This window comes from Sinohyriopsis cumingii, chromosome 14 (assembly GCF_028554795.1).
Source record: "Sinohyriopsis cumingii isolate HCF-2022 chromosome 14, ASM2855479v2, whole genome shotgun sequence".
NCBI classification, from domain to species: domain Eukaryota; kingdom Metazoa; phylum Mollusca; class Bivalvia; order Unionida; family Unionidae; genus Sinohyriopsis; species Sinohyriopsis cumingii.
In genome coordinates, this window is record NC_142974.1 from 114,632,465 (window position 1) to 114,776,643 (window position 144,179).

The window sequence follows — 144,179 nt, forward strand, 5'->3', positions numbered from 1 at the left end:
GCTCTCTTCGGATTGGAAGACAGGCTCCACGCTGTGACTGAAGTTTGTAACTCGTGTTATGATTGGTGAAAAACTTAAATCCGTTTCGATCCACTCTACCACTATAAACAACTGCATTTCATTTCATCCCCTTTACCAGTTCTTGTCACAAGATGTGGACTAACGTTGAATCATCTACTCTCGTATCGCCGATGTTGTTGCATACGGGCTTATCCACGTATGTCAAATCATCATGGACAATCATCCGGATCACCGATACGAGCGTTTGGAAAAAGAGGATCTATGTGGAGAGACAAGGCTGTTTGAGGAGAGTCCTGATCTACAATCCAGAGGTCAGAAGTTTGGGGAAGAGAAGAATACCTATGTCATGCCCTCTATGTGAACGGAATGATGTTAACAAAGTCACTCATATGCCTCGAAAAGATTTGCTTTCTTGCCTAAAAGTTTTTTTTCAGTCAAGTAGTTTATAGTTAACATATGACAGATTGATGTTCATCAATGTATGTATGTATGTATGTATGTATGTATGTATGTATGCATGTTGTGTGTGTTATATATGTCTATGTCTATGTTTTTCCTGTATTTGTATCTCCTTAGTGTAGCGCGTATTCAGTTCAGCCCCTTGCTACATTGTTATCATTGTTCAGTACCGTGACCTCACCTCACCTGTCCATCCCTTTTGTCCCTTTTTCACATAGTAGGTATATCTTTCCTATAGTATGTGCAGTTTCATTTTTTTTTGTGGATATTTTCACACGTTAAAATATCACTTTATGTGATTCTCATTGGTTAAAAAAGGCCCATGAAACTATTGTGCAGCATGCTCTTTACTGATTGGCTGGGATCGTGGGAAAACGTTTTTAACCCCGCCTTCTGGAATGTTTGGTTTTGAATGAACATTTTTGGCGGCCATTGTTTAACTCGACTGGTAAAAGGAAATTGAGGAAAAATTATCTCGGCTGTCTGAACATGGATATGTTACCCCTACAGGGGTTTGTAATGTCATGTATAACAATATCATAATGAGAAAAATGGCGCAAAACTACAAGATAAGAACAACAACAAGAAGTAAAACTAAGGGTATTGGTTATTTGATTGCGGGATGGGGTGAGGGAGCGGTATACCCGTAACATAGATATAGAATCCACCGTATATACAAGCGTGGTTTAAATGTTAACGTACAGAAGTAAATAAAATCACCTCTTTCACAAAAGAATTATGACATATATGGGTCTCCTAACTGACAGAACTTTATCCAACCACGGCATCTTTACGCAGTAAATATGGGAGGCAAATCCGACTCAAAAATAAATTTGTTTACGTCTTCTGTACATTCTACTGTTCCAGTCAAATACTGTAAATATCCGGTCACAAATACATTGCAGTAAATGTAGGAATTTTTGCTTCCAGTAATTCTATATCACATAAAAATCGCAACAATGTAACGTTTAGTTCTGCAAGTGACATTTTAGGGTAAACATGTAGTCTAGGCCTACTGTTTACCGTATCAAGGTGACATCACATAGCATTAATCATTATGTTTAGATAAATGATTTTTTTTTTCGTTATAAAATGTTCTGTTTATTCGGATGGAAGCTTTTTCTTTGATTTATTGTTTGTACAAATGTACAATCTACTTTTACTAGTTCAACTCTAATTGGAACTATATTTTATGCACAACAATTAAAAGATGCACCGTCTGTCAGAATGAACGAAATTATTTTTTCTTCCATCTAATTAATTTCCACTGAAATAAAAATTATGTGATAAAAAGAATCTCAAATGGGTAATGATTTAATATTAAATTTATGAAACTCGTTTCATAAATTCAATATTAAATCGTTACCCATTTTAGATCCTCTATATACAACAACCCCATTTTCCTTTGACGCTATACAAGCTCAGTATACCCCATGTTGCCCACGACCTTTCAAAAGCCCTTGAGACTATAGTTGCCCACGACCCTTTTTGACTGGAATTTCTGTTGAGGCTAGGGTGCCCCACTGTACTACTAATCGTAGAGATTTTGCTACGATACACGTGGATAATAAACCTGTCAACATTAAGGGAATTATGTGCCCCATTATTTGAAACACGTGACTTTAGAAGCATGACATAAGCACAATTTTCTTACATTCCTTTTTTCATCGCTTTTCAAGAGGTTAATGTCCTGCCTGATACAGTCTGAAAAAAAGGCATTGATCTTGAAAAGTTGTCAACCATGAATATCATCAATATATTTGTTATTGCCTTTCCTGTTTATCTCCAAATACACAAAAAATAAAGTTTTGAATAAATACTTGAGGAAAGAATTTATTCAAGTCAAATACCCGTACACTGACTGAACTGAATCAATAGATAACACTATTTAAATAGGCCAGGGTCTGTAAGTATCAAGTCATATTAGCGTTCTCTGTCCCGTTTTCCTGAAATACATCGCTTCAGAAATCATAACGTAATCTAAATTTGCATGGATTGTTTTTAAATTTATGTTGATTTAAAGGAGTTTATGGTTCTTCTAGGTATAGCCTTTGAAACGAATGACATCGTTTTTGAAAAGTTAAAAGTCTTTATCGTAGTTATATTATTTGTTCACGTTAATGCTATTTAATTTTTATTATGTTTTTAAACACAAACTAAATATTTAAAGAAATCATTCAAGTCAAATACTCTTACATTGACTCGACTGAATCAATGGATAAGACTGCTGAAGTAGGCCAAGATCTGTTTGCGTACATTCATATCCCTGTACTTAAGGAACTTAACTGAATGGACTTAACTTATGGCATTGTTACGTGATAACCATGAACTATTCGATTTAAGCCCGTATTGTACAATCAATATATTTTTATTGCAACTTCTCTCCAGGCCTTCTCTTCTTCTTCTCTGTAATTGGCAAAATATACATACATAAAAATGCATACATACATACATACATAGTTACGTACGTCCTTCGTCGACACATACCCATCAACTAAGCAACCGTCATGGTTCTCCTCCAGGAGTCGTTTAGGGGATTTGTTTTTTTTTTTTTTGTTGTTTCTTCTTTCTTTTCTTCTTTTCTTCTTTTTTAACACTTTTGCTCATGTTCGTAACAATGCATACACACTGTACAAGAATGAAGTCCACTAACTTTTTTTCCATCTAAATACAAATGGAAGATTTAACCCAAATCTACTCCACGTGTTCTCTAAAATATCGAATAATAATTAAATAACAGACCACGGTTTTAAATACGGCATCGGATTGGATAAAGGCGCGCAGCAGTAAAGATGTCATGTAGACGCTCATGATTTGTAAGAAAAGATACAAATTGCTTGGTAACGTAAACTGTAATTTAGTACTTCCTTATCATCGATAGGATCATTTCATGGTATCGATCTGGCTAAATGTCAGAAAGATATTATAGTTATGACCTACATGCATGTATATGCACACATACATTTGATCATACATGGATCGCAAGACGCACTAACAAAAACCAGATATTCGAACTTTAACTCTTAAACAGTTATGAATAGTACATAATATATCGTTTTTACCCATGAATAACGCGCACCAAACTGCAAACTGTATGTAGACCAAGATGTGCCGTAACAAAATTTGCAAAAGATCAAGTTATATGATGCTCGTTCTACGAACGGTTTCAGGCCATCATTTATATCTTGATCTACTTGCAGCTGGAATACCACTAGAACATTTCCGTCACCCTCGAAAATAACTTCCGGCTACCATTTTCAGAACTGCATGCGATAGCAGATCCAGGCCTGTGCATTTGGACTGTACTTAGAAGTTAGCGTATACGGTTAGCATGGTGTGCGGTAAATCATACCCTTTTAAATACCTAGTCATAAATCAATTCCTTTATTCATACCAAGGTTCGTTTTAGTGCAGGGAAGGCGTGACAAATAAGTTCATATCTAGTAGTGAATTTCTTTTTTTTATTATATGAAGCCGTTATTATTTTTTTATACATAAATGAGAACGTCAAGTTAATTGTGTTGAAAACTACATGGAAATTGTTACATTTGTATGGAAAATTGAAAACTAGTATATAACAAATACATTAGTTGGTTTAGACAGGAAATGTACTGATCTATATACTCTTCTTTGTAGAAAGGTCCTAATCACATTTTTTTGTTTAAAATTATCTATTAACGTTATATTCCACAAACTTGTATCGATGAACTTAAAGTTCCCTCCTTGTCTATTGAAAGTATTTACTACACCAAATGAATTTCATTCTAAAGAACGGCTCTGGATATTGAAATCCTATTCAACACGTGTTTATAAGCTATACCAGTGCATGAATGTTTATGTAATGTAAAGTATCAAATAAGAAGGATATAAGTTTTCAAATTAATCCCGGCAAATACTGAACAGACTACCATATTATTGAGTCTGTCTGTCTGACTGTCTGAATCTCTCTCTCTCTCTCTCTCTCTCTCTCTCTCTCTCTCTATATATATATATATATATATATATATATCCTTCCAGTTCTCTGGTATTGATCCCAGCCTAAGCAGTCTTTGCTGAAAAAAGCTTAAAAATTGGAACAAATTATATGTGGCTTTATGGAAAGATTAGGCATCGTGAGTATTTTAAGATTTTTTAAAAAAAAATGTTTTAATGTATTCTATTTTACCGCAAGTATAGTATGGACCATGTTGCCGCGAACATCATTGCCCATGGTGTACGTTATAGTTCTTTCAGACGAGTTCGACTTGTTGAGCTTACGCGCGTGGTCGACGAAAATACCGTGGCACATGCAAAGAGCTGGCAGTATAAGTTTACTTTAGCTCATGTTTTCTGTCCATGCTTCCCGCCACGTACCAGTATGAATAATTTCAATCTGAATGAGTCTTTTTCTGCATACTGTCTCATTTACGGTAGTGGTGTGTTATTTTGTTATATATAACTGAATTTTAGTCATATCTTTATTTCCTTTATTTGACAGTTCAGTTCCGAAAATTCACATCTGCTTTGGTAACAGCAGAGCAAATTGTTAAATGCATAAATTCATAGCTATGATGTGAAAAGTACAAATATACAAATTGGTGTATACGTTCGAGCAGTAAAATTTTATAAATTCAAATCTGTTTTGTGAACAGTACAATTTTAAACATATATGTCTTTTTTTCTGAATGGTCAAATATCTGTACTGATAGCATAATATAATACACGTATTTTACATGCACAACATGTCGTAATTGGTGAACAAGCAAATTGTAACCATTTCCTTACAAGAGCGGAAATCCAGCAGTGTGTGACCATTCCGTTACAAGAGTTAATGTATCCGGCATAAGTGGAACCATTCCGTTACAACAGCTTATATATCCAGCGAAAGTCTAGCGATTCCGTTACTAAAGCGGATATATCCATCAAAAGTGTAACCTTTCGTTACAAGAGCGGAATCTATTATTGCTTGCGTAACCGTTCCGTTTAAGAGCGGATAAATCCAGCAATGTGTAATCATACCGTTACAAGAGGGGATAAATCCAGCAAAGTGTAATCATACCGTTACAAGTGCGGAATCCAGTAAGGTTTGCGTAACCGATCCGTTTAAGAGCGGGTAAATCCAGCCATGTGTAACCATACCTTTTACAAGAGGGTATAAATCCAGCAATGTGTAACGTTACAAGAGGGGATAAATCCAGCAAAGTGTAATCATACCGTTACAAGAGGGGATAAATCCAGCAATGTGTATTAATACGTTACAAGAACGGATAAATCGAGTACAGACATGGAAAGCTTCTCAACACTCTATCTCAAATTAAGCGTATCATTCGAGTAGCATGACCGCTCTGGTGGCCTAGTGGTTAGAGCGTCAGCCAGGAATTTCTTGTGTAATCTAACTGGAATCGAGTGTATCATTCAAATATCAAAATTTAATTCATTTGTAGATCAAACAAGGTAACTCTTGATCAGACATAATTATTTTAATATTTTTTTCTTCTGATTTTCTGAAATGAAACTTAAACAATTACATGTTGCATGAGATGTACCTTTTCCATTTTTGTTAATGTAATGTGCCACATATCCAGAGTGATGCCATAGTTTGTAACATCAGATATGCAGTACGACCTGGCCTGACCATCTACCACCACTGAAAGCGATGTTGTTCGTTTGCCTTGCCACTCTTTTAAAGTAAACGGTGCAGCATGACCATTCTGCTTTTCTGACAAAAGTGATGTCGTGCCTTTGTTTGCATATTGATCTCATCCATACACTAGCAAACCACACTCGATACTACTAGCTCATCGAAATGTATAACCAAAGAAGTGAAAACTTTTTCTGTGGCTTTGCCACGCTTCGTGACACTGAAAGTCGGCTCAAAACATTCAAGCAATGGTCGAAAGATCTGGATGGAATTCTTCGTACCTAATCGATAACCAAAGTGTGGCTTGTCTACCACGGACAAGGACACTAGGTACAATGACTCGATTCACTTATAGTGTGAAGATCCACGAATGGACTAAAATACTCAACTTTCTAGGAACATACCAGATGCTTTCCTTACTGTCACTATTTCCATTCGTAGGACATGATTCTTATGCCTATGAATATCTTAAAAGGGGAACAATGTAATGTGCCTCCTGTTCTAAGAGAAAGCATATACAAACAGCTCGTATCGATTCAACTGAAACGTAAAGAACAGTTACATCCAAAAGTTCACAAAAGAAAAAGAAAAAGACATGTACTACTGGTAGGGCATGAGTGTACTCCAGTCAACAATTCCGCTTCGGCGACGGTGTCTCCTACAAATTTCACGTCTTTGCCATTCGCGATTATGCATGCCAAATCTGATTTAACACCAGTATTTTCTAATTTGATGGTAAAAAAATGAAAACCCATTTAATAAGCAACTTCTCCTTCTCTGGCGGCGACAGAGATGACGACGTCATCTTCTATCGCACTAGCGGCTGACAAAGCAGCCAAACAAAGAGGCCGCACGAATGAAAACTTCCAGGACAAAACAGGTGTATTACAAAATAATTAATGGGTTTACCCAGTCAAGAGCTGTCATGATTTAGTGCATTGAAAACAACACAACTTCAAGTGGTATCCATAATGAAGTTGATACGACAAGACACAAATCAGTGGAGGCGAATTCCATTACAAAAAGAGGCATGGAATAAGATTCTCTTCAATGTTATGTGCTTCATGAAAGAAAATGTCAGTAAAAAGGTCAAATCACCACACAATCCACATCGTCGTACAAAACAAAACCTTCGTCCAAAATGGAGGAACAACGGACTCCCTCTTGTAACTAAATTATGGGATGTTTTGTCAGTTCTGACTCAATCCAAATCGTCAAATGCTAAAACAAATATTTCAAAAACCTCCCAAAAATCATCAAATGTGTGTGTGTGTGTTGTTTGAGTATTTTGAAGGATACATAAGCAACAAATAGGAAAACAACACAAAGTGCATCGCCAAATAGTAAAAAAGAAAATATCCACCAGTCAAACGATATAAAAAATACTGGTTCAGTGAGGAGGAGATCTACCCACGTTTTAGTTGTATCATTATGTGGCTTTAAGATTTTTCTTACTGATATAGGTCAAAGCCTTCTATTCCCTATTACCTTACATCAAATCACACGCAAGTTCATGATTAACACAAACTCGTGGTGAGCTTCACCTAACCTCATGGGTGCCCACCAGTGAAGTTACTACACTATGAGCTCCATTCAGGACCGCTCTGATCATTCATCGCAATTATGCTAAATAAAATACTTTACGCGGCTATTGCTTTCTCTGTGTTAGAATATGTAGCTAGCAAATACATTACTAATGATCGTGACTATATTACATTATATATTTCACGGGAATGCGTTTATTTGTGTGAGAATATGTTATATTTATTATGGCTATAATTCTGCACTATATATTGCGTAGATACTGTTTTAGTTTCCTTGAGTATGTATCATATTTTAGAACGCAGGAATGCTGTTGCCCGACCAATGAAGTATTCGTAACGTCACAGAATATTAACTCGCTCTTTCGTTTAAATGTACTTCACATATTTCACAAAGACTCAAAACATTTCAAACTCGTATACGGAGTTCTTGATAAATGAATCGACATAAGGGACGTATTGGAAGAATAACGACGTGATCCCTTTCAAGCTTATAGTTGAATCAAGAAAAAATATTGTAAGATTATTTGCAAGAAACGTTTAAGTCGCTGACATTGACTATGTCATCAGGTGAAAATAATAAAATGAATACGCCAGCAATGACATTGAAACAAAGTGTAGATATAGAAGCAGCAGCGAAGATCACTAAGGATAAATTAATTAGAGAGATGTTTCCAGCAATATAATATATCGAATGTCACATGACTGTGTGTAGTAAAATGTTTGTTCATCATATATTGGAGAAAATGTACACGAGTTACGTTGCCTCTTACAGCGTTGCCCGGAGACAAACAATTTTTGACATCTGTACTCAGCAGATGCATCGGTTACCTTTTTCGTAATCCTTTCTTGAAATTCACTACGGACAGTAACGATAATAACAAGAGTGGCCTTTTGGCCAATACTAGTCACCATTCCTCAAGTCCTGCCAGCAACAAGCGTCTTTTGAAACATTTGGAAAATCATTCTCCTTTGATAGCGAGTGGTTCATTGGAAACCCAAACCATCGAAGCATGAATAACCAATTTTAGTTGACCTTATCCAATGACATTTCTTCCGATAGTGTTTCCCAAAAATACCTTATGTTTTTTCACGGCCAAATTACCTCAGGCCATAGAAAGGGACCTAGAAGTTTATTGTGAAGTTGATGTTATAGACGTTATTTATTCTACTCAGACCCTCAATAACACCGAAGGTCGAAATACATTTATTTTCGATAACCAGGACGAACAAGTTCAAGTAAAGTCAAACATAAATGCTCTTCTCATTTACGAATCCAAAACAATCCTCAACGAATCCTCAGTCAAATACATATGTCATGACAGCTCATGTTTGGCTATTATTTTAGCGCCCACATGTGTCGAGTTTAGAGTGTAAATACTACTCTTTATCCTATGAAAGACGTTTACAACAAAGATCGAATGACTAAATATTGCTCGTGTATTCTGCTATTGTCAAGTGTAACGTGGTGGCAAACACAGGCGCTCCGTTACTAAGATTGATTCCTTTCAAAGTGGATTATGCCACTACTGTTTAAGTATGTGTAAGAATGGGACGTTCGAAAACGATGACATGGTTTTAGAAAATATGTTAAAATCAGCTTTTTTATACGTTAACACTAGTATTAAACCTGATTATGGCTCTATGATTTCAAGCATTTGAAAGATGCAGATTTGACGCAAGGTAAAGAATGTCGTCAAGACAACTTCATTTACAATATTCACAAGAAGCCTTTGTGCGAGTATACAAATGTGTGTTCCTTCAAACTGAAAAACGACCTTTTGGCTCGCCTAAACATTCCTATAGACTCGCTTCACACGTATGGCCAAGTCATTACCTTTTGGCTCGCGTAAACATTCCTATAGACTCGCTTCACACGTATGGTCAAGTCATTACCTTTATATTATATGCCATGAAGGACAAGCCAGAAAGTGGAAACGAAAGCCTTTCAAATCTTGTAAACACGTTCTTAAAAATAAAGAAGAACAGGAGCTGTCGGAGAACTGGGCTCGATTGACTCCTACCTCAAACATGAACAAAATGTTGCGCAAATAGTCCAACTAAGGACTGATCTGATTGCAATGCCAACCACGATGATAAGAATTGAAGAATCCCAATTTGTAGAATTTTATTTTTTCCACTTCAGCCACTGTTGAATTTGAAAGCAAACCGATCTGAATAACTGCAACGCGTACCTCAAAGTCAAAGGTCTAAGCGAAAACAATATCAGAGGAAGATGCAGAGGTTGTACTGTAAACACTTGTATGCATACATTGTTCAGTGACGTGTATTTGTACTTGAATACCAAAATAGACAGCGTGGTTAGTTAACTTTAATTGGAAGATTACTTGCTTACGGAAAGGAAGCCAAGAATACACATGTGGATGCTCCTGTGGTATAACGATCCTCACAATCTATACCAAACAAAAGCAAGGACATAGATTAGAACTGATGGATCGCTTGGATTTGGACATGCAGTTGCAAGACGCATTTGTTGCATGGAGTGGATGGATGTACGCTTGAGAATAAATTCAAATAGCACCGTGCTCCATTTGATGGCTAATGCTAACAAGTAGAAAACCATCATCAAATAAGCTTGACTTTATGTGGGCAGTGTGGAAACGATTACCAAAGTGGGAAACGACGTCAGTCAATCTTTGAAGAGACCGCTCCGATTGCCTAGTGGTTAGAGCGTTCACCCCTGAAGCGAGATTTCGTGGGTTCGAACCCCGGCCGAGTCTTACCAAAGACTTACAAAAATGGTACTAACAGCTGCTCGCTAGGCGCTCAGTATTAAGAAGTTAGTGTTAGGACTGGTCGGGCTGCATCCAGGATAATGTGATTGGGTTGGACATCATGCTATATGTCTGCGTCATGATGCCCCAGTGCCAGACATCACATTAAACTGCCACACCACAGACATTATAGAGATATGACTAAAACATTGTTAAAGCTACGTTAAAAATCTAAATCACATACACACACACGCACGCACACACACACACACACACACACACACACACACACTTTGAAGAGAACGATGCCCATGTATCCACTACTACGACTGGAAGTAAAAACCTTCACCACCGCCTCTAGACTTAGATATATGATCGAAGATCATGTTTTCCAAAGGCAGCTACCCACGGGTTTCCTGACCATCATGTTTTTCAAAGGCAGCTACCCACGGGTTTCCTGACTGGCAATAATGCGGCGATCAACGGAAACATCGATCACAATCAGAGTTCCAACGAGACGATTGAACTAAAGTTAGCCCAGAGAAAATTCTTTATATTTTACTTTACACTGTTTGAAGCTAGAATAGAGGCAGGTACTAAGAGCAGCCATATCAGTTTTGTATCACGAATTTGCAGGAGAATATGCTTTGATATCACTTCAGACCAAGATAGAAATGCATCTCATCTCCTCCCGCTAAAATCAGGCCAGTTTCCTGTGGAACATTTGTAATTGCTCTGGACAACAAAGTGAGCATCAGCTTGTACAAAAAATAACAATACTCTCGAAATCAAGAGTTTAAGAAAAGTGATCCTAGATTATTATAAATGTAAAGTAGGAATACTAAGAACCTACTGAGATATGTGATGAGGAAGTTTTAGATCAAAAACAAGAAGAGAAAAATACAGTCTTGATGTAAAGTTCGCCAGAACATGAACAACAGTTAGTCTCATGTTTTGCTCATTAGTTATCTGACAAATTTGCAGGTCTAACCAGAGAACATTGTTTTGAATGTCAAATCAATGATCCTTTTTAGAAACAATACTAAACATGTATGGTGATGGGTGATGAAGTAACGTTGGACGAGTATCTTGAAGTAAATATCCTCTCATCTCAGACGAGAACATGTTGAGAAAATATAATAAAGACTTGATTGCTCATGTCTTGCCTCTACTTACTTCGCTGAAGACCAAGCGTATCAAAGCTATTTTGCAACACAGTACAGATAATATCCGTGGTACATCGGCTTACTTGATAGATGCTTCAAGAGAAAGGTCGGGTGTAAAATGATGCCTATCATTACCTGTTATAACTAAGATCAAAACCAAATAAGAAATGAATACCTGTAAGCAAAGAAACCGAGAGCGCGATCGAAGAGGACATCGCCCGCAAAGCTTTCTGTCCGCCTTTTTGACAGCACTTGTAAGGTATATTACTAATCAAACGCCTCATTTACACAAGGGTTCCAGTTTGGCTTTAATAACCGACTTGGTAAAACTATTCAGAATGTAATTATATAATAATAATAATAATAATAATAATAATAATAATGAGGACTTTGTATAGCGCCTGATCTTTTGAAGCTCTAAGCGCTTTACAACATTAGACAACACCTATAAGATAAAAAAACATATAAGAATATCATTACAAAAACAAACACCATGAAATTAGAAAAACATTAAAAGATAAATAAACATGCTGAGAATATTTCAGGTAGGAAACATTATTAGGTCTTTGTGTCTAAGTTCAGTGGGCAATTCATTCAAAGTTGCTGGGCCCTGGTATGCAAACGAACGCTGTCCATATGACGTTGTTTTCATAGTGGGAATAACGAGTATACGATTGTCAGAAGAGGAGCGGAAGTATCTTGCTGGTGTCTACACATGGGTGAGGTCGGATAAGTATGTTGGACTAGAGTCCGACAGTGAAACGTAGCACAGAGAACAAATGTTGTGTTTCATTCTGGATCGAATGGATAGCCAGTGTAGGGTGCAGAGCGGCGGGGAGGTGCGCTCTGATCTTGGTACTCTAAGTATGATCCAAGCAGCTGTGTTTTTAACTTTTTGAAGTTTCTAGAGTAGATATTGAGATGAACCAGACATAATTCATTTACAATAGTCCAGTCTTGAAAGTACTAATGAACACACAAGTGTTTTAGTGGCATCAACTGAAAGATATTTGCGAATTGAGCTGATGTGTCTCAGCTCAAGATATGCAGCCTTGCATATGTTCATGACATGTTGGTGCAATGTGAGAGTACTGTCCAGAGTAACACCTAGGTTTCATACTGATTGTGTGAATTTAATGTTGGCGTTGCTGATATTTATTGTTTGAGGTAAAGGATGTGAATGAGAAAGTCTGTGTGATGTGTTCAGAATGGCCTCAGTTTTATCATCATTCATATGCAGCTTGTTACATGTCATCCATGATTTCACATCAGTAAATACACCTGTCTACACCTTGGGTGGTAGCGTCAACTTCAGTTGGGTGGCTAGATTTGTATATTTGGGTGTCATCAGCGTACAAAAGTTTTGAGACACTGGATGATGATCTATGACACTTGAGAGCGACTGCGTGTGCAGAATGAAGAGAACAGGTCCAGGAAGAGACCCCTATGGAACACCACAACATAGATCAACTGGGCTGGAGTGTATTCCATTTGCAGATACAAGTTGTGTCCTGTTGACCAAGTAGGACTTGAACCACAGTAAGGCTGTCTCGTGAATGCCCAATACATGCTGGAGACGGTGAAGTAATATAGCATGGTCTATTGTGTCAAATGCTGCAGACAAATCAAGGAGGGTGAGGACTGTAATCTTTCCGCTATCCAACGCATAGAGAATGTCATTAACTACTTTTAGAAGAGTAGTTTCAGTACTGTGGCAAGGGCGATATGCAGATTGTACATTGCTAAAAAAAGACTGTTTGAATTCAGATGAGATGCAAGCTGGGATAGAACAACCTTTTCTAAGATTTTTTATATGAATGTGAGGTTAGAAACTGGGCGGTAGTTCTTTAAATCGTTATGGTCAAGTGTTGGTTTCTTCAGCAGAAGCTTTACAATGGCAGTTTTGAAAAATGACGGGAATTCCCGGGATGAGAGAGAGGTATTAATAACATCAGTTATTGAAGGCAATACTGGATCTAAGCACTCAAGCAAGAGTGATGCTGGAATTGGATCAAGTTCACATGACTTTGGTGCACTCTTCATCAGGAGTGTACGTACGAAATCCATAGAGACAGGTTCAAATGCTGCAAATGGTTGCCGCTCAAATTCTGTATCCCAACTGTATGGTGACGATGAGTCAATTGAAATTGTGGTGTTAAGCTTATCTCTAATGGCTTGTACTTTGTCACGGAAGAAATTTGAAAACATGCACGGAAGGTCGACTGGAGAGAAGGTAGTTGGAAGTTGTTATGATTTGTTCCTTGAGATTAGCTTGTTAGTAATCTCGAAGACCTCTTTGCAGCTGGAATTTTCCATGATCGTAGTATTGTAGTGGGCTGATTTCGCTGCATGGTGGAAAGCCTGAGCCTCTCAGCTTTACGGCGGTCTCTTTTAGCAGTGCGAAACTGGTCCCGAACACTACTATACCATGGAGAACACTTTTGAATTGATACTCTGCACTTGGTAGCTGGGGCATGTTTGTCAAGCAATGAACACATACAGTTATCCAGTTGTTCTGCGGCAGGAGGTAAGCAAGTTGTTAGGTTAGCTTGGATGTCGTGCATTAGTTTGGTTCTATTTATCATACGGAGGTTTCTCTTAGTAGCAGATAAAGGTGGAGGGTTAGGGACTGATACGTCAAGATGGCATATAATGCAGAGATACTCTGATGCAAAGTCATGGGATACCAGGGAGGACCGTATAATGTTATCATCAGGTCTATGAAGAATCCAGTCTATAATGTGGCCATATTTATGGATGGGTTGGTTAACTGACTGTTTGAGGTTGAAGACATTAATGGAATCTCTGAGTTTTGTTGTATCCGAGTTTCCGGGACAGTCAACGTGAAAGTTGAAATCTCCAAGAATAATTAGGTTGCCACCTATAGAATTTCCATAGTCCAATAAATTCGGAAACTGCTCCAAAAAGAGAGAGTCAGCCAGCTTGTTTTTTCTACTAGGAGGAGGGCAGTATAGGCAGAAAAAATGGACTTACCTTTGATCCAGTGTGAGTTTGGTTTGGACTAGTTCGTCGAAATTGAATGTTGTGGTGTAGTTAAGACGTTTCATCATGGAGTTCTTTGTGATGACAGCAATTCCACCTCCGCGAGAATTACGGGGGAACGACTTGATGAAGTAACCAGTGGGTGTTAGATCCGCACACTTGGGCTCATAGCCTGATATTTTTAGCCATGTTTCTGTCAGGAAAAATATGTCAACATTCTGGTCGTTGATAATATTAACTATTTCTGTGCGCTTTTCCGGTGGTCCTACTGACTGGGCATTGAATAATGCAATGTGCAGAGGTATTTCTTGCATAGTTGACACAAAGGGTGACGAATTAATAGAGATTTGAATTAGATTATCTAAATTAACGGTGGAATTTTTTTTAAATGGTTGAGCCGAAATAAGGGAGATAACTGGGACTATTCTTCCTGTTCTACGCCGGTCAGCTTTGAAACAACGTTTCCTTTTTCGCTTCTGTTTACTTTTAGGTAATGATGAATTTAGTCCCAGTTCGTTTAGTCTAGAGCACAATGTAGTGACGAGAGCCAAGGAGTGATCATTTAAAGCAATTAATCAGGGTCCATCGTAGCTTAAACGGGTTGACTATCGATTATCACTACGTTTCTCTGTCGGACTCTAGTCCAACATACCTATCCGATCTCACCCATGTGTACACACCAGCAAGATACCTGTGCTCCTCTTCTAACAATCGTATACTCATTATTCCCACTCTGAAAACATATGGACAGCGTTCTTTTGCATACCAAGGTCCAGCAACGTGGAATGAATTGCCCACTGAACTTAGACACAAAGACACAGGGATCACATTCAAGAGGGCTCTCAAAACTCCCTTATTTCGACTGCAAGAACAAACTTAAAGGCCTAATAATGTTTCCTACCTGAAATATTCTCAGCATGTTTTTTAGTTTTTAATGTTTTTGCTAATTTCATGGTGTATGTTTTTGTAATAATAATATTATTATATGTTTTTTATCTTATAGGTGTTGTCTAATGTTGTAAAGCGCTTAGAGTTTCTAAAGATTAGATGCTATACAAAGTCCTCATTATTATTATTATTATTATTATTATCACGTGATGGCGGTTTGTTTAAAAACAGTGGAGCAAGACAGCTGAGATAAAGTCTAATTGTTCTCGTTTCCAAAACAAGGAGATGAAGAAACACATACGAATTTAACAGCCAATACATAATGAACACAATAACGAAGATGAAAACAGGCAACAAGCACAAATATCATGAAAACGCCACTAAAAAACGGAACAGCTGCTTCAAGCCCGTTAAGCGATAACGGCCATCTTGATCGTTAGAGGGGATAAAGCTTACTTACCTTCTAATATTGACGTACCAATTAAGGAGTCTTCTTGTTCCATACATTTCAGATCATTTTAAGTTATAATATGTACATTTTGTACCCTAAATTCCAAATTTAGTTATGTAGTAAAATTTTTAAGTAAAGGTAAGCGGGAATCTAATTACGATTGTGGCTAACACAGAATTTGCAATAGAGAAAGCAGTTAAATAAAACTCGGCAGAATTTGATCTTTTGTGCCCATGGTGCATCAGAAAGCGTTCCGTCTGAGTCACTTTTCTGCTTTCAGTCCCGACAGCCAAGGACGAGTGTGTGGGCCAGCTCTAGTAATCAGGTGTCCCGAAGAGCGTGTAAGCACGGAGTCGGGGTGACGTCAGAAGAGCATTGTCCAATCATACTCGAAATCTCATGCTGCAATGACCGACACCAACTTAGAATGAGCTGGTGCAGTGTAATTCCAATTCATTATATGTAGCCTACCAGCAAGTCGAATAGGGCGCAATTGTCCTTCAACTTGTGTGCTTAATTAAGTCGCACACTTTGTGTGCATTAATGCGTGAGAGGTGTGGCTTTTTATCCCCTCTAACGATCAATTAGGTAGCCCACCTTGCATGCATAAACTCGTCGCACATGCCTAGTTGGCAAAGGCGACGGAAAACAAAGTTAAGTAATCAGTCTTGACAGTTTAGACTATCTCCTGGAAAAACGGGTAATCAAAAAACACAAAGGGAAAACCCTACACTTTACCTCAACAACACAAAGATTAAATTAAATCGGTAACCATTTTCCTAGGGATGTTATTGTATGAGCATGTGACATGGAGAAGAAACAAAAAACATATAACAATGTTAATAAGATGCGGCCAGGATCTGAACATCCCAAGGAACCGATTTGGGAGCAGATTATGTCACATTTCTTACCCTGTATCAAACCTTAATTCAATCTGTAATAGATTACGGATGTCAGTTCTATGCTTCGGCAAATCAATCTCTATTAATAATTGCATAGTATCCAATATCATGTTCTTGCACGATGTACCGGTGCACTCGAGACCACACCCGTGGAAGAGATACAAGTCCTAGTAGGGCAACCACCACTGAAACGTCGGCGAAAGGAACTACTTCTTAGACATGCGACGTGAATATCAATTCGCGATGTGTCGCACCCTACCAGGTCTGTCACAGAGAGGTGGAATATACCCTTTAAACACAAATTGGTTCCATACATCCGGGGGGGGGGGGAAGATCCATGAACTAGTAAAAGAACTAGGGATCTGAACATCCATTTAGAAATCAAATTCCCTCACGCTGCCAAATGAACACACGAACAAGCCCCCCCACCCCGGCCCCCTAGAAGTACCTACAATAAACGCCCTATATACTAAATAAAAGATATACCGGAAAATATTTAATTAAAATAGAAACGCAACGAATTATTTGACATTAGACCAAATTAAAACACACCTCATCAAATTATAACCACTGTTATTTTTTTCTCTCTAACAGATTCTATTCTTGCCTACTCTCTATTATTCTTTCACAAAAAGAAAAACAAAACAAAACAACAACAACAAAAACAACAAGGAAACCAAAAACAAAAGAAACAACAACAAAAATTGGCGTGATGTTGCAGACATAAAGCTAATAAAACAAATCCTACATAGAGTCCAGTAAAGGTTATCTCCCTTGTAATGTGCCCTATTTTAATAGTCTTACTTCCACTATATTCATTCCATTTCTCTTGTTGCTAAAAATAAAGAAAAATTATTGTATATGCAAAGCAAGTTTCAAAACAGGAATTATATTGGACGAAAAACTGCAGAGCAGCGTTATATACATTATTTAACACTGCAATGATTTCGGTGCTTCACCTGTAAATATTTTATTGTCAAATCTTATTTGACACAACTGTCAATCCGTAGATTTTATCATAATTTCTTTATGAAAGGAGACGCCATAACTGCTCGTAATGACATCAAAAAGGTCTTGGTGTACTCTGATCTAAATTATAGTAATTACAAGGATTGTGAGTAATTACAACGACTATGTGCAATTACATGGACTATGAGTAATTACAATGATTATCAGTAATTACAACGACTATGAGTAATTATAACGAGTATGAGTAATTACTAGAACTATGAGTAAGTACAAAGACTATGAGTAATTACAAGGACAGAGTAATTACAAGGAGTTTGAGTAATTACTAGAACTATGAAGAATTACAAGGACTATGAGTAATTACAAGGATTATGAGTAATTATACGGATCGTGAGTAATTATATTGACTATGAGTAATTACAAGAATTATGAGTAATTACAATGAGTATGAATAATTACTAGAACTATGAGTAATTACAAGGATTATGAGTAATTACAAGGACTATGAGCAATTACAAAGATTTTGAATAATTATAAGGGTTATGGGTAATTACAAGGATTATGAGTAATTACAATGACTATGATGAGTAATCACAATGATTATGTGTCATTACAAGGATTGAGTAATTACAATGATTATGAGTAATTACAATGACTTGGAGTAATTACAAGGACTAAGAGTAATTATAAGGATTATAAGAATTTACAAGGACTATGAGTAATTACAAGGAGTATGAGTGAGTCCAAGGATTATGAGTAGTTACAAGGACTATGAGTAATTAGAAGGACCATGAGTAGTTACAAGGATATGAGAAATTACAAGCAGTATGCATTAAATGCATATGTATGATCTATTCGTCTCATTTATTTAACGTTGTGTTTTATACTTTTATTTCCGCGTGCGCTACTATATCCTTTCTTTAATGTACATTTTGTGGTGTTTTCATATTTCTTTCGTTCGGTAGGTGTGCATACACAAATAGAACAAATTGTTTACGAGAAAGAAAAAAAAAACAATATGCGACCTTCATACAATTATTTCCCAATAAAAAGCAGCAAATTGTTTGGAACCTCAACATTTGAATATTATCTGTTTAGGTAGGTAAAATGGTAGGTATATTGCAAGTTGTTATTATTATTGTACTTATTGTAAATCATGCAATAACATTGTCTTTCTGTAAATCAAAATGTTTGGAACAGGATAACGAGATATGCTTTGACACACACACACACACACACGCGCAGATAGATAGATAGATAGATAGATGGATGGATGGATGGATGGATAGATAGATAGATAGATAGATAGATAGATAGATAGATAGATATGCAATATACTGACAACGAACTAGTCTAAGCGCTTTCGACTGTTAATAAATCTTTTTTCGAAAGCAAATTACAAAACATAGACTAGACAAACAAATAAAACACAAAAACCGTTGTGTTTGCAAACCTTTACATGACTGTTTGTACAGGAATGTAATCTTATGTGATGTATTATGTAGCAACAAGTTTATTTGAACTTGATGCAGAGGCTGGAAATATTTTTATTGACCTCTAAATCGATGAGCCATAACGACAGCTGTTGTTTTACGTAAATTTATGTAAGCGCAAATTATATCCCGGATATTTCACGGTTATAGTAGTAATTAGAGGTTATTAAGCAAATTTAGAGAATTATTTTTAAGAAAATGTGTCAGCTGCAATATATAATTTTATTTGTGCATGGCTGTCTCTTTCTAGTTTTCTTGGTTTAAACCGCTTGGTTTCAATGTTCTAAGGCAGCGTATCGAGTAAGATTCCTTTTCTTTCCTGGTTTCGGAACTCCAGTTGGGGTTGTGAGTAATTGCAATAAGTGTTATATCACTGAAAGTGTGGCCAGGGGAGGGGATGTTTATTGCATTTATCTTGATCAATCCCTGACATCTTGAAAGGTCAGTTATTCGCCATATAATCTGTATTATATATATATATATATATATATATATATATATATATATATATATATATATATATATATATATATATATATATATATATATATATATATATATATGTGTGTGTGTGTGTGTGTGTGTGTGTGTGTGTGAGACAGACAGACAGAGACGGAGAGAGATTGGTTTGAATCAGTGCGTAGGTGGGCGGAACTAAGGAAAAATAAATGCTATCAATCCAATATTAGATGGTAATTGAAATGATCAAATGATTTTTTTAAACGACAAGAAACACGGAATAAGATAATGGAACATATCTTTTCGAATTTGTTATATAATGAAACCCGAGGTGAATTGTTTGTGATACTGATGGCTCCTGACGATAAATCCCTCAAAATGAAATTAATTACTGCCTTGCTGAAAGAAGATTTCAAAAGGTAAAGCCAAATTGTTACCACATATAGATACTTAATAGATCAGAAAATGATCGTCTTAAGACTCATTGAATTTAATACAGGCAGTTAGCATGATACCATATTTCACTTAGAATTTAATTGCAGTTTTACTTAGTACTCCGTAACCATATATATCATTCTTATAACTTGTAATCCGAAACCATGTGCATAATAACAGAAAGAGACAAATCTGACATGAATTCAAACTTCCTAGTTTCTGGATAGTTTGATGCACCCTTTGAATGCTGAAATTACGTATATAGTAATTGTTCTAAGTGAAGTCGAGCGCAAGGGGGGTGGGGTATTTTGTGACTGTGTTGAGTACAATGTATTGCACAACGAATTTTATCTGCGTTATGTTTGATGTCATGCATGTATTGACTTTAACCAGCATCTTTATTCTGGATGCAAATTCTGTATTTTTGGCACCTCGTGTATTGACTATGCGGCATCTACAAGCGTATTGGGACAATACTACGAGTTCTTACGTGGATAAAGTTATACTTAACATTGAAATACTCTACCTAGATGACATTTTGTAATTTTCTCGCACTGCTAAAAACAGCCGCAATCTGGTGTTTCCTGTTACTCGTCTTACACAAGAATTTTGTGGTAAAGTCCAGTAGCTTTAATTAGAAGTGAAACAATATAAATTAGCAATTATAGCTGTTTTCATTTATTTAACATTCATTGTACCTTTAATTTTAGCTAGAAATATTCACTTCTTTGGCGGAATGTTGTATGGTGTGATTCAACTTAAAGGTATAAATACATGTGGCGAGCACTCCAGACAGTTTTCATCCGACAGACGCACGTTCATAAGTTCCAAATAAACTTTATGGTTCACTTTATTGTAAAACTGCAAATCAGCTTTCTTAGTTCAGGTTCAAATTGAACAAATCAGCTTTCAGAATTCAAATTCAAATTTTACAATTTGCCTTCTGAAATTCGAGTTCAAATTGAACAAATCAGATTCCAGAATTCAAGTTCACATCGTACAAGACTTTTTTTTTTCTTTCTTCAGAATTCAAAATGAAATTGCACAAAATCAGCTTCCGGAATTCAAGTTCAAATTGTATAAATCAGCCTTCGGACATAAAAATAAATAATATTTTTCTTTTTTCATTCAAAGTTTGTTTTGTTTCTTTCCCTGTCCTTGGATAGATAGATATTTCCTTGACAACTTTGGCGCGGATCCATAAATTGCGTTTCTTAGCTTTCGGTGAGTTGGGGAGCGCGTCTCGCCTCACCACCACCCTTCGCCCATGCAGCCATCACTTTTACCGTCTCTTCCTCTTTTTGTCTTTTATCAAACGACATGCTTGAAACAGCAAAACAGCACACCACAATATTGCAACCAATTTAAGGTTTTGTATACGAATGTAAACTTGCTCTTCCGGTTGGATACATTACTAATTATTATTATTATTATTATTATTATTATTATCATCACGGGAGCCGGATCAGTTTAAGATTGGGGCGGCGACGGACAGGGGTAAGTCCTGGAGGGGGTTTCTCACTCCTGCTGATGGGAGAAGGGGTCTGTGGGTCCTCACCCGTGGAATTTTTGTTTTAATTAAGACAGAAATGGACGATATTCGAGCATTCTGTGCACATTCAAATTAAAACTTAATCGGTTCTTTTTCTTTATTTCATTTAATATATAACGCCATTAAAAATACAATGATTTAAAAGTTTTTAATTTAAACAATTCATTGACATTAACATGATAACACTTCACTTCTGATTCAAAACTTCCCAAGAATTGCCTGGCGTGTTTCATCAGATTTCTGTCATTTGCGACAGCACGTATGTCCATGCTGTCAGACGCCTGTCTGTGGACGTCTATCGTCATTAATGCGTAAAGGCGTTCCTCAGTCATGCGGGTGCGTAGATATGATTTTATTATTCGTAACGCGGAAAACGATCTCTCAATTGTGGCATTTGTAACTGGCATTATTAAGATCAACTTTAGCCCAGTCACAATATTGAGAAGAGTTGGCAAGAGGATGGCTTCAGCTCTTGTATCATTTCAGCAATGTCCTGCACAGCTAGTCTGTTCACATCCTCAACTTCACTTTTGACAGTCAAAAAAAAATTAAAAGCCCTATTAATATACTTAGAATCATGTAGCCAGGATGTAACAATATCAAATCCATATTTAATAATATGCTTAATAAATTTTTCTGAGACAGAAAAACAAGGCAAAGTGTAAGCACACAAACACACTAAACTCAACTAGGCAATACACTAAACCATATAAACCTACTTGAAAACCATTTGACCAGGCGGGTTCAGGGTCTGACCAACCCACTGAAGGGGGAGGGAATGAGGGCTGACTCATTTGGAAATAGCAGTGCAAGTGCGTACTGTACCATCTTTGAAGGAGGCAGATACCCCCACGATCCACATATTGGACTAACCTCTAAAAGTACGAAAAATAAACGACCTTTGTAATAAATAACAAATAAACATACATCTGAAAAATATTAAATTACAAATGCAATGAATTAACAAGGAGTCAGACCAAATAATAACACACTTCATCGAATTAAAATCACTTTGATATTCTCTCTCTACCATAATCTATTCTTACCTACTTTATATTCCTCTTATACAAAAACAATGGTATGATGTTATAAACATGAGAGAGAGAGAGAGAGAGAGAGAGAGAGAGAGAGAGAGAGATTAATTTCAAGAGCTGAGCAGAGCTAAGGAAAATGAATGTTATCAATCCAATCTTAGATGGTAATATGATTATTTTAAACAGCAAGAAACACTGAATTACACTATGGATTATATCTTTTGAAAATAATCATATAAAGAAAACCCGAGCTGAATATTTCGTGATTAGGATGACACAGGATAATAAATGTCGCAAATGTAATTAATTAATGCCATGTTGAAAGAATATTTCACAAGGAAAACCCTAATTGTTACTATAAAAAAAGATATAGAATAGATCAGATAGTGGTCTTCTTTAGAAACATTGAATTGAATACGGGCAATTAGCATGACTCCATATTTCACTTAGAATTTAATTACAGTTTTGCGAAGAACTCCCATACCATATAATCTTGTAATCCGAGACCATGTATATATTAAAAGAAAAAAAAAAACGGACTTGAATTCAAACTACTTCATTTTTGGATAGTTTTCTGCAACATTTGTATACTGAAATTACGTATACGGTAATTGTTCTAAGAAAACTCCTTTGCAGGGGGGTATTTCGTAATCATGTTCAGTACAATGCTTGGCAAAAGATTTTGTTTACGTATTGTTTTGCTGTCATACAGGTATTGTACTATAACTACCATCATTTTTTGGGTGCAAATTGTGTATTGGCGGGCCTCCTTTATTGACTATGCGGTATCTGCAAGCGTACTGGAGCAATACTTCTAGTTCTTACATGGAATCTAGTGATACTTAACATGAAAATACTGTACCTAGATCTTACTTTGTAATCTTCTAAAAGTTATTAAAAATTCGTGTTGGTGTGTCACAACTAAGTCTAGCCTGAAATACTGAATATGATCGCTTATGTACTAAACAGTTCGATGACTTGGCTGGTTTTTACGGCATGTTTAACATATTTTTGGTAAATGGGAGCTAAGAACCTTTTCCAAGGGCACACATTAGCAGCCAACGCGAATGGCATAGGCGGGTGTCGAACTCGTGACCCTTGGATTACGAGTGCTATACTCTACCAGAGTTTGACCACATACTGTAACTTTGCATATAAAAATATCACAAATTACATTACTGTGTTTTCTTATCAAAACAGGGGTCTAAGCAGACCCGATCGCTCACCTAGTTCGCATAATATAACAGCCAATCATATCACAATGCAGATTTACGTTGTGATGTGAGAACACAACCCAGGTAAACCATCTCCCATGCGTTTATATATCATGTTGACAAAAAGTTGCGAGGATAATGACATAATTATATGTAGACTCTTGCTCATCATCGACATCATCCAAGATCATGACGATAGAAACTCGTTTACCATTAAAGAAAGTGGAGGACAAAATTTAGTCTCAAGATCTAGAGAGGTGAAAATCTCTGTCAGTCGGACGCAAGGCATCTCATTAATATAGCCTACATTTGAAGTTTAATCAAAATCAGTTTAAACATAGTGTTAAAAGAGCTGCAACAAGATCATCCATTTAGATTTACGATCACCTCATTCATATGTATGGATCATGTTTACTTTATATACTGTCCATGATCTTGGTAATATAAACGTTTCTTTCGATTTTGATAAACGTCAGAACCAGAATCGCACCTTCTAGAGTAGTAATAAACGGAGCCAATTATATGCCAGAGCACATGATTAATATACACAGATCTTGCTCATTATCTTACCAGACAGGCACTGAAATGGAACCCTCATGGCAAGCGAAGAAGGTGACGACCAGTAAACACCTGGCGACGCGACCTTGAGGCGGACATCACTAAGACGGGTCACACCTGGAGTCAGCACGAGGGGATGGCACAGGACAGAAGCTTCTGGCGATCTTTTGTGGGCGGCCTATACCCTGGCAGGGGTGACGGGCAAAACTGAACTTGCTTATTATCGAAATTGTCAAATCTCTTGATGACATAAGCAGATATTCCAAGTTTTACAGAATCGGATCAGCAATACGACTTTCTGGGTGGTCACTAGCTCGGCCAACCAAATGCAGCATTAAATCTTTAATATGCTTGAATAATATCATCATCAAACCCATCCAAGATCTTGATGATATAAACCTACATTTCAAGTTTTATCACAAGAACTGTGGCTTTCAGTATGGTAACAAGCTCAGCTAATCAGAAGTTAAGTCACCCAGTTAGAATGGGAGCTGCGGATGCTCAGTGGTTGGCGTGCTGGACTCACGTTCGAAAGGATACAGGTTCGAATGCCCCCTCTGGACCAGCTTGGGTCATACCGTAGTGTGTCCTTAGTAGTAACGTGGGATACCGTACGTACAATGGGAATTAGCATTAAAAACACCCTTGGGACACTATACGTACAATGGAAATTTAACATGGCGAAAAATCGTGGGACAATATACGTACAAGGGGAATTAACATGGGAATAAATCGTGGGTCAATATACGTACAAGGGAAATTAACATGGGAATAAATCGTGGGTCAATATACGTACAAGGGAAATTAACATGGGAATAAATCGTGGGTCAATATACGTACAAGGGGAATTTAACATGGGGAATAGAGTTTGGGCTTCTTTAGGGACAAGGGGATTTTTTTTTTTTTAATTTTTTTTTTAAAAAAAAGGGGTAGGCAATTGAAAAGTCATTCTCTTTTCGAGAAATATGGGGGCCCTGAAAAGGGCCTTTGGGTTTATGTTAATGTTTCCATGAACATAAAGGGCACCGCATTGGTCTTCTTCTTGTCCTTAGGCTGCGTCTCACTGTTGGCCCGTAAATCAGCACTCTTTTGAGGCATCCTTGTCTTTCGACGTAGATCCTACGTATCCACAGACTGGTGTTTGTCCTGTGGACAACGGTCCACTTGGATCGGACATACATGAGCATGTCCGTCCTGAACATCATGGAAGACACAAGCGTAGAAGATTGCACATCGGTCCACATCTTGAAGCGACGAGAACAGGTGAATCAATGCAGTGAACTGCGCTTATTTATAGGTCGAGGTAGGATTGAAACGGATTGAGTTCATTCGCCAATCCGAACACGCGTTACAAAATTCAGTCAGCCCGCATCCAATCCGAAGAGAGCAGTCTGTGACGTCACGTAGTCTATATAGATTCGCTAGCGCTTGTGTGCAGTCAATCTATGCGACAGTGATTCAACATGACGGAAACTCAGAAAACGATCCAATGGGGTGCACCAACAGGGGAGACCGCCCAAGGGAACCCGGACTTACTTTCAGAAGAGGTGAATTGGGATTTTGTGGATTTTCTCTCCTCGCAAGAATTTGTTCCGGAACCTTCGTTACCTTCTTCATTACCGCAAGTGGAGAATTTTAGACAGAGACAGAAAGAAGAATTGGAGAAATTTATACAACGACAAAAGGAAGCGGAACAAGCTTTTCTCCTACAGCAACAGCAGCAAGAAGAAGAGGTAAGAAAAAAACAACAGCAACAACAGCAAGAAGAAGTAGCAGCAAAGAAACAAGAGGGTGAAAATCAAACGGTCACGGTACTGTTGGACATTTTAGCGGAGTTAAGAAGTCTGAAACAAATGTATCAGACTTCTTTATTACGACCGAAGAGAATACGACCTTCCCGAGCTAAACACGTTAACCCTGTGACTAAGCCTACCGTACCACCCTTAGTGATTTCAACCCAATCATCATCATTACGCAGTCCAGAAGTAGGCCTTGGCCGTGGCAAAGGCTTAAGGCAGTTAAAGTTGATTGCTTAAACTCACCCCTACACCAAAATAAAAAGGCCCTTTTCAGGGCCACCAACATTTCTCGAAAAGAGATAGCCCTTCAATTTTGCCAATATCTCAAAAAAAAATAACCCACCCATCTTACCCTTATAGTACGTGTCTGTGTATGAGTGCGTGAGTGTAGCTTCTTATTTTAAAATCAAAACTCAAAGACACTTACCTTGTATCATTAATTTATTCTTTTCTCCATTTTTTACAATCCAATTCACAATTCACAACATAACACTTTAATTAAAAGTTCATTGACTTCTTCTGTCTCCTTGTTTAGTCTCTCTGTTTTTTGAATTTTTTCACCGTCACACTTTTTTCCTCTTCTTCTTCCTCCTCGCTTTCTTCCCTTCTTCTTTTCTTCTCCTGTTTCTTTTTCTTCACCTGTCTTCTTTCTTCCTCAGAAGAATCCCTCTCTTCCTCTGAAGAATCTCTCTCTTCTTCTGAAGAATTCCTCTTTTCTTCTGATTCCTCTTGTTTCTTTTTTGGGCAATCTGGAGACCAATGTCCTTTTTCTTTACAATAATAACAGGTATCTTGACTTTTGTCTTTTTTAGTCCCTGTTTTTGTTCTTGTTTGACGGTCTGGACACTCTGAAGACCAATGCCCTTTCTTCTGACAGATATAGCAAGTATCTTGACTTTTATCTCGAAAGGAAGGAGAGTAGTCCGTCGGCTGGTCTGAAGAGAATTTTCTAATGACCCCTCGCAAAGCTCTGACGAAACGTTCGATTTGGTTAGTCTCTTCCATCGTTGTGCTCGGCTTGAGAGTGAAATGAATAGTGAAAGGACAAGACACACACCCTTTTATATACGCTGGTCTGCCATGACTATAAATTAGTCTATGGTGTTTAAACTTGAGTCATTTGACGTTTTGCACTCAAGATGAAACGATCCTATTCATTCGAGAAGAAAGAAGAAGAAGAAAGTAAGAGGCAGAAACGTGATCTATCGCCTCGTACCAGGGCTGAAATCTTGGCACAAATTCATGCCAGTGATTTTGAAGAGGACATGAGTGAACCAGAATTTGAAACCTCTAAACCAAGTTCGCCACCCTTAGTCAACCCTGAAAAATGCTATTCCATTCGAGAGACGGAAAAGCGCTCCTCTAGAAAATTTAGAACCACGGCTTACAAATACACGGTGAAGTTTAAAGATTTCAAGGCTGAAGTACCGTTAGAGAAAGCAGAAGTGTTTATCACTGGGTTGTGGGATTCTCTGCTCACTGCACTCAAGCGACAATGTCAACCCAAAGAAGACGATCGCTTGAGACTTTCCATACAACACGACGGTTTGAAATCCCCTGTTTGGATCGAGTTTAGCACCCCTGCAGAATTGACCGCTTCCAAAGTCATGGACAAGATTCAACACGTGCAACAATCTAATGACCAGTTTGACATCACCGATGGAAAAGCCACATTGGACATGACCCACGTCTCTCCTCCTCAAGGGACCGGACGCAAAAAGATGTTATTGGTGAACGAGCTTCGCAGCATTAAGCGTAGCCTTGTCCAAATTCACAATCCTCATGACCAGATGTGTTTAGCCCGTGCCATCGTGGTGGGACGAACCTATGCCAACAAGAACGACACGGTAGAATGGAAAAGAACCTGGAACACTATTCAACGTTCCTATCGAGCCAAACAACGAAACGAAGCAGAACTCCTGTTGCAACAAGCTGGCCTGTCCAAAGACACACCCTGTGGCATTCCTGAGATGCAAAAATTGCAAGATGTCCTAGCTCCACGCTACACCTTGAAAGTGCACCCTCAAGAAATGCGCGGGCCTCTGTTGTTTCGAGGCCAAGATTTTAAGGACGGAAAATACATTCACCTTTATCATCACGATGACCATTTCGATACCATCACTGCATTCCTGGGATACGGTTATTATTGTGAGAAATGTGATTATGGTTATAACAATCGAGAGCAACACAAGTATTGTGGAATGAAATGTCCAGGATGTTTGACCTCTCCACCCTGTTTGAGCGAAGAACCAGTGCCTTGTTCAACTTGTCTGCGCACGTTTGTCAGCCCTACCTGTTACCAACAACATTTGAAGACGCAAGGTTCACAGCAGAAATGTGCTTGTCAACTGCTGAGATTGTGCCCTACCTGTGGACAAGGCATACTTACCAATAATGCCAAGGCACACGTATGTCGAGGAAAGAAAAAATGTCACATTTGTAACCACATCGTGGACTTGGAACACCAATGCTACGTGCAAAAGTACCAACCCCCACCAGAGAAAGAGGACGGTCGCAAGAAAAAAAGGCAATTTCATCTTTTTCGATTTCGAATGCATGCAAGAGACTGGCATTCACATTCCTAATTTCTGCGTGGCTCATCGAGCGTGCGAGAAGTGCATTCAAGAACCTATCTTCAGTCATTGCCCTCACTGCAGCAAGATTCCTGGAGGGCGTGAAAAATCTTTCGGGGACCGAACACGTTAGCCGATTTCGCTCGATGGGTCTTAGACCCCATCGACAAGACGTGGAGCCAAGAGGACATCGAACGTTACGGAGATTGTCATCGTCATGCCACGGTGATGGCTCACAATTTTTCCGGATACGATGGACAGTTTCTTCTCAGATACTATACGGAACAAGGCACCGAGCGTCCTAAAGTGACTTTGAATGGAGCCAAAATCATTTTCATGCAAGTGGGACAAGTACAGTTTAAAGATTCGATGAGCTATTTGGCCATGCCTTTGAGTCGAATGCCTAAAACGTTTGGAATGACAGAAATGGCTAAAGGGTACTTTCCACACTTTTTCAATACGGAAGCCAATCAACACGCCGTTCTACCCCATTTACCCGAGGCTCACTATTACGACCCCGACAACATGCGTACCGAACAACGAGAAGCTTTCTACGCTTGGTACCAGGCTCACGCCTCCGACTCTTTCGACTTTCAGGAAGAAATGCTAAAGTATTGTCGTTCCGACGTGGACATTTTACGGCGTTGCTGTGGAAAATTTCGAGAACTGTTCATGGAACACGGAGGGGTCGATCCTTTGAAAGAAGCTTGCACCATTGCCAAAGCGTGTTCTTTAGTGTATCGACAACGATTCATGCCTGAAATCACCGTGGCTGTCATCAGTCCTCAAACGACCCACTTTGTCAAACGTCAATACTCGTCAAAGCCCTACGTTGGTTACATTACTTGTGCGACAAGGAAGACAAGTGGATTCAGCATGCCCGCAACGGAGGGGGCGAAAAGACCATCGGAACGTATTCGGTCGATGGCTGGGACTTAGAAAACCCTAAGATCGTGTACGAGTTTAACGGTTGCTTATTCCACGGATGTCCCGTCTGTTACCCTGACCGTAGCACTAAAAATCAGTTTTTACAACGAACCATGGAAGACTTGTACCAGGACACTTGTCAGCGGCGCCTAAAGTTAGAACAGCAAGGATACCAAGTGGTGGAAATGTGGGAACACGAGTACGATCACCGAATGAAAACCGATCCCGAGTTTAAACGCCTCGTGGAAAGTTACCAGTTCATGGACCCGTTGAACCCGAGGGATAGTTTGTACGGAGGAAGGACCAATGCCACCTGTTTGCTGTGCCAAGCCGACGAAGAGAAAGGAGAAGAAATCAAATACTTGGACGTGTGTTCGCTGTATCCCTACGTGTGCAAATATTGTCGCTTTCCTGTAGGGCACCCGCAATTGCTGACGGAACACATCGACCTGAAAACATTCGACAATACGAAGGCTTGATCAAGTGTAAAGTTTTGCCTCCCACGAACCTATACCATCCCGTCTTACCTCACCATTGTCAAGGCAAACTGATGTTTCCTTTGTGCCGTACTTGTGCCGAAACGTGCAACCAAGACCAGCCATGTCAGCACACCCAGGAAGAACGTGCCTTGACGGGAACCTGGGTCAGCGTGGAATTGTTCAAAGCTCTGGACATGGGATACCAACTGTTAGAAGTGTACGAAATTTGCCACTTTCCTAAGACACAACAATACCACAAGGGTGACCCCAGTCAGAAAGGCATTTTCGCCGACTACGTGGATGCCTTTTTGAAAATGAAACAAGAAGCTAGCGGTTATCCTTCCTGGTGTCATACTCCCGAAGACCAAATACAATTCAAAGAGAAATACTATGAACAAGAAGGCATCTCTTTAGAACACATCGAAAAAAACGAAGGCAGGCGATCGTTTGCCAAAGTGATGTTAAATTGCTTGTGGGGTAAAATGGCACAACGACCGTGTTTACCCAAGACGGAATATTTGACACAACCTTCCCGCTACTTCCAGATGATTCACGACAAAACTAAATACATGAAATACGTGGACGTCGTTCGAGAGAATTTGATCTTAGTCAATTACGAAGAAGATTTGGACTTTGTACAAGACGACCCTTTTGGAAATGTCATCATTGCGGCTTACGTGACAGCTCATGCTCGCTTAAAATTGTACGAAGCTTTAGAACTGTTAGGGGAACGCGTCCTGTACTTTGACACGGACAGTTGCATTTACATCCATCACCCGATTCAACATCACCCTGACATCGAAGGAGACCGTTTAGGAGCCTGGACAGACGAGCATCCCGACGACAAGATTCTAAGTTTCGTCAGTGGCGGACCCAAAAATTACGGCTACGAATACCGGGACAAACAAGGAGAAGTGCACACGATGTGCAAAGTAAAAGGACTGACTCCGAATTATCGTACCAGTCGTGTGGTCAACTTTGGGGTATTGAAAGAAGCCTTGCAATCGGGAGAGGATGGACACTTTAAAGTGACCACCTATCAACCGAACAAGATTGTACGTTTACCCACTCACCACATCGTCAGTCGACCCTTGGAAAAAGTCTATCAAATCGTGTACCAGAAGCGAGTTCGACTTCCCAATCATTTCACCTTACCGTATGGACACGTTGGTATAAAACATTGGTTGTAAGAGGATAGTCACCCACCAGAAAGATGACTTCGCCACAGCAAGAATCGAGTGAGAAACCCGATGTGAACTCCAAGTTCAAACCCTACCATTTTCCAGTCTTCTTACCTGACTATTGCGATTGTGCCCGTCGGTTGGACACGTTTCAGAAATGGCCTACGGATAGGGAAGGATTACCTTCTTCGCATGTTTTAGCTAGAACAGGATTTGTCTACTTGGGACCTGAGTCAGGATTGGGATACGCGGTACAGTGTTTCGCTTGCGGACTGAAGTTACGAATGGATCTATGTATCTATAAAGATTCAGCTATTCTGGAACATACTCGATGGTCTCCGCACTGCCCTTACCTTTCTATGGCCTTTCCACCCATCACACTACGGTACAATGTTGACGGTACCTTAGAGACGGTACCTTCCAGAACAGGACATAAAAAACGTAAAAAAGGAAAGATGTACAAGCTGGAGACTGCATTGCGACTAGTATAAAAAGGGGCTATGGTCAAGATCGATAGTTCATTGTGACTACCAAGACCGAGCGAACAAGATGAATACTTTCAGAGAAACACAGAACAAGTTGTTTAGAAAGGCACAATTCAAGTGTGAGGCTCCGGAAGTGGAATGCGATTGTGAGCCTTGCGATGGGTACGATGCTGTACGCTGTGACCTTAGCGATGCCGTAAAGCATCATGGGAACTTTAGTGTCACTACCCCTATCATGGAAAGGGATGCTGTGCGTGTCAAACCTGTGGGATGCGAAAGTGATGCCGCTCGTCCTCTTGGACACTTTACTGGGTTTAAAGGGGAATGTTCACCTTCACGTCTACCCCCCTACGGATGTCATCCAGCCCTGAGCAAACTCCTGCCCATGTCACTCAACCCTCATCGAAACGAACCTGTGAAAGACGAATATTCGTTCCCTGTGCGTTTGTCGGAATACTGCGACTTTGAAAATCGTCTTCAATCGTTCAAAGGAAAATGGCCTAAGTATCTGGGAGGACCGACCCCCGAAGAATTAGCCAGAGCCGGATTTTTCTACTTGGGCGAAGGAGATAAAGTCAAGTGCTTCAGTTGCGGTGTGTCACTTCACCACTGGGAACCGCAAGATTCGGCCTACGTTGAACATGCTCGATGGTCACCGAATTGTCATTACTTACCCTTAGTGGGACCGAGACATTGAAGTAACTTACCATAATCTGTTCATGGATACTTTACAAGAGAACATTTGTGCTTTGCCTGTGGAGTTGAGAGAACGCATTTACCGAGAGCTGGTCAAAATACAAGTGAAACGTAAAGAACAATTGCATCCGTTACGTCACCGGTGTTTGAACCACTGGTACCTGAATGCTATACAAGGACTGATTGAGTTGAAAGTGTTCCATTGGACAGACATTGATCAACGACCCCCTGGTTTTAAAAAGGAATGGTTTGGTATTGACGATTCTATCTACTACATTGTAAACGTACTGCATCGAATTCCAGAGGAAGAGTTAACGAATTACCAACATCTTGTACGCAATGTCAACTTGGTGAAAGAGGAAACTTCTGAACGAATTGTAACGTGTAAATTAGTGATTAAACGATTTAGATTCGACAATGAATTAAAACTATGTCTGTGGAAACAGTACATGTCTTGTGTCAGACCAAAGAGGATTTAGTATGACCTATTCATGGATACTTTGCTAGAGAACATTCGTGCTTTGCCTGTGGAGTTGAGAGAACGCATTTACCGAGAACTGATCAAAATACAAGTGAAACGCAAACTCAAAGTGATTCATCCGTTTTTAAATTATGCTCTGTTCCAAAGTACAAGAAGACTGATTATGAGTGGATATTACATCAGGCACAAAGTTAAACGAGGCTATTGGCCACCACCCAAAGATTCCAAAAACAGTGTATATACTTATGGATACTTTACAAGAGAACATTTTGGGCTTGCCTGAGGAGTTGAGAGAAAGGATTTACCGAGAGCTGGTGAAAATACAAGTCAAACGTAAAGAACAATTGCATCCGTTACGTCACCAGATCTTTAACCACTGGTACCTGAATGGTATAAGAAAACTGATTCGTCAGAAATTGTTTCAGTGGTCAGACATTGTTCAAAACTTTGAGGTCTCGAATGATGTACATGTTCATAATTTTGGTTACTTCGACATTCACTTACTGCAACGTATTGAGGAAGACGAGTTAAAGGATTACCAACATTTGTTACGTGGAATCTGCTTAGCGGAAGACGAAACTTCTAAACGAACTCTGACGTTTCGGTTACAGTATGTAACATTTAAATTCCCTACTGGAGAACGAAGATCTCTGGCTAGAAATTACGTGTATTGCATCCGAAAAAAAGAGAATATAAAAACAGGCTGCCATGCCACGACTTATGTCACATGTCATTGAACAGATTCCGTGGAAGGAACTCAACGACCATATTCAAACCGTGGATCATTACCATCGATTATTACAAGAACTGTATCCATTCAATTTGGGACGACAAGTGGTGTGTGTCTTAGTGACTTGTTTTCTGGGATTTCGTTTACCAGCCGATTCTTTGTGGACTCTTTACGATCAGTACTTACCACCTCAATGGCCTTAAATGGTCACGAAAAACTCCTTTTGCTCAAAGCCTTGCGTTTGCATCTGGATACTTCTCGACCTCAACAGGAAAAAAAGATTCGTCAACTTTTAGCTACCCAAGACGTGTATGACGATGTGTGTGTAGCTTGTGACTTACATCCCCATTGGACAGATGTCCGTGCCTGGAAAGAATGGGGTTTTGAGGCTTGGACCCAAGAAGTGGCCCAGTATGCACGAGAGTTGTTCAAGGAAAAAAGTTACTTTTCAACCCGTGTTAGTGACGGTGCCAGAAGAACCCGTCACCCAGGACGGGACTGTCGTGGACAGGCCTGAAAGACCCTTTCGGGAGGACACTTGTGTGACCTTACCCCCTACTATAGAACTGGTTAGAACATTACCCAAAACATGTTTTGTTGTACAGACACTTGTTTTTATTCCACGTTAATGGTTATCATGTGCCTTTTATCCTTGTACTTAAGCCTTTGGATTTTATGTATTTTTGTCTTTCGTATTCATGTTTAAAACATTCAATAAACGTGTTCTGAAAAAAGTATATAAACTCTTGTCTTGTTTGTTTTCGTGTCACAAGTGACATTTCTCACACAATGGCTACCTCTGCTGTCTCTGCTCCCTCTTCCTCTACTGTCAAAGTCATCGACGAACACTTAGATCGTGCCAGTTGGGAGGCTTTGTATCTTCGCCATCCCTTTAACATGCTCATTGCTGGACCTAGCGGTTCAGGCAAAACCGAATTCGTCAAACGTTTGATCGAACATAAACATCATTTGATCGATCGGCCACCTCAACGGATCGTGTGGTGTTACAAGGAGTGGCAATCGGCGTACAACCTCTTGCGAGAAAGTCAAGGCGATTCCATCGTGTTTGTGGAAGGCATTCCTAAAGAAGACGACAGCATCGTCTCTGACTCCCGTCAAACCCATTTGGTCATTTTCGACGACATGTTAGGAGAAGACGAAGAAGAAATTAAATTCTGGTTCACGCGCAAAGGGCATCACCGTAATGCCAGTGTCGTTTACATCACCCAAAATTTGTTTCAACAAAGTAAAGCCCATCGCACCATCAGTCTCAATGCGCATTACGTGGTCTTGTTTAAAAGCCCTCGAGATAAATCGCAAGTGCAAGTCTTAGCCAAACAGTTAGGAACGCCTTGGCTGACTCAGGCGTACGACGATGCCACTCAAACACCACACGCCTATTTACTCGTCGATTTGAAACCTACGACTCCCGAGGATTTGCGATTTCGTACCCACTTGTTTCACCACTGGTGCCAAGACGGAGGGCCTGTCCTGTACGTCTCCGTCCTCAACTTCATTTCACTCCCCATAAAAAAATCTATAAAAACCTCAGACCCTTTTTCGTCTGTCTCACACAGTGTGAACATGACGTCCCTTCAGTCGCATCTTCCCGTCAAATTGATTCGTGCCTTGTATGGCATCAGTCGAGAAAAAAATCCACAAACACGAGCTCGTGTCTTAGAAGCTAGTCTCAAAGAAGTCTTACGATGGTTCACGCTGACGGCAAGTCAAATACTCCAAGGAATCATTCAGATTCCTCATCAAACCAAACGCTTTTTCGATCGAAACAAAGTCGCTTTGGTCGAACTGGCCGATCCCCGCATCGACACTCAAACCAAAAAACAAATCATTTTGAAACCTGGAGGGAGCGGTACTCTAGGAGGGGTCATCATTCGCTCTCTCTTAAGATGGGATCCTAATGCCCCCAAAGTTATACCCAAGAAAAAAGTCCAACGAAGTCCCAAGAAGAAGAAAAAGACCAGGTCCCCAAGGAGAACTTCTCCAGTGGCAGGACCCTCCTCTTACCAGACACCACCCCGGAATAAGAAAAGAAGCCCCCAGAAAAAGAAACAGAAAAAAGTCCCAAGAAAAAGAAAAGCCCACAGAAGAAAACTAGTCGCAAGAGAGGCACTTCGGCCAGGACGCAACCTTACACTCGCAAACCACGATCTGCCACGGCAGTGACTGCGCCTCTGGCAGCCTCACGTTTATCCACTTCTCCGTTAATGACACCCAGAACTGAAGAGTACTTGGAGACGTTGATCACACCAAGAACTTCTCCGTTGATGACCCCAAAAAGAACTTCCCCAGTGGCAGGACCCTCCAATTTAGTGGCAGTGGCTGCTGCTCACAAAGTACCTTCTCCCAAAATCAAAGTCCAAGAAAGATCGGGCATGTTACAAAGTTTACTGGATTTGTCCAAGCAAGAACTGGCTCGATTTAGTCCGTTACGTACCCCTGCACGACGTGTCATGCCTGTCCTCAAACTGATACGACGTAAAGACAATCAGTGGCGACGCGTTCCAGTATAAAAAAGGCCTGTGACCAAGTAGGGTATCAGTGTTTTTTTGGTGCTCCTGAAGACTCAAAGATGTCACCCTCCAGAAAACCCCAAGGAAAGAAAAGGAAAGGACTGCCACCACGTTTAGCCAAACATGGGGACATGTTATCTGTCCTGTCCAAAGCTTCTCCACCCCTACGAAAAAAACTCATTCAAACGGCCTCCAAAGAGGTCATCGATACCGTGTGCGAATGTTGTTTGAACGTTTTGAAAGGCACGATTCCTTTGTCCAAACAGCAGAAACAATGCTTAAGCAAGCATCGTCACGTTCTTCGCCAAATGGTTCGAAAGAAAATTCCCATTCGTCAAAAAAAGAAGATGTTGGTTCAACGTGGAGGCATTTTGCCTCTCTTGTTAGGCCCCATACTGAAAGGAGTCTTGGGAACCATGTTGGGAGGACTGGTGGTAGCAAGATAAAAAGGCCTTCGGAAGTCCCAAGATCTCAGAATCGACCCCTGACAACCCCATGGAAGGACGAAAACTAGCTTTAGTGCCTTACAAACGATGGATGGAATACCATCGGTGGAAAGAACAACGCACCCCGCATTTACCTCCCAATCCCCATTTGAGCGAGATGTCCCAGTTACAACACGAATTGCAGTCCTTGATGGATCGCCCAGATTTGTCCGAAACAGAAAAATCGCAAAAGTACGGTCAACTCTTGCAACGACTGCAACTCTTTCACCAGAAAGCTTTAGACGAAACAGCTTTACCCACTCTGAAAGATTTTAAGACCTTGATGAAAAGTCCAGCACCATCACCAGTACCAGTACCAGTACCAGTACCACCACTACCAGTGACCAAGACAGAAAAAGGAAAAGAAGAAGAAGAAGGGTTTCAAACTCCACCAGAAAAAGTGCGCAAGTTAACAACACCACCCACCTCCAGAATTGGATGGATTAAAAAGATGATGGCCACCCTTTCTTCATCACAAGAGAAAAAGAAAGTGAAGACAGAAGTGAAACAAGAACCGATATCCCCCGCTCAGACATCCTCGTCTTCAACACCTATTGCCGGTCGCACACGCAAAGCATTGCAATCCAAGAAAATACCCCAAGAGAAAAAGAGTAGCATCCTCCAAGAGTGGGTGTCTTATTAACACACCAAAAATGGAAAAAGTCTTAGCCAGCATTTACTACGATCCATCGCATCCTGCAGGTTACGCAGGAGTTCAAAAATTGTATCGTGCTGCCAAAACGCGACTGAAAAGTCTCCGTTTACCTCAAGTGCAACGATGGTTACAAGAACAAGCTACCTACACTTTACACAAACCCATTCGACGCAAGTTTGCCAGAAGTCGCACCCGAGTGGAAGGCATCGATCATCAATGGCAAGCCGATTTAGCCGATGTCTCTCATTTGGCCAGCTACAATCGTGGCTACAAATATTTGTTTTGTGTCATCGACGTCTTTTCCAAATTTGCCTGGGTCGTGCCCTTGACTTCCAAATCCAGCAGCGAGTTAGTGCGAGCCCTGCAACGGGTGTTGAAACAAAGCGGTCGTCACCCTCTTCGATGGCAAACGGACAAAGGCACCGAATTTCTGAACCAAGCTTTCCAAAAAGAATTAAAGAAACGTGACATTCATTTTTTGCCACCGAGAATCCCGAAACCAAAGCCAGCATCGTGGAACGTTTTCAACGCACTTTGAAAGAACGCATGTGGAAATATTTTACGCATCACCACACTCTGAAGTACATCGACATCTTACCGCACCTGGTGCAAGCGTACAACCAATCTTACCATCGAAGCATCGGACGTGCCCCGCAAGACGTGACTCCCGACAACGAAGTGTTGGTGTTCGAGCGTCTGTTCGGTACGACCCCGACGAGGGCTGTCCCCAAGAAAAGTGGAGAGTTGACCGTAGGAGATTGGGTGCGCATTGGCAAAACCAAACGCACTTTCGACAAAGGTTACTTACCTAACTGGACGACCGAATTGTTTCGCGTCACTGGACGAGTGCATGGCCGTGATCCTGCCGTCTATAAATTGGAAGACATGAACGGAGAAGTACTCAAAGGAACGTTTTATTTGCCCGAGTTACAACGTGTCACCAAAAAAGAAGACGACGTGTACGACATCGAAAGCATTCTCGAACGCAGAACCCGTAAAGTGGGCAAACGACGTGTCAAAGAAGTCAAAGTACGTTGGAAAGGATATCCGCCCAGTTTTGATTCTTGGATCGACGCTTCGCAAGTCATCGACTATAAAAAGAAGTGACCATCATGCCCTTTCACACAGCAGACGCAGCTACGTCGACCACTCCTCCTTCACCTAGTTGTTCTGTGCAAGATTTACAAAAACAACCCTTGTGGGTGTGGTGTGGAGAACGTGTGCCTAAAACGCAAATCGTCTTTTTCTGCCAAATCTTCGTGGTGTATTGTGTCATCGGGGCAGCCATCGCCAATTTGAGTTTGCAACAAGGAGACAAACAATTGTGGACCATTTTATTGAGCAGTTGCATCGGTTACCTGCTTCCCAATCCCTCCCTGAAATTCTCCTCGAACGGGAACCTTGTGTCCAGTGCCAGTGCCAGTCACCACTCCAACAACAACCTGAACCCCATTTTGGGCGGAGACACGCCTCTGACGTCCAGCAATAACCCCTCGGACAGCCACAGAACTCTGGAATTACGAGTCACGAAAACCAATTTTACTTAACCTTACCCAGTGACAGTTCCATGGAGGTGTTTCCCCACAACACGTTGTGCTGTTACACGGCCAAATTACCTCAGGCCATCCCCTTAGATCACGAAGCCCATTGGGAAGTGGCTTTAGTAGAAATGATTTACCCGACCCAAGTCCTCAATGTCCTTCCCAATCAAAATTTTTTAAAGGTGGAAGTTAATGACGAGCAATTGCAACAGGAATTGAATAAGAGAACCACATCTGACATTAAAACCTATAATGAGAAAACTAAAACGTGGACCTACCACTTGTCCATTCTCCCAGGCTATTATTTTAGTGGTCATCATTTGGTCAGCACCATAGCCTCCAGGTTTAATGGCGTGTTTGGGAAAGCTTTTGAGCATGTCAACAACAAAAGTGTCACCATGGAGTACCACAAAGTAGCTCGTCGCTTCTCGATGAAATTTTACCGGAGTAAAATCATGTCCATTTCATTTTGTCCTGAATTGTTTGACATGTTGGGCGGAGACATGGAGATGAGAAAGAAATTTGATCAAAAAGGTGAGCAAGTAATCATTTACGACAACGAGTCTTTTGCCAAGTATTTTCGTACCCCGGTAGAACTGAACCAAGGACTGAATTTGATATTTGTGTACTCCGATGTGGTGGAGTACAACGTGGTGGGACACACCTCCGTACCGTTACTGCGTGTCATTCCTTTCAAAGTGGATTCTGCCACGAACGCTGACGAGGAAGGTGGAAACACTTACCACGTCCACCGCGAATTTGTACATCCTCACTATTTGCCTGTCAGCAAGTCGTATTTGGACACGGTCAACATTACTATAAAAGAAGATTTGGGACAAAATATTCCATTCACCAAAGGAAAAGTCACGGTGAAACTCCATTTTCGAAAACGGTTCTCTCACGACTCGTAAGTCATGTATCCAGTGTACCGAGGGGTTGCACGACAGCGAGGACACGGTTTAGGAGATATGTTAAAATCGGCCTTTCGTTCGGTGGCCCCAGTGTTGAAACCGATGGTGACACGCGGATTGCACGCCTTGAAAGATGTGGCACTGACGCAAGGCAAAGAATTTCTCCAAAATGTCATCATCGACAAACAAAACCCTAAAGAAGCCTTCATGAGGGCAGGCAAAAATGTCTTGCTGCAAACGGGTAAAGACATTTTAGGCCGAAGAGACACACCTATAAATGCCCTGCACGCTACCGAGTCAGGCATTCAGCAAGGACAAGGCAGAAAGAGACGACGACGAAGAAAACACCCTTTCACCAGACTTCAAGCTAGAAAGGCCAAGAAAAGAAGAACCGTTCGAGACTTAGACGTTTTCGATTATTGAGAGACAACAGAACAAAAAAATGATGTACCGAGAGTCTTGCGCTTGTTCCAAGACGGAACTGGATCTGTTTGCCATGCCCCCCACCATGATGACGATGCAAGAATCCCAGTGGGTGGAATTTCACCCCGTCTCCTCATTGACCGATTCCGCTCCCATCGAGTTTGAAATCAAAGGACAGCCCGAAGATTACATCGATCTGAATAGCAGTTACTTGTACTTGAAAGTCCAAGTTCTAGATAAGGATGATGGTGGAGTAGATGACACTGAGAATATAGCTCCCGTCAACAATTTCATGCATTCCTTGTTCAGCTCGGTGGATTTGTACTTGAATAACAAACTAGTCAGCAGCAGCATGGATACTTACCCTTACCGTGCCTACCTGGAAAATCTCTTGACGTACGGAATAGATGCCAAAGATACTCATCTCAATGCCTGTGTGCTGTGGGAACCTGACGAAGTAGGTAACGAAATCAGTCAAACGTTGAGCAGAACGACCGCCAAGTATCCCATACGACGTGTGGAAGTGAAAACGTTCACCATTCCCAAGGGACAGCATTCTATGATCGAAGATCATCTGTTTCAAGGACAGTTACCCAAATGTTTAATCCTTGGTATGGTCTCGAATTCAGCCTTCAACGGAGCCTTCGCTGAAAATCCTTTCAACTTTCAACACTTCAACGTGAAGAAAATCGAAGTCAGTCGCGATGGCAAGACCTTGTGTACCCGACCTTTCGAACCTGACTTTAGTGACAAGAAGATGAATTACTTGAGATCGTACTTGTCCCTGTACGAAGCCACCGGTCAGTTTGGAACCAACACCAGTCACGGCATTACGTACGAGGATTATGCAGGAGGCTATGCTTTGTGGGCTTTCGATTTCACTCCAGACCAAGGCAGCGACGAGGGACATTTCCACCCTATAAAATCTGGCAGATTCGTGTGGAACTTCAGTTTGCAAAAGAACTACCAGCAACAGTGAACGTCATCCTGTATGCAGAATTCGATAATACCATAGAAATCAACAGTTTGAGAGAAGTCATTCTAGATTATTAGAAGCCATGGAAGACTGTTATCCCTCTTTACCTAGTGGAGAAACTTTAAAGATGGAATGTAAGGAGACCGTGGAAAAAGAAGAAGTGATCATGATGAAATCGAGATGGCCAGAACAAGAAGCCCATTTAGTCTCCTGTTTTGCCAAACACTTGGTGGAAAAAATGACGGAATTGATCAAGAAAAATTGTTATGGATGTCAAAACGATCATCCCAGTCAAATTCTACACGATAAATGCCTGATGTTGAGTCAAGAAGAAAAATTGGACGAGTATCTGGACGAAGCTTGGAGTCTCATCTCGAACAAAGACGTGTTGCATCAGTGGTATAAAGACTTGCGTGAACATTCTTGTCCACCATTAACCACTCAAGAGATCCATCGTATCGAAGCTCTCCTGAATCAGAGTGAGGAAACAGAACGAATAACCGTTTATTCGTCAGACATTTTCAAGCAAAAAGTCAGGATCGAATTGACGACTTATTATTACCTGTGAAGAAGAAAAAAAGCACACACAAAACATGGATACCTGGGAACTTTATTACCTTTTGAACCACAGTTCGTATACGGCTTCTTGGAATCCTGTCGTCTGTGCTAAAGATGAACTCCCTCATCGCAAACCTAAAGACCATCAAGCTTACGTGATCAACACGGACGACAGTCATCTCCCAGGAACCCACTGGGTAGCCGTCTACTTTCCTCAAGAAGGATGTGTGGAATATTTCGATTCGTACGGATTGCCCCCTTTGGAAGACGATATCATTGACTTTATGAGAAGAAATGCTCAGACTACCCGATTCAATAACGTGAAATTACAAGGCACAGATTCCTTGGTGTGTGGACAGTACTGTGTGTATTTTCTGCATCATCGCAGCCTGGGCTATTCCTTAGAACATTTAGTGACTCATTTTGATCCTCGTTCTTCTGCTAGAAACGATGTGAAAGTAGATCGATGGTTCTGTGACTATTATGCTTATCTTTTGTCTCAAGCTAGGAAACGTAGTGTCCATCAATGGCCTAATGATTTCCAACAGTGGAAATCACAATTTCATTCACAACGTTGTCAGCCCTGTTTAAAGTAGATTGTCAATTGAGAAAAAAATGTTTGTGATTTGAAAAAAATTGTTTGATGTTATATTGTTGGATTATTGTTAAAAATGTTAGAGTTGTTGTTTAGTGTTAAGTGATTTTTGAATAAAAAATGTTGTGTTTTGAAAAAAATGCCTTTGTCTTTTGTTTAGCTATAAGAATGTTGGATTGATGCTCTTTCATTTCTTACTATCCCTCTCATGACACTCACTGAACGTTGCGGCTCGAAAACCGTGTGGGGGATGTTTTCCTTCACGTCCGCGCTTTGACTTTAAGAACCGGGGTTGTTTCCAGTCTAACCATCCATTGTCGACTCATCCTCCTACGAAGATGTGCTCCAAACTAGCTAAGCTCAACGAAGCCTACGTGAATTTGCATAGGGTCAGACACAGTCTGATACCGAAGCCAGAAGAAATAGAGAATGTGAGAATGTTAAAAATCACTGAAGACCTGATAGAAGAACTCTTCAGAGAAGAAGTGAACAGGGAGAAAGAAGAATGGACAGAAAAGTACAGACTTCAGAGACAGCAACAACAGCAGCAACAGCAGCAACAACAACAGCAGCAGCAGCAACAACCTGAACCTGACAGAGGCTTTGTCGATTGTCGTATCGACACCAAAGAGTTCTTCTTCTCTTTCCGAAGAAGCAGACCTATTGCCAGAAAGTCTATCCTCAGAGGACATCGCATTCTTAGAAACTAACAGATTGCCATAGCAAACAAAAAAAAACCAGCCCTTTTCAGGGCTACCCCAATACTCTAGAAAAGAAATAACGATAAATTTGCCAATGTGAGTAGGTAGAGTAGTGTGAATATAAACACTAACTCTTTTTTTAAAAATGTGAGGGAATGTGTTTGTGTGTTTGTAAGTGCTCACGTACGTTGGTGTGGATAGTAGATTAAAATGATGTCTTTTTTATGGTGTTAGAGGTGTAGATTTGGGGTTAGATTGGATTGCTTTGCGTATGTGAATAGTCAATTGAAGTGATTAATAAAAAATTTTTAACAATAGTAATGGGTAGCATAAAAAAGTGAGTGAGTGTTTCTTTAGGTCCGCGCGTTTCTGTTTTTGGTCATGATCTAGGTAAGATCAATTTTATGTTTTTTAGGGGGATGTTTTCCTTCACGTCCGCGCTTTCACTATAAATTGAAACTCGTTCGGCAGTCTAGCTACCCTTGTTGATTGATCAACACCAAAAATGAACACGAGACTGGAGAAACTGTTGGAACTTCATGTGCATCTGGAATATGCCAGGCGCCTGTTGAACGAACTGGCGGCGGAGGCCATTGTGGAAGAGGGAAGGATAAGAGAGGAGGAGGAAAGAAGAAACAAAGAAGAGGAGGAGAGAAAATACAAAGAAGAGGAGGAGGAGAGAAGACACAAAGAAGAGGAGGAGGAGGAAAAGGAGAGAAGAAGAAGAAAAAATTTCAGAATCCCAGAAACCGAAAATTGGGATTCTGAAGCCACATATCCTGCCTCTGCTCTCTCCCCCAAAAAGGTAAAAAGTAACTGGGGGACAAGATGTGTATGTGGCGCCAGGCCTGGAAGGTGCCACCATTAACCAGGTGTCCATGAAGTTAAAAAAAAAACAGCCCTTTTCAGAGCTACCCAATACTCTAGAAAAGAAATAAAGATCGATTTGCCAATGTGTGTAGGTAGAGTAGTGTGAATATAAACACTAACTCTTTATTAATAGTGTGAATGTATGTGTTTGTGTTTGTAACGGTTCGCGTACGTTTGTGTGAATAGTAGATTATGGGTTACTTTATTGTTTCTTAGCGTATGTGGAGAGTATAGTTAGGGTTTTATTATATGAAATGAGAAAGTAGGGGGATGTTTTCTTTCACGTCCGCGCGTTGTTTGGTCATGATCTAGGTAAGATCAATTTTATGTTTTTAAGGGATGTTTTCCATCACGTCCGCGCTTTCACTATAAGAACCCACCACGTTCGTCGTTCGAACCATTCTACGGAATAATAAAAACGAAGATGGTGGTTGCAAGTGACTTGTTCAACAATTTGGTACACATATACAACTGGATAATAGATGGTATCTATGTAGTGGAGAGACTAGAAAAAGAATGGAAGATAGCAGAGTACCTGGACTACGCTAAATGTCTAAACATAGCAAAAGAAGTGATAGCAGGAATGATTGAAGAGGAGGAAAAAAGATTGAGAGGTATGATAAATCCCACCTATGTCAGAGTGGGAAGCCTAAAGGAAGCACTTGACAATGCAAGCAAAGTCAGGTGCTTTCTTGAAAAAATGTCACATGGGACAGAGTGCTCTTATGTGGAGAGAGGTCAGGAAAGACTGAGGAAAGGAGAGGAGTTGATGAGAAAAGTGATGGAGGTAGAGGTAAAGAAGATTAAAGAGAGATGGTATAAAGAAAGAAAAGATCAGGAAAACAAAAAGAAACAGGCTGATTTTGAAAGGCTAAATCAAAATTGGATCAAAGTCCAGGAAAAGTTTAGAGCCTTGGGCCATCCAGACTGGATGCCAGAAAAGGAGAAAAAGAAGACAGGAATAGTGACAAAAGTGAGAAGATGGTTGAAGAAGTGGAAGTGTTAGAAGAAGAAACCCAAAGGCCCTTTTCAGGGACCCCATATTTCTCGAAAAGAGAATGACTTTTCAATTGCCTACCCCTTTTTTAAAAAAAAATTTAAAAAAAAAAAATATCCCCTTGTCCCTAAACAAGCCCAAACTCTATTCCCCATGTTAAATTCCCCTTGTACCTATATTGACCCACGATTTATTCCCATGTTAATTTCCCTTGTACGTATATTGACCCACGATTTATTCCCATGTTAATTTCCCTTGTACGTATATTGACCCACGATTTATTCCCATGTTAATTCCCCTTGTACGTATATTGTCCCACGATTTTTCGCCATGTTAAATTTCCATTGTACGTATAGTGTCCCAGGGGTGTTTTTAATGCTAATTCCCATTGTACGTACGGTATCCCACGTTACTACTGTCCTTGGGTAAGGCACTAAATATCATGTTGTGCTGATGTGCTGTCGAGTACCAAGCATAGAATGCGTTGATCGAACTCTTTCAAACATAAAAAATTATAAGTATGTAATTTAGGTTTTATCAAAATAAGATCATAAATACTACCCAAAAAAGGAAACAAGCTCGGCAAATTAAGTGCAAGATCATCTCAGTACTATGTGTGGATCTAGCTCATTATGAGGATTATCCGAGACCTTAACGATATAAATATTTATTCCGAATTTTGTCAAATCAGATCATAAAAAAATGGCCAAAAAATGTAGTAACAATGTTAATCAAACAAATGCAAAATGACCTTATTAATATGCATAGATCTCGCTCATTATCGAACTCGTCAGAGATTTGAGGATATGAACTAACATTCCAAGTTTGCTATATGCAATCCAGAAAGATAACAAGCAAAGATAGAGTGACGGACACACGATTCAAGACACATGCGATTTAACATAATAGGAGTCTATATGGACAAAAATATTGGGAATATTTAAAATTTGGAAATGAAGGAGTATGACATGTATTTTAATAGTTTACACTACTATTTAATTTAGTTTTCTCTCTATTTGACAAAAGCTTCAGCTAAACAGTTATAGTGAGGTACAAAATAACATAAAGAATGACTAAAATCTCTCTCTCTCTCTCTCATATTGGGACATATTTAGTTTGGAATACACGCATACATTCAGTTACTTCATTTTGTGCAGTATATTTCTGTTTACATAATTTAGCCATAGGTTGAATAAGAAAATGAGCGTATAATAAAAAGGTTACTGCATTTGTATGGAAAAATATGAACTAGTTTTGTCGGATGGACAAACTTCACTCCCAAGGTTGTGCAGTATTTCCATCCGAAAAATTTGTTCGTATTTGCCCATACCAGTGCAGTAACCTATAATTACTGAGAGTGAATAAGTTTGCTGACACAGACACTGCTTGCTGACACGGACACTCTTGTGCTGACACGTGACACGGACACTGCTTGCTGACACATACTGCGTGCTAAAACGTATTTGTTCAAAACGTAAAACGACATTACAAAAGCTAAAGCAACAAAACACCGTTTCTATAACGACCCTTAATGCAAGCAATTTTACTACCGATTTCAAGTCTTCATTCGTATTTCGAAATATGAGTAACTGACAAGAATGGTATTAGATCGATTTAATACAGTGCCACGTGAGCAAAAAGTACATATATCGCATGTTTCTTTCTCGACTTGACGGAAAAGGCCGAGTGTTTCGATTAAACGTTTTGCTCATCAGTAAAAATGCCCCAGATTTAGATATTCATCCAAAGTGAGAGAAGAAACAGCCCAATTCGTGCACGTTTAGTTGCACTCTGAAAATAACCGATCTAACTAAGCTTGATTTAAATATGTTCTTTTTTTAACAAACAAAAAAAAAAGAAAATATCAACTTGTCTAAAATGGCTACCCTTATAATGGTCTCTATACAATAGTTTTATAAGGTTTCACTTAAACGTACACAAAATATTTTAGCTATTTTAAAATTGGATTCTAATTTCAACTTTATCTTTCTGGGCAACAAGAAACGCGATCCTAAATGAGACAAATAACATGTTTAACTTATAAATAATGGGAACGTTTTGTCTAAAATGGTTAAGTTTTATTCAGAGTTTAGTCCACACTTTCTGTTTATCACAGGTCTATCACACACGAAAGAATGAAGATACAAGCAGCAAATACACAATCAACGTAGTTTAGCATATTAGAAAATTTACACTAATCGTATTACATTTTATCAAAGGGCTTGTGTCATTTTGTTGTCCGAGTTTGGAGTTCGTTGACAGATAAACAGCAGGTGTATTGGAAAAGGCCTTATTTCAAAAATTTGACCTAACTCCTAAAATCGATCTAAAGTTGTTCAGTTCAAAACGTGAATAAGCAACGTAAACAAAGACCCGTCTTTCACCGTAAGCACTTCAGTTCGAAATCCTAACATGGACACATCTCCTAACAAGTACTTGTCCGTGCTGTGTCAAAAACTATGTGATGGGTATAAATATATGCATTAAACAATAATTATGTCAGTGGAAATGTGAACACTTGGCAGCAATATTTCTCCTAAATCAAAAGCATATTTGAAAGACAATGCACTAAGGTGTTACACACACACAAAAGAAAGAAATGCGTCAGTTTGGAAAATGTACAGCACGCCCTCATTATAATGCTGTCCATGGCATATATGGAGTCTACCACCTTATATAGAAACCACCTTATCATGAAGTACATCATATATGCAATTCTTCTGCGGACTAATGAAATCAGACTCGTATCCATACTCGCCTTTTAACAGGTAACGCGTTATATTAAATGATCGGATAGCAGGTGAGTGCTGTATTTCAGGTAACTGATGATTATCATGCAAAAGAACAACTATATGCTGAAGTGACTAGCTTAGGTCACTGAGTGAAAATCATCATCGCCTCTCAGGGAGGATTGCACATGACACCAGGTTTCTTATTGATATTAACTTGTCTAAAAATATAAAGTATGTATTAAAAGATTCCATAGAATGGTTTGTTTCTTTTAAAGGTCAGTAAATAGCAACCTAATTCCTAACCATAAATTTATCTTGAGACCTATTACCGTCATGATTCCGGTTGGTGTTATCATTCAGTTCAATAATATATTATATGTGGTCTTGCTTTAATATTTTAAACTCATTAAAAAAACTTACTTATTTGAAATAAGGTTCAGAAATTAAAGATATAAATACAATTTTCTCCTGTAAATATACCCCGCCCCTCACGCACCCTACCACAACCCCATGATGAAGAGGTCATAGTATTTAAAAAAATGGGGGTGGGGGGCACAAATTGTCTGAAAACACGGCAAGTACAACGACTGGTCAACATGCACATCTTATAATGATTACCAACCCACCTGTGCAGGTTCATGGATCAGGGATAGGTTCAATCCACCCACCTGGATGTTGTAAGAAGCATCTTATTCAGATAGGAGCTATGGTGGTGCCGTGAAAATTCACGCCAAAATTGGATCTGCCTAGGCCAGCTACTGTGGTAGGTTCTTGGACAAGACACTTCACTCTAATCACCTCAACACTAAATAACCTACAAACAAGTATCATATGTACTAAATTTCACAACAATCCACAACAAATGGCCAGAATCTGTCACACATTGCATCCAAATTAAAAGGGCAATAATTCTTTTAAAAAGGTAAGAGCACAAAAATGCTTGAAAAAAGTTAACATGTTTAGATGATGACCATAAAAAGACATAAAAAACAAACTATTATACATAACTGCAGGTCTACTTCTCTCCCCTTGATTCTTCTCTCCCCTACATTCCGCCATAAGATACTATGAAGCCTACAAAGATTCAAGGTGATTCACTGAAAACTGGAATTACCTGCTTTAACACGACTCTGACATACCCATAGACTCCACGTTAAAATGGTAATAACCTGACAAAATTTAGTATTGATATGTTCATCATTAACCAATGTCCACAATATCTGAAAAGATTTTTGGCAATCCATCGAAATCTATGGGACTAGTAATGATAATGAAATTGTGTCAGATACTGCATTAAACTATAACAGAAGGACAATAACTCCGTAAAATAAATGCAGTGATTTGGTAATATATGCATCTTTAAATGATCATAATGTTTAGAAAGCTTACTGGAGAGCCATTACAGAATTTGAAAACAGCTGAATTCACAAGATTCTTTTATACACGGCATCCAGCAGCAAGTCAACAAGGGCAATAACTCTTATACAAGTTGTGGGAGCAAAGTGATTTGTCAAAATGTTCATCTTTAGGCAATGATCATACATTAATCAACTTTCATGGCATCCCATTAAAACCTGGATTACTTGATGTGCTAATGATACCATGTCATACACCATAAAAAAAAGCTGCAAGAAAATAAAAAGCAAAAACTCCTATAGAAATAGTGGCATAACATTTTTGTTAATTTTGTAAGGCAACTAAATGTTTGAAAATATTATTTACTTTAACACTACAGCGCATCCAGCAGCAAGTCAACAAGGGCAATAACTCTTATACAAGTTGTGGGAGCAAAGTGATTTGTCAAAATGTTCATCTTTAGGCAATGATCATACATTAATCAACTTTCATGGCATCCCATTAAAACCTGGATTACTTGATGTGCTAATGATACCATGTCATACACCATAAAAAAAAGCTGCAAGAAAATAAAAAGCAAAAACTCCTATAGAAATAGTGGCATAACATTTTTGTTAATTTTGTAAGGCAACTAAATGTTTGAAAATATTATTTACTTTAACACTACAGCGCAGATAAAACGAAGGCTTACTGCAACATTGTCTTGAACATGTAATGACATGAATTTTTGTCACTGCAATTTAATGCTGAAAAAATGTTAAGATTTAGAGTACAGTGAAGCATATGTACATACAATTTCTGATGGAATGCATATGCAATTATTCTAACTTATTTGGTCTATAAAATGTTCTAAATGCAAAACAACCCATTGGAACAACATCTATTTGCTCATAAACCTGAACATAAAATACAAAATAATGCATTTCTTTGCAAAATTACTTTGGCTTGTGTGTGAAGGCAAGTTGATTTATTGGCATATAGGACTAAGTATTTAAGCTTCTTTGTTTGAAAACATTTTCATTACTTGTAAATCATGTAATGTGATATGTAATGATTCCTTACAACCTAACAATAAATCCTTCATAAAACAGAATGAGCATTTATAAATAGAATTATACAGTATTTCTTCAGAGCTGCTAAAATTTTACAGCTATTGAGAACAATCTCTACTGATCTGCAAAGGAAAGTTGGTGAAAAGCTGAATGCTTACTCTATGTAAACAGGAATACAATTTAAGTCAGGCCAGATAATATTTACTTAAATAATTTGGTTTAACATTACGGGGAAAAAAACAACATTCAAAACATACTTCTTGTACATTTTCATCACACCTTTGGCAAGTATTGTAATGTACTTATTGAACTTCATGCCCTTTTTGCACCTGAATGTTTTAATGAAGATCATTGGTTGAATATTCAATTCAGGACAAGAATTTTAATACAGAGACTGAACTCAATACCCTCATTCCACCTGAATACCTTAATCCAGAAAATTGGTCAAACATTCAATTCAGGACATATTTCATTCAGGATATTTAATATCTTTTGTTAGGAAAACTGTATTGTGGTTTTACATGTATTCCAAAAGTTTAATATAAAAAAAAAACAACATATGAAAACTGTATTTCACCCAATGTACCTACTACATATGGAGTCAAAATTCCCCCCCCAACCTCAATTATTTTGCTATGTAAAGTTGAGTGGCCCTGATCAGCATCCCAGACTTCCCATACAGTTGTCTCAGAAATTTACAGAACTATGAATTGCTATTCTGTTTAGCATATCAATGAAAGGGGCAAGGGGTTCTTGACTCCACATGATGGAGATTGGGAAATGGGTGAAAAACAAAGTCTTCATATGATGGCAGGATCTGAATAGTATATTGAAAGGTACTACATCCTTACACCAACACATTAAAGGAAAGTTTTGTGTCAGTTCAAAAAAATGTAATCAAAACGATGATGATGATGATGATAATGATAAATAAATGCTGATAATGATGGTACAAACTATTATTACATGTACTACCATTATTATTATTATTATTATTATTATCTGTACCATATTTCCCAGGATCCTGTTTGTACATACATGTATGTACATGGTTAGTGCTAAGAAACACCTCCAACATGTAGATATATGTTCATCTGATCCAGAATTTTGATCCTGTCTGTGGAGGAAAAGAACACAACAGGGAATAGCTGCTTTGCTGCATTTTTATCCAAACTTGGTTATTTTCATGCCCGACTTGCTCCAAATGTGAGAAAATGAAGTACCTGCTTGGTCCATGAGATTAAAGGGAGTCTCCTGCTGTTGATTTTAAAACTTAATTATAATTGTCCATTATGACAAAAGAAAGCATCTCTATTGACTATGCATGAAACAACTGTACACAGCTTAGCTGAACACTTTATAGAACCCTCACACCCACATGGCTGTTGGTGATTATACCAGATAAAAATGTGTATATATGTATACTATGTGATTGTAGGTACTGTAGTCTGTATTGGTTTCTTTATTTTATTCAATCAAGCTACAACTATTCAGTGTTTAAACGGCACAGTCCCAAGACATGTCTTGAAGTAGATTTAACGGTGAAGGAAAACACACTTAATTCTGAATTAGAAACCAAAGTTAATTTCAAACATTTTATTTAGAAACCAAGCAATAAGTTGAAACAAAATGTCAACTCCTAGCAAATAATGCTACGATTTACATCAAAAGGTGTATACAATATACTTTTGTAGAAAAAAAATTTTTTGTACATGTAATATTTTTATACAGCATAAATCTGTATATTTTGGCAAGAAAAGGTCAAAATTAACAAACATATAGAAACAACACACAAGGAAAAAAAATTCTTTCAATTTTCACTCTAATGACTTAAATATTATACCACTTGTTAATTTTTTGAGCTTTTATTGCTTTACAAGAATGGAAAAATCTTGACTGGTATCCTCAGCTGTTGCTTTACTGGAAATGGACAATCTTGACTGGTACCCTCATTGGTTGCTTCAAAAGAACTGAACAGTCTTGACTGGTACACTCATTTAAATACAAAATCTACAGCAAAGATTAACAATGCATATGTATTTGTAGCAACACATAACATTCCAAATATTGTACAGGCATGACAAAATAACAAATGTTTCTTTACTGCTTGACATATAGCTATAAGTCCTTAAAAAACCTGCTGACAATCACTGAGTATGCTACATATATGATGATGGTATGCATATTGTCATCTATCAACATAACTATAAACCTTGACCTCACTTTAGTTGACAATGCATTTTCTCAAGGTAATGTTTGGCTCTAACATTCAAAAATGCAACATTTATATCAAAATAATTCTAAGAATGGATTGAGTGTATGAAAATTAAGCAGATTTATTCAGAATTAGAGTCAAAAGCAATCACCTGAATCCTTTGACATAAAACATCTTCCATATATATATATATATATATATATATAAACTGGAAGAAAGTAAAACCCTGCATGTTGAATACACAATGAAAGCATTGCTGTTCAGCATATGACCTTGACCCCAAGGTCTAAAGGTTGAGGAAATGTAAGCAAATGAAAACATGTGTACCAAAACGTTAACACAAATCTTCTGACTTGAATTTTGAAACCTGGATCAAATGGGCAAGAGCACATGTTGCAGAATAAAGAGTTGCAACTTAATAATGATTCATCCCAATTATAACGAAAATCCATGAAATGGTTTAGGAAATATAAGTGACTGAAAAAACATTAAACACAAATTTTCTATGACTGGCCTTGCAGTCCAAGGTCACTGGAACAAGCAAGCATGCTGTATAATTAATTGCCTTAGCTTCAAAATGATAACTGCCTGGTATCAGAGTGTGATGATAATCCATCAAGGGGTTTAAGAAATATATGCAAATGAGTAGCAATTTCACACTTCCCACTAATGAGTGCTTAACAAAAAAAAAAGTATTACAGAAATGTGAAATTTGTATCAGAATGCACCATAAATCATGAACTAAGCAAATAAAAAAACACTGCATTATCCTTATTCTGAATGAAAGTTATAATCGTTGAAGTTCATGTAATCTCGAAAACTTGTTAGTAATCATGATAACATAGCCACACTAGATAGACTGACAATTGTCACAGAGCTCCAAAATACCCCAAACCAACCAAGAAATACCTCTATCCAGAATGACGCAGGAGACAAAAGCCAGATTAAGCGTCTGTGAGTCTCTAAGATAAATTAAATCCCATACAGCATAACAGGCTGAAACATATTCAAGCTGTGATGGGGTTCCAATGGGTAATTTCCAATATGCCGAAACATACTCAAGCTGTAAGGGGGCTCCAACAAGGTAATTTACAATTATAAGATCTGACACTGACAGACATTCTGATGACTGTAAAAATAATAAACACACAGTGAAAAACCCCTGTAAGGAGCATCTATATCCAGGAGAAATTATTCACACCAATTTTACAACATATGTTCAAAGGTTCTTGGTATATGCTGGACGTAGTCAACCTCCAATGTAATCATTAGTCTAAAACTATGCCAAATATGAGGAATAAGAGTAAAGTTGACTCAATCTGCATCTACAGTATGTTTAGGATAGGATTAAACAATGTATCTGGTCATAAGTCAGGTATCCTAACCAATGAACTACTGTGACACTAATTAGCAAGGAATTAAATGTCTTTCAATTCTCCATTACATTTTATCTGTTTATAATTGATGTGAATTTTCTACAGACAAATAACTAATTATTATGACCAATTTTAACACTAACTGGGAGGTAATATCATATCCAAAGATAATTCTCCTATTTTTATAGAACAAATGGATTTGGCCAAATGAGGATGCAATTACTGTGATTGTTTTTCAGGGGTACAGTTTTACAATACTTTCATTTTCTTTGAAATCATCTCTTATAACATCTGGCTGATCTCATAGATTATTTTAATCAATTATTTCTATATCATAGAGAGATCTCTGATGAATTGGTCCAATTCCATTGGATCTTAATAAGAACAAAGAATGATTCTGATGAAAGCACCATCAGAGAATTGTCTCTTTTAATGGACTGTCCGTATCATTGACTCTATACGATACTGTGCATCCAGCTTTTGGCCAGTTGTAGTAGGTAACTCTTGTCGCTTCTTCCTCACTGTCTTGAACTGGTGGTTTTATGTGGCAAGGGGAGGTCACTGTTACACTGATATTTTCATCTGAAGATATCGGTTTAATTATGGCTTTTTTGTAAGATTCAAGAGACTCCTGGCTTCCATCAAAAATTATATCATCCACTTGTGAATAGCGTCTCAAGGTGACTTCATTCTATGAAAATGAAAACTCAGTTAATTAACATAATTTGTACCACAAAATCCTGCAAATCCTGTTATAACTGTATGCTTATGAAATTCAATAAATCCAGCATATATGTGAAATGGAATTCTGCAATTTGCTAAGTAACAATACACATTTTGCACAGCAATGAACATAGATAAAAGTTTGTGAGAATATTTTGAAAATTGTATTCATGTGAAAATTTTGTCATTTACTTTATGTTTAAAAATGTTAATTCTCTTTAAGCACAGATGTTGTCGGATTGGTTTGCGTGTTTAAAGTATTAGGATTTAAAATCACAAGATCTTGTCTTGAGAAGTATTATGGTGACCACTTTAGTATTAAACACAGTGGTAGCCACCTTAGTCATAATAAGTACTGTGATGCCCAGCACTGCATTAAGATATAATGTGGTGGTCACCATAGTCTTAGTAAGTACTGTCATACCCACTTTAGTCATAAGTACTGTCGTAGCCACCTTAGTCATACGTACTGTTGTAGCCACCTTAGTTATAAGTACTGTCAAAGCCACCTTAGTCATAAGTACTGCCATAGCCACCTTAGTCATAATAAGTACTGTGATCCCCAACACTGCATTAAGATATAATGTGGTGGTCACCATAGTCTTAGTAAGTACTGTCATACCCACCATAGTCATAAGTACTGTCGTAGCCACCTTAGTCATACGTACTGTTGTAGCCACCTTAGTTATAAGTACTGTCAAAGCCACCTTAGTCATAAGTACTGCCATAGCCACCTTAGTCATAATAAGTACTGTGATGCCCAACACTGCATTAAGATATAATGTGGTGGTCACCATAGTCTTAGTAAGTACTGTCATACCCACTTTAGTCATAAGTACTGTCATAGCCACCTTAGTCATAAGTACTGTCTAAGCCACCTTAGTCATAAGTACTGTCTTAGCCACCTTAGTCATAAGTACTGTCTAAGCCAACTTAGTCATAAGTACTGCCTAAGCCACCTTAGTCATAGCCACCTTAGTCATAAGTACTGTCATAGCGACCTTAGTCATAAATACTGTCAAAGCCACCTTAGTCATAAGTACTGTCATAGCCGCCTTAGTCATAAGTACTGTCACAGCCACCTAAGTCATAAGTACTGTCATGTTAGCAAGTTATGTGGTGGCCATCTTTGTCTTAATAAGAACTGCATGGGTCACCTTAGTATTGAGAAGTATTCTGAGCATGACCTTATTGTTAAGTAGTGTGATGACCACCTTAGTGTTCAAAGTACTGTGTTAGCCACCTCAAACCTGAGAAGTATTCTGGAGACCACCTTAATGTTAAGTACAGTCATGTCCACCACAGTCTTCATAACATGGTTCCCATGCTTTTCTAAATACAAATTTCCAGGATGAAATAAATTTTTCAAGGATCACATATGACCATTACTGAATGGAATTAAAGAACATTTTAGATTAGAAAACATGCATTTTCTAAATCTAAAGATGTATCTCTTTCAAGACTCTCCAAAACATCTAAGTCAGAAAAGATGATTATGAATAAAACCACAAAATGTATCACATGAAACAAGTTTGATTATATTCCTATAAATAGGCATATAAAGTTACTTCAATGTACAGAATAATAATTCTAACTTTATTTTGCTGACCTGCATTATGTTTCTAAGTGGGAACAACCTAATGAACATAAATTAGTTTTGTTTCCTTTTAAACCTTTAATTCTAATAATTTCTATAGCAATATTTAATGTAATAATGAAACCTCTTATCATCCGTATCTGTGAAACCAAGCTCTTTATTTTACAAAGTATTCATTTCGCTTGGTTGCCTTGCTATCTTTGATCACAGTTATGAAAGAGTTGGTCAGTTTAAGGTAGTTTTATGTTACATACGCAATAAAATTTATAACAGTGTTCAATTGATCAAATGAAGTGAGTTCACCGGACATACGACCGGGGTTGCTAGATTTTAAGTATATAGGATTTTAGTGCCTTTTAACTTTTTTTTAAATAATCCACCTCCTTTATTTGATCCAAAATAAATAATTAACGTGATAGGGCCCAATACAAAGGAGGACAGGTGTTAATTCATTGCAACAACACAACAAATACTTCTACAAGTCAGTTATCAAAACAGTCGGCACTTAATTATGTTCTCAGAGAAACACTTGCGGACATAGCCGTTCTGGTAGATTGACACATTTTGCGTTTAAATACACATTGCATTTATGATGATTGAGCTTAAGTGAAACTAAAAGATAGAATTAAAACACAAATTTCACTTAATAAAAACTATTTAATTGGCATTTAAATATTAATATACTGCCTACACTAGGCGTAAGTGACATTTTCATTGATCGAAATTTCCTTGAATATCTTTAATTATGGTGCACTAGAAATGTCATTTGGAAAGAAAATGTAACCAATTATATGACTTCTTATTAAAAATTGATAATTTCAAAATGTTAATTGAAGTTTCCAGGTCATATCTACCATTTTTGACCATAAAACGAGTGATATAAGTAACGTTTCAGTTACTAATTTTGATCACAATTTTTTTCAAGTTCAAGAAATATGGATCAATTTTGTTTTTTCTGGTTTAAAAAAAGTGGGATCCATGCCTGAAGCTGCGTTATAAGCGAGTTATCAAAGGAGTGGTGTACTTTGGTCTAAGGTAGTTTTGTCATGAACATCTTGGTATTATTAAGATGTATTCTGGTGCCACCTTAGTCATATGAAGTATTATCATGGCTACCTAGTCTTAAGAAGTATTCTTGTGGCTATCTCAGTCTTAAGAGTGTGTGTGTGTGATTTGGATTTTTAACGTAGCTTTAACAATTTTTTCAGTCATATCTCTGCTGCAATTTTGATACATGGAAACATTTTCATTAAATCCTTGTTTAATGAATCAGCTGTTTTCAAATTTTCAAAAGGTGGCTTATCATTGCTTCATGAATAACATGCATTTCCTCACTGTCAGACACTGTGCTTTACAGAAAGAGAACCCAGACTTATTTTATGCTTTTATTTTGACCTGTTCCTTGTAGGATTCGTACTTAACATGTCTTTTTATGTCACTTCTACCACCATGTGCAACAGAAAAATCCAATTAACACACACCACAGTGAACATAATGAACTCCTTTGCTAGACTGTTTTATAAATGGCCAAAATAAATTTTCAGAATTTTTTTTACTAGCATTCAACTTTTGGACTTCTTCCAATTTTTATTTTTGCATGACACTACTGTAGTCAATCATTTTAAAAAACAACTGCCGATTGTTCCCTTTTGATGCCTGCAGATAGTTCACCAATTTGCACAGGAACTATTCAATAAACACTTTTTTTTACACTGATCAGATAATACTTTTTCAACGAAAATTATTTTTATAAGTGGAATGAAAGGTGTCATTTTCTGCCAATTCAGCAGATTTCTGTTGTCTTGCCTAACAATTTGTAGTATTTTTCAGGTTTTATCGTACAAAATCTGGATAATCTGTCCTGGGTAAACAGGTTTGTAGGAACTATCATTGGTGAAGTGAAGACCTTACATGGAGAATGGGTGTGTGTGTGATTTGGATTTTTAATGTAGCTTTAACAATTTTTCAGTCATATCGCTACGATGTCTGCAGTGTGTCAGTTTATAGTGATATCTAGCACTGGGGCATCATGCCGCACACATGTAGCATGATGTCCCACCCAGCCACATTATCCTGACACCAGGCCGACCAGTCCTAACACTAACTTCTTAATGCTGAGCGCCAAGCGAGGCAGCTGTTAGTACCATTTTTGTAAGTTTTTGGTGTGACTCAGCCTGGGATCGAACCCACAACCTCCCGCATCCGAGGTGGACGCTCTAACCACTAGGCCACCGGAGCGGTACATGGAGTAATGAAGATATATTGTCAATAACTATTAAGGTCGGGTATTCTGGACATTTTAGGATGCAGTTGGATCAGTGGACATTATATAATGAAGATGGGATAGTGGAAAATTGAGGATGAAGTTAAGATAGTGGAAATATTACGATGAAGTTGGGATAGTGGAAATTTGAGGATGAAGTTAGGATAGTGGAAATATTAGGATGAAGTTGGGATAGTGGAAATTTTAAGACTGAGCTGGGATAGTGGAAATTTTAGAAAGAAGTTGAGACAGTGAAAAGTTTAGGATGAAGTTGAAGATTAGGAATTTTAGATGGAGTTGAAATAGTGGAAATTTTAGGATGGAATTGAAATAGTGGAAATTTGAGATGGAGTTAAAATTGACAGGAAGTTTTTGTTGTACCATTTAAGCTCATGGATTGGGTGAGAACATGTTGAATGAAAATTCAGGACTAGAAATTATACACAGAACAAGAATACTCTACCCCTTTTCTGTACAACTTTGTAGTCAAATGTGCATGAGAAACTAACCTAAATGCAAAACATAACCAGAAGGAATTAGTCATGAAATATTTCTCACATCAGCTTAATTTTGATAAGATGTACTCACCAAATTACATTGTCCAATAATGCCAGAGAAATTAATCTAACTGCAAAACTCAAACGAAGCCACTTAGGTGCAAAATGTAGGTCAGAGTGACTGAATTTTAACTGGGTGGCACTGCCATCACCAAGACACCTCTACAAGTAGTAGTCTCTTGGGCAAACATGCCTGAGAAATTGACCTAACTGCAAAATTTAACCAAAGATATTACAAATGATCAAAAAGACAAACATACAAATTTACAGACAAGGGTAATCCTATATACCTGTTCCACATATGACAGAAAGACTTTATTATCAAAAACAATATATTATATATGAAGTTTTTTCATCTGCTTGTTGATTTTTAATGACAAGAATATATGCCATCCAAATCTCACCTGAGAGTTTCTATTTGACTGCCGTCTAAGTTTCTTGGCAAGTTTCTGCAACAAGCCAGGATCTGAGTCTTCTTCCTCCTCACCTGAAGCATTTATGGCACTGTCTTCTTTGCACATGGAATGCTGTATTTTAATCACCTGGTGATCATGCTGCCACCTCCGCATCTGACGTATATTCTGCTGCAAACCAAACTGGAATACAGTCAAGATGTATTAACTTTAATTCCGCTCATCAGGCCATCAGCCTTTATCGGTCACAGACTATTTTCTGGAAAAATCCCTCTTTCAAGAGCAGAATTAAAATTTTACAAGTTAAATGTGGTCAAGTGGTATACATCAAGGAAATATTAAATAATCTGTTGTCATTGTTGTTGTTGTGGGGTTTAACGCCATTTTTCAGCACAATATAGGCTATACATGGCAACCAGTATTAATGGTGGAGGAAGAAACGGGGGAAAACCCGGAAAAGAACCAGTGACCCACAAGAAGCGACTGGCAAACTTTCTCACATACCCTCATTGGCCGAACACTAGACTCAAACCCACGCAGACAGAGGTGATATGGCAGTGACCTGTAACAGTGAGCGCTTTAGACCACTTGGGGCCACGATTGAAATAATCTAACCACTTATCAAAATTTAAATCCCACTGAACAACAACGTCAGTGGATATTTTTACCCATGTATTAGGCAGATAAGTTCCAGTTCTATCTGGTTAATCAGATCATTCCATTGGTTTTGATATACAAAGTTTGATTTTCATTGAAAAAAATTAACATTCCTGAACAGGAACTGAGGTAGCTCAATCGATACATCAAGGTACTTTACACCACATGTTGCTGTGCCATCAAACACCAAATATTAAAAGTAATTTATGACACTGACATGTTGCTGTGCCATCAAACACCAAATATTAAAAGTAATTTATGACACTGACATGTTGCTGTGCCATCAAACACCAAATATTAAAAGTAATTTATGACACTGACATGTTCAGATCATAAAAAAAACTGTCTGATCAAGTTGACATGAAATTTATGTCTCACAGTTGGGATGTTGAAAAACTTAACAGTGATTTATGCCATTGCTGGTAGACACTAGCATAGTACACAGTTTGGTTGAGGTTGACGGTTCAGAAGGTAAGCATAGGTCAGTTACAGAGTCATCAATCATCTGCCTGATTGTCATTTGACACACCACAATACCTGCATGGCTATATAATACATTTCATATAGTTAACAGGCAATACAATATATATTGCATTACAGGAGTGGTGATATGATACATACTGTAATATAGGAATAATTACATATAACATACTGCAATATAGGAGTAATGATACAAAGCATATTGAAATAAAGTAGTAATGACACAATACATGTTGCAATATAGGAGCAATGATACAATGCATACTGCAACAGAGTAGTAATGATACAATGCATATTGCAATAGAGTAGTAATGATAAAATGCATACTGGAATAGAGTACTAATGATACAATGCATACTGTAATATAGGAGTAATGATACAATGCATATGGCAATAGAGTAGTAATGATACAATGCATATTACGATAGAGTAGTAATGATACAATGCATACTTGAATAGAGTACTAATGATCCAATGCATATTGCAATATAGGAGCAATGAGACAATGCATATTGCAATAGAGTAGTAATGATACAATGCATATTGCAATAGATTAATAATGATACAATGCATATTGCAATAGAGTAGTAATGATACAATATATATTGAAATAGAGTAGTAATGATACAATGCATACTCGAATAGAGTACTAATGATGCAATGCATATTGTAATATAGGAGCAATGATACAATGCATATTGCAATATAGAAGCAATGATACAATACATATTGCAATATGCCTTCTCCATTTGTTTTTACATGTAATGGCTATGCTGCTGTGTTGGCATTGCAAGCACACAGCAATGGTATAAAATGCTACCTGAATAGATAAAAGCAGTTTAGTGAATTCTGCATACGGTTTTATTTATATGATATGTAATCATGGCTAGAGATTATTTGACAACTAAAACATGCTGAAAGGTTTACATTTAAAATTTTGTCCATCACTTTGGTTTAAGCAATGCATTGTGGGATTAGAACATACTCTTATGAACTGAAATTATTAAATCAAGTATCATTCATACCTTAATTTGTGGTTGTAGTTGGTTGTTGTAGGGTATAACGCCATGTTTCAGCACAAGATAGGCTATACATGGCGGCCAATATTAATGGTGGAGGAAGAACCCAGGAAAACCCCACCGACCCACAAGAAGCTACTAGCAAACTTTCTCACAGACCCATGTTAGCCGAACCTGTGACTCAAACCCACACAGAGGTGAGATGGCAGTGATATGTAACAGTGAGCACTTTAGACCACTTGGCCACTCAGGGCCCCTTAATTTGTAACTAAATCAACAAAGTATGTTTCATACCTTAATTTGCCACTAAATCAACAAATTATCTTTCGTACCTAAATAATCAAGGTATTGAGAGTACTAATGACTGGGAGTCTTTAATCAATATGATCCATTCAACAGAATCAAGGTATTGAGAGTACTAATGACTGGGAGTCTTTAATCAATATGATACATTCAACAGAATCAAGGTATTGAGAGTACTAATGACTGGGAGTCTTCAATCAATATGATACATTCAACAGAATTCTAATGACTTGGAGGGTCAGATCAATACCATACACTGAACAGGATCAAATGTTGACAACTATGTTCCGATTGCAGACAAAAGCCAGTTTATTACAAAATTTAAAAAAAACAACAACATTTCAATGGAAAATATGTTAACAGTTACCGCTACGAACATCTTCTACTGAAATGATTGTTTACACAGATGGCAAACAATATAAAAGCTGGTAACAGCCTAATAATTTCCTTTTTAGGGTTAGTTTGAGTAATGTCCCTTAGAACAGCTTGAATTGCTTTTTCAAGGTCAAATACAGAAAAGTATCTATCATAATAAATACAAACTATTTTTAGTAACACAGAGTTGACAGCATGCCATAGGCTTAATAGGGATATGTCCCTCCAACCCCAATAGATACATTCCCAATTTGTTTCATCTTTCATTTTACAAAAGTATACCTTAGTAAAACACTAATAAGTACATGATGTGATGTCAGTGATGATTTCTCTTGCTGAGTAGGGAACAAGCCTGATGACTAATGTCCAGTACATAGGTTATCATAAGATCAGACATAAAGCTATTAAAGTTTCTTTCTTTTTTCAACTTTAATTCATGCATTAGCATCAAATGTAACTACAATGATATAAAGACTGCTCCAGTGGCCTAAGTGGTTAGAGTGTCTGCCTCATATGATATCAAGAGTTCATTCACCAGCCGAGTCATATTAAAGATTTATATAAATGGTACTAACAACTGCCTCACTTGGTGCTCAGCATTAAGAGGTTAGTGTTAGGACAGGTCGGCCTGGTGTCAGGATAATGTGACTGGGTGGGACATCAAGCTACATGTCTGCGAGACATCACTATGAACTGCCACCTGCCACACTGTAGACACCATGGCAATGTGACTAAAATTGTTCAAAGCTATGTTAAAAATCTTAACTCATACACACAATGATATAATGTCACCTATGATTCAATATGTATTTGAATATTAACAATAATAATAATAATGCTTTATTTATAGAGGGTGACTCATTAGTCAAGGACTATTCTCCCTTGAGGCCATCTTAAGGAGAGTATAACAATGCACATTATATGAAAGATAGCAATAATAATTGTTTATTTTAACATATTTAGTATTAAATACTAAATTCCAATATCTATTAGAAACACGTACATGCTTATGATATCTCTTCTTAAATACTCTAATATTTTCAGCAGATTTTACATGTAGTGGAAGCTTGTTCCACAGAAATGTACCAGAGTTTACTGCATTAGAAGCTCTTTTTATTGCTCTGTTCTTGGTTTTGGTGCTAGAAGGTTTCCATGTGATATTGATTTCAACTGGCATTGTGTCGAAAAAGGCCTGAATAAGTCCTGAAGATACTCTGGTGCAGTTCCATGTAGACATTTATATAAAAGAACTGCCTTGTGAAAATCTATACTTTCATATATTGTGAACCATCTGAGTTCTATAAATAATGCTTTTGAGGGATGATCAATAGATGCATCTAAAATTATGCATGCTGCTTGTTTCTGAAGTTTATATCTCCTGTCGAACTCAGATTTAGCACAGTTACCCATACATTTGAACAATAATCCGTTGTTGGAAGAATACATGACTTGTAGTCTATATCACAAGTTCCCATAGGTAAATATTTCTTGATTCTGCTGAGTAGGGCAATTTTGGATAACTGTTTTACAAAGCTTATCAATATGATCATCCCATAATAAATTATTATCTATGGACACACCTACAAGCTTTTCATGTTTGACATTTTCTAATGGATGATTATTTATTGTAAGAGATAGTTCTGGGTCCTCTGACGTGTAACTTTTGTGACGTCCCCAGAATCATACAATTTGTTTTACCTTCAACAATTACCATCCTATTTTCTTGTGCCCAGTTTCAGACTCTAATAAGGTCTGAGTTTAATCTTATTTGGTTAAGTTCAGTATGAGAACTAGATGTATCAAGGTTGCATCATCTGCAAATAAATCTGTATTTGTGGATTCATTATTTAATGGCAGATCATTGATATAGATAAGAAAGAGGAAAGGGCCCAAAACTGAGCCTTGATGAATCCCTGAATGAACAATGCAAGTTTGAGAGCTAATATTGCCAGTGCTTACTTGTTGAGACTATTCTTGCAGTAGTTCAGATACCACAAAATACAGTGTACCATCACAAAAAATACTATAATGTCAATATCTATCAATAATTTGTTACCTCTCTAGTCATGTACATGTACAACACCATCTCATCCCTGTGATTTATTCTACATGAATAATGCCCCTCTCCAGAGGTGGGTTCGATATTTTGATGCTTCTTTGTGGGGTTTAATTTCTACATTCTTTCCCATGTATATCAAATGCACAGATTGATTTAATACTTAAAGACTATGTGGGATCTCCCATAGAAACATTTGTAGCTGGAGGGCAGCTTTAACTACATTATCTTATTACCCTTGATACCAATGTGACTGCATAGCCAATGAATGCATAAGCAAAAATAAACTAATGCATTTTACATGGTCATATTTGAAACATATTGTTCTAATGAGAACTTTTTTTCTCCATTACCCATAACAGAATTTTCATGACTGGAAGGCAATGAGATTCCATAAACATACAATCCTAAAACAGAGTCAGAAAAAGTATTAGAAGCTTTTGACTGTATACTTCACACCCCTTAAATTCTAGGAACAAAGACATAGATGTGAATAGCAACAAAAAAATTAAGTAAATTTAATAATATACCTTATCTCAAAATATAGAAATACAGTGCAACCCCGCTATAATGTGAGAATTGGGGTCTAAAAAAACTGGATCACATTAATAGTGGGGTCGTGTTAATACGTGGTTTTACAGTATTTTACTTATTTCATTGGCACATATACATGTAGTCATGTCTAATTTATATCATGAATAGGGTATGAACACCGTTTACAATCGTGCCATCGTGGAATGCAGTTCATCCACACTGCATGTAATTCCATTGAAAAACTGCATGCAGATTTTAAATATTCAATATTTGTGTTACATATCATTGTGTCTGAATTCAATGTCTAATATAAAGCAAAACAGAGTATTAACTCCATTTACTTGCCATCTGATATCGTACTGTTGTGGCATGCAGCTACATGTAATTCCATTGCAAAAATTGCATACAGTAGTCCCTCTCTTATAAGGCCACCCCTAATGCAGCAGGGAAGTGGCCTTATAATGCGGGTGGCCTTTCTATAGAGGGATGACAAATGCGAATAGTAAATACATATGGAAAAAAGTCACAAGTACATTTAATTTTAAATATTTAATATTTTAATTAAAAAATCACATGCATGATGTGAAATAAATGTAAAACAAACTTTGTCATCATTTGCAAAAGAATGCTATGAATAACCATTGATACAGTTTTAAAACTGTCTTTATAATTATGTTACAGTTCACATCACGTCACTTTGTTGGTAACAGTCTAAAAAACAAACCAGTCTCATCACATTAAAAATATCCTTGCTGTCATATCCCCTGCATATAACGTTTAGTCTTTTGTTCCAATCTTCGATAATTTCATTATTAACTTCAGCTGATTTGCCGCTAATGACAGAACACTTGATATTGTGTCGCACTTGAAATCTGTGCAACCATCCATTACTTGCGGTAAAGTCGTCATATCCCAGTTCAACTGACAAAATTTTTGCTTTTTCTTGTCTTTCAAATCAGGATACAAACGTCATATTGGCTCAAACAATCTTCCTTTCTCTGTCCATTTCACTTTTCCACTTCTGCAGAATTGTTTAATTATCTTTCACGATATTGTTTATCTGAGTCTTCCCGACGTTAGTTTTCTGCAAGGATCCTCGATGACCCCCCCCCCGCCATCAGTTGAATTACTTTCACGTTCTCTTCTAAACTGAGAATTTTTATTTTCCTCGATGACATGTTGATCATTTTGCAGTAAGTTATTCATGTTGCCAACTAAAATACTGATAAAACAATTTTGCATGCATCTAAACAAATTACTGTGTGTTTTTAAAGGAAGTGATCTTGTCATGTGATTCGTTAGTCGCAGTCTGGTACCCTATTGTTTTTATACATTTCTTGAAACTAGGTGAGAGAAGCCAAAACGGCTTCGATATGTACCATCAACATCACGCAGATTTGACCTCGTGGCCGCTAGGATTCATAATTTTGACAATTATTGCCAGTAGTAATAGCCACTGATTACCAAAGTGAACAAGCTCAACATCTTACTAAGGGAAGCCATAAAGGCTATCAAACCATTTTCCTGCTGACTTGTGTATTGTACATCGATACTGCCACTTCTCAGCTATTACTACTGTTCGATAATTGTATTCTTAACAATTATCAGAGGGACTAAACCGGACATCTTATGATAACACAGCAGTAAGGCTAATTGGATTACATGTACGTACCGTTTTGTATGGATTAAAATTTGAGTCCTTCTCGGTTTTTATGGAATAAATTTGGCTTCTCGTGAGGCGTAAATGATATATTAACCTTAGTGGTAAATGTACTTTACTCAACACTTCTTTCAGTAACGAAAATCTGACATCGGGAAACAGAAATTGGATTATTTAACACACGTTATGAATACAATACTGGTTCTGGATACATAATCAAATAAAATGCGGCCGCTTGTGAGGGGTACATTTTATGATTTTGCACTAATATGCTGGCCGCTGGTCACGTTAGCCAGGTGGCCTTTCACGAGGGGTACTTTTGAACACAAACTCGTCGGTGCCAACGGATTCTGGCCGTAAGGAGCGGGTGGTTGCTGGTCAGGGGGGTCGTTCAAGAGGGGGACTACTGTACTTAATTAAACTATTCAATAATTTTGTCACAGATCATTATGTTTCTGAATTCAATGTGAAAAATTAACAGCAAAATTAGGTTAAGAAAGATGAAGCACATGGACAATTTATTAAGTTCCAGGGTCAATGAATGGTGTCTGTACAAATTTCCTACTGATAAAATTTTCTCATATGCGTTTCCGTGTACCTATATCCATTGTAAATTCCTAATAATTAACACTTGTACGCCTATTTGTTTGAATGACTACAGCAAGAATAATTAACAATCAACACATGCTTTTAGTGTGCATATAACTTTTACTTCAGAGTTAGTGAATTTTAAAAGAAACATGTGAAAACTACTATACTAATCATTGCGAAAAGTGCATAGCCAGTCTGGTTCCATGACTCCATAATTTTAAATTTCATCATTTCTTTACAAATTGGTTAAGTGCATTCCGCTTCTTTGCTGCAAACTGTTGGATTCCGGCAAAGTTGCGTACGCTTTTGAGTTGTTAGATTTTGACAATGTTTTCAAATTCTTTTTTTCCTAGCCACCTCAAAATGGCTTCTTCCTCTGGCGCTTTTGGTGGGAGAGTTGGGGTGCCATCACCATCATCAGTGTCAGTAGTGTCACTGGTTTTGGGCTCTGATTGTGCACCTTCATTCTTCCAGCTGACATTTGCAACAATTTCATCATTTGAGATGTCCTCTTATAAGAGGCAGATGTCATCTGCTGAATACCAGTTGAGGATATCATGATGACTGTGCTCATATTCTCTTAGTCCTTCTTCTGCTAAAAATATGTCGTCTTTAGTGAATCCTGTAAATTCAGGCTTGACGTCATCACTATTATGGTGTGTAGATGACGGAAAAGCTGGACCAAGACCTTTTATCCAGCATTGTTCAATGCAACGTACAGAGATAGCATCCCAGTCTTTCCTGCCAAGGTGATAGACTTCTTTCAAGTTGAGTGATGCCAGTGATGTATCGAAGGAGTTGTTATCTGCTACCATCCGCTTGATCATTGTGTGATGATAGTTTTGCTTAAATCCCAATATGATGCCTTGGTCCAGTGGCTGGATTTCTGATGAAGTGTTCTTCAAGAGATAAGAGACTTTAATCTTACCACTGACAAGATTTTCTGCTGGGGGTGGGCAGGGCAATTATCCAGCAGGAGGAGAGCTTTTTCCTCCTGCTTGAGTTTTCGCAAATGAGCCAGAACGGCTGGAATGAATGTTTTATGGAACCAGTCATCAAATATGGAGCTATTCATCCATGCATTCTTGCTGTTAGTGTATTCAAAGAGAAGGACCTTCATATTAATATGATGAAAACATATGGGAAAACTTTGATTTTCCAATCATTAGAGGTCTGACTTTGTGGCTGCCAGACTTGATGCAAAACAAAAGAGTGACTCGGTCCTTCCTCTTCTTAAAGCCTTCTCGTTTGTGACTATGTCTTGGTTGCCAGGGGAACATATTAAAGCACAAACCAGTCTCGCTGCAGTTATGAACTTGATCGGCTGTGTAGCAACCTTCCTGTAGTAGCTTTTCAAGCTCAATTTGGTAGGAATTGGAGCAGCCTCTTTATCAGTTGAGCAGATTTCCCCAGACACAAGAACTTGGCTGATAGCGTGCCGTTTCTTGAATCTGTCCAGACAGCCGTTACTCGCCTTAACTTTGAAATCATCTCCATTGATACGGTGATCAAATATCTCTGCCTGAGCTTTCAGAATTGGGCCAGAAATCGTAAATCCTTCTGAGCGAACCTGGACAAACCAACTGTATAATGCTGAATCTAGGCTTTCGTCATTGGAAAACTTAACCCTTCACACCATAGACCAGTTTCCTCTTTTAGAAAGAAGAAACACATGTCGGCTATTGTTTGAGCAACACTGTATGCAGAATTAATTGTGAAGACAATTACAAAGATGACTTACTGGCTTTACTCATGGATCAGTAATGAGCAACATTTCTGATATTGTTTATTTTGGCATAACTTTCAGAAGCCACACAATGATCGTATTATATTCTAATTCATATGTAAACTTTTCCCCAAAATGATAAATGTTTTACACACTACTTCTCGTACTTAAAAAAAAAATCCAGGTAAGAGATAAATTTAAAATTTCAGGAACCATGTATGATCATATTATATTCAAATTCATATGTGATCTCTTCCCAAAAATGACAATATATTATATACCATTACACGTACTTTGAAGAAGAAAAAAATTCATGACTTTGTGCAAATGAATATATGACCATTCGGCAGCCATGCCATGACTGTGTTATATCCGCAATTCATGTTATTGTGGGGTGCATTATAGCGGGGTCACACTGTAATTTTAATACATATTTTGTCCTTTTATATTTTATCCAATACACAGACAGGGTGTCAAATCTGTTTTGAACATATACTTTGTAGTCAGGATAGTGAGAAATATAATCCTTCATTGTTCATTGATGTTGCATAGGAAAATTCCACTACTGGCATCAGAATTTTCTTCAGACACACTGGAAACCCTTGTGTCTAACAAAAACACTTGACCCTCATGTGAAATTTTCCTATATTACACCAATGCATATGAAGGACTGTATTAGTCCTAGATGTATCCTACACAAATGCAAATCAAGGACTGTATTAGTCCTAGATGTATCCTAAACCAGTGCAAATCAAGGACTGTATTAGTCCAAAATGGTATCCAACACCAATGCATATCAAGGACTGTATTAGTCCTAGATGGTATCCAACACTAATGCATATCAAGGACTGTATTAGTCCTAAATGGTATCCAACACCAATGCAAATCAAGGACTGTATTAGTCCTAAATGGTATCCAACACCAATGCAAATCAAGGACTGTATTAGTCCTAGATGTATCATACACCAATACATATCAAGGACTGTATTAGTCCTAAATGGTTTCCAACACCAATGCAAATCAAGGACTGTATTAGTCCTAAATGGTATCCAACACCAATGCAAATCAAGGACTGTATTAGTCCTAGATGTATCGTACACCAATACATATCAAGGACTGTATTACTCCTAAATGGTTTCCAACACCAATGCATATGAAGGACTGCATCAGTCCTAGTTGGTATCCTACACCAATGTATTGAGGGTATCAAAATAACACAATATCAACTGACTACTTTCATTACAATCATAGTCTTCCATTGATTTCCTGAAGTAAGACCGATACTTACAAATAACCCCAGGCCATACAAAGTGTCCGCAATAATGATAAACATTATAAGGGAGGTTGATTCCAAAATTCGCCTTTCCTGGATAAAAATTGCTGACCACACAAGACATATCACCGTAATCAGCACAGCTAGAATCCCGAAGGAAATCATCAACACCAGGTTCCTTACAAATCGTTTACTCTCCTTCTTCAGGCTGGGCTCATGGAGATACTGAAATAAAAAGATAAAAAACAATTTTGAACACAGGTGTCAGCTTTCTTTGATACTCGGAACAAATCGCAATGTTAACAACACAGCTGTCAGCTTCCTTTGATACTCGGAACAAATCACAATGTTAACGACACAGGTGTCAACTTCCTTTGATACTCAGAACAAATCGCAATTTTAACGACACAGGTGTCAGCTTCCTTTGATGCTCGGAACAAAACACAATGTTAACAACACAGGTGTCAGCTTCCTTTGATACTCAGAACAAATCGCAATGTTAACGACACAGGTGTCAGCTTCCTTTGATAATCGGAACAATTCGCAATGTTAACAACACAGGTGTCAGCTTCCTTTGATACTCTGAACAAATTGCAATGTTAATGACTGATCCTGATACATGTTTAATGTTATTTCTTGGCTTGCAAACATGATGCAAGTACCGAACTTGTCAGGTCTATGAAACATGTTTAATGTTATTCATTGGCATGCAAACATAATGCAAGTACCAAACTTGTCAGGTCTATGAAACATGTTTAATGTTATTCATTGGCATGCAAACATAATGCAAGTACCAAACTTGTCAGGTCTATGAAACATGTTTAATGTTATTCATTGTCATGCAAACATGGTTCAAGTACCAAACTTGTCAGGTCTTTGATTTGTGCTCATACATGTAGTAGTATTGTTTTAAACATTCAAGTCACCACCATTTGCATCAGTATAGTTTTATTCTTTTGTATCCTTTATTTTCGGATTCTGTAGAGGTTACACCGCAAAATTAAATACCTCCAAATCTGCAAACTTGACAGATAAAACCATGAACTGAAGAACCCATCAAAATGTCTTTTTTAAATACAAAACCATGAATAATAAGCCCAACAAAAACAAATGATATTATAGTATTATAAAAAAATATATATATTGACAATGTTAACACATTATTTTCAATTGTGTGAAAAGTTTTTTTTTTTTTGGGGGGGGGGGAGGAATTTACTTTGAATTCCTTTTAACACAAGTCCAGAGTTCCTGCCACAAATTTTAAAAAAAGATTCCAGACCTTACCCAGACCAAAAATTAAAAATGTCCAGACCTAACAATGTGACAAGTTTATTGACTCAACGAGGTTTAAATACTTTAAGGTCACCGGCCACCTATATTGTACAAACGTGTGATATTATTAGAAGTATAAACAAAACACATTGGTTATGCATGCACACCATAAAAATATTAAATTAGACTTAAAACTCTGCTTTATAAAATAAAAAAAAATTATTTGGCAATCTCCGTAAACATTCGGTACTTTCCGTATGCCAAAACCGGATATGACGTACTTTTATCCCTTCTATTCAACCTAGCCATTCAAGTGCTTAATTTCCCCATGTAAATGTCTATGTGATATAGCATATGATCGTGCTTTTGTACAGCAAATATGATGCACTGTGTTGCAGATGGATGTAACCAAAAGAGTGTTGATGGAAAAAGCATTCTTTCTTTCTTCCGAAAAATCATGTTTACCAGAAAAAAGTGTATTTAATCTGGGGGATCGAATAGGAGAGAGATGGGAAAGTTGTATAATTTATGCCAGATTATAGTGAATTTGGCCCAACTCGAAATACAATTCAGCCAAACTAAACAATAGTTTGTACGTTCTTTTTCTTCAACAAAAAAGTAGATGCTATGCAAGATAGGTTTTAGGGACAAAAAACTAATTTTAAACAAACTATTTTGATATTCTTTGAAAGAAAATAATCTGACTTCGTAATGTACATATTTATGAGAGAAAACACAAACTGACATATCTTGCTTGTTCTAATTAAAATATTTATATACATTTTTTATGCTAACAAATGTATGCATCTGCACAACGACATTCTCAATTTAAGTCTTCCGGTCAAATTACCAATAATTATTTATAAAACAAAAATAAGTAACAGATAATATTCTACATAATACGTATACATTTTGCTATGGGTAGTGTACATGAGATATTATAACAAATATACTTAATTTTAGGCTTCACGTTGTAACACACCTGCATACAATACATACTAGATTACACATGAGAGAGAGAGAGAGAGAGAGAGAGAGAATAATGTTGAGCAGTTTGTCAGTACTTAGTTTCTGCAATATAAAGCTCTTACCAGTTAATGTTATTGTTTTTTTTTTTCAAGTTGTCTTAGTGTTTGCACGCATAAACTGAAAGCTTGTCATTACTGGTCTTTGCTCCATCATTCCGTACAAATTAGAAAGGAAATAATTAAATAAGTTTGTGTTTAATTTGTGCCCTCCCACACACACTCACGGCACAAAATAAATTGATAAACATACACTTGTTTGAAAATAAAATGAAAGAAATTAACCTTGCATTGTTATTATATATTCCTTCTTTTTCATCATGCGAAAATTATTTTAACAAAATATATATCCAAGAAATCCGTATATGGAGGGGATGCCGGCTTGCGTATGCATCCTTAGTGTAGTGTGTATCGCTTAAGTCAGTTACAACAAAATCGCAAATGAGACGAAAGTATCAACCGATTACTTGAAGGCACCTGCCATTTAGGCATGACAAGTTACTTATTGCAAACTGACCCAGATTGTATTGTATCCAGGTTAACTATAAGTCGGTATCTCGCAAATAAAAACAAATCATTATTTTAAAATACATTCAATATGAGTGCAAATTATAATCTTTTTGCTAGCATGGGTTACAAAAGTATTATTAAAGCAAGTTATTATTGTTTAAACTTACCGACATATCAAATACACAGGTTATTTTATTACAATGCAAACCAACCCCGGAAAATTGACTTTGGTATCTTTTTAGTGTGCCAATTTTTTCTTCTGAAGTCGGCCGACAAAAGGAAGTCAAGTTTGGTTCCTTTGGATTCCTTATGTGTGCCAATTTCTTTCATCTTTTTTTTATAAAGTCTGCCGACACAGGGAAGCCAACATTGATTCCTTTTACCTGTATTAACGGGAATTTTCAAAATAAATTGAAACAATGGAACAGTTTTGAAAGCGACACAATCTAGTGTGTCGTGCATGCGTACTGATATAAGGCTGAACAGTAAATTAGTTTTTATTAGTTTCATCTAAAATATTCCCTATCCATTGTTTATAGTGGGTTTTTTTTCTCCAACAAGAAACATGTAATTCGTCTTGTAGGGATAAATGTACGTCATTTCCATTTGCATCCTCAATAGGTAGGAAATCGTAACTAAGGGAAAGTAACAGTGTTTTATACTTCTATTTCGAGTAATTAAATTATTATTTCTTCTTTATACTTGATAATTTTTTTGTTCTTTTTGTGCGAGCATAACTATTTTTAATCATGTAATGTAAATCTGATATAAATAGGAAAATGTTGGAGTATGGCCGGTGACCTTTAAAAATTGTAAGCAAATATCCTGACAACATGCCTACTACTGCTAACAGTAGCTCTTAATGCTGAGTGCATAGCAAGGTAGCTGTTGGTACCATTTTTAGTTTTTGATATGACCCGGCTGGGGTTCGAACCCATGTCCTCCCACATCCGAGGCGATTGCTCTAACCACTAGGCCACCAGAGCAGTTCATGGTAGAAGAGTCTTTCACAGAAAAAACTGAAAGTCTTTCATAGAAAAAAATTGAAATAATGAATATATTGGAACCTGATCTTTGATCTTGATGAAGCTCTACAGATGTGTTTTGATGATTTCATATGGTTTTTAAGAACTGAAATCCCTATGCTGGAAATATCAAATTCTTTCCTGCAAAGTCGATATGATGCTTTGGTCTTTAAAGTTTGGAAGGCCCTATCCTGGCTTTAAAGTCATCAGATTCTTCCCATAAAGTGTTATAAAGACTACGTCCTGGTCATCTTTAGATAATATTTAGTCAACACAAACACCAAAAAAGATCAGTCCAAGAATGGCCAATCAAATCGAATCCAACAAAATTAAACTGCACTAGCACAACACAAAACTTAATTTTTTTTACCTTTTGCAGATTTTCTGACCTGTGTGGGAACCCTGCCAGTTACAGATAATTAAAACTGCTCTCCCTCTGGTAACCATTCATTAGAATTTAAGAGCGAGTGCAAATTGCTTATATTTGCTTGATAAAATATGGAATACAAAATCCATTAGAAAGTTTGGACTTTCAATGAACAAAGTCCAAAGCAATGTCCTTGACAGAACATCCTTTTCATTAAAGAGATACACAGATCAGCCCTGTATCCATATGTCTCAAAAAATTCAATGCATCACAGGAAAGTTGTGCAAATTTTCATCCCTGCTGTTGCCTGAGCATATTAAAATGCCAATCAAAATCAACATGAAAAAAATGAAGAAAAACTTAAACACTGATAAAAATGACCTACAGGTTGGTATATAACTTGGTAGAGAAGAACCTCCGTATAACCTTCTACAAGTCTAACATTAAATCTAGCATAGTCAAGATAAAAGCATAAGTTAACACAAGGCAGGGAAGTGTGAAATACAGGTGAGCAAGACTATGGTTTGAGATAATAATTGAGGACCAGGATAAATGCATAGCATTTAGTTGGTTTTACTACTAACAAAAGTTGGTACTTGAGAAATTGAAAACACATTATTTATTACATGAGTTACAAGTGGCCGACTCAGCATCATGTGATAATCAACAAGAGTACAACATATAACACATGATTTGCACAGTTTGTGACCTTTTCATAATCATGACCTTAACCTTTGATCTACATAATTGACTGCTATATCATAAGGTACGGACAAGGGTATAATTTCATCAAAATATAACTGCAGTTAAAAAGTGACTGCCTGCAAATGGAAACAAGCTACTGTTTTATATTATTAATCATTGTGACCCAGACCTTGAGGTAAAATGCATGGATGTGGATATGCAAGACTTTCTTGAGTCACAATATACAAAAAGCTCAAGTGTCATTAAAAGTATCTTCACTGATTTATGCCTAATGATGGATTGAGGTCACTGATTTATGCCTAATGATGGAATGAGGTCACTGATGGTATGCCCAATGATGGATTGAGGTCACTGATTTATGCCTAATGATGGAATGAGGTTACTAATTTATACCTAATGATGGATTGAGGTCATTGATATACTCTTTCCTTGCAGTGAGCTTGACATTAACGGGATGGAGGCCATGAGATGTGACACACTGTCTATAGAAGACATATCACTGGTTAAAGTTCCATTAAAATATCTTCATGGTTTCAAAAGATACATTCCAGACAAAGAAACAACCTTACAGGAAGTGCATAACTATGGTATGTGACAGAGTGTCCATACAGTACAGCTCATGTTTAATTTCGGAAACCCCACGCATTTCAGTGGAGGAATCAACCCCTCCACTTTCACTCTGCAAAGGTGCAATTAAATAACTACAAATCACCAATGTGCCATGACTGGCACCCCAATGGCATCTCCAACAACTGGGAGTGGCTGATCGGCATTATTGATTGACATCTGAACAGCCAATCAGTGAAGACCATCCAAGGAATGATTGACATGTCATGAGTGATTTGCAATCAAATACCATTTTAACAATCAATGATATTTATTTCAATCATATATAAGGACAATAGAAATTAATTCTAAAAGCCTATATATTTTGTACACTTAGAAAACTTGCATGCTGACTTGATGAGAGGCACACCTTGCTGAGCTGCTTATGAATAGTCAATACACTGTTTAAACATGAAAAGTAATCCTCTGAGGTACAGAAAATTAGATCCCTGTCAGCAGGAGTTTCTGTTTAAGAAGACAAACTACTAAAATGAAAACAGCCATTTACAATTAAATGCAAACCACATGTTTGATCCTTAAGCAGTTATGGCCCAGTTATGTGATTGAATATGCAACATACACAATTTTGAACTAATTCAAGTCTGAATGCAAGTATACTGTAAGGTACTGGACATTTATTTTATGGGGCTAAATTATTATTTCAAGTTTGTTTCAAGTACAGCAAGGAATGGTCCAGAGTCCTTTTTATACTAAAAATGAGACGAAGACAAAAGTTTTCAAGCATTTACCCCACGGCCCTTTTAGAAACTGAAATGGTCTCTGCCTAATAAAGATTTGGCTACAGCAGATTTTTGGCAGAAATTAAGGCAGTGACCATAGTAAACACTGTTATAAAATGTTAGCATCAGAAGATGATGTCAGTTTCAGGACTTTTATTCACATAAAGCCATTAAAGCATATCAGCGAAATGTAGATTTAACATCCATCATTTTATCAAAAGAGAGAGAGAGAGTGAAAAAGATAGGTAATCCATTTTAGCTGCAAAGCAGTATACCAAACACATAAGTCTGCTAAATACTATTGAAAGATATTGGTTTGCATGTTTTAAATTTTGTCTCAATAGCCAAACACTCCAACAGTCACCAATAGAAAACCGCACTGAAATAATTAAACATCTTAGATCTACATTACAATTAGGTTATTGACACCACATCATTTAAATATGACTGGTTAATTATTTTCTATCATGATAAAAATTTAGTTTTTATTGTTTTCCTTATAAGGATGCACATTTAATATGATACATGTGGATACAAATTTGTTGAGCATTTAAGATGTGACAATTTTCCACATTATTATTTATTTCAACAAAACGCTGAGGCCAGATTAATTAAGAACAATTACAAAACTTCCGCTGCTAATGATATGACCATAATTTGAGCTGCAAAGTACAACACACCAAGTCAGATGGCTTCATGTTAGAAACGCACCAATCCCAAGCTAAAATTGACATCATCTGCTGATGCTAACATTTTATAGTAGTGTTTACAATGGTCACTGCCTTTAGTTCTACAAAACATCTATTCAAGCCAAGTCTTTATTAGGGAGAGACCATTTAGGTTTCTATAGGGTTATTTTATTTGAAACAAATTTATCTTGCAATGAATGAAAGAATAAAGAAATACCCCAATTGGAAAGAATATAGTTCCATAAATTAAATATCACTGACCAGTCTCTTACAGTATAAATGCAGTGAGAATCAAACTTCGTAGCTGTGTACATTTATATTCAGCCTCATGACTAGATCATTATTTTATAAGGACTAAACATGTGGTTATCATATAAGTGTAAATTCAATGTTTTATTTTGTTGTTTGTCTGTTTTTTTATTAACAGAAACAACTGTCATTGGGAATATAAATTTACATACCTCAGAGAGTTAATTTTTCATATTTAAACAGTAGAATAAACTTTCAACTGTTCCAGAGAAGCTCAGCGTGGTCCCATCAAGTCAGTGCATAACTTTGTTCAGATTTCTGTGAATAAAGTAAAAGTGTAATCTTATTACAAAAGGTGCTAAACAGAGTTTTCTAAATGAGAAAGGTACAGTAGCATTAGTAGTTGTCCAGGAATTGTGATGTTAATATTAATAAAACTTGATTTGGTATTACGTCGATTAAATTTGTAGAATCATCTGATAACAATGTCAGTAAATTGGCACCACTCTAATTTCCGTGAGCTTCAAAAGAGCATGCTTGCAGAGGTCATACACAGTAAACCAAGCCCATTTGGTAAAGACCACATCCACTCCACAATCGTCATGCTCAATGACTCTGCAAGAAAGCATAGTGTACAGAGCAAGCCACCTTGCAACTCTGAGAGTCAGTGGAAGTTGTTTTTTTTTAATCCTCTGCACTCTCTTTCCACCTCCACTGTGATGCATGGGGTTCGGGAAATACATGTGAGCTGTACTGTACATGATATATAAATGGCAAAAATATCATTAAAATATCTTCAATCTTCAAACATTACACTCTGGACTGGGACACAAGTCAGTGAATTACACATAGCTGCCTTGACCATGAGGCTGAGAGCCTGGCTATAGTGTACAACAACATCTTATATTTTCAAGGCGTTACAAAGTTATGGGCTGAACATTGACAATGGTCACAGATGGTTGTACACATCTACACACACATGTAACAGTGTAACATAATACGAACAACCTGTGATGAGGGTATAAATATTCAAAATATTAACCGGTTTTGTGATGACATTTACTAAATTAATATATATGAAGTTGTGATGCATTATTTGTGATGTAATATAATGTGATATAACAATTTCACTTGTCTGGGACAAGTTAAATTTCAATGTTATGATGTATGATTGTTTGTGACAAGTTAAATTTGAATGTAGTGATGTATTATTTTGTCATGTAATAAATTTGAAATGGCAATTTCACTTGTATGGGACATATTAAATTTCAAAGTTTTGCACAACCATGTGTAATAAAACAACTGTAGACCCAAATTTTAATAAATATCAAGTTTTTAAAAACATGTAACCCATCATATTAAACTTGGTCTTTTGTCAGCTAATGTTATACTGGTCTGTAAAACATCATTTTCACTTTAAGAAAGGGTTTCAATTGAATAATACAAACCCAGACCTACCATCACATAATGTACAGAGTAATCAGTGAAATAAACAACATACAGCCTGATCTGCCAGTGGTATATCAGTCTATCACGTCTGCAGCTGGATTCAAGTCATAAGCTATTATATATAGTAATTTGTCATAATGTCATCAACGACATGAAATTCAAACAATCAGATCTTGCATCATCAATATAATATGCTATGGTTTGTTTGAACAGGTCAGAGATGAAATAAATAATTATCTGAATGCAATTCCAGCATTAGGACCAGAAAGTATTGCAAATAGCATTCTAATGTTTAATGCTGATTTTTCAAGACCAATTTTGAGACGTGGTATGACCTATTTGGCATTTAACAGCACAGGGATTCAAGTAGGCCATGGAGAGCCAAAGCAATTAGAGCAATGAGACTTGCCCAGGTAAACACGACAGTAACTGACCCAGGCAGGATTTGAACCTGCACACTTTCAGTCACAGGTCCAGTGAACTAACCACTTTGCCACTGCAGCCCATTCACTTCTAGTTACTTTTGTCCTCAATAAGGAAGGTGCATAAAATCTAGTATAAATTCCCGAGTCCACTAAGAGTAGAGTTATTATCTGACTAATGCAGTTGAAAATAGACCACTCCGGTGGCCTAGTCGTTAGAGCGTCCACCTCGGATGTGGGAGGTCATGGGTTTGATCCCCGGCCGAGTCATACCAAAGACTTCTGAAAATGGTACAAACAGCTGCCTAGCTTGGTGCTCAGCATTGAGGTTAGTGTTAGGACTGGTTGACCTGGTGTCAGGATAATGTGACTGATTGGGACATCAAGCTACATGTCTGCGGCATGATGCCCCATTGCTAGACATCACTATAAACTGCCATACTGCTGATATCATAGCGATATGACTGATTTTTTTTTTTAAAACTAAGTTAAAAATCCAAATCACATACACAGTTGAAAATCTTTAAGCAAAAAAAATAATAGTGAACAGCCCAAACCTCAACATTAAAAAAAACAATTGTCATATCCATCACATAACATTTCACTTACATCCTGGCATGGATGTATCCCCCAAGTGTATCTGACTTACAACCTGGCATGGATGTATCCCCCAAGTGTATCTGACTTGCAACCTGGCATTGATGTATCCCCCAAGTGTATCAAACTTGCATCCTGGCACTGATGTATCCCCCAATTGTATCATACTTGAATCCTGTCATTCAAATATCCGCCAAAAGTAACAGACTTGCAAAGTGACACTGATGTATTCCCCAGTGTATGATCAGAATTGCATCCTGTCATTGATTTATCCCCCAAATGTATGATCGGACTTGCATCCTGGTATTGGCATATTCCCCTTAGTGTATCTGACTTGCAAAACCTTTAACACAAACATTTAACACTGAGGACCCCAATGTCATCTAAGCCACCAGGAAAGTAGCACCTGTGTCGCACTGTACTATGCAGGTTAGACAAAACATGAATTGCAAGATACTCACCCACTTCAAAGGTCTTGGATATCTTTTTAAACAGAACTGGTATTGGCAAATTTCACACTTGGTAGTATTTGATGACCCAAGCCATTGTTCCAAGCATGAAATGTGTAACATTCCCATGGAGCCTGTGCAAAGACAGGGGGAGATAAGCTCTTCATGACGGTCACCTTCATGGCATATCCGACAGATTGTTTCCTCACTGCAAAAACTGTACAACAAATGTATATTGAACTGAAAACTTTGCACACAAATCAACTGTATTTACATGCCACTCAATTGTAATAGAATGACTTGCTGCACAAAAGGCCCTAAATTCAGTCCTGAGATTTTTGTATTAACTCCCTTCATTTTTTTTATTTGTTTGATTTATTGTGCTTTTTTGTCTGGTATTTATGTTGGTAGCAATATTTTACAGCACTTCAGCAACAAAAAATGTACATGTAGTGCCAGCAGCAGATGATATTCAAAAAATGGTTCTAAAATGAAAATTCCTTGAAACTGGGAATAAAGAAAGGATGAAATTTAATTATAAATGTACATTCAATATACCCTTGATATCTAACAGAAAAGAGTCAGAACAATCAGTTCCAGCTACTGATAGCTTGAATGAAAGAATATTTACGACTCTACTGGATCTACATGCTAAACACTTGATATAGGCACTAGAACAACACACAAGATCTACAAGCTATATCTACAGTACACACCCATTCTACACATCTGTTTATCCACCAGATCTACACACTTGATCTATACACTGTATCTACACACTTGATCTATATATTGTATCTACATGCTGTATCTACACAATAGATCTAAACACTTAATCCAAGCACTAGATATATATTGGATCTACACACAAAATCTGAATGCTGGATCTCTGTACCCATTCTACACATTAATTATACACTCTAAATCTTCACGAAAGTTCTGTACACACAATTCAAGCAATAGATCTACACACTAAAATGCATTCTGGATCTACATACCCATTCTACACGAAAGTTCTGTACACACAATGCAAGCACTAGATCTACACACTAGAATGCATTCTGGATCTACATACCCATTCTACACTAAAGTATTTATAAGCTTTTGGGGATCTGTCAGTACAAAACTCTTTTTTTTCCATTGGTTTTGTTCCTACATGAAATCAGCAGACCTGCCAACCCTAACGAGTCTGTCTCAGTCAGTTGGTTTTTCCGTAAGATTAACCAGTTTTCAGTAAGGTGTAACAAAATATCAATAACTGCTACTGTAAAACTGGAAAGAATAATTAAAAGTTCAATGCATTAACAATAAACATGATGTTCAACTGAAAAGTTTGTAAAGTACGCATAGACTTTATTTACCACTAGTACAGTTGCACAAACTCTAGTTCCAAACCCTATGCAGCTCAATGGCTTGTTGTTTTTATTCACAAGAATCTGAATACTCCTTTTTATTCTTCTGTGTTGATTATAACCACCTTTCTAGAAGCTTATTTTCCCTTCCGTCTTAAGCATGCACATCTTTCTGGATGCCAGTTTAAAAAAGCAAATTTTTAGTAAATTGTGTTTCTCCGAGAATACTTATCCGATCACATTAACGTTAGGGATATAAGCCTGCTACCTCTCAAATCCAACCCTACTAAAAAACGAAAATTCGTCTTTTCGGTCTATCTCATATAGACCAAAGGGCATAAACTCTTGCCCCTTACCTCCCCTTGCCACCGGCAGGTGTCACTAGTTTTTTAAGCTGAGCGATATATATTATACGAGGATGCTCGCATAGCGGGATGGTTGGGAGGGTTTTTAAGTAATGTGATCGGGTAAGTATTCTCGGAGAAACACAATTTACTAAAAATTTGCTTTCTCCTTCAAATACGTTCCCCGATCACATTAACGTTAGGAGAATAAGTAATAGGAGGAGGGAATGCTGAGCATCCTACCTCCACTCTGGGTACCTTCTAGGGAATGATGGCTGGATTCCCCATTTGAACGATAACCCGTTCTCCTAATTTCATCAGCAACACAGCCTAGGGTCCCATTATATGTGACCCCTATATACGGTTAAGAAGATAGTTATTGAAATCTTACCTACAAAATTTCACTGGCAAATCCAGCAAAGCTGATAGGCTGTGCTGATTGTTTTAAATGGGTCTGGTGGTCATCTGGGCTGCCGACACTGGACCTACCAGATTCAAGGTTTGCCTCTGCGAAGCCAAATCTCTGAGATAAAAACTGGAGAAGGTTGACTCCGCATGCCAGCCAACAGCTTCTATTATATCTCGGATCGAAACATTGCGTTCAAATGCCAGGCTCGCCGAGATTGCTCTATCTCATGAGCCGTAATCTTCATGAGGCGACTCTGATCTTGTGAGACCTCAGAGTATGCTGAGCGTATAACCCACTTCAGCCATAAAGCAAGGGCTTGAGGGGTGATATCCTCTTTACCAGCTTTGACCCGAAGAAAGAGGCGCTTACATGTGTCCCAACACGCCTGTGAGTTTTAAATAGTGCTTGAGTGCACGAACAGGATCTTGCATGGCTGCTGCTCTTGACTTATCTATGGATGAGAGCGAGCGAATGATGATTCTTTGATTGCCAATGGATGGTAACCTATTTTTGGCTACAAAGCCTGGTTGCGTCAGGAGGACCACCGAACCATCTGATCTGAATTGAAGAAAGTTCAGGTCACTGGAAAGGGCATGTAACTCGCTCACCCTGCATGCTGAAGCTAAGGCTATCAAGAAACATGTTTTGTATGATAGTAGCTTTAACGAAGTGTGGGCTAAAGGTTCAAATTTGTCTGAATCGAGCCATGTAAAAACCCAGGACAGATTCCATTTTGGAAACGGTGAGGGATTTTGGTCGATTGAAATCAAAATTGGCTAAAAGATCTAATAGCTCTTTGTTATGCCCAATATCACATCTACCATGATGGCGGAATGTGTCTGATATCATGGAGCGGTATCCTTTGATAGTAATTGGGGCCAACTGTTTCTCCTTGAAAAGCCAGAGAAAAAAGTTGTCCAGTTGAGATATTGAGACACTCAAAGGGACGATGTTATTGATGTGGCACCAGTCCCTGAAAACACGCCACTTTCCCTCGTAGGCCTTCAGAGTGGTGGGCCTTCTTGCTCTTGAGATTCTCTCCACAATCGAAGGTTTAAATTGTCTCGCAAGGCTGCCCAGACAAGAGCCTTAAGCGTGAAGAAGAAGACGGTCTGGGCAGGGGTGGAACACCTGTGACCATGGTTGTTTGAGAAGATTTGGGCTGGCTGGAATCGCTAGATCGAGTAGATCAGTAACCCAGGATTTGTTCCATCTGAGAGGGGCAATCAGAATCATCCGACAGTTCTAACCCCTTAACCTCTGGATTATTTTCGGTACCAAAACCGTGGGAGGGTAGGCGAATGCCCACAACCCCTCCCAGCTGATTGACAGAGCGTCCACGGCCCAAGCCTCTGGTTCTGGAACCGGAGAGATGAAGGTGGGCAACTTGCGATTCCACCTTGTCGCAAAAAGATCGATCATCAGATGCCCCCCAAAGTGTGCAAATCCGAAGAAAGACTGATTGATGGAGTGACCATTCCGTGTGAATGACTTGACCTTTCCTTGATAGAGTGTCGACCAAGACACTGAGTCTGCCGGGAATGTGTCTGATTTGTACGCTGATGTGGAGGTTGTCGCACCAACGTAGAAACTGAAAGATCAGAATGCACAGGTCTGGTGATTTGGTGCCCCCTTGTCTGAGGAGGTGAGTCACCACCACAGAGTTGTCTGACATAATGAGGACAGTTTTTCCTGAGAGTTGATCCTTCCAGAAATGAAAGGCATTGATGACAGCCCTCATTTCTAAAAGGTTGATGTGGAGAGGCCTCTCCCCTGGCTCCCACATGCTGCTGACTGTAGCGAAGTCCGGCAACAGGTGGGCACCCCAACCGTAGGTACTGGCGTCGGTACATACCGTTATCTCCGCTTGGGGAATCTCCAGAGGAATCCCCGTGGACAGCCAACAGAGTTTGTGCCACTGACGCAGGAACGATCGTATCTTGGGCGTGATCATTATTGTTTGATTGAGGAGACTTGAAAAGGGGCGCCATTGTGCCAGTAACGTCATTTGTAAGGGACGCAAAAAAAGACAGCCAAGTGGGATCAAGTCCGCCGCCGCATTGAATAATCCGAGGAGTTGCAAGAATTCTCTTGCTCAAATCCACGTCCTGTTGGAAATGGACTTGACAAGTTCGGCGATCCGGCTTACACGAGCGCGAGGAAGCCGTACCAGATTCAGATCAGTGAGAAACTCCATACCCAGATGGACAAAATGCTCAGATGGACGGAGATCGGACTTTTCCCAATTCACGAGAAAGCCTAGATGATCTAAGAAGGTTAAAAGATCGTTTCTGCCTCTGAGCAGAATAGAACTTACCATATGTTTCTGGAGGATGTCGTCCAAGTACACTGCCATCCCTGTAGATCAAGTCGAGCGGAACAGGGTGACGACGCAATCCATAACCTTGGTAAAAGCCCAAGGGCTGATGTTGAGGCCAAACAGTAGGACCTGGAACTGCTAAACCGTGTCGCAGTAAGCGAATCTGAGAAATTTCCGTGACGCGGGGTGGATAGGGACATGAAAACATGCGTCGGTCATATCTAGACTGACGGCATACTCGTCCCGCCAATGGAAAGAAGGATTGATCTCGCCGTTTCCATCTTGAATTTCGGTGGTAAAATGTATTGGTTGAGGCGACTCAGGTCGATGATCAGCCTCAACTTGCCTTTTGTCTTCTGGATAAGAAACAGCCTGGAATAAAACCCCGGCGATTGCGGTTTTTTCACAACCTCCACCGCCCGTTTTTCTATGAGCGACCGTATCTCCTGTTGTAGAAAGGTATCCTTCTCCCGATCGGACGGTACATCTGTGAAGAGGGGAGAGCAGGACAGGGGAGGGGGTTGGATAAATGAAATCTCAAGTCCATCCGAAATGACCTGGATCACCCAATCGTTCTGAGGAAAAAAGGTGGTCCAGTGGTCCTGAAATTGCAGGAGGCGGCCGCCCACAGGTAGGCTGTCCGCGGGTGGTGGAGAGGGTATGTCAATGTTTAGAGTTAGGAGGCTTGAAGACGGAGAAACTTTGTTTCTTACCACCTCTGTATGGGTGCCTCCTAGCTTGATTAGACTGTTGTCTCCTGGCATTGGGTTGGGATCTATACTGCACATTTGATTGTAAGGATCCCTTGTCCCTGGTCCGCCAATCATCCCTCCGCTGTGGCAGGGACTGATTTTTTCTAAACGCCTGCGAGGGTTGGGCGGCGAGTTGGAGGGGCAGTTCCTGAGCTGCCTTCTTCCGAACTTCTTCAATTTTTCCTCCAAAGAGTAAAGGCGACCCAAACGGAATCATCTGTAAAGCCAGAGTATGATGGGGCTTGAGCGACGTGGCCCGCAGACGTGCGTCACGTCGTATCAGGTCTAAGTTGGCAGAAGCAGTCAACGCATTAGCCATGGAATGGTGAGCTGTCCTGTTAATAACTCTAGCAATCTGGGCCATCGCTTCCCAAGCGTGGTCATTGTTGGATTTTTCTGCGAGTCGATAAAAATGGCTAAAGAAGCCAAGTCTAACATTGAAGACGTAGCAACTACGTTCCGGACTAGCTTTGACATGGCATGGAACACGATTTTTGTCCACTTTGCAAAACAGTGGAGCGGACATGTGAACTGCTGCCATATTTTTGTCCAGGGCCGAAGATCCGTACTGAAGGCGTTTGAATGAGTTTTGTACCAGCGACACGAGAACGTCGCTGGTACTTGGCTTTCTGAAAAGAACGCCTTAGCATTCCCCAGATCACCTATTCGTCCTGATAGACAATCATTGATCTCCATAATTTTTGCCGAATGGGGAAGGAGCCGGAAGGACGGCGTCTCTTCCTCCCCATCAAGATCTACAGATGTCTTAACTTTGTAGTCTTGAAAGGTGGTAGGAGGTGGAGGGCATTCTGAAGTTGCCAACACCCTATAAATTTCTTCCACATCTGCCTTGAAGCCAAACTCAGTCCGTTCCATGGTTGGATCTGTGTACGGCTGATTTGCAGGAGTTTCGTCACCCTCACTGTGTGCAGAGTCGTGTTCTGTAATAGCTTGCATTTCTGGATAGAGCATACCAGGTGGCATAATGACGCGATTCCGTCATCCTTAACACTGTCACTAACTCTCCCTTGTGGATAAGTCGTGAACATATGGACGGCCAGCCCTGCCAGCTGGTTTGTCCGGCTTGTGGTTGGTCTGAATGTTGGTGACGGTCCTGCAATCACCGGTACCGGCTGCTCCAATGGCTTGGCTGGACGGACAGATTTCTCACTAAAATCTTCACCATAGTATTGGTATGTTGCCGGCGGTACAGCTTGATGGATGGATTTATCACTAAAATCCCCGTAGTCATGTTTGGTCGGACCGTTTTAGCAATAGGGTCCCCATGCAGGGACAGCCGGATGGCCGGTGACGTAGAGGTTGTATAAATAAATGGATCCGATGGATCTGGTAAAAACCCCATGCATCCTGACTTACAGGCCCGAAGGCCATGCGGGGGGATTTACGCCCACTGGGCAGCCTAAAATTGGGGGAACATTCCCCCAAAGAGTCAGAAAAAGCTGTGGAAGCGAGCGAGGGAAATAAGGGTAATATCCGGCCTGATGTCAATAGCTGCGTCGTCGTTTCCTGGACCAAACGACGCATCTGTTCAAAGTTGGACTTTTGTACCCTGTCAACATTATTTCCTCCATTGCCGCCAATGTTACTGTGGCTGACGGTTGCAAACAACGAACTTTAGGTGGAGGGGGGGACCCCCAATGTCCCCCACAAGGCTCGCAATGGAGGCTGTCTTCGGATGTATACCGAGGACATCAATGCTATCTTTCTTTGACTTATTCCGTCTATCCCTCCCTTTTGCTGCCTTCTGGACTACATCAGCCCACGTTTGTTCTGTCCAAGTATTACACACGCTGCATGATATAGATGATGTACACTTGGTACATAAAATACAAGAGTCATGGTTGTCTTCTTTTGCTTTGAACTTTTTGCATTTCATGCATTTGGTTGACATTTCTACTGAAACGACACAAGAAAAGAAAACAAAGCACAAATTAGCAATTCAGCATGTTATTAATTTGCTAATACCACAACCGTTACTAACGGAGTAAGCGAAATTAGTTAGTGTCACGTTAACTCTTAATTGACAACACGAGTTCCGTGATAGCGTGTGTAACATGGTCTTCAGTAAACGAAATCCGTAAGGGTGACAAAGTCACTCAATTTTGAAAAAATAATTGTTAAAATAATGTATACAACCTGTAGAAGAATGATTGTCCAACACAATAAATCCAAATTTAACTTCGGATGGTCCAATTTAACGCTAAGATGGCTTGGATTGTTTGGAGATATAAGGTACGTGTTATCAGTACAAGTGAAGCTTAAAAACTAGTGACACCTGGCGGTGGCAAGGGGAGGTAAGGGGCAAGAGTTATTGCCCTTTGGTCTTTATGAGATAGACCAGAAAGACGAATTTTCGTCTTTTAGTAGGGCCGGATTCGAGAGGTAGCAGGCTTATATCCCTAACGATAATGTGATCGGGGAACGTATTTAAAGGAGAAATTCTATAATCTACAGTATGATCATGCAGACGCTTCACATGAACAAATAGGTGCAGTTTAAAGCATCTGGGGCACTGCTGTATAGTTAGTCTGGTTCCCTGGCTAATTTCACTAATTCAAAATCCAGATCCAAATAAAACACAGATGAACCAATTATCCAGATTTTTTGGCAATGATCATTTTTCCTTAGTTTTTGCTAGTATGCCGTAAGTCTGTATTTTAGAGGTAATTTTCGTAAGACTTTCAGTAATATCTTAAGAGTGGCAGGTCTGAATCAGATGTGACTTCATGTTGAAATGTCAAATATTTGGTATACCAGACCATTGTGAACTCTTAAGTTCTTTACAATGGCCTTTCAACATCCATAAAACACTTTGGACACTTAAGTCAAATCCTCCCAAGTGATTTCATGGATCAAGTAAAAGTATGTGCTGGAACCTAAAGCCAGGAGATTGGTTAATCAGGGGCAATAACCCTTATCAATGATTCAATGGAATGCTGAAAATCACTCTTTCAGGGCCTTCTCAACATAAAGCTACACGCCAAATTCGGTCATAATTCATCAAAGCTTAGGGAATTTATGCTGTGTAAATCAAAGACAGGAGGATTGGCAATCAGGAACCATAACTCATGTGAATGATATTTTAAAATGCTGGAAATCAAACTCAAGACCTCATGAATTAAAAGTCACATAAGTGACTGATAGACAGCTATCTGGATACTATGCCCATCACTTCTCGCAAAATGGTGAGCCATGAAAATACCAACCTGTTCTCCATAATGGATGTACACAATGGGTAACTCAAAGAGAAGCCTTTACTGTGTGGGGTGGGAGTGCTACAGAGTGGTGATACAGATCTCAGTGGTAAAGGTCGAACATGATGTGCCTTGCAGGTCGGGCATTCTGAGCCCACAATCAAATGATGTATCAAACCCTCTTTTTCCTCCCCCACCTCTTCAAGAGCATGATGAATCGGTGTCAAGTCCTGAATGCTACTTTCGCTGATCAATGAGGACTGTATAACGGTGGTTACTGCAGGGCTAGGTGGTGGTACAGGCTTGGGAGTGGAAAATGTGGTGCTATTTGCTGTAACATCCTGAAAGGAAAAAAAACATGCAAATCAATTAAATTTTGTCCATTTAGTCTACTGTGATCACATTAGCAAAAGTATACAATAATGAAATCTGACCATGGCACTTGCAACAAAATTGTAATGTCACTAGGCAGACGTGAAAAGTCGCTAAGCTTCATGGTTTTTCTCTAATAGAGCAAAATACTTGAACCGTGTTTCATCAGAAATGTAAAACAACTAAAACAGCAACCAGGAAATATATGTGACCTTGACATTAGGATATCACCCTAAATGTGGAATCTGTTCTGATGACAAAATGCACAATATCATATTTCATTCATTTATCATAAGCAGCTCATATTGTATGGAGTGGAAGTGAAAATGTTACTGAAATTTAAAATAACGGCCTTTGATCTTGACCCTGAAGATTGGAATCTCAGTGAGGAAGAGAACAAATATGGTACATGAAATCTCAAATGGACCTGAAGTACATGAAATCTCAAATGGACCTGAAGTACATGAAATCTCAAATGGTTTTGAAGCACATAAAATCTCAAATGGACCTGAAGTATTCAAAATCTCAGATGGTTCTGAAGTACATGTAATATCAAATGACTCTGAAGCATGTGAAATCTCAAATGGACCTGAAGTTAAAGAACAGAAAGAAAAGTTTAAGGGAAAACATAAAATACCATCCTATGAGCTTGAATATATGTGACATCCCTAGTAATAATGATGTATAAGTATACAAAGTTTATTTCATAGTCTCACATGGATCTTAAATGAAGCAAAGGAAAGGAACATGTGATGTAACTTACATCACCGTTCTTCTCAAGAGACACAAGGAGAGATGAACGAATAACTGATTGGGATGTTATGACACACCAGCACTTTAAGTCAATATGGTGCCACAAAAATGGTTACATGGATATGATATGTGTGTGAGTGTGATTTGGACCTTTTAACGTAACTTTAACAATTATTCAGTCATATTGCTACAATGTCTGTAGTGTGGCAGTTTATAGTGATGTCTAGCACTGGGGCATCATGCCGCAGACATATAACGTGTTGTCCCACCCAGTCACATTATCCTGACACCAGGCCTACCAGCCGTAACACTAACCTCTTAATGCTGAGCACCAAGTGAGATAGCTATTAGTACCACTTTTGTAAGTCTTTGATTTGACTCGGCAGGGGATGGAACCCACAACCTCCAGTATCTGAGGCAGATGCTCTAACCACTAGGCCATGGGAGTGGTTAAATGGATATGATAAATGATTTATGTAAGAAAAGTGGTTTACTAAAAATAGATCCTAACTTCCTTTCGAGAAATTTAAAACACAGGACATAATTAATGCATCAAAACGTTCCTTCATGTGCTGAACATTGTAGTAATGATCCAGACCTGCCAAACCTAGAAGTCCTTCTCAGTAAGGCAGTTGATATATTTTGCTAAGTAAGACCAGTTTTCAGTAAGATAGAAGGAAATATAATGTATGCTATTGTGAAGCTGAGAAATATGCATTTAGAAGTGTGATTCAAGACTGAAGGAACAATGGTGAACATTGTATTCTACCAAAAAGTTTACAAAGTATACTTGGACCTTAATTACCTTTTGTACCATTTCACAAACTGCAATTCCAAACCCTGTGGAGCTCAATGGCTTTCTCTCAACTTGACATAATCCTTGAAAATGTTTAATTTCATGTGACAATGGCAATAATCTTTCCCACCAGCTGACATACTCAGATTGACACAAGATGTCCAATTAGTTTAATTGTTGCCCTTCCTACCTTTTTTTCACCCAAGAATCTGAATATTCCTTTTTATTCTTCTGTAATATAAAAACTTTTTAAAATGTTTTTGTCCCTTTCATCCTGAAACTATTGCTTGTTGGAGGCCATGTTTAAGTAAATTCTATACAGCAACAGATGGATCATGCTGATGTTTAGTTTGACAAAATATGTAGAGTTTAAAGTGTCTGAGGTACTCCTGTAAAGTTAGTATGGTTCGCTCACCAACTAATATTCAAATCAAATAGACAAGCTAGTATCTGAATTCTGTCACAATCATATTTGCGTATAAGACTAACAGCAAAGGGACCCCGAGTGGCCGAGTGGTCTAAAGCGCTCTCCGTTACGGATCACTGCCATCTCACCTCTGTGTGCGTAGGTTCGAGTCTCGGATTCGGCCAATATGGGATGTGAGAAAGCTTGCCAGTAGCTTCTCGAGGATCGGTGGTTCTTTCTGAGGATTTCCCGGGTTCTTCCTCCACCATTAATACTGGCTGGCATGTATAGCCTATCATGTGCTGAAAAATGGCATTAAAACCCTACAACAACAACAACAACAACTAACAGCAAAACTGTAAGGGTTTTGGCAGGTCTAACAATTTCATATAGATTTGCAATCAAAACAATTTATCAAAAAGTGCTTCACATTAAAGGATTTGTTACAAAAACACACTTGGTAGATCTACACCCTGTAACATGCAGGAGTATAACCAATTGTTTCAAGCAATGATTATCTTGTCACTACGGATTGTTCCGTATAAGACAATGCCTACCTGTGTGTCATGCATATATTTTTAGTTTCGTGGAGATACAAGATGGCAACCCTGACCAATGTATCACGAGTGTATCTTCAGTTTGATGGAGAAACAAGCAGAAATAGCAATGCCAGCCAATGTGTCAAGAGTGTATCTTCAGTTTGATGGAGATACAAGCAGCTATACAGTCAAGACAACCACAAAATTTCATCTGCATTAAAATTTCTGATAGGTGCTTGGACTTGAATAAGTCACAGAAAACTTTAGAAGTATCACTCCCATCAACCTATCTGCAATAAATTACACAAACCTTTCATAACCAGACTCTATGCAAACCAAAACTGGGCAGTCTTATGAAGGTGGCCAGCACACACAAGTCTGATTTTTTAAATTAGGAAAACCATGCTGAAACCAAAACACAGGGTAAATCTGACAAGTAAAGTGAGTTATGGATATTGAGTTAGTTTCACTGTACAAGAATTAACTCACATGCTTAAGCCAAGGGGTTGCAGGACGAGCAGGACGGCTAAATAAATTTCTGGTAGGTGGAGTGGATGGGTGTGTCTCCTAGAAATGAAAATAAAAATCACTGTGTCAATAAACAGTAATAATTTATAATTTGAACAGACACGTACAACATAGTTAATGTAAGAGCAATTTGAATCTGTTCTTTTTAAAGTGTTGTCGGTGTTTTCAGCAATTACATATAAGCTGCACAAATAATTGAAATAAAAATATTAATTCTAATTTCATAATAAGTACCAACATCATTTTCAAATGATTTTAAAAATGAAAAGTTTTTTAAACAAAAAGCTGGTGAATAATATAATCTATGCATAAATGCCACCCACCCCCAACAGGTATAAGCATAGTTAACTGCTATTCTAAGTGGCTAAAAAGCATAATTTGGGCAAAAAAGTGTATTCTATATATACATGTTAGAATTACAGCATGTGTGAAAAAGATACATTTTTACAACCATCCCGTTTCTGCAGCTTATTGAAATTCTTGTCAACAAGGGCAAAATTCATATAGTATTAGAAAACACAAAATTCATACAGTATTAGAAAACACAAAATTCATATAGTATTAGAAAACACAAAATTCATATAGTATTAGAAAACACAAAATTCATATAGTATTAGAAAACACAAAATACATATAGTATTAGAAAACACAAAATTCATATAGTATTAGAAAACACAAAATTCATATAGTATTAGAAAACACAAAATTCATATAGTATTAGAAAACACAAAATTCATACAGTATTAGAAAACACAAAATTCATATAGTATTAGAAAACACAAAATTCATATAGTATTAGAAAACACAAAATACACTGAAAAATTATTTATATTCCGCTTCATCCAGTCTACATGTATAACTTTTGCTGAATGATTGTGAACTGGAATTCTGCAATGATCATGGTCAGGTAATGAGAGCGCTGTATTACATTACTCGCATATTCTTCTTATAAAGTTTGTAAATTGGTGTTGGCTTGTCACTTTTTCTGATCTGATATGTTTTGCAGTATGAAAAGATCCATCTGATCTAAAATTTTCCATCATATAATATCCACAACCTACACTGTAAAGCATTTCATTTAACATCATTTTTAAAAAAAAATAGAGACTGGTATACAAATTGACTATCTGTTAGGCACAGATCACTTCTGAAGACACTTGACTGTCTTCTAAATGGGTCATATACAACTGCTATAAATAGCAAAAATGGAAAGTGATCTCATGCTATTTATATGCAACAGTGACCTTTTTAAGAAAATTCTCAAATTTATATGAGTGGAATTAAAGAGATGGCAATAAAATGACAAAAATATCTTTTAACTGCTTTATTTTTATTTTATATTTTAATGTAGCAAACTTAAGATATTTTATGGGTATATCTACTCTGAACAATTATACAAGAATTTCTATTGATGGGCCCAGTGTTGAGAATTTTTATCTCAGGAAGGAATGTAAGAAATGGTCTTGGAAACAAATGAGGCAGCAGATATTGATGAAGTGTCAGTGAAATTTTGTTCATAACAACTAAGCAGTATTATCAGTTATAAAAAAAGTCTTATTCATTCTAGCTACTGATGCCTTGATGAATACATTTTGCTACAACACTAGAACTAACCGGGCTAAGGTGAGGGGGCATTAAAAAAAAAATTATGGTATGGTCAGTCAATGTAACTCGTAAATAATCACAGGACGAAGTCGTTTATGCTTTCCTAACAGAAGTTTACATTTTTAGGCGACTTGTCACCCACTTACAAATGGCATTTTGTCTAAGTCTGAACATGTCTTGATTCTGAGGGCACGTGCACAGCTTATTCCGCCACATTCGGAAATGAACACAATAACGAAAGCTAAAGTTGTTTATTTGATGTACTTTTATAAACGGCCACATGTACATCTCTAGGTCTTTCTGACTCTGAATTCAATCACTGTAAATATTAATACATTTTCCCACCCGGCTGCCAGTCATACCCTTTTGAACTTGCCGCCCAGCTATTGCATCATGTTCATTTTTATGTACTCTTATAAAATGGCAACAATGTATGTATCAAGGGGTCTTTCAGTCACTGAATTCTGTCATTTTATATATCAGCACAGCTAAATGATCAACAGATTTTTCCACAAAGCAGGTGTCTGAAGCAGGACTGGCAAGTCTTTGAATCTTGCTGCACACCTATTATATGCATATGGAGGACTCCCGCCTCAGTGATTTTCTGCATACCAGATCAAAAATTGGCATCCAAATACGCGTAATTAAGCATTTCCGAGTTCTCTGATGTTTATATTAATTAAAAATAGAGCCAATATTATATTACAAATATATTAAAGTCCATACATCATGGCATAAAATGGCTCCTTTGGCTGAAAAGTGTCTCCAAATTTTTTAATTTTTCAAATTTCATGGTGCAAAGAAAAATATTTCCAAGGAAGGTCATGAAAGGATACAACAAATTCCATCCAACACAGCAGTATACCTGTACTTTCTCTATTGTCACTAACTTGGTGTCAGGGCAGATCAATGGTTAGAGTGCTAGATATGTTACCAGAAGGACACCCTGACAAAGCCAGGTCTCTGTCATGATGTCTTTGACTATGGCATTTTACCAATCTAATTAAAAGCACAGATGTTACCCTTTACAAGCATTGCATTGCAGTTTCATATTTTTTATATTACAGCATGTTAACATCCCACTTTATGTATTACAGATTGATCAAAATAAGTCTATGAAATTCTTTTTTAACATGCTCTTTTACTGACTGGTTGACACCACAGGAGTTTTCCTTAAACTGCCTTCTGGAATGGGAATTTTCCTTAAACTGCCTACTGGAATTTTCTTTTACTGTAACTATCAAAATTTCAGCAGCCATTTTGTGAAATGATTTTAAAATATTCAAGATCAAACAATAATAAACATAAGTAATAAAACATTATTTATGAAGTGTGATGTTAGTGACAATTATCACCAGTTTTCATTTTGATAAGTGTACACTTGACGATCATATTCATAATGATCTGGGTCCCCGAGTGGTCTAAAGCGCTCTCCGTTACGGATCACTGCCATTTCACATCTGTCTGCGTGGGATCGAGTCTCAGATTCAGTCAATGTGGGTACAGTAGTCCCCCTCTTGAACGGCCCCCCTGACCAATGGCCACCCGCTCCTTACGGCCAGAATCCGTTGGCACCGACAAGTTTGTGTTCAAAAGTACCCCTCACAAAAGGCCACCCGGCTAATGCGACCAGCGGCCAGTATATTAGTGCAATAATATAAAATTTACCCCTCACAAGCGGCCGCATTTTATTTTAATATGTATCCAGAACCAGTATTTTATTCATAACGTGTGCTGAGTAATCCGATTTCTGTTTTCCGATATCAGGTTTTCATTATTGAAAGAAGTGTTGACTGATGTACATGTACCACTAAGGTTAATATAATATCATTTGCGCCTCAAGAGAAGCCACATTTATTCCATAAAGCCAAGAAAGACTCAAATTTTAATCCATACAAAAGGGTATGTACATGTAATCCAATTAGACATACTGCTGTGTTATCATAAGATGTCCGGTTTAGTCACTCTCATAATTGTTAAGATTACAATTATTGAACAGTAGTAACAGCTGAGAAGTGGCAGTATCGATGTACATACACAAGTCAGCAGTAAAATGGTTTGAGAGCCTTTATGACTTCCCTTAGTAAGATGTTGAGCTTGTTCACTTTGATAATTAGTGGCTATTACTACTGACAATAATTGTCAAAATTACAAATCCTAACAGCCACGAGGTCAAATCTGCGTAATGTTAATGGTACATATCGAAGCCATTTTGGCTTCTCTCACTTAGTGTAAAAAAATGTATAAAAACAATAGGGTACCAGACTGCAACTAACGAGTCACGTGACAAGATCACTTCCTTTACAAACACGGCAATTTTTTTAGATGCATAAAAAATTGTTTTATCAGTATTGTAGTTGGCAATATGAATAACTTACTGCAAAAAGATCAACATGTCATCGAGGAAAAGAAAAAGTCTCGGTTTAGAAGTGAAAGTAATTCAACTGACCGAGGGGGGGGGGGGGGGGTCGAGGATCCTTGCAGAAAACTATCGTCTGATAATACAAACCCGTTTGTTTGTACCCCCCTACCAATTAAAATAATGGAAACATTTAATGTGATAAAAAGTGCAAGGAACTTGGTCAATTCATTCATTGATTTATAGTTTCTAACCTGACTCTGAGTAGAGTGGCCCTAACCCTAACACCGGTCATCTTATGCGCGTTTCATGCTTAACAAAAGTTTTCAGTGTAATAGATGGACATGCTCAGATCCATTTCCAGTTTCTGGACAAGTCCATTTTCAGCAAAGGGGTGTATCACGACTACAGATGTACATACATACATAATTCGTCTGCTTCCGATATTTACAATGTCGAATCAAGCAAAGGAAAACGACAACTACGCTTTTCATGTGGATTTAGCATGCGGTTTAATTTCTATTTTCATGTATGCAGAGGGATATAATTCCAAACTCGGAACGTTATGTAATTTATGCAATTATTCAGCATTTGCCAAACAGGATGAACTACGTCATTATGTTGTCTGATGGAAATAAACTAGCCTATAGTGTAGGCAATATGGCGCCGTGTTAGTATGGAAAGTCCATTAAGCATGAAATGGTGCTGGGGATGCCAGCATTAGTGCCATTCTGGTCACAGTAAGGTTAGAAATTATAAATCAATGATTCAATTGACCTAGTTCTGTCCACTTTTTATCACATTAAACATTCTCATTTTTGAAATCGGTAGTGGGGTACAAACAAACGGGTTTCTGTTATCAGACTAATGTCGGAAACACTCAGATAAACAATATCGTGAAAGATAAAGAAACAATTCTGCAGAAGTGGGAAGGTGAAATCGATGGCAAAATGAAGATTGTTTGAACCAGGAGATGTTTGTATCCTGATTTGAATGACAAGAAAAAGCAACAATTTTGTCAGTTGAATTGGGATATGACGACTTTACCGCAAGTAACAGATGGTTGACCAGATTTCAAGTGCAACACAATATTAAGTGTTCTGTCCTTAGTGGAGAATCAGCTGATGTTAACAATGAAGTTGTCGAAGATTGGAACAAAAGACTAAATGATATATGCAGGGGATATGACTGCAAGGATATTTTTAATTGTGATGAGACTAGTTTGTGTTTTAGACTGTTGCCAAAAAAGTGACAGATGATGTGATATGTAACATAATTATAGTTTTAAAACTATATCAATGGTTATTTATAGCATTCTTTTGAAAATGATGAAACAGATTGTTTTACATTTATTTCACAACATACATGTGATTTTTTAATGAAAATATTAAATGCTTTAGAATTAAATGTACTTGTGACTTTCTTTCTTATGTATTTACTAATCGCATTTGTCATCCCCCTCTAGAAAGGCCACCCTCATTATAAGGCCACTTCCCTGCTGCATTATGGGTAGCCTTATAAGAGGGGGACTACTGCATGTGAGAAAGCTTGCCAGTAGCTTCTCGTGAGTCGGTGGTTCTTTCCCGGGTTATCCCGGGTTCTTCCTCCACCATTAATACTGGCTGCCATGTACAGCCTATAGTGTGCAGAAAAATGGCGTTAAACCATACAAAAACAATGATCCATGCAGTCATCTTTGCCAGGATTTGAGTAATTACCTTCAGTCATCTTTGCTAGGATTTTAATAATTACTCCAGTCATCTTTGCCAGGAATTGAGTAATTACCTTCAGTCATCTTTGCTAGGATTTTAATAATTACTCCAGTCATCTTTGCCAGGATTTAGGTAGTTACCTTCAGTCATCTTTGCCAGAAATTAGGTAATTGCCTTCAGTCATCTTTGCTAGGATTTTAATAATCACCTTCAGCCACCTTTGATAGGATTTAAGTAATTTCATTGTCATCTTTGCCAGGATTTGAGTAGTTACACCTAATCATCTTAGGCAGGATTCAAGTAATTAGTCATATTTGCTGGGATTTAAAATTAAATTACGTCAAAGCTAACTGATTTTTACTTTCAAAAACAGCCACTGTATCGGAATTGTTAATATGTCTGGCTTGTAATCTGAAGGTTGCAAGATTAATATATACCAGCATATATCAGGATGAGTTTCCTTGGGGAGAAAAAGCAATTCACTTCAAATTCTTCAACATGGTATAGTTCTTAATACCAACAAAAAAGGATTTTTTTTCCTCAAAAGCTCATTAACTGATAGCAATGGTACAACATACTATAATGGCAATGTATACTGTTGATAGTTGTATTCCAAAGACCCTCAAAGCACGGTTCCAAACAGATCTAATGTATTGGTCACAGAATGGCTACCAACTTAATAAAAAAGTCACCAACAGAGTTAAAAATAAGGTCATCATTTGTAAACATTTGGTCATTAAATTACACAATGTGAAATGCAGCTTGAAATATCAGCATTTATTGTCAAATAGGTTGCATGAGAAGTGCCTTCCCTTGTAGTTTTTTACAGTGCACGAATCATACAGTATAAATGATAGGTAAATTGTAAGCAACAATATAAGCCCCTGTCATCAATATCCATGAGCTTGATGGGGTTTTTTCTTTCTGCCAGCTGGCGACTGTTGTGCAAGATTTACTCACCAATTGGAACTTGAGGTCAAACATTGAGTAATTTACTCACAACTTGGAGCCCAGCAAAGTTCAAAAAGGTATTGAAGCCTTGACCTCAATTTATATACACTTCCTTAACACATCCCTTACTTTTAAATTTTGGGAGAGAACTAACCATAACCATTATCATCCCTACCCAGTCTTCAATCCTAACTCTTCTAATTATTTTGGGTCAGTGGTTGCAGTGACAGTTAATGACTCCATAATATAGTACAAAATACTTTAAAATATCAGAATACTCAATAAAATATCGGATAAGTCAAAACAACGTTTATATTTGGAAACAAACACTGAATATGCAAGTTTTCCTTTTCCCTTAAATAACAAATGGATGGCAAAAATAAATCAGCTCAGGAAAAGCTGGTACAAGACAAAAAAAACCATATGATGGCAAAAATGTAATCAACTATGTTAAAACTGACACAAGACAAGGAAAACCCCATTTCAGACTTATGTTATTTGTCTTCGTGTGCATGTCATATGTCAAGTCCAAATGCAAACAACATAGACCCTGATCTGTCCATCACATAATGCATGTGCAGTTCAGTGTCTAAGTTATATGTTCTACTGCCTTGAGCCAGACCAGCCTGTCCATTATGCAACGGCAGATACTGGTCTGTGCATAATGCAATGGCAGATACTTGTCTGTGCATTATGCAACAGCAGATACTGGTCTGTGCATTATGCAATGGCAGATACTAGTCTGTGCATTATGCAATGGCAGATACTGGTCTGTGCATTATGCAATGGCAGATACTGGTCTGTGCATTATGCAATGGCAGATACTTGTCTGTGCAGTTGGACTTTACTTATAAGTGTATATATAGTAATTAATCCCCACCCCCAAAGATGTTTCCTATGGTACTGGTTTTAAAATTAGGACAGGTAGGTGTCTTATTTTTATCATGGGGAGATAAAAGATCTATGGTCCGGCAATCTGAAAAATTAACAGTAGGCCAACCAGAAACACATTCTTTTCTTGGCTTATCCCCTCAACTAGTGGTTGTTGTTGTTGTTTTGTGTTTAATGTCATTTTTCTATGCATGATAGGTCATGCATGCCTGCCAGTATAACTTATTGAGAAAGAACACAGGGAAACCCCTGAAAAAAAACCACCAACCCAAAGGAAGCTACTAGCGAGCTTTCTCACATACAAACATTATCCAAGGCTGAGACTCAAACCCCCGTGGATAAAGGTGATACGGCAATGATCAGTAAAGGCAAGCGCTTTTGATCACCTATCAACTGATTTTCATCTCCCAGCGCCTACTGCAGCATACATTCCATCAGAATCATTTCTTATGCCATTTTCTGCTGATGAGACAAAATACTGACCCTGTTGTTGTTGTTCATATCTGATGCATAGCTTCTGGTAATGTTTTTGATAATGACCTGTCGTCGCAAGTTTGATTCAGAGAGACGTGGCATTCTGGTTTATGTTGAGGTCCTTGGTAACATACTGATGTCTGCCACTTCCAGTTAACTGTCTAAAAAATGATATACAACAGTAAACTGTGTGCTAAATAACATACAACAGTCATCTGCCAGCAAAATGATAAACAACAGTCAACTGTCACCAAAAGGATATACAGCAGTCAACTGTCTGAAACCGATATGCAACACTCAGCCATCTGAAAAATAATATAAAACAGTTAAACTGTCTGCAAAATGATATACAAGTCAACTCTCCAAATTGATATACAAGTCAACTGTCTGCAAAATGATATACAACAGTCAACTGTCTCATCTCAAAGGCAGCAATTACCCTGCCAACTATAGTACTTTTCACAAAATCAAAGCCTTTCATTCCAAAAATTCTGACACAATTTAGTTTTGTTGTTTTAAAGTAAAATTGAGCATGTCAAAAGGACTTACAAAGCATGTACATATATCCAATGACATTAGTAACAATGTATTGGCTCAGCAGCATTGAGACGTATAAATAGCACATTATCGACACATCAGAATCTATTTGAGGATGTGAGATTCTATCTGAGGATGTGAGGATCTATCTGAGAATGTGAGATTCTATCTGAGCATGTGAGGATCTATTTGAGGATGTGAGGATGTCCAATTGCAGGGCTCACTATAACTGCTCAAAAGTCCAGCCAAAAAATCAACCAAATATGCAAAGATTACAGTATAATATTACAGTATACTTTCAAGCTCTACCAATGTTTCTTTATTAAATCTCTTTTAAATTCTCACCACTTTACCCTCTCATCAAATGAAAGATAGGTTATGAAATTTCCCATCTAAATTTTCAGTCGTGGAAAATACCTCGAGATCTGCACAATCTGGATTTCAGCCTGAAGAGAAAAGATCCTGAGCTGTCATTGTAGTATGCAATTTACACATGATTACTGTTTTGCTTTAGTGTGTACGATTTAGATATTTAACGTAGCTTTAACAATGCTTCAGTCATGTCGCTACGATGTCTGCAGTCTGACAGTTTCTAGTGATGCCTAGCACTGTGGCATCATGCCACAGACATGTAGCATGATGGCCCACGCAGTCACATTATCCTGATACCAGGCCAACCAGTACTAACACTAACCTCTTAATGCTGAGTGCCAAGCAAGGCAGCTGTTAGTAGCATTTTTGTAAGTCTTTGGTATGGCTCGGCCAGGGATCGAACCCACGACCTCCCGCATCTGAGGCAGACACTCTAACCACTAGGCCACCGGAGTGGTTTTGTTTTAGTGAATATATCGATATAAAAATTTATATATATGTAATACATATAACAGTATCTGACATTACAAATGACATCAAGACAAAGTTATACCAACTATCACATTCAAATGTTTCTCAACATCATTTAATTACATTATTCTGTGTTTTCAGAAAAGAAAATCAGTTTTTCCACCATGGTAACAAATAGATTATTACATATGTAGCCTTAACAATTTTTCAGTCTTATCACTACGATGTCTGTACTGTGGCAATTTATAATGATGTCTAGCACTGAGGCATCATGATGCAGACATGCAGCATCATGTCCCACCCAGTCACATTATCCTGACACCAAGCCGACCAGTACTAACAGTAAACTCTTAATGCTGAGTGCCTAGCAAGGTTCTTTTTTATGTCTTTGGCATGACTTGGTCAGGGTTCCAACCCATGACCTCCTGCATCTGAGGTGGATGCTCTAACCACTATGCCATACACAGAATTCTCTTAAATATAAACGGGGGATTTCTCTCACTAATGTCCAATTCCAGACCCTATATAGGTGGCGCTATACAGTTTCGCATTTTGCATAGGGTTAGGAATTTAAAGAAAAAGAATGTCCCCGGCTTTCCTCACTGGTTATACTGGCTATTTAAAAAAGACCTTGTATATCTTAGGTATAATGCAAAGAACCTTTAATTCCCTTTATTTTGGTGTATGATTGATGGGTGTACTATGGGTTGTAGAGTATACAGCTTGGCCTTACTTCAAATGTGCACCTTTCAAAAAAGTGCTAGCTCTACTTGGTCATTTTCACTTCCTGAACTTCAGGGGTCAGTTGTATAAAAAAGAGCCGATAACTTTTTTTACATTTTATATATTTGGTAATTCATTCATTGCACTTTCAGAAGCTGGTATTGTCTAGTCTGGCAAAATTCATTTTCCCTATTTTAATAGTTGCTATGTATAGTGTACTTTAGACTAATTCAGACTGATTTTTTAACACAAGGGAGCAGTCATTTTAGTTAGCAGTGTGCTTAAATCGTGTAAAATTTCCAAAAGTACAATATCCAAAAGAAATATCATCCACATTACATTAATGTAGCATAGAGATATGCAAACATTCTCTCCACTATGCATGTTTTAAATGCGAACTAATTCACCTTACATACGTCACTCTCTCAAAAGTACATATCTGGTGAGCGCCACCATACATAGAATTCTCTCTTTTATATCAACATGGATATATGGGAAAGGCTGCCAGTAGCTTCTCGTGGGTCGGTGGTTCTTCCCTGGGTTTTCCAGGGTTCTTCCTCCAACAGTTATACTGGCCGCCATGTACAGCCTATCTTGTGCTGAAAAATTGCATTAAACCCTAGAACAACAACAACTTTTATATCAATGGTGGCTTCTCCCACTAATGTCCCATTCCAGACCCTATATACGTAGAATTCTCTTTTATATAAATGGGGATTTCTCCCAATAATGTCCTATTCCTGACCCTATATACACAAAATTCTCTTTTATATCAACCCCTCAGTGCATTAATGCAGGAACTGATGCAATTTAATGACAGATTAATAAGACAGCACTATATCAGTTCCCCTATTTTGTACTTAGAACCCACCTCAGACTTTGAAATCATAACGTCAGTAACAAGGCCATGGTATCATCTCAAGCGCGGGCAAACGTTTCTTCTCAACTTTATGAGTGGAATCACAGTGGCTTGTTACAAATGTATATAAAAGCATCGGTCAACTGATAGAGGGATGGAGGATCCATACATGTTATAGTGTTACAGGTTTGGACCCCACCCCAACCCCTTTTTCCCCCAGACCTTCATATTTTCATCGATACGTGTCATCAACAACGAGCATTGGAGTCCTACATGTAAGACGTGTCACATGTTATGTTTTAGTGACGCCAAAAACATAAATATCAGTGTCGAGTTCTTATATGTAGGACTCAGGTGCTCGACGCGATCTTGATGTTGAGAAGGAAAAAAAATCTGATGGGGAAAAAAAAATTATACAGTGGCACAAATACCTCAGATTACCCCCAATGACCCGTTCTGACATAGGATCCTCTCCATCATTGTGAGAAATGTCAGAACGGGTCATGGGGGTAATTTAAGGTATTTTTGTCACTCTATATTTATTTTCCTTCAGATTATTGTTTTTTCTTCTCAACATCAAGCTCGCGTTGGGCACCTGTGCTAGGAGTAAAAGCCCCTTTGACTGTAAGATGAAGGCAAGCAAACTCAAGCTGCAAACCCGAATTAATGCAGCCAAACTAACAATTGTCTTTAAATATACTTAACTATATTAACTATTTATGTGGACTTAATGTTAAACACTGTCGTCAATAAATCTTCGACTTTTAATACCTGCCCCTTAATGTATCATGTCAGCCTTTCGAACTCTCCTGTATCACAGACTTCTCAAACTTTTGGTACGAGTCTGTTTGAACGATGGCGGGAAATCTAATGTTGGCATGAACGCAGACGAGCGAAACTTCTTCCGGAAAAAATCCCGTATTATACAAGAAGTCCCCGGATGGCCCGTTTATTTATTTATTCATCTTTTCTATTTCATATTATTTGTATTTTTGTGTATTTCATTGCACCTAAAGATACTACTTTATCAATTATCATCATCTCAAATTATCTAAAAAAAATTATATATCCATAACCTTCATGTTATGACAACAATGGTATTCAACCAATCACAAATTACACTCCGACTCGATCCTTGCATTTATTGGTTCATTATTCTGAAAAATGATTTACTTTGTATGCACTTATTTTAAATAAAGTAATTTTAAATAACTCCATAGAATAAAGACATCAATACATATGGTGTATTTCAAAACAATTAGCAGATAGTTCATACAAAATAATATTGCTTGATATTAACATGATATTTATAATATCACGACGGATGGAAGATGATATGCCTATAATTCATAATACACCATTCCTACATAACAAATGTTCGGCTTTACGTATGCAATGGCGTCACTAGGGGAGTGCAGGCTGGGGTGCGGACCGCACCGGGTGACACCATCAGAGGGGGTGACACCAAAATAACTGTCTATACAATTTTATTTCTTTTACCGAAAGGCTATCCATGGGGGTGACACCATGAGTTACCGCACATGACTGTCTATAACTTTATTACATTTCTGTGCCGGGAGGGGGTCCATGGGGGTGACACCATGACTTACCGCACTGGGTGACACCAACCCTAGTGATGTCACTGTATGTATGTATTTATGTATGTATGTACCCACTCTGCAAAATCACCGCTCTGTAAGCGTCTCTGCTACCTGGAGATTTACTATCCAATTTCAGAAAGTATCCCTACGCAGACCAACTCAAAGGAAATGTCTGTTATGTTAAGAGAAACTAGTTGGTTCCAAAACACGTGCTCCTATTATTTCATGACTTACTAATGTCAATATCATATATATCTTGACTGTAGTTTAAACTATGCACAATTATTTGTGGGAAAAAAATTGCAAAGATGATTTATTTGTGTGTTTCGGCGACAGTTCGCGGTGAGTAATAAGACAATGGTGATGATAAGGAAGTGAAATCTGCGTTCCATTGCATGTTGCTTTGTTTACAGTCCAACCTCTCAAAGAAATGCCGGTGAATCAATGACAAGAAATTCACCGTGAAGTCATTTTTGAAGGTATTTTAGATTACCGTACATTTGTGGATTGATTCGAACACAGTGGAAAGTTCAGTACTGATAAACAAATGTCGAGAAAATATAGGAAAATTAATTGTGATCTGAGTCAATGTAGTCCCATAATCAATAAATAGAAGTGATCGATTCTGAAGAAGAAGAAGACAGAAAAAAAAATACACCACAACTTACAATCTTTGTGTTTGTACCGGGAAATGATATCAGTATTTTTTAAAACAGAAAAATAATTTTCCTCTTGTATAAAATTTATTTGGGATTCCTTTTCAAAATCCAGTATGGCGGTTGGTTCGTAATAGTTTCATTCCGTCTGCGAAATGAGATATGTATGGTCTAAGGTTTATATATATATATATATATATATATATATATATATATATATATATATATATATATATATATATATATATATATATATATATGTATATATATATCCTACGGGAAACAGATAAACACGCATAAACCTTTAACACCCGTTTTTAACTTAATCCTTATCCCTACAAAAGTACATGTACCTAATAAGCATTCTCAAGTTCTTCTATTTGCATACGAGTAGTGAATGGGGCCACCTTAGCCTCAATGGGAATTATCATTACAGAGACCCCTGGGCCACTCTAGCCTCAATGGAAAATTAACATGGAGAAAAATCGTGGGCCACTCTAGCCTCAAGGGGAATTTAACATGGGAAATAGTCTTGGGCTACTCTAGCCTCAAGGGGAATTGAACATGGAGAAAAAACCCTGGGCCACTCTAGCCTCAAGGGGAATTGAACATGGGATTTTTTTTTTAAATTTTTTTTAAATTTAAATTTAAATTTAAATTTAAAAAAGGGGTAGGCAATTGAATAAAGTCATTCTCTTTTCGAGAAATATGGCTGGCCCTGAAAAGGGCCTTTGGGTTTATGCTAATGTATCCATTAACATAAAGGGCACCGCATTGGTCTTCTTCTTGTCCTTAGGCTGCGTTTCACTGTAGGACCGTAAATCAGGACTCTTTTGAGGCATCCTTGTCTTTCTACGTAGATCCTACGTATCCACAGACTGGTGTTTGTCCTGTGGACAACGGTCCACTTGGATCGGACATACATGGGTATGTCCGTCCGGAACATCATGGAAGACACAAGCGTAGAAGATTGCACATCGGTCCACATCTTGAAACGACGAGAACAAGTGAATCAATGCACTGAACTGCGCTTATTTATAGGTAGAGGTAGGATTGAAACGGATTGAGTTCATTCACCAATCCAAACACGCGTTACAAAATTCAGTCAGCATGCATCCAATCCGAAGAGATTAGTCTGTGACGTCAGTTGGTCTATATAGATTCGCTAGCGCTTGTGTGCAGTCAATCTATGCGACAGTGATTCAACATGACGGAAATTCAGAAAACGATCCATTGGGGTGCACCAGCAGGGGAGACCGCCCAAGGGAACCCGGACTTACTTTCAGAAGAGGTACATTGGGATTTTGTGGATTTTCTTACCTCGCAAGAATTTGTTCCGGAACCTTCGTCTCATTCTTCATTACCGCAAGTGGAGAATTTTAGACAGAGACAGAAAGAAGAATTGGAGAAATTTATGCAACGACAAAAGGAAGCGGAACAAGCTTTTCTCCTACAGCAAGAGCAACAGCAACAAGAAGAGGTAAGAAAAAAACAACAGCAACAACAGCAAGAAGAAGTAGCAGCAAAGAAACAAGAGGGTGAAAATCAAACGGCTACGGTACTGTTGGACATTTTAGCGGAGTTAAGAAGTCTGAAACAAATGTATCAGTCTTCTTTATCACGACCGAAGAGAATACGACCTTCCCGAGCTAAACACGCCAACCCTGTGACTAAGCCTATCGTACCACCCTTAGTGATTTCAACCCAATCATCAGAAGCAGGCCTTGGCCGTGGCAAAGGCTTAAGGCAGTTAAAGTTGATTGGTTAAACTCACTCCTACACCATAAAGAAAAAAGGCCCTTTTCAGGGCCACCCACATTTCTCGAAAAGAAATACAATTTCAATTTGCCAATAACTAAAAAATAAACCCCACCCATTTTACCCTTATAGTACGTGTCTGTGTATGAGTGCGTGAGTGTAGCTTCTTATTTTAAAATCAAAACTCAAAGACACTTACCTTATATCAGTAATGTATTCTTTTCTCCATAGTTACACTCCAATTCACAATTCACAACAGAACACTTTAATTAAAAGTTCATTGACTTCTTCTTTCTCCTTGTTTAGTCTCTCTGTTTTTTGAATTTCTTCACCGTTTTTTCCTCATTTTCTTCCCTTCTTCTTTTCTTCTCCTGTTTCTTTGCCTCTTTTAAATAGAATTGTTTTCTTTCTTCCTCTTCTTCCTCTGAAGAATCCCTCTCTTCTTTCGAAGAATCCCTCTCTTCTTCCGAAGAATCCCTCTCTTCTTCTGAAGAATCCTTCTTTTCTTCTGACTCCTCTTGTTTCTTTTTTGGGCAATCTGGAGACCAATGTCCTTTTTCTTTACCATAATAACAGGTATCTTGACTTTTGTCTTTTTTAGCCCCTGTTTTTTTTTTTTTTTGACGGTCTGGAGACTCTGAAGACCAATGCCCTTTCTTCTGACAGATATAGCAAGTATCCTGACTTTTATCTCGAAAGGAAGGAGAGTAGTCCGTAGGCTGGTCTGAAGAGAATTTTCTAATGACCCCTCGCAAAGCTCTGACGAAACGTTCCATCTGGGTAGTCTCTTCCATCGTTGTGCTCGGTTTGAGAGTGAAATGAATAGTGAAAGGACAAGACACACACCCTTTTATATACGCTGGTTTGTCATGACTATAAATTAGTCTATGGTGTTTAAACTTTAGTCATTTGACGTTTTTCACTCAAGATGAAACGATCCTATTCATTCGAGAAGAAAGAAGAAGAAGAAGAAAGTAAGAGGCAGAAACGTGATCTATCGCCTCGTACCAGGGCTGAAATCTTGGCACAAATTCATGCCAGTGATTTTGAAGAGGACATGAGTGAACCAGAATCAGAACCCTCTAAACCAATTTCAACACCCTTAGTCAACCCTGGAAAGTACTATTCCATTCGAGAGACGGAAAAGCGCTCCTCTAGAAAATTTAGAACCACGGCTTACACCTACACAGTGAAGTTTAAAGATTTCAAGGCCGACGTACCCTTGGAGAAAGCAGAAGGGTTTATCACCGAGATGTGGGATTCTTTGCTCACCGCACTCAAGCGACAATGTCAACCCAAAGAAGACGATCGCTTGACACTATCCATAGATCACGACGGTTTGAAATCCCCTGTTTGGATCGAGTTTAGCAGACCCGCAGAACTAACCCCTTCCAAAGTCATGGACAAGATTCAACACGTACTAGAATCTAATGACCAGTTTGACATCACCGATGGTAAAGCCACACTGAAAATGGCCCACGTCTCTCCTCCTCAAGGGACTGGACGCAAAAAGATGTTATTGGTGGACGACCTTCGCAACACCAAAACAAGTCTCGTCCGAATTAACAACCCTCAAGACCAGATGTGTTTAGCTCGAGCCATCGTGGTGGGACGAACCTATGCCAACAAGAACGACACGGTAGAATGGAAAAGAGCCTGGAAAACTATTCGACAATCGGACCGAGCCAAACAACGAAACGAAGCAGAACTCCTGTTGCAACAAGCTGGTCTGTCCAAAGACACACCCTGTGGCATTCCTGAGATGCAAAATTTGCAAGATGCCCTAGCTCCACGCTACACCTTGAAAGTGCACCCTCAAGAAATGCGCGGACCTCTGTTGTTTCGAGGCCAAGACTTTAAGGCCGGAAAATACATTCATGTTTATTATCACGATGACCATTTCGATACCATTACCACTATCACCGGATTCCTGGGATACAGATATTACTGTGAGAAATGTGATTATGGTTATAACAATCGAGAGCAACACAAGCATTGTGGATGGAAATGCCCAGGATGTTTGGCCTCTCCACCCTGTCTGAGCGAAGAACCAGTGCCTTGTTCGACTTGTCTGCGCACGTTTGTCAGCCCTACCTGTTACCAACAACATTTGAAAACACAAGGTTCACAGAAGAAATGTGCTTGTCAGCTCCTGAGATTGTGCCCTACGTGTAGACAAGGCATACGTACCAACAGTACCAAGGCACACGTATGTCGAGGAAAGAAAAAATGTCACATTTGTCACCACATCGTCGACTTGGAACACCAATGCTACGTGCAAAAATACCAACCCCCACCAGAGAAAGAGGACGATCACAAGAAGAAAAGCAATTTCATCTTTTTCGATTTCGAATGCATGCAAGAGACTGGCATTCACATTCCTAATTTCTGCGTGGCTCATCGAGCGTGCGAGAAGTGCATTCAAGAACCTATCTTCAGTCATTGCCCTCACTGCAGCAAGATTCCTGGAGGGCGTGAAAAAATCTTTCGAGGACCGAACACGTTAGCCGATTTTGCCCAATTGGTCTTAGATCCCATCGACAAGACGTGGAGCCAAGAGGACATCGAACGTTACGGAGATTGTCATCGTCATGCCACAGTGATGGCTCACAATTTCTCCGGATACGATGGACAGTTTCTTCTCAGATACTATACGGAACAAGGCACCGAGCGTCCTAAAGTGACTTTGAACGGAGCCAAAATCATTTTCATGCAAGTGGGACAAGTGCAGTTTAAAGATTCGATGAGTTACTTGGCCATGCCTTTGAGTCGAATGCCTAAAACGTTTGGAATGACAGAAATGGCTAAAGGGTACTTTCCTCACTTTTTCAATACGGAAGCCAATGAACATGCCGTTCTACCCCATTTACCTGAGGCTCACTATTACGACCCCGACAACATGCGTACCGAACAACGAGAAGCTTTCTACGCTTGGTACCAAGCTCACGCCTCGGACCCTTTCGACTTTCAGGAAGAAATGCTAAAGTATTGTCGTTCCGACGTGGACATTTTACGGCGTTGCTGTGGAAAATTTCGAGAACTGTTCATGGAACACGGAGGGGTCGATCCTTTGAAAGAAGCTTGCACCATTGCCAAAGGGTGTTCCTTAGTGTATCGACAACGATTCATGCCTGAAAACACTGTGGCTGTCATCAGTCCTCAAACGACCCACTTTGTCAAACGTCAATACTCGGTCAAAGCCCTACGTTGGTTACATTACTTGTGCGACAAGGAAGACAAGTGGATTCAGCATGCCCGCAACGGAGGGGGCGAAAAGACCATCGGAACGTATTCGGTCGATGGCTGGGACTTAGAAAACCCCAAGATCGTGTACGAGTTTAACGGTTGCTTATTTCACGGATGTCCCGTCTGTTACCCTGACCGTGGCACTAAAAATCAGTTTTTGCAACGAACCATGGAAGACTTGTACCAGGACACTTGTTAGCGGCGCCTAAAGTTAGAACAGGAAGGATACCAAATGGTGGAAATGTGGGAACACGAGTACGATCACCGTATGAAAACCGATCCCGAGTTTAAACGCCTCGTGGAAAGTTACCAATTCATGGACCCGCTGAACCCGAGGGATTGTTTGTACGGAGAAAGGACCAATGCCACCTGTTTGCTGTACCAAGCCGACGAAGAGAAAGGAGAAGAAATCAGATACTTGGACGTGTGTTCGCTGTATCCCTACGTGTGCAAGTATTGTCGCTTTCCTGTAGGGCACCCGCAATTGTTAACGGAACACATCGACCTGAAAAACATTCGACAATGCGAGGCTTGATCAAGTGTAAAGTTTTGCCTCCCACGAACCTATACCATCCCGTCTTACCTCACCATTGTCAAGGCAAACTGATGTTTCCATTGTGCCGTACTTGTGCCGAAACGTGCAACCAAGATCAGCCTTGTCAGCACACCCAAGAAGAACGGGCCTTGACGGGAACCTGGGTCAGCATAGAATTGTTCAAAGCTCTGGACATGGGATACCAACTGTTAGAAGTGTACGAAATTTGCCACTTTCCCAAGACACAACAGTACCACAAGGGTGACCCTACTCAGAAAGGCATTTTCGCCGACTACGTGGATGCCTTTTTGAAACTGAAACAAGAAGCCAGCGGCTATCCTTCCTGGTGTCACACTCCCGAAGACCAAATAAAATTCAAAGAGAAATACTACGAACAAGAAGGCATCTCTTTAGACCACATCGAAAAAAACAAAGGCAGGCGATCGTTTGCCAAAGTGATGTTAAATTGCTTGTGGGGTAAAATGGCACAACGACCGTGTTTACCCAAGACGGAATATTTGACAGAACCTTCCCGCTACTTCCAGATGATTCACGACAAAACCAAATACATGAAACACGTGGACGTCGTTCGAGAGGATTTGATCTTGGTCAATTACGAAGAAGATCTGGACTTTGTACAAGACGACCCTTTTGGAAATGTCATCATTGCGGCTTACGTGACAGCTCATGCTCGCTTAAAATTGTACGAAGCTTTAGAACTGTTAGAAGAACGCGTCCTGTACTTTGACACGGACAGTTGCATTTACATCCATCACCCGAGTCAACAGCACCCTGACATCGAAGGAGACCGTTTAGGAGCCTGGACAGACGAGCATCCCGACGACAAGATTCTAAGTTTCGTCAGTGGCGGCCCCGAAAATTACGGCTACGAATACCGGGACAAACAAGGAGAAGTGCACACGACGTGCAAAGTGAAAGGACTGACTCTGAATTATCGTACCAGTCGAGTGGTCAACTTTGGGGTATTGAAAGAAGCCTTGCAATCGGGAGAGGATGGAAACTTTAAAGTGACCACCTATCAACCGAACAAGATTGTACGTTTACCCACTCACCACATCGTCAGTCGACCCTTGGAAAAAGTCTATCAAATTGTATACCAGAAGCGAGTGCGACTTCCCAATCACTTTACGTTGCCGTACGGTCACGTCGGTATTGGTCTGTATATAAAAAGGAACCCTAGGCAAGATCGATAGTTCATTGTTTATTGAAGTAACTTACCATGTCGTTGACGAAGAAGAAACCAGATTGGTTAGGAGTCAAATGTTGGACATCACCGAGACCAGGGTTTTGAAGCTTGGACACAAGAGGTGGCCCAGTATGCACGAGAGTTATTCAAGGAAAAAGTTACTTTTCAACCCGTGTTAGTGACGGTGCCAGAAGAACCCGTCACCCAGGACAGGACTGTCGTGGACAGGCCTGAAAGACCCTTTCGGGAGGACACTTGTGTGACCTTACCCCCTACTATAGAACTGGTTAGAACTTTACCCAAAACATGTGGTTGTTGTACAGACACTTGTTTTTATTCCACGTTCATGGTTATCTTGTGCCTTTTATTCTTGTACTTAAGCCTTTGGCTTTTATGTATTTTTGTCTTTCGTATTCATGTTTGAAAAAAAACATTCAATAAACGTGTTCTGAAAAAGTATATAAACTCTTGTCTTGTTTGTTTTTCGTGTCACAAGTGACATTTCTCACACCATGGCTACCTCTGCTGTCTCTGCTCCCTCTTCCTCTACTGTCAAAGTCATCGACGAACACTTAGATCGTGCCAGTTGGGAGGCTTTGTATCTTCGCCATCCCTTTAACATGCTCATTGCTGGACCTAGCGGTTCAGGCAAAACCGAATTCGTCAAACGTTTGATCGAACATAAACATCATTTGATCGATCGGCCCCCTCAACGGATCGTGTGGTGTTACAAAGAGTGGCAATCGGCGTACAACCTCTTGCGAGAAAGTCAAGGCGATTCCATCGTGTTTGTGGAAGGCATTCCTAAAGAAGACGACGGCATCGTCTCTGACTCCCGTCAAACCCATTTGGTCATTTTCGACGACATGTTAGGAGAAGACGAAGAAGAAATTAAACTGTGGTTCACGCGCAAAGGGCATCACCGTAATGCCAGTGTCGTTTACATCACCCAAAATTTGTTTCAACAAAGTAAAGCCCATCGCACCATCAGTCTCAATGCGCATTACGTGGTCTTGTTTAAAAGTCCTCGAGATAAATCGCAAGTGCAAGTCTTAGCCAAACAGCTAGGAACGCCTTGGCTGACTCAGGCGTACGACGATGCCACTCAAACGCCACACGCCTATTTACTCGTCGATTTGAAACCTACGACTCCCGAGGATTTGCGATTTCGTACCCACTTGTTTCACCACTGGTGCCAAGACGGAGGGCCTGTCCTGTACACGTCTCCGTCCTCGACTTCATTTCACTCCCCATAAAAAAATCTATAAAAACCTCAGACCCTTTTTCGTCTGTCTCACACAGTGTGAACATGACGTCCCTTCAGTCGCATCTTCCCGTCAAATTGATTCGTGCCTTGTATGGCATCAGTCGAGAAAAAGATCCACAAACACGAGCTCGTGTCTTAGAAGCTAGTCTCAAAGAAGTCTTACGATGGTTCACGGTGACGGCACGTCAATTACTCCAAGGAATCATTCAGATTCCTCATCAAACCAAACGCTTTTTTGATCGAAACAAAGTCGCTTTGGTCCAACTGGCCGATCCCCGCATTGACACTCAAACCAAAAAACAAATCATTTTGAAACCTGGAGGGAGCGGTACTCTAGGAGGGGTCATCATTCGCTCACTCTTAAGATGGGATCCTAATGCCCCCAAAGTTATACCCAAGACAAAAGTCCAACGAAGCCCCAAGAAGAAAAAGACCAGGTCCCCAAGGAGAACTTCTCCAGTGGCAGGATCCTCCTCTTACCAGACACCACCCCGGAAAAAGAAAAGAAGCCCCCAGAAAAAGAAACAGAGAAAAAGTCCCCAGAAAAAGAAAAGTCCACAGAAAACTAGTCGCAAGAGAGGCACTTCGGCCAGGACGCAACCTTACACTCGCAAACCACGACCTGCCACGGCGGTGACTGCGTCTCCGGCAGCCTCACGTTTGTCCACTTCTCCGTTAATGACACCCAGAACTGAAGAGTACTTGGAGACGTTGATCACACCAAGAACTTCTCCGTTGATGACCCCCAAAAGAACTTCCCCAGTGGCAGGACCTTCCAATTTAGTGGCAGTGGCTGCTGCTCACAAAGTACCTTCTCCCAAAATCAAAGTTCAAGAAAGATCGGGCATGTTACAAAGTTTACTGGATTTGTCCAAGCAAGAACTGGCTCGATTTAGCCCGTTGCGTACCCCTGCACGACGTGTCATGCCTGTCCTCAAACTAATACGACGTAAAGACAATCAGTGGCGACGCGTTCCAGTATAAAAAAGGCCTGTGACCAAGTCGGGGGTATCAGTGTTTTTTGGTGCTCCTGAAGACTCAAAGATGTCACCCTCCAGAAAACCCCAAGGAAAGAAAAGGAAAGGACTGCCACAACGTTTAGCCAAACATGGGGACATGTTATCTGTCCTGTCCAAAGCTTCTCCACCCCTACGAAAAAAACTCATTCAAACAGCCTCCAAAGAGGTCATCGATACCGTGTGCGAATGTTGTTTGAACGTTTTGAAAGGCACGATCCCTTTGTCCAAACACCAGAAACAATGCTTAGGCAAACATCGTCACGTTCTTCGCCAAATGGTTCAAAAGAAAATTCGCATTCGTCAAAAAAAGAAGATGTTAGTGCAACGTGGAGGTATTTTACCTCTCTTGTTAGGCCCCATACTGAAAGGAGTCTTGGGAACCATGTTGGGGGGACTGGTGGGAGCAAGATAAAAAGGCCTCGGAAGTTCCAAGATCTCAGAATCGACCCCTGACAACCCCATGGAAGGACGAAAACTAGCTTTAGTGCCTTACAAACGATGGATGGAATACCATCGGTGGCAAGAACAACACACCCCGCATTTACCTCCCAATCCCAATTTGAGCGAGATGTCCCAGTTACAACACGAATTGCAGTCCTTGATGGATCGCCAAGATTTGTCCGAAACAGAAAAATCGCAAAAGTACGGTCAACTCTTGCAACGACTGCAACTCTTTCACCAGAAAGCTTTAGACGAAACAGCTTTACCCACTCTGAAAGATTTTAAGACCTTGATGAAAAGTCCAGCACCATCACCAGTACCAGTACCAGTACCAGTACCAGTGACCAAGACAGAAAAAGGAAAAGAAGAAGAAGAAGAAGAAAGGTTTCAAACTCCACCAGAAAAAGTACGCAAGTTAACAAGACCACCTACCTCCAGAATTGGATGGATTAAAAAGATGATGGCCACCCCTTCTTCATCACAAGAGAAAAAGAAAGTGAAGACAGAAGTGTAACAAGAACCGATATCCCCCGCTCAGACATCCTCCTCCTCTTCAACACCTATTGCCGGTCGCACACGCAAAGCATTGCAATCCAAGAAAGTACCCCAAGAGAAAAAGAGTAGCATCCTCCAAGAGTGGGTGCCTTATTAACACACCAACCAACACAAAAAAATGGAAAAAGTCTTAGCCAGCATTTACTACGATCCCTCCCATCCTGCAGGTTACGCAGGAGTTCAAAAATTGTATCGTGCTGCCAAAACGTGACTGAAAAGTCTCCGTTTACCTCAAGTGCAACGATGGTTACAAGAACAAGCTACCTACACTTTACACAAACCCATTCGACGCAAGTTTGCCAGAAGTCGCACCCGAGTGGAAGGCATCGATCATCAATGGCAAGCCGATTTAGCCGATGTCTCTCATTTGGCCAGCTACAATCGTGGCTACAAATATTTGTTTTGTGTCATCGACGTCTTTTCCAAATTTGCTTGGGTCGTACCCTTGACTTCCAAATCGAGCAGCGAGTTAGTGCGAGCCCTGCAACGGGTGTTGAAACAAAGCGGTCGTCACCCTCTTCGATGGCAAACGGACAAAGGTACCGAATTTCTGAACCAAGCTTTCCAAAAAGAATTAAAGAAACGTGACATTCATTTTTTTACCACCGAGAATCCCGAAACCAAAGCCAGCATCGTGGAACGTTTTCAACGCACTTTGAAAGAACGCGTGTGGAAATATTTTACGCATCACCACACTCTGAAGTACACCGACATCTTACCGCACCTGGTGCAAGCGTACAACCAATCTTACCATCGAAGCTTTGGACGTGTCCCGCAAGACGTGACTCCCGACAACGAAGTGTTGGTGTTTGAGCGCCTGTTTGGTACGTCCCCGACGAGGGCTGTCCCAAAGAAAAGTGGAGAGTTGGCCGTAGGAGATTGGGTGCGCATTGGCAAAACCAAACGCACTTTCGACAAAGGTTACTTACCTAACTGGACGACCGAATTGTTTCGCGTCACTGGACGAGTGCATGGCCGTCATCCTGTCGTCTATAAATTGGAAGACATGAACGGAGAAGTGCTCAAAGGAACGTTTTATTTGCCCGAGTTACAACGTGTCACCAAAAAAGAAGACGACGTGTACGACATCGAAAGCATTCTCGAACGCAGAACCCGTAAAGTGGGCAAACGACGTGTCAAAGAAGTCAAAGTACGTTGGAAAGGATATCCACCCAGTTTTGATTCTTGGATCGACGCTTCGCAAGTCATCGACTATAAAAAGAAGTGACCATCATGCCCTTTCACACAGCAGACGCAGCTACGTCGACCACTCCTCCTTCATCTAGTTCTTCTGTGCAAGATTTACAAAAACAACCCTTGTGGGTGTGGTGTGGAGAACGTGTGCCTAAAACGCAAATCGTCTTTTTCTGCCAAATCTTCGTGGTGTATTGTGTCATCGGGGCAGCCATTGCCAATTTGAGTTTGCAACAAGGAGACAATCAATTGTGGACCATTTTATTGAGCAGTTGCATCGGTTACCTGCTTCCCAATCCCTCCCTGAAATTCTCTTCCAACGGGAACCTTGTGTCCAGTGTCAGTGCCAGTCACCACTCCAACAACAATCACAACCAGAACCCCATTTTGGGCGGAGACACGCCTCTGACGTCCACTAACCCCTCGGACAGCCACAGAACTCTGGAATTATGAGTCACCAAAACCAATTTTACTTAACCTTACCCAGTGACAGTTCCATGGAGGTGTTTCCCCACAACACGTTGTGCTGTTACACGGCCAAATTACCTCAGGCCATCCCCTTAGATCACGAAGCCCATTGGGAAGTGGCTTTAGTGGAAATCATTCACCCGACCCAAGTCCTCAATGTCCTTCCCAATCAAAATTTTTTTGATGTGGAAGTTCATGACGAGCAAATGCAACAGTGGATGGATAGCAATGTCAAATATGACAAGAAAACCCGTACACAAAAGTACACCACCTATCACTTGTTCATTTCCCCAGGCTATTATTTTAGTGGTCAACATTTGGTCAGCACCATAACCTCCAGGTTTAATGTCGTGTTTCTGAAAGCTTTGGAGCATGTTAACAAAAGTGTCACCATGGAGTACCACAAAACAGCTCGTCGCTTCTTGATGAAATTTGATGAAATCCTGTCCATTTTATTTTGTCCTGAATTGTATGACATGTTGGGCGGAGACATGAACCTGAGAATGGCCATGATGAAGAAAAACGAATTACCCATCGTTTACGACAACGAGTCTTTTAGCAAGTTATTTCGTACCCCGGTAGAACTGAACCAAGGACTGAATTTGATGTTCGTGTACTCCGATGTGGTGGAGTACAACGTGGTGGGACACACCTCCGTGCCGTTACTACGTGTCATTCCTTTCAAAGTGGATTCTGCCACGAACACTGACGAGGAAGGTGGAAACACTTACCACGTCCACCGCGAATTTGTACATCCTCACTATTTGCCTGTCAGCAAGTCGTATTTAGACACGATCAACATTGCTATAAAAGGAGATTTGGGACAAAATATTCCATTCACCAAAGGAAAAGTCACGGTGAAACTCCATTTTCGAAAACGGTTCTCTCACGACTCGTAAGTCATGTATCCAGTGTACCGAGGGGTTGCTCGACAGCGAGGACACGGTTTAGGAGATATGTTAAAATCGGCCTTTCGTTCGGTGGCCCCAGTGTTGAAACCGATGGTGACACGCGGATTGCACGCCTTGAAAGATGCGGCACTGACGCAAGGCAAAGAATTTCTCCAAAATGACATCATCGACAAACAAAACCCTAAAGAAGCCTTCATGAGGGCAGGCAAAAATGTCTTGCTGCAAACGGGCAAAGACATTTTGGGTCGCCGAGAAACACCTATAAATGCCCTGCACGCTACCGAGTCAGGCATTCAGCAAGGACAAGGCAGAAAGAGACGACGAAGAAAACACCCTTTCACCAGACTTCAAGCTAGAAAGGCCAAGAAAAGAAGAACCGTTCGAGACTTGGACGTTTTCGATTATTGAGAAAGAACAGAACAAAATGATGCACCGAGAGTCTTGCGCTTGTTCCAAGACGGAACTGGATCTGTTTGCCATGCCGCCCACCATGATGACCATGCAAGAATCCCAGTGGGTGGAATTTCATCCCGTCTCCTCATTGGCCGATTCCGCTCCCATCGAGTTTGAAATCAAAGGACAGCCCGAAGATTACATCGATCTGAATAGCAGTTACTTGTACCTGAAAGTCAAAATTCTAGATAAGACTGGAGGTGCTATAGACGATGAAGCAGTAGCTCCCGTCAAGAATTTCATGCATTCCTTGTTCAGTGGAGTGGACTTGTACTTGAATAACAAACTGGTCAGTAGCAGCATGGATACTTACCCTTATCGTGCCTACCTGGAAAATCTCTTGACGTACGGAATAGATGCCAAGAACACTCATCTCAATGCCTGTGTGGTATGGGAAGCTGACGAACCTACCAAGTTTGACATATTGGAAACTGATGAAAAGAAAGACAACAATGATGGATTTGTAGAACGAAGAAAGAGAATCACGGGAGTCGACACAAGTTTAGAACTGATGGATCGTTTGCATTTGGACATGTGGTTGCAAGAAAAGTATTTGCTGAACGGGGTGGATGTCCGCCTGAGACTGAATCGTAGCAGTGCCGCTTTCCATTTATTGGCTGATAGTGACGGTTACAAAACCAAAATCCTAGAAGCCAGACTCTACGTACGTCGTGTGGAAGTGTTACCTAAAGTAGGTAACGACATCAGTCAGACGTTGAGCAGAACGACTGCCAAGTATCCCATACGACGCGTGGAAGTGAAAACCTTCACCATTCCCAAGGGACAGCGATCCATGATCGAAGATCATCTGTTCCAAGGACAGTTACCCAAACGTTTGATCGTTGGTATCGTCGAGAATACAGCCTTCAACGGAGCTGCCGAAAAAAATCCTTTTTTCTACTTTCAACACTTTGGCGTGTCCAAAATCGAAGTCAGTCGCGATGGCAAAACCTTGTGTACCCGACCTTTCGAACCTGACTTTACCAAGAAGAATTACTTGAGATCGTACTTGTCCCTGTACGAAGCCACCGGCCAGTTAGGAACCAACACCAGTCACGGCATTACGTACGAAGATTATGCAGGAGGCTATGCTTTGTGGGCTTTCGATTTCACTCCAGACCAAGGCAGCGACGAGGGACATTTCCACCCTATAAAATCCGGCCAGATTCGTGTAGAAATTCAGTTTAAAGACCGAGACCCTGATGAAACGGTGAACGTCATCCTCTATGCAGAATTCGATAATACGATAGAAATCAACAGTTTGAGAGAAGTCATCCTAGATTACTAGAAACCATGGAAGACTGTTATCCCTCTTTACCTAGTGGAGAAACTTTGGACATGAAATGTGAGGAGACCGTGGAAAAAGAACAAGTGATCATGATGAAGTCAAGATGGCCAGAACAAGAAGCCCATTTAGTCTCCTGTTTTGCCAAACACTTGGTCGAAAAAATGACGGAATTGATCAAGAAAAATTGCTATGGATGTCAAAACGATCATCCCAGTCAAATTCAACACGATAAATGCCTGATGTTGAGTCAAGAAGAAAAATTGGACGAGTATCTGGACGAAGCTTGGAGTCTCATCTCGAACAAAGACGTGTTGCACCAGTGGTATAAAGACTTGCGTAAACATTCTTGTCCACCATTAACCACTCAAGAGATCCATCGTATCGAAGCTCTCCTGAATCAGAGTGAGGAAACAGAACGAATAACCGTTTATTCGTCAGACATTTTCAAGCAAAAAGTCAGGATCGAATTGACGACTTATTATTACCTGTGAAGAAGAAGAAGAAAAAAAACACACACAAATCAATGGATACCTGGGAACTTTATTACCTTTTGAACCACAGTTCGTATACGGCTTCTTGGAATCCTGTCGTCTGTGCTAAAGATGAACTCCCTCATCGCAAACCTCAAGACCATCAAGCTTACGTGATCAACACGGACGACAGTCATCTCCCAGGAACCCACTGGGTAGCCGTCTACTTTCCTCAAGAAGGATGTGTGGAATATTTAGATTCGTACGGATTGCCCCCTTTGGAAGACGATATCATCGACTTTATGAGAAGAAATGCTCAGACCACCCGATTCAATAATGTGAAATTACAAGGCACAGATTCCTCGGTGTGTGGACAATAGTGCGTGTATTTTCTGCATCATCGAAGCCTGGGCTATTCCTTAGAACATTTAGTGACTCATTTTGATCCTCGTTCTTCTTCAAGAAATGATGTGAAAGTAGATCGATGGTTTTGTGACCATTATGCTTATCTTTTGTCTCAAGCTAGGAAACGTAGTGTCCATCAATGGCCTAATGATTTCCAACAGTGGAAATCACAATTTCATTCACAATGTTGTCAGCCCTGTTTAAAGTAGATTGTGAATTGAGAAAAAAATGTTGGTGATTTGAAAAAATTGTTTCATGTTATAGTGTTGGATTATTGTTAAAAATGTTAGAGTTTTTGTTGGTTAGTGTTAAGTGATTTTTGAATAAGAATGTTGTGTTTTGAAAAAAATGCCTTTGTCTTTTGTTTAGCTATAAGAATGTTGGATTGATGATCTTTGACTTCTTACTATCCCTCTCATGACACTCACTGTACATTGCGACTCGAAAACCGTGTGGGGGATGTTTTCCTTCACGTCCGCGCTTTGACTTTAAGAACCGGTTTGTTTTCAGTCTAACCATCCATTGTCGACTCATCCTCCTAAGAAGATGTGTTCCAAACTAGCTAAGCTCAACGAAGCCTACGTGAATTTGCATAGGGTCAGACACAGTCTGATACCGAAGCCAGAAGAAATAGAAATGTGAGAATGTTGTGAGAATGTTAAAAATCACTGAAGACCTGATAGAAGAGCTTTTCAGAGAAGAAATGAACAGGGAAAAAGAAGAATGGACAGAGAAGTACAGACTTCAGAGACAGCAGCAACAACAACAACAGCAGCAACAAGAACCTGAAGCTGACAGAGGCTTTGTCGATTGTCGTATCGACACCAAAGAGTTCTTCTTCTCTTTCCGAAGAAGCAGACCTATCGCCAGAAAGTCTATCCTCAGAGGACATCGCATTCTTAGAAACTAAAAGATTGACATAGCAAACAAAAAAAAACAGCCCTTTTCAGGGCTACCCAATACTCTAGAAAAGAAATAACTATCCATTTGCCAGTGTGTGTAGGTAGAGTAGTGTGAAAATAAACACTAACTCTTTTTAAAAAAATGTGAGGGTATGTGTTTGTGAGTTTGTGTGTTTGTAAGTGATCAAGTACGTTGGTGTGGATAGTAGATTAAAATGATGTCTTTATTTGGTGTTTGAGGTGTAGATTTCGGGGTTAGATTGGATTGCTTGAGTATGTGGATAGTCAATTGAAGTGATTTATAAAAAATTTTAAAATAGTGATGGGTAGAATAAAAAAGTGAGTTCATTGTTTCTTTTAGGTCCGCGCGTTGTTGGTTTTTTTTTGGTCATGATCTAGGTAAGATCAATTTTATGTTTTTAGGGGGATGTTTTCCTTCACGTACGCGCTTTCACTATAAATTGAAACTCGTTCGGCAGTATAGCTACCCTTGTTGATTGATCAACACAAGAATGAATAGTAGCAGAATAAGCAAACTTCTTGAACTCCAGATACATCTGGAATATGTCAGGCGCCTGGTAAATGAACTGGCTGCGGACGCTATAATAGAAGAAGAAAGAATAAAGAAGGAAGAGGAGGAGAGAAGACAGAGGGAAGAGGAGGAAAAGAAAAGAGAAGAGAGGATGTCGTTCAATATTCCCGAGACAGAGGATTGGGGTGCTGAAGCGAATCATGCTCCCTCTTCGCTCCCCAGAAGAAAGGTGAAAGGAGATTGGGGAAGAAGATGCGTGTGTGGCGCCAGGCCAGGAAGGTGCAATCATTAGATAGTTGCATCTGGAGTTAAAAAAAACAGCCCTTTTCAGGGCTACCCAATACTCTAGAAAAGAAATAACTATCGATTTGCCAATGTGTGTGTGTGTGTGTGTGTGTGTGTGTGTGCGTAGGTAGAGTAGTGTGATTATAAACACTAACTCTTTTTTCATAGTGCGAGGGTATGTGTTTGTGTGTTTGTGTTTGTAACTGCTCACGTAAGTTTGTGTGAATGGTAGATTATGGGTTTCTTTATTGTTTCTTAGCGTATGTGAAGAGTATAGTTTGGGTTTTGTAAGCGCTCACGTACGATTGTGTGGATAGTAGATTATGGATTTTGTTTATTGTTTCTTAGCGTATGTGAAGAGTATAGTTTGGGTTTTGTAAGCGCTCACGTACGATTGTGTGGATAGTAGATTATGGATTTTGTTTATTGTTTCTTAGCGTATGTGGAGAGTATAGTTTGGGTTTTGTAAGCGCTCACGTACGATTGTGTGGATAGTAGATTATGGATTTTGTTTATTGTTTCTTAGCGTATGTGGAGAGTATAGTTTGGGTTTTGTAAGCGCTCACGTACGATTGTGTGGATAGTAGATTATGGATTTTGTTTTAATGATTTGCGTGTGTAAATAGTAGATTTGGGGTTTGTTTATTGTTGCTTCACTTATGTGGATAGTATATTATATGAAATGAGAAAAGTAGGGATGTTTTCTTTCACGTCTGCACGATGTTAGGTCATGATCTAGGTAATATCAATTTTATGTTTTAGGGGGATGTTTTCCTTCACGTCCACGCTTTTCGTATAAGAACCCACAGTATTCGTCGTTCAAACCATTCTACAGAGAAGATGGCTTCGAACCACCTCGATAAATTTCAAACATTGCAAGACGTCCTTGACAATTTGGGCATGATAGAACAAATGCTAGTACGACTCAATGAAGACCACTATTCTTATAGTCCGCATAGAGTAAAAATGGAGATTAACAACTTAAGAAAAGCAAAGGACATGATAAGTGGTGTGATGAAGGAAATAAAGGAGGAGAAGGAGGATGAAGAGGAAAGGATAAGAATAAGAAAATGGAATGAAAAAATTGAAAAAGAAGAAGAAAATGAGAAGAGGAAGAAAGAAGAGGAGGAGGAAGAGAAGAAAGAAGAGGAGGAGAAAAAAAGAAGAAAAAAGAGTGTAGGTGAGAAAATAAGAAGTTGGTGGAGAAAAAGAAGAAATTAGAAGCAGAAGAAGAAGAAGAAGAAGAAGAAGAAACCAAAGGCCCTTTTCAGGGCCAGCCATATTTCTCGAAAAGAGAATGACTTTATTCAATTGCCTACCCCTTTTTTAAATTTAAATTTAAATTTAAATTTTAAAAAAATTAAAAAAAAAATCCCATGTTCAATTCCCCTTGAGGCTAGAGTGGCCCAGGGTTTTTTCTCCATGTTCAATTCCCCTTGAGGCTAGAGTAGCCCAAGACTATTTCCCATGTTAAATTCCCCTTGAGGCTAGAGTGGCCCACGATTTTTCTCCATGTTAATTTTTCATTGAGGCTAGAGTGGCCCAGGGGTCTCTGTAATGATAATTCCCATTGAGGCTAAGGTGGCCCCATTCACTACTCATACGCAAGACCACACGCAACTTAAGGAGATTACTGATTGAAACATTTGCCTTAAACAGTTTGCATAAGATGCGGAAGACAAGTTTTCACAACTTATCTGCAATCCTTCGCTGATAAAGTGGGAAAGTTTGCTGAATGAAACACGTGAATAACATCGGGAGGTAGTTATGTCACGAGATCAAGACACAAATTAGTCATACTGTACTCTGTACTATTTTGGCATTCCTAAAAGTTGTCAAGCCTTTGATCAAAGTAAAGATTTATGTAATAACGTATCGACGATTTACGTTGTTATAATCCAGATCAGTCTTAAAATACGTCTGAGAAAGAAAAAAGTTTTAAACAAGTCGACAAACATAAACAAAAGGATTTCTTTTAAAGCGCCGCTTTAAACATTCCTATATCATTGTGATGATGCAGTGGGGAAAAAAATTAAAATAAGACAAGATGACAGGGTTGATAATAAGCAAGCAGTTTTAATAACATCGAAATATTAAAAAGTATGCATTATTACGTAGTTAATGAAAGTTCATAAAACAACATTAAACTAAAGTATGCAGTATTATGTAGTCCTTGAGTATTTATATGAGAACTATGATCAAACTGATTCAGTATTATGCAGTTCAAGAGTAATTTTATAGCAACCAGATTTCAAAGTATGCAGCATTACGTAGTCCATGAATATATTTATAACATCCAAATTCCAAAGTATGTAGTATTACTTAGACCATGGGTACATTTATAACCCAAAATTCCAAAGTATGCAGCATTACGTAGTCTTGGAGTATTGATATGACAACCGGATTACAAACTCTGCAGTATTAAGTAATTTTTGTGTATTGCTATAAAAACCAGATTCCGAAGTGTGCATTATTACAGTACTGTTAGGAAATTCATCCAAAAATTATGAAATTACGATAATTTTACCCTTTTGATTCCATAGAAACGTTATACATACCAATAGAAAAATATACACGCTGCATATTGCCTTAAATGTTCATCCGCGTGTGACTGATGTGCAACGTATGATGCTGTGAAATACTACTTGTAGAAGGATGCAGGGTTTAAGAACACAACATCGTGACATTGTTATGGAAAGCAAAAACCTATGTTTATATTAGCCTCATCGAAATATGAAATCTGAAACTAAAAATGATAAACATTATTACAATGTGTCACAATGACATTGAAATCAACTCTTAGTACAATGTTCTTTACGTGATATATTGCTGTTAGAAAGAAAAACTCATACTTGTAACACATCGCTTTGTATCAGTTTATAGCGAAGCATTAACAGATTTATCAGAGCAAGGAGGCTTCGTGCTTAACGTCTCAGTGTCAGGTTGATCCATATAATGTAAACATTGGTTTTGAAATGTGTAATAATAATAATAATAATAGTCTTTATTTGTAACATAAGCCATCGGCCCAAATTATATGCAATGACAAACCAAAACAATTCCTGGATTAACACGCTGACCCTAACTTTTATCGTTTTGCTAGATAAATGGCAATTTTTTTAGGATAATACTATTTTTTATTGCTTCTCTTTATAAAGTTATAAAACTTGGTACATAAAACTTTCTCAGGGACATTTAATAACAAAGTGAAACTCATCTCCTTTATCTTCAGTAATAATAATAATAATAATAATAATTATTATTATTATTATTATTGTTATTATTATTAAATATAATTATAACGATAATAATAGTATAATAGTAACAATAATACTAATTTTCGTGGTTCCAATCCAGTCTCAGTCTTGAATTACGTTATATTTATCAAATATAATTATTAACTTTTAGATTTCGTTGATGAATTCTACTTATTATATTATTTTTAAAAAATAAACTTTTAATTAATGCAACACTGATCTGCAGCAAGCTCGCATGACATAAATTTATTCGCGTCGTTCCACAAAGAACAACATAAGAATAACACGTCTTTTTAGCCCATGTAACTCTTTAATTTTGTGTTAACTTCAGTCTTAATATTTAAAAAATTATATATATATATATATATATATATATATATATATATATATATATATATATATATATATATATATATATATATATATATATATGCCACGGTACAAAACAATATCAGGACAATATGAATAATATTTTACCATAGCCATTAGATATATTCGACACAGATGGATCACCTCGATTTGAGCGGTATGTGATGTGTACATTGTCACTGACTTACATATAAATATCCAACAGCTATAAGTCTAACGTGCAGATTGTGAGAAGTTTTATCGAATCTTTTCGATCAAACGACATCGTTTAAGTTACAGTCACATGTTGACAATTTTGGTAAACGTTGCAGCCGTATTTGTTTCAGAGGTTGGAAACAAAAATAATTTAAACCTTTCACAAAAGATAAATACTTTGTACAAGGTATAGAGACTGCATATTTTTACCGGTTCAAATTAAGGTTTTATTGTCTCAGATTGTTAGAAAAGGTGTTCGTTGATAGTTCCTCAAAACGTCTCTTTTGACATGTTTATTAAAAAATGGTGGATAGTTTGTCGGAAAAACACACACGTTTGACACCGGTGGGGGTAAATATGTCACAAACATATGAGGTAGATAAGTATATCTAACATTTATTCAACTTCTACAACATACCTGACATTCTAATGGCTGTTCAACTCTTGATCCAAGCAATTTTTTTCATTACCTATTTACACATGTGTTGATAAGCTTATTTTAAATATACAAATGGCTTAAACAAAGCAAGAAACAAATAAACATTAATTCACAAGTATTTAAATTTTGTTTTACAGTTTCACAAATCACCTCTAATGATGAAGTGGGGACATTGTGAAGCACTTTTTGAGACCACCGGTGTTTGCCATAAACTAATAAACAAACTACGTGAGTACCTTTTATATAAGTAATCTTAATTACAGTATTAGGGATTCGATAACATTAATCAGTGTAGTCCATAGTTCACCCTTTTGTGTCCTTTAGTCCTTCATTGAGCAATGTAGTCCATAGTTTCACTCTTTTAAGTTCTTAGAAAACTTAGACGGACAAAGGTGAAAGATCAACACACTACGTGTTACATTTAAGCATTACCTGAGAGCAAAGGCGATGTTACAATGCAAAATTCTGTAAAGTTCGATAAGGAAAAAGGATTATGTCGTTCAGTTTCTACTCTACAGCGGTCTTTTGATTTTAAGTCACCAGTGGCTTATAAGAAAATGAGTCTCATCAGTTGTCTTTATTCGGATAAAAACAACAACTAACCATTAAGCATTAGAATTTCCAGCAATTAGCTTTCAGATGTTTCAAAGTCATTTATAATCACACATCTGGATTTTGAAACTCAATTTAAGTTGAATAATCGCCAACATATAAATCAGTAAAAATGTCTTCGAAACAGTATTTAGAAAAACAAAACAAACATTTCTTTGATTATTCGTCTGAGCAAGTTATAGTAGTTTCATAGACAACGAGATTGCAACCTCTTGTAGCCTCTTTGTCATTAGTAAACTCCGGAGAATAAGGATGCAAAAGTATAAGAACTTCTAATTCATTAAATATTCACTTCGTACGCAAGTTATATAATACTGTGGCGTTTGGTAGGGTTGGGGTGGGGTGCTCCCAATATATTATTTAAATTACTATGGAAGTCCTACCCAGGCTCGATTTTGTAGGAAGTGAAATTAGTGATAGAGAGAAGTAAAGCTCCGAGCCCCCAGTCAGTAATGCCGACAGTTAAATTATTGTGAACACAAAGGTGAAATTCAAAGGAATAACAATTTAATACAATTCAATATTCAAATGATAATAATTTCCCAGTCACTCTTCTTACTTAGTGATAGCCTATTGCATCCTCTGATTTATAGTGTGAGATCACTTTTCCACCTATCTTTGCTTTCCACTCATCTGTATATCTCCTATCCCGCCAATTCCTTCTCTACTTCCGACTTCCCTCCTAACTCCTTCTTCTTAACTACTCATTCTCCAATTTCTCCTCCTCGACTCCTTTTCCTCCTCCTCTTTGACTCTGCTATCCGACTGTCCTTCACAATCGACTTCTCCACTGGTCTCTATTCCGTCCTCTCCTAGAGACTCGGGACTAAACCACACTGGAAGTCTGTCCCCTAAAAGCTTCCTGTGAAAACACAAGGACGTTAGCAAATTTCCTTAGCCATCTCGTCTCAAACTAAACCAACAATCAATCATCAGATAAAGGCTATTACATTTTTCGGTCACGCGTTCGTGCACATCTAAATACCCATACGCTCTTGTATGGTAAACAAAGTCGTAATAAAAGCACGGTATCAACTACTTATTGCAGATATATCAATAAATTGCTTCACATCCGTATATATATTCTTAATCTCATTATACTGAACAATAGCCCAACAATCAGACGCATTTCTGTACATTACACTCCCACAAGTGTACACAAATATTCAAATATCCATATTAGCTAATTTTACACACTGCAACCATTTTCCAAAGTTACAATTCAATTCAACAGTTGCAAAATCTAGAATATCACATGAATAAATGCACTAGTTTACTACAAATTAACTAACTAGCGAATTACAATATTATTTCTAACTACGAGCTAGCAATCTACATAATTCTTTATATAATCATAGCTCATTTCTCAAATACGCATCTAAATTAAACACTACAAAGGTAATTCTATGTACTAACGATTCCAGTAATGAAGTATACATACTGCACATAATTACAATTACAATGCTGTAATATTCTGCAACAATCGAGCTTTACGAAGCTTTTTATTTCCTTAGAATTTTATACTTTTTCCCGCCAATTCACTTTTTTTTTGGCGGGGGCTGGGTGGAGGGGGGCACCAGACAGATGCCACCCCACCCCCATTTCCCAAAAGATAAAAGTATTTTATGTTTGTGTTTTTCCCCCTCAGATGTGTTGTACGTTTTATATAAAAACAAAATTGTATATAAAAAATTTAGTTTTTAGAATTTTTTATGGGGTATTTGTGTTTCCTTAGTATTATCTAAAGGATCGTTTGTCCGAGCCTGGTTTCCATCACCTTGCTCGAAGTTCCTTCCTTTGAAATTTTTTGTGACCTTTGCTAGAGGTCGCCTAGCTCTCAGTGTTTGCTATATGTAGTGGTGCTATATTGTTTGTATGCTATATTTTCTGTATGTTTGAGATAGCAAGTATAGATCAAATATCTTTCCCAGTTGTATTTCTTCCTAATTTGGCTTTAAGATCCGTTATGATATGTTATATTTTATCTTTTAATTTGTTTTATGGTTTTCGAATTTTGACGATGGAACTATTTAGATTTTTAAAAAAAAAAATCATATTGTATTATTCGAGTGATAATATGTGTCGTTCTTCGTAATAATTTTTAAAATGCTGATAGGTAGGTTACGCTCGATCCAAGGTCCATGCTTCTTTATTCTCTATGTGTTTCTCCTGGGTTGAGTTAGGCCACCTTTATCTAGTTTATCTGATTATTCTTTATTGAAAGATCCAAAATTGTTTATGAGACCACATTACTTTGTAGTGGTCAACCATACAGTGCGGGAGCTGTATGGGTTTTAAGATATAGAAGAAGTTAGTAGGGGTTTAAACTAAGTGTTATCCAGTATGTATTTGTGTCTCTGTTTTGTCTGTTTATGTTCTACTTGGGGTGTTTTCAAAGACTCTTTTATGAGCCTGTCCACGTCGCGTAGCGCCATGTGACTTAGCCCCATGATGTCATCGCCTTTTACTTCCCCATATAGTTTCCCTGTATTCCTTACTATATATGTCTTTAGAGTTTTCTTTCAGAAAAAAAGAAAAAAATTGATTAAAGAATTCTTTCTTTCTTTTTCTCTTTCTTTTCTTTTTTTAAAAGGTTATATTTTTTTTTTTTTAATATTGGAAATATAATTTAAAATTTTCTTTGAAATATGGTTGTTGTGGGTCGAGAGGTGGGGGTATGGGTATTGCATCGTCTCTCAATTGTGCTACTCGACCCTTCGGTCTGTAATACAGATTCCTCCCTCCACCTCTCTCCCCCCAATTCCAAAATAAATTGCGTTATATCAGCCTGACGGTAAGTGAGACGCTGTTGTTATTGTAGTGTGACTTCCTGGAGTTATTGCTACAACTTCTCAACACGATGTTTCACAATGACTGGGGTTTCTATTCTAAAGTACTTAGTTTAAATCGGGTTGAAATGGTGACCACAAGCCCTCAATTCCGAAGTGGATATCGATTCTACCCTGTTCTATTCAACTTAGCAAACAATGCTCCGCCCGTCTGTCAACGTGGTGAGATTTACTACGCCAATAAAGGTCCTTTGTTCTTGAACAAAGCTTTCAACGTCCACGTGTGATTTTTCACACCCAACAAAGCGGGGCTCTCGTAACCATTTCGAATAGGACCACTTTAGCCGCAGGGTCTAATATATATAGTGGCTTCTAACAAATTCATTTCTTCTTGACTTAAGTAATCGCGGGCAGGCAACGTGACAAATACGATTGGTGACTCCAAGTATTCGTCTGCAGCGTAAGACCAAAATGTCAACACAATGTGTACCACTGCACACAAGCAAACACAGTTAGTCTTTGTACTACTGGAGGTTTGTAAATAATGTAGCAGATACAGACATATGTTAACAACCGCTAGCTCTAGCCTGTAGAATTTTGTATAAAATCTTAGTACTTGGAGCAACGTTGTCCTCCTTACACCTCTCCAAACACAGATATGAAATGCACCCGGTTCTTTTAGGGCAGGCGTTCTCTTCCAGACCAATCAGCTACGTCACATACAACGCAAGAGCAGTGCCCATAACAGTTGTATGCGTGGCACCAACAGTTATTTTACTTGTAAGCCACGTTCTATCATTGTGTAGGGCAAATACAGCGACAGGCAGTCGCCTAACCCACTACGCTTTGAAGTCTCGGCTCAGGAAAGCAACACATTGTTAAACAGCTGATCGGCACGAGTTCGGCTGCACCTCTCTGCAATGCCCTGGCACGGTTTGCGTCGGCTTCACTCCAACTCACCTGCGTGATGTGACTGGCCAAGAGTTGCGAAACTCATCCATAAACTTTAACTCAGGTCAATAACCTGCAGTAGTTAGAGCCACGTAAGATACTTTTCATCGCGTTGCCGAATTTGGAAGTCCCCTTTCTTGAATATATCCCCCATGGTCAATCCGGGATTGGTGGAAGCCTGCATGACAGCTTTGAGAATATCTCTGTTGCATTATCCATCCATAATGGCACCTGTTCATTGGGTTATAAGTGCACATTGTTGTACGATCACTACAAATTGGTTATTTTCAAGCTCAGTTGATGCAGTGAACCATCCTGGTCTGCACGAAATCTCCAGAAGGATATGCTCATATTTGACTTGACGCATAAATCTCGTTTTTGAACAACGTGGACAGCAAGAGAGTTGGCAAATACAACAATCATTATTTGAACCAGCATCAGCGCGTGTAGATGATATTGACGCAATTGCGTCCCTTTAATAGCATCTGCGGCGTCTTTGACTATAGCGACAAAGACACAACCCATATCCACGAATTTTAACCCACAAGATTTATGGACATAGCCGTTACTTTTAGTCGAGTGTAAGAACCTTTTAGACAACTGGCGTCCCGCTTCCGCATTTGATGCTTTGGGCCAAATCAAGTGAACTTTGCTATTCGGTGCACGACCCCCAGTGGTATTGTAATAAATTTGAAGTATGCGTATTTGGTTATAGCTCCCCGTCTTAAGGAATTCTTAGATTTGTGTGAGTACTTGTCTAACTGTTGGAACTCGGTGCAATGGAGATATTCACCAGCCTGAAATAATTAGCCAATTAATAGGAGCAAACGTCATGGAGTGAAGTGTTAGTGAGTTTCCATAATGACATGGTCAGTTACTAGTGAATTCAGGTCCGAGCCGCATGAGTGTCCCTGTCGTATCATAGTCCTTATTAAAATCTTGTATGAAACCAGTAAATTTCACAAAGGAATACACAAGAAGGACTCGACAGATACCGTTTATATCGCGCCATGATGGCAAATGTGACGCAGTTGTACTGGCGAAATGTGCCTTGAAACCCTGAATTGACTGGCCTAAGGTGGCGTAGTAAACATAGTTCACTGTGGTAGGGGATAGTAGTATATTTTCTACGGCGTGAACTGCTGATGGTACGGAAACCTGATGAAGAGAATCCACGCAGACGTGCGGTTGATATATATTTGGTAAGTTGTGAGATTTGTGGTCTTGCATTGATTAGAGCAAAAATTTATGCATAGAATGGACACGTCGGGTTTTCTAATTTACAACTGAGGTTGTATACAATGTTTTAGAAATTTGGGGTAAACGTATGACTGTTAGCGGAATGGCGCCAGAGTTTGACACCGCTCGGCCAAGCAAATACCCTTGGCTAGTAACAGTATCATTAGAGTACGTGAACACCTGTTGTCTGCCAAATAAACAGACAGCCCCAGATGATATTCAAAATAGGTGTGCCTTTCCTGGCAAATATGGGCGAAACATGATTTGAAACAACATAGACATAGTCCCTATGAGCACTTTTGCAACGAGTTAAATGTGGGTTAAAAACTTAGACTGGCAGCAGAACCACGTCGAGGTGTTGGTACAGTGTACAAATCTTGTGTCAACAAAAGCTAGAAGCCAATGTTTGGTAGTACATGGAATCAATCAACGAAGCACAAAATAATCTCAACACAATACATAATACTCATAACACAATACTTAATGGGGGCCCCGAGTGGTCTAAAGCGCTCTCCGTTACGGATCACTGCCATCTCACTTCTGTCTGCGTAGGTTCAAGTCTCGGATTCGGCCAATGTGAGTATGTGAGAAAGCTTGCCAGTAGCTTTTCGAGGGTTGGTGGTTCTTTCTGGGGATTTCCCGGGTTCTTCCTCCACCATTAATACTGGCCGCCATGTATAGCCTATCGTGTGCTGAAAAATGGCGTTAAACACTAGAACAACAACAACAACAACAACAACAATACTTAATACTCTTTACACGACAATTAATAATCTTAACACACTACTTAATACTCTTAACACAACACTTAATACTCTTAACACACTACTTAATGCTCTTAATACAACACTTAATACTCTTAACACTTTACTAATTAATCTTAACACAATACCTAATACTCTTAACACGATACCTAGTATTTTTAACCCAATACTTATTACTCGTAACACAATATTTAATGCCCTTAACATGATACTTAATATTCTTAACACAATACCTAATACTCATAAAATAATGCTTACTACTCTTAACACATTGTTTGCTAACCTTTTGTGTGTATATATATATATATATATATATATATATATATATATATATATATATATATATATATATATATCAAGCTTTGATCATAACGGTATGTCAAGGAAGACGAGCCTGAAGTGACTTGTGAATCTGTAATAAACACTTTAACTAAGTGCTTTATTATTATGTATTAAAACGATACCTTTATAAAATCTACTTAATTTTCAAAGTGCGTTGAAATGTCAACTAATTGAAGTAATAAATCCATATTTTCTAATAAATTAACAAAATGGAAATGTCATTCAGATTTGAAAAGCACGCGCGGTGGGGTGACGTTGAAATTAAAATTACATAAATATTTAATTCTTGAACAAGTGTAAAGGAGTTAAATACTACCATTCAGTCATGTCCTCTCCAAAGTGCCAGTTATAGGAGATATAATGCATGTAAGTGGAAATATGAAAGGCAATTTTGAACCTAATAATGAATAGATATTGTTATGCATTAATATGGGTGAAAGAGTAACTGCACCCATTCAGTTTAAATATCGAGTGTGGCACTTCAAAGTGTGCGTGTTTGCTTCAGTTCTTCAGATTGGTTGGTACATTTTTAATTTCGCGTTTACAAATGATAATAAATCCCCCCCCAGCAGTAAATTCCTACTGCATGGTGATATCCCTGGAAAGAATATGCACCAAGGGTAAACATGAAGACACAAAAGCCCTGCATCTTAGAGCTTTACAAAACTTTGAATGAAAAATAATTGCTTCAAATTCAGCAAGTAATTCGACGTTAAACAGAAAGATGGACAAAGTATTACAAATCTTTACAATATTTCCATTATGACATAAAACAAAGTATTGTCTAAAACCAAATTCCTTTTTTTTTATTACGAAAACTATCTGAGAATCATGTTATTACTATTTGATAAAGGATGAATAATAATGGTCGGTGTGAGACATGGTTAATCTTGTTACAATCTCCGTGAAAGCCTTTACTTTAAATTCTTTCCGTAAAAAGCAGATTTATGTACGAGCTGTATCCGACTTATTTTCTACACATAATTTCATCGCAATGTTTTGATACGTATATAAGTACTTAGTAAATTCATAACATGCAGGACGATTGATTCAACTGGTCCTGTTTGTGTGTGTCTGACAAAGTTTTATGAAGGCAGGCCTGACATAAAACAATTCTAGTTGTTGTGGTCTTTGCGGTAGCTCGTGAGAGAGCCTGGATTGTTTTTGATTTTTTTTTTTTTTAGGCAGCGATGTGTAGAGTTTTTGTGTCTGGAAACGAGTTTTTTTTCACTGTTCTTTTCACACAGCATCGCGAATTTTATTCTATCTTGTAGCTCAGTCTATTGTCAGGTCCGAGTCATTAAATGTAGCTAACAGAATCGAATTCGTTTCACACGAACTATATAAAACTAATTTGGTACTTTAAGCTACATTTGATGACGCTGACCTGAAAATGTTCTGAGTTATGCCGACAGATTGGACAAAATTCACCATGCCGTGTGGAACGAACTATAGTTTCTAGTATCATACCAAACAGATTGATTTCGTGCGTGTGTGTGTGTGTGTGTGTCAAAATGTTTTACATGGCGTGTTCTCAAACGTTGTTGAGACCATAAATTGATATATGGGTTGTTTGTGTTATATATCTGTTGTTGTTTGATTTTAGAACAACAATGTCAATAACAGCGGAAAACAACAAGGGTTTCCTCTTTCATAAAGTAGTTCCGAGCGCGTGGACACCATGACTGAGATGACCTGAAAAAGACAATCAGACTGAGATAAGAAGAGTAACGTTAGCAGACAGCTAGATTTCTCTGTCGCATGCGTGAAAAATACAATTGTCCGTCATAGGACGATGGTGATAAAAGAGAATTTGAACATTCAAGTGAAAGTAAAAAAAATCATAAAAACTGGGATGAGCGAATTTAAAAGAAAGCTTGAACACAAATTTATCAAGAAAGTAAAACATAAAATTGGGATGCCACTGATAAGTTCCGAACTCGTGACCTCTTGTTTGGTAGTCGAAACACACATAAAAATAACTGTGGGCGGGACTTAAAAGAAAACAAAATCTTTTACAAATTTGCGAGTTTCGAACTCGAGACCTTTTGTTTGGCGGCCGGAACACAAAGACAGACAAATATGGGCAGGAATAAGACAAAAGTATGCAAAAGAATAGTATGAGCGAGTTTGAAATAAAGTTTGAACATAAAACATACCTAAAAAAAATATTTTTTTAAAAATTGGAATGCCGTTGCGGGTTTCGAACTCATGACCTTTTGTTTGGCAAGCGGGACGCAAACAAAGACATAAAAAGGAAAGACAAAACTGGGTGTTAATATATATTATGTTTATTTTAGATAAAATGCATGCATTCTAAAACCAGTTTGGAAGCTTATCTTGTCGAAATAGAAGCACATTCTGTACATAAAAGTCATTCCTAATTTCTGGCTTGCATTGAAAGGTGTTTCTTGTGTTGTGTCTTTTTTAATTTATATTTTTATCTTACACTGCTGTAAAAGCGGGGTTTGAGAAACACGTTATCAGACTCTTTGTTGTGGGAAACACTGGGTTAACAAAGACATATATCTAGTTTAGCCAAATAAAAACAAATTCAGTCTCACATCGGCTGTACTAAGATATTTTAAGTCTTATGGACAAGTATTATTATTTCATGTGTCAAGAGCTTATCAATAAATCCGGTCGCTATAATCAAGATAAGCGTAATTAAACTTCCCAATATTAAAAAGTTCAAACACCTCCACAAGCAAATCAACACACGGATTTCCATGAACGTGTATTAGCCTTTCCTAAATCAGCTTTTCGACGGAGTTAGAGATTTTCAAACTCCCGCTATGACGCATGACGCAAACAGGCGAACAAAACAGTTTCAAGATAAGAAAAGAAAGAAAGAAACGGATTTCAAAATATTTGATGTTATGCATTCGATAAGCATTCATGCTAATGATTGTTGGGAACTGATTACTTTACAAATATGAATCATGCAAAGATAGTTAACGCTTTAATTTTCAAGAAATGTTGGACTAATCAGAGGGAAAGGTATATACAACGCTGACCGCTCTAGTGTCCTCCTAAGTGGTTACAGCGTCCGCCTCGGATGCGGGTGGTCGCGGGTTCGAATCCTGGCCGAGTCATACCGAAGACATATAAAAATATGTACTAACATCTGCCTTGCTTGGCGCTCACCATTAAAAGGTTATTATTAGGAGTGGTTGGCGAGGTGTCAAGAAATTGTGATTGGGTTGGACATAGTGCTATTTACATGTTTGCGGCATGATGCACTGGTGCTAGACATTACTATAAACTGTCACACTGCAGATATCGCAGCAATATGACTGAAACATTGTTAAAGCTACGTTCAAAACCCAACTTACACACACACATATACACATACAGTTATATTGTGATAATACTTAACATGCATACAATGGTGAAGTGAAATGAACAGGAGTAAAGGAAAGTAGGGTTTATGATCAGTATTAGTATAACAATATTTCCGCTGACCCTATGCGAATGTAATTAGTAGGAAGTAACTCAGTGAAGATATTTAGTACAATTTTAAGCAAAAAAGGTAAACATTATAGTAATGACGCCAAATGAACAGAGATAATGACCTTCCCAGGCTTGCCTTTCAGTGAGATAAGCAATTAAATATACTAAGCATTGAGACGAATGCCTTGCCATTCCGTGAGACAAGTAACTCAATATGCTAAACACTGAGACGAAAATCTTGCCATTCCGTGAGATAAGTAACTCAATATAATAAAAAAATTGCGAAGAAAGCATTGCCATTCCGTTATATAAGTAATTCAATATACTGAACGTTGAGATCAAACCCTTGCCATTCCATGAGACAAATAACTCACTATATTAAACACTGAGACGAAAGATTCGACATTCAGTGGGACAAGTAGTTCAATGTACCAATCACTGAGACAAACACCATGTGCCATTCCATGAGATAAGTAATTAAATATACTAAGCACAGAGCCGAAAGCCTTGCCATTCTGTGAGATAAGCAATTCAATATACTAAACATGGAGGTGAGAGATTCGCCATTCCTTGAGGTAAGCAATGGAATATAATCATATGCAATAATTATTGAGATGAAATCATTGTCTTTCCGTGAAATAAGTAATTCATTATAGCAATCTTTGATCTTTGCTATTTCGTGAGATAAGAAATTCAATATACATGTCCAAATCAATGACCGCCCCAGTGGCCTTGTGGTTTTGAGCGTACGTGTCAGATGCGGTAGGTCGCGGGTTCGAACCGCGGCCGAGTCATACCAAAGACTTCTAAAAATGGTACTAACAACTGCCTCGCTAGGCGCTCAGCAATAAAAGGTTAGCGTTAGGACTGGTCGGCCTGCTGTCAGGAAAATGTGACTGAGTGGGACATCATGCTACATGTCTGAGACATGATGCCCAGTGCTAGACATCACTATAAACTGTCACTGCAGAAATCGTAGCGATATGACTGAAACATTTTTAAAGTTACGTTAAAAGTCCAAAGCAAACACACAAACGCACATGCAATGATCAGTAAGAGATAAGTAATTCAACATAATACTCACGGATATGAAATAAGTTACACGCACAAGTATTTATTTTCACAGTTTGCAGTAAACACATGTATATGACCAAGTTAAAAAACGATTATTTTTTAAATGGGTCCATAATGATCTGCTCAGATATAAAACAAGATGTCCAAAACAAGATATAAATAAATAAGCAAAACAGCACTCACGGTAAAATACTTGCAGTATCTTAAACGCCTTAAAATACCCCCCCCCCATATATATATATATATATATATATATATATATATATATATATATATATATATATATATATATATATATATATATATATATATATATATATATATATATATATATATATATATATATATTAGTGGTCATTTTAAGTGCTTCTAAATGATCTATAGTTTCTCTTTATAAGGACCTTTGTACATACCAGTCACGAACTATAATGGAAGTTAATCGTGTATACGGAAGGTTAAAATTTAGACCGTTGTAGATCCTACTAATGACCTAAAACGCATTTTGGTGTATCGGAACATGCAATGGTGATCTTGCAATACAAGTGTTTAAAAGGAAACGCCTAGCATTACATAAACTTGAGGATAAAGGGCTTAACACTCAAATGCATGTAATTTAGATACGTTTTGGTTCAATACTAGATGTAACACATCCTGTAATACAGCCTTAAAAAAGCGAAGAAAGATTCTCTGATAAAAATTAACAACTAACGTTGCACCAGTCTTAACTAATTCCACCAATCAACATCAGTTCCCATCCTTATCAATGATTCCATTTCTGGCACATTGTCCTGCAACTTTATTCATCATTAATATCGTGTCCGTCTCGTTGCAATTGCATTCGGTAGATTGTCAGGCCGCCCCTCTCTATCTGTCTGTCTGTCTGTCTCCCTGTGCACGTAAATTTCCTACGGAATTATAACATTGTTTTCCGATACAGATTAAATATAAAGGATACCTTGCCTAATGTAAACAGTTAAATGTGAATTTGCTTTATATAAATATTTATACAGACAACGTGGTTTGGGGAACAATTCATGCAGAGTTAAGCAGCACCTAATAATTAAACATTACAGACGAACTGTTGATATCTTGTAATTAATCATTTTTGTGCACATATTTAAATTACAGTAAAATATGAAAGGACACGGATTTCCAATTGATACCAAAATTTTAATTTACTGTGCATTTAGTATTAAAGAGTTTCATTTTGTTGATGGACGTCTAATTAAGATAAAGTACAATGACTGTCATTCGGTGTCTCTAGAACTTCAGCGCATTGTAAATAGTGGCAGAATTAAACCATATCAAAATATACAAGTACTGCCAGAGCCAATATTGACAGACTTTTTTCTTGTTAAATGCATGCCAAATGTTTGGGTTTCTTTTCTCTCTTACTCTTAAATATTAAAAATGACATTGTACCGTCACAATGTAACTTTGAAGGCTTGCATTTATCGATAAAATGTACTTATCAGTAGTAATATTTTATGCCATAGTATACATTCATCCTGATTAAATAATCATTTCAAATCCGCGAAGGACACTTGTAGTGTTAGGTACTTGGACATTAAACTTGAAACCCACCAACATAGGAGGAGTTGCGTTGGCTCAGCGGTTTTCCGGCCGGTCTCGCGACTGAAAGGATGCTGGCTCGAATCTTACAGTAGAATCAGCCAGATCGTCTGTGTTTATGGGCAAGGCGCTTTGTCTCCGCACTAAATAACTTACTTGTGGTGTTTTGCTAAAAAAAGAGACAAGCCTATACATACATCCCCGGTTCTGAGTCTTTCAAAAGACTAGCTAAAGAGACAGCTGGCTGTCTGGTTTTATTTTAACTTATAGATTGCAAATATGACATATCAATATGGCAAAGCTTGATATCAATACATTGTTTTCAATATTCCGTATACGAAATGAAGATTCTCTGACTAATAATCAGTGATTATCATGATTATGTCACGGTCCCGAGCGGCCGAGTGGTCTAAAGCATGATTATGTCACGGCCCCGAGTGGCCGAGTGGTCTAAAGCGTTCACAGTCATCTCACGTCTGTCTGCGTGGGTTCGAGTTTCGGATTTGTCAAATGTGGGTATGTGAGAAAGTTTGGCCGTAGCTTCTCGTGGGTCAGTGGTTCTTTCCGGGGTTTTCCCTAGTTCTTCTTCCACCGTTTATACTGGCCGCCATGTATAGCATATAGCTGAAAATTGGCGTTAAACCCTACAACAACAACAGCAACAACAACAACTATTGTGTCAGACTGGCAATCACCCATGTGTATCGTGGGTCAGTGAACCTATGTATATATATGAGATATATCTGAGACAGGCGACGACGTGTGCAGGCTCCGTAGTCACAAAAAATTGCGCACAAAAAATATAACTCAGGTTAAATTGCTCCAAAAATTAAAATCAAGCCTTTTGATTATACCATCTTGACTTAGGCTCATTTTCTTGCATATGATCAGATATCCAAGACAATGATCTCGGATCAGTAAACCGGGATTATTACACATTCCCGACGATTCCCGTAATAAACCGTAAAAAACCGAATTCCTCAGCATTTATCAATAATTTCCTATCAGAACCAGTTTCGTTCTTATTTTCTAAAATACTCATGCATGATCAATGGACTGAGATACAGAACATTGATAGGTTCCGTACAATTGTAAGTACTGGTAGGTTTAATTACAATATATTTTCGTTGTCTGTCTTGAACGAAAATTCCTCTAACTTGTTCACGCCCTTCATCCAAGTTATCCCTCGTCATTACAGACCAAATGTTCACTGGACAATGGACTTGTTTGCAATGCAAAAGGTTCTTCTTCTGCCCAACCCGAACGGTATCTGAGGCTGTATATATATATGCCTAAATTCGAGACATGCCATCTGTAAAGAGGTCCACTTCTTCGTTGTTTGAAATAAAGTGTATATCTATAATTTTAAAAAAAAAAAACTATATAATACAATATTCAGTGATGATGTTAACTTAGAGTATATATCACCTTCATTTACATAAAGACTTTTTGGTGTAATTTACCTTTGACTCGAAAACTTTATAAAACAACACAATCCATAATGCTTCTGAAAATATTCTCAGCCTATGCATACAAGATTCGAGATTTAATATTATTTATTCTCTCAAGCAACACGTGTTTATTAATAATAAATTATCAATTTATATAAAATCATCTTTTAGCGTATTCAGATAGGTAACATCAATTTCTGTTAAACAATCTTTTAGCGTATTCAGATAGGTAACATCAATTTCTATTAAACAACCTTTTAGCGTATTCAGATAGGTAACATTAATTTCTATTAAGCAACCTTTTAGCGTATTCAGATAGGTAACATCAATTTCTATTAAACAATCTTTTAGCGCATTCAGATAGGTAACATCAATTACTTAATTCAATAAAGTTTTCTTATCTTCATTTTCAAAATGTTAATACACTGACACATTTGGAACAGCGTTCGACTCCTAATCCAGGGGTCCTGGGTTTGATTCCTGATCGAGTGCCTTTGTCTGGCCTTGTGTAAAGCACTTAACTTGCATTTCATAGCTGTGATATAATCATATAAGGTGCATATAATACCGTTACAAACCAATCAACCATTCAGTAATAGCTGTCAATCATTTGATTTCCTTCAAATTATCAGGCAACGAGTATCTATTCGAAATGTGGTATTCATCCTCAATTTCACAAACACACACATTCTCACACATACACACACACAAACAAACACATACGCACACACGTACTCTCTCTATCTCTAAAAAGGAAAGCAAACACGCAAACAGGTCATGTACGTATAATCAGCCCAGCAACTGACTTTTCCTCTAACTGTGGAGCTCTACAGATCATGTCACCCATTGTGAACAACTGTCCCCCTGACAAAGTTTCCGATGTGTGTGTGTGTGTGTGTGTGTGGTTGATTTGGATTTTTAACGTATCTTTAACAATTGTTCAGTCATATCGCTACGATGTATGCAGTGTGGCAGTTTGTAGTGGTGTCTAGCACTGGGCGACATGCCGCAGACATGTAGCATAATGGCAGACCTAGTTACATTATCCTGACACCAGGCCGACCAGTAACACTAACCTCTTAATGCTGAGCGCCGAGCGAGGAAGCTGTAAGTGCCATTATTTAAAGTCTTTGGTATGACTCGGCCGGGGATCAAACTCACGACCTCCCGCATCTGAGGCGGACGCTCTAACCACTACGGCACCGGAACGGTCGTTTCCCGATTAATTGCAGGCTCTTCACCTTGCTGATGATCACGCTATTAAATGGCTGGGCATGCACTGCATAAGAAAAATAAATAATTGAAAACTGTTGGCAATGACACCTTTAAGCCTTACAATACCGACTAACCTTGTACAGCATACATATGTCAGTCTAGAAATACAAATTAACCTGGTTCATTATACGTTAATAAGTCTAGAAATACCAACTAACCTGGTTCCGTATACATTAATTAGTCTTGAAATACCGACTAACCTGGTTTAATATACGTTAATCAGTCTTGAAATACCGACTAAACTGGTTCGGTATATATTAATCAGTCTTGAAATGCCAAAATAAACTGGATCAGTATACGTCAATCAGTCTTTAATTACCGACTAACCTTTTCAGTGTACATTAAGCGTTTTAAAAATACCGACTAACTCGGTTCAGTATACGTTAATCCGTCTTGAAATACCGACTAACTTGTTCAGTATACGCTAATCAGTCTTGAAATAATGACTAAACTAGTTCATTATACATTAATCAGTCTTGAAATACCGACTAAAAGGATCAGTAGACGTTAATCAGTCTTGAAATACCCACTAACATGGTTTCGTATACATTAATCAGTCTTGAAATACCCACTAACATGGTTCCGTATACATTAATCAGTCTTGAAATACCCACTAACATGGTTCCGTATGCATTATTCAGGGTCAGTAAATATACCTTATTAGGTTTTTATTCAGAGTAAAAACAAAATTGTACCACCACTAGACTTTCCATATATCGTCTGTTCACTCAGCAATCAGTCGTTGCGTGCAGATGTATTATTGCATCGTGTCGTTTTCCCTTTCGGTGGTAGTGAATACATCGTAAACATATAATAGGTACATATAGCGGTCATATAAATGCCAACCTCTTGAGTTTATCCTAAAAGCCAGGCAGACATAAGGTAAGTTATTAACAGACGCAACGGGTGTGAGTAAACATCATTCTGCTAATCCCAATATTGATAGCGATCAATAAAAATGCACGTCTCGTTCCATTTGGATTTAATTGGATCTCGTGGAAAAATAAAGTTCTTACAACGACTATGTTTGGGCAGATAAAAATGATGCCACATAATGAAAGATTGGGATTTATCACTTCGCATATAAGTATTACAACACATTAAGAATTTAAATTCAATAGATATTTTTAATATAAAAGATATATGTAAGAATTAAATACAAATGTTTTCTAATTGGATATGAAAAGAAGTTCAAGACTTTTCCCATATGATTATTTCTAAACTGTATTTGCAGGGATACATATTAAATCTCGTGACCACGAAAACAAGAACAATAACAGCAATAGCTAAACCAGATAATAATAAAATCAAATTCAAACATAAAAATAACTTGATGTAAGAACACTCTCATACAAGCCTTATTAGTGACAGTGAGTTTCAATTACGGACATTAAAGACGTTACTTGTGATTATCCACACATCCACGGTCACTAATAAGGCTTGTATGAAAGTGTTCTTACATCAAGCTAAACGTTTGTAATGATTACACCTTGTTCCGTCCCTGTAGTCCCAGAATCAATACACACTGTCATGTACTAATTTATCAAGTCCATCAATAATTGGTCATTTTCTTCACGTATCTGGCCACTCTTTCGTCAAACAGTATCTGTTGTCATTACTTTTGAGTCCGAGGAGTGCATGGGTTTGTGAATATTGACTGCAAGATGGAGGTAAAACAGAATAAGTTGTAAAATATAATGATATTCAAATGGATGTAAAACATAACTACGTTGCGAAATATAATGATATTCAAATGGATGTAAAACATACTACGTTGCGAAATATAATGATATTCAAAAGGAGGTAAAACATACTACGTTGCGATATAATGATATTTAAGATACATCACAGGACGGAAGCCCAAGGTCAAGGTAAAGTTCCAGGAAGAAACTAAATTCATCATTGCCCAGTCTGTGGGCAAAACAAATTGAAAAAATCTTGTAAATCCTCTCCGACTCTGTTAATGATTATAACCCTCTCGACCATAAGAAGCCTCCATGTTTCTGCCGGAAAAAAGCAGAAGGAGACGGTATTGGGTATTTTAAATTTGCAAACTTTGCCATTCATACTTCAAAGCAAGATGCAAGCCTTGTCAGGGCCATTCATAATTCAAAGCAAGATGCAAGCATTGTCAGTGCCATTCATACTTCAAGGCAAGACGTAAGCCTTGTCAGTGCCATTCATACTTCAAGGCAAGACGCAAGGCTTGTCAGTGCCATTCATATTTCAGAGCAAGACGTAAGCCTTGTCAGTGCCATTCATCCTTCAAGGCAAGACGTAAGCCTTGTCAGTGCCATTCATATATTA

General features: G+C 38.4%; 1 protein-coding gene across 1 annotated transcript; it reads right to left on the reverse strand.

Annotated features, from left to right (window-relative positions):
• Positions 1–51,815: 51,815 nt before the first annotated feature.
• LOC149784640 (uncharacterized) lies at positions 51,816–103,751 on the reverse strand. The gene is made up of 8 exons (XM_089932696.1): positions 103,669–103,751; positions 99,945–100,096; positions 91,905–91,982; positions 88,562–88,890; positions 80,170–80,374; positions 70,068–70,277; positions 59,370–59,561; positions 51,816–54,516 (listed from the first exon to the last, which is right to left on the reverse strand). The coding sequence occupies exons 2-8, from the start codon at positions 100,035–100,037 to the stop codon at positions 54,238–54,240; spliced, it is 1,386 nt and encodes a 461-aa protein (XP_089788822.1). The 5' UTR covers positions 100,038–100,096; positions 103,669–103,751; the 3' UTR covers positions 51,816–54,237.
• Between the last annotated feature and the right edge of the window lie 40,428 nt (positions 103,752–144,179).

Excerpts from the sequence above, each read along its gene's own strand:
- LOC149784640 (XM_089932696.1), bottom strand. The coding sequence starts at position 100,037 with ATGCCACGTCTCTCTGAATCAAACTTGCGACGACAGGTCATTATCAAA. Across the intron at positions 88,891-91,904 it reads CAACCCCTTGGCTTAAGCAT|GATGTTACAGCAAATAGCAC; the intron begins GTGAGTTAATTC and ends TTTTCCTTTCAG. Across the intron at positions 54,517-59,369 it reads AGTCAAATAGAAACTCTCAG|AATGAAGTCACCTTGAGACG; the intron begins GTGAGATTTGGA and ends TCATTTTCATAG.